This window comes from Mesoplodon densirostris, chromosome 5 (assembly GCF_025265405.1).
Source record: "Mesoplodon densirostris isolate mMesDen1 chromosome 5, mMesDen1 primary haplotype, whole genome shotgun sequence".
NCBI lineage: Eukaryota > Metazoa > Chordata > Mammalia > Artiodactyla > Ziphiidae > Mesoplodon > Mesoplodon densirostris.
Window position 1 is genome coordinate 91,120,695 of NC_082665.1, and position 144,179 is coordinate 91,264,873.

The window sequence follows — 144,179 nt, forward strand, 5'->3', positions numbered from 1 at the left end:
TTTCTTTAATTTCTCTTTCTGATCTTTCATTGTTGGTGTATAGGAATGCAAGAGATTTCTGTGCATTAATTTTGTATCCTGCTACTTTATCAAATTCATTGATTAGCTCTAGTAGTTTTCTGGTGGCATCTTTGGGATTCTCTATGTATAGTATCATGTCATCTGCAAACAGTGACTGTTTTACTTCTTCTTTTCCAATTTGTATTCCTTTTATTTCTTTTTCTTCCCTGATTGTTGTGGCTAGGACTTCCAAAACTATGTTGAATAATAGTGGTGAGAGTGGACATCCTTGTCTTATTCCTGATCTTAGAGGAAATGCTTGCAGTTTTTCACCATTGAGAATGATGTTTGTTGTGAGTTTGTCATATATAGCCTTTATTATGTTGAGGTAGGTTCCCTCAATGCCCACTTTCTGGAGAGTTTTTATCATAAATGGGTGTTGAATTTTGTCAGAAGCTTTTTCTGCATCTATTGAGATGATCATATGGTTCTTATTCTTCAATTTGTTTATATGGTGTATCACACTGATAAAATCAAGTTTTACCTTTTAGATTATTAATAAGTTAAAATATTAGTGACAAACACAAACTTTTTTTCAGCTTTATTGCATAAACACGAACTCTTAAGCTTTAGAACAGGTTAATGATTAAGAGGACACCAAATATTGGTTGGAAAAATGCTTCCTATACCCTGCTGGTTAGAGAAAAAGTGTTGGGCTCTCAATAAAATGATAGGTCCGTAATATTCCACTGGACAAAAACCAAAAATGGAACTTCTTTCAAACATATGCTCTCAGTATACATTTCAAGTAGCATTTTTGAAGTCTGCTCTTTTATAAATGAATATAAGGTCCTTCTTCCCCCTTCCTGCTTCATTGAAGAAAGTCTCCTCTCCCCAGCCAGAGTATCACAATGCCTGCCTGAGTCTTACATCACTCACCTCTTCCGGGGGCTCACAAGACAATTGTTGGTCATTAAGACACTTGAAAGAACTGAGGTGTGGATATGGCCAAGCTTCAGGTGGTAAGACTCTCACCCTTCATTCTCTTCCTAAAAGCAGGTATTTAGTAACTGACAAAGCTGTGTTTTGAGTTATATTTTGTGGTGACTGCACAGCATGGAATTATTCAAACGTGTTATTTTAGCAATCCAGACAAGGAGATTTGTTACTAGAGAGGAGAAATATTTCTGGTACCCATAGGGACTAGATAGTATATCTACCCATATTAAACTTTAACAAATCTTTTGATAATACTTTCCTAAATTATTCTTGAGTATAGTCATTGTAAAACATATGATGTTCAATTGCACTGATGTTTTTAAAATTTGCAATTTAGGATATTTTGAAATAATTATAAAAACTTTTAATAAAAGCAATTAAAAGTTATTGCTAGTTACTCTATGTCAAAAAGATTTATGTAAATTTTTCAAGTATCTTTTTTCCCTAAGCCCATATTTTGTTATTTTATTTGGAAAACTCCTGCAATCAATGACTGTCCCCAAGTGTCTTTGCCTTCCTGACATGCATTCCTGCATCCCTTTGCTGTTATTTCAGGAAGGAAGGATACAACAAGCCCTGGGGAAAAAAGAGCAACAATTCAGACCTAAGAGTTGAATTCCTAATGTAAAATAAAGACATTACTGAGATTGGGTTCAAAACAAATATTTTGTCTGTCTCCTTGGTGGTTTCTCACTTGCCAGTCAGAGCTGAAAAGCTCCTTCCCTGTCAGTGCAAGCAGGGAATGCTAATACATCGTCTGTCTTTGAAGTGGAACAAATATCCTTTCCTAACAAAACTGATCCAAAATGTAAAAGAATATATTAGAGCAGACTGTGATGGTTGTCAATAAATATGTTTTCATTGCAACTATTCATTCACAACATCATGAACAGCTGCCGTATTCTCTTATGTAAATGAAAAATACTTTTCCCACTCAATCATGTCTTTACGAAGTTAGGGGGCTCTATTTTAAACTTTATGTTACTTGACATTGAAGATAATTCTAATTACATAAATACTCATATACACAATTATTAATTCAATTTTCATTCTTTTCCTGAACTTTGCCGCATTAGAAGTCCATGTGATGCCAATGATGGACATAATGGTTAGGAATTTTGTTGGTGAAGTCTTTCCAGGCCTCAGTTAAAGCAGCACAAGAACTGATAGTGAGGCAGGAGATAGATGGGCCCCAGGCTGGGCAGCTGGAGTTTGTCCCCTGTGGACAGATACTCCAAAATAGCAGGAGCGAGAGAAGAGCTGAGCCCTCCCAGATAAAAGGTAGAGAACACATATTTCTCATTCTCGAGGTCAAGGATACCTTCCCAACTATAAATGCACAGAAAGCCTCCTCCGAGGTCTAAAGAGAGGGGGCATCACTTCATAGTAAGTGATGTTAACCTACCCATAGGCCTCTTCACTAGAATCCACCTTGGCTAAGAGATGCACGCACACACGTGGGAGGACCCTGAGACAAACCAAATATGGACTCAGAGCCAGGCAAAGCAAGATGATTGGCCAAAGCAAACCCGGAAGAAATGCCCCATAAGTGATTCAAACTACCATGAGGGTGCCACTCTCTCTCTGAGTTCACCTGTATCTACCCACACATACCCTTTTTCCTCCTAATAAACGCTCTACTTGTTTCACTACTTTCCGTCTCTATGTGGAAATTCATTTCTACACAGCTGACGGGCCAGGGCCTTGTCACTGACCACGGGTCCCTCTAGTGGCTAGGATTCAGCGCTCTCACTGCCACAGCCTGACTTCAGTCTCTGGCCAGGAACCGAAATCCTCCTTCAAGCTGCTGCAGGTTGAGGTCACCTGAGATCAATATGATGATAATACCTAGTTCACAGGGATTGTGAGAATAAAATAATACAGCTAACATGCGCTAAAAAAATAAAAATAAAAAGGAACAACAGGCCCCAAATGGAGTCACTTGCCCCAGGACAGCAAACCAAGACCTAATACCTAAACTAACTGCAGTTTCACCCTCTCCCGGGAATGTGACCTTTCCCCAGTCAACCTGGGATTACCTGATCAGCACTAGTGAGGTAATCTGTTTGACAGACTCTTGGCTCTCCCCTAAAGGAAGGTAACCTTGCCTGCACAAATCCACTTTTTGTTGCAAACTTCCTTTTCCCACCCCTTTCAGCCTATAAAAGCCTTCCATTTCGTACAAATGGAGCTCCTTTCTACTTGCTAGAGCTCCTTGGAGCTCCTTTCTACTTGCTAGACAGGATGCTGCCCAATTCATGAATCATTGAATAAAGCCAATTACATCTTCAAATTTACTCAGCTGAATTTTGTTTTTTAAACTTTTTTTTTTTTTTTTCTTTTTGCGGTATGTGGGCCTCTCACTGTTGTGGCCTCTCCCGTTGCGGAGCACAGGCTCCGGACGCGCAGGCTCAGCGGCCATGGCTCACGGGCCCAGCCGCTCCGCGGCATATGGGATCCTCCCAGACCGGGGCACGAACCCGTATCCCCTGCATCGGCAGGCGGACTCTCAACCACTGCGCCACCAGGGAGGCCCTGAATTTTGTTTTTTAACAATGGAGAGTGGTGAAATAAATGCTAGCTAATTTTTCAGTCATAATTTGAAGGTACTGTTTGTGTTACTTTACTATGAATAATTAAAAAATATTTTATTTGCTGTGAAACTAGCCTTGAGTACTCCAAGATTTCTGCATAAATAACTAGGTACTTACTACCGCCTTTTGAGATACAGTTCCCATACTGCAATCTCACAATTGTCTTATGAAAATGTGTTAAAGTTGAAAAAACAAAGGAAAAACAAACTTTAAGAAATACTCCCCATTGAAGGTCCAGCTTACATTGAAGAGAGGGCTGTGTGTCCTCTTGAGAGGGTTTGCCCCCAAAGAGCAAATTCCTGACTGTTCCTTCTGCTTGTCTGATGCTTCAATACTGTTGACATTAAAATAGGGCCAGTGAAGCAACTTCCATTTTCACTGACCCAGTCTTTACAATTCACCATAGGTTCTAGAAAAATACTCAAAATTATTTTAGCAGACAGTTCTTATTATGCATGCTACATGCATAACAACATTTCAGTATCAGAGACTTCTACCCCATGAGCAAATACTTTCAACCCCAAATCCAGCATAAACGATCTAACAAGAATTATTTTTCCAATAATAGACATTATGGTCTGATTTGTTTCCCCCACTCTGCAGTAGCAACTACACTATATTTTATTGCTGATGTGGACAGGGAATGTTGCCTGCCATTCCAGTAAACAAACACTGTTGCCTACTATTCCAGTTCTTCTAGGATCAAACCATCAGACACTGCAGACACACCCCACCCCTCCTGAGGGTGTACCCTGAGGGAAATTCAAGATGGAGAAACACAGGAAGAATTCTGTGTTTTGGATACTGGCCCTAGATAGTTTGGATGCATATCTAAGGAATAATTTCAATGAGCCCATATTCTTGCATCTTTCCATACATGAAAAAGCACTAAATTCATTAACTTGAGATGTCTGTTCTTTGTGATTAGCAATAATTTTTTGATATTTGACTACATGTTTTTTTCCCAGCAAAACTCCTCTATATCCTGGCTCCTCTCTTACTTTTTTGGAGTAGTTTCTCAGAGCTATCTGAGAGGCTGTCTCCCAGGCTACAGTCCTCAGTACGATCCCCAAACAAAACTTAACTCACAACTTTTAGGCTGTGCTTTTTTTTAAAGTTGACATTGCCTATATCATGTTAGGCAAGAGAGGGCTAATCAGTAAAACTTCTGAGCCAGTCCAGCCTAGAAGAGGCTAATGATTATACGTATGAAGTGTCATGGCATTCTCATTTGTGTTCGATGAGCGAAATCTGCTTCCAGTTCATACCCCAATAAGAAAGCTACTCTTCCAGACCAGCTAGGCTAAATAACCCATCATGACAGCACAGAAGACAATGGGCCAAGATCGAGAGGAAGCCTGCAAAAGAAAGGCAGTACTACCAGCGGAGAGAGACAGTAAGAGCTACAGCATCATGCAAACCCAGCAAAAAGACATGCCCTTTTTTTTTTTTTTTTGTGGTATGCGGGCCTCCCACTGTTGTGGCCTCTCGCATTGCGGAGCACAGGCTCCGGACACGCAGGCTCAGCGGCCATGGCTCACGGGCCCAGCCGCTCCGCAGCATGTGGGATCCTCCCAGACCAGAGCTCGAACCCGTGTCCCCTGCACCGGCAGGCGGACTCTCAACCACTGCACCACCAGGGAAGCCCGACATGCCCTTTTAATAAAAGCTCTTAACCCTAGGCATTTTGTACAGAACAGATTGGGAGGGAAGCAAAGCTTCCTTAGCAGTACTCTGCTGCCCTCACAGCAGTTAGTGTGTGGCAATTCATGTGAGGGCAAGCTGATAGGAAAGTCACAGCTCTGGAAATAAATGGGGTGTTCTAGAAGAGAAAGTGCAGTGGAACTTGGGGAGCACAAGGAAGACAAAGAGACCAGCCTGGGTTGAACAGAGGTCAATATATTAACTGGATAAATCTAGCAAAGTATTTTCACCAGTTCTTCAGTGAAGGGGCACCAAAAACTAACTGTCAATCTATATACTTGTACATATATATTGCTTATATCATGTGTATTAAAACAAAAGCATAATTCTCAAGCTACATTGTACGTTCAGCCATTGTCAAAAAATGCTCTTGTTGTTTTCTTAGAATTTAATCATAGTCTTCAATTATCTGATTTATTTATGGTGTGTGCTTCCTGATTTTCTCTCTCCTGTATTAGAAGGTAACTGCGGACTGGGGCAGAGGCCTTCTCTGTCTTGTCCACCTTGATGTCCCCAGAATAAAGAGCAATGCCTGACACAGAGAGGGCACTCAGCAAGTATTTGTACTACAATATGTGCAGGTGCTCTTTTAAGTCCTTTAATCCTCACGTCAATGATATGATTTAGTGTCTATTATTAGCCCCATTTACAGATGGGTAAATAAAAGAATAGAAAAATGAAGTCATTTGCCCAAGCTTAGGTGTTAGTAAGTGGCAGAATCAGGATTTGAACTCTGGCAGTCATTCCCTACCACTCATACTCCAGCAACTAACTTCTAGTGATTATGTATCTATTCATATCTGTATATTTTTATTGCATAAGTAAATGAAAATTTATTTCTGCCTGGGTGCATAATACACAAAATTATAACTAAATCCTTTTGAATATAATTCAAACTCTTTCTGACCATAGAGAAATTAATGGCTCATAATAGACATAATGATTATCCCATCACGCACATTGTACTGCATCAGTTTTTTTTTCTTTTTTTTTTTTTGCAACCTCAATTACACAACTTTTTTACTATCATGATTTTAAAAAACTTTATGACTGGAAAAGGACCACATTCATAAAGAGTTGTGCCTCATATATGCTACATGTTCAGGCATTTTCATGAGTAGTTAAAATTCTTTTAATGCAGCCAGATTGCCCCTGATTTGCGATTTCACATCTTTTGTGTTGCAACAGATTTTGTGACTGGTTCATTTTACAATGTTTACTGACTTAATTCAGTCAATTATTGTTTTCTATAAATTAGAATTTGGGGGACACTTCATAGAATATGGAAAATCTGGAACTGAATATTTGAGAATAGAAGTACCTGAGAAAATCCATGCTATTTGTACATTCCTGACATAAATCTCATGAAGAGTGACACATTTTCTTTCCTTGTCAAGTCATGCAATCAAAGTCACACTACCACCAAAACTGACTGAAAATTTAAACATTTAGCTAATAGGTTTGGTGGATGCTTCACCAAATTTTCTGAAGTACCAGTTACTCACCAACGAGTTACAGAACAGCAGTAGTTTAACGTGATCTAGGGCTTCCCTGGTGGTGCAGTGGTTAAGAATCTGCCTGCCAATGCAGGGGACATGGGTTTGAGCCCTGGTCCGGGAAGATCCCACATGCCACGGAGCAACTCAACCCGTGCACCACAACTACTGAGCCTGAGCTCTAGAGCCGGCGAGCCGCAACGACTGAAACCCGTGTGCCTAGAGCCTGTGCTCTGCAACAAGAGAAGCCACCACAATGAGAAGCCTGCGCACCGCAACGAAGAGTAGACCCTGCTCGCCGCAACTAGAGAAAGCCCGCGCGCAGCAACGAAGACCCAACGCAGCCAAAAATAAATAAATAAAATAAATTTGTTTTAAAAATAATAAAATAAAATGATCTATACATCATTATTATGTAGAGAATCAAGTAATCATGCATCCAGACAACACCAGGTGTGACAGATAAACCTGGCCCTTCTTCCAAGACAGTCCCTGAGGGACTGGACAGCCCCAGAGCATTGTTGGAAAAACACTGAAGTAGATTCTAAATTCCTTTTCAGTGCTAAAGTTTGAGAAGCCCTCAAACTTGGAACAGTAGGTCATACAGATTAAGCTTAAAGAGTAATATACTGTAATTCATTGATAAATGGCTCTTGTTGTTCATTCAATGCAAACAGGTTTTAGAGCTAAATTCATGCTTTTGTGAATGGACTTTTGCACACATTAAAACATTTAGTTCAATGGTTATATTCCTGTCTGAGTAAATCATAGAATCCATTAAGCTCAACAATTTAATTAGTATGTCCCAAACTCCATCACTCATCACCTGGGTGGCCTTGGTCCAACTACTTAACCACTCTAAGCTATAGTTTCCTCAACTATAAAATGGGGGAAAAATCATAATGACTCATAAGGTTGTTAAAAGGATTAAATAAGTGATACCTGTGCGCTGCCTGACAAATAGTAAGTGATCATTAAATGTTCATTAATAGAAGAACCAGTTGTAGTAGCTACCATATTTGGAGAGCCATCAATTCTGTTTTCCAAGAATTCTGTTAGTGAGAATTATGTTTTGTTTTGTTCCTGTTGCATTGCTATATGCAAGAATGCAACTTCCATCTTTAAAATTACTCAAATAGTGAGTCACAGAAAAATAAACTTAAGTCAAGAGTTTGACAGTCTGAATTGGCTGAAAACCTCTAAGGAAGATAAAACTGCATGCACTTTTTTGGTTGTTTTTAAGTAGATTTTTCACAAGAGAAAGAAATGAAGATGTCCCTCTAAAAAGAAAGCCCAGTTTGGCAGTGAGAAAACTTTGGAGACAGCTGAGTAGAAGGAGAGTCAGCAACTGACTTTCTCTTTGTGTGGAAGAAACACTAAGAGCCCATCCAGAACTGGGGGACAAGAGAAGAGGGTGGAGGGAAGACAAAAGAAGAGGCAAACAAGGGGCTGTCACCATTCACCACTTCTGCTCTGAATACCTTTGAAAAAATAAAGTTGTAGGAACAAGGAGAAAGAGAAAAGTCACCATTTTATTCCCCCCTTGAGATTCAGTTAGAGGAAAACATGCAGACTGCAACAACCCAGGTTGGGTTCTCTCGGTGACAAATTTCACTTTGTTCTATGGATCTCTAAAGTTCTAGCCAGCTGCTGCCACTAGAAATAAAACATGTGGCAACAGTAGCCCAAGCCCTGGAGACCCCTAGGAGTCTTCTAAGAGGGTTCAGTATAAAGTTGGAAGAGTCTAGAGAATTCATATTTGCTCAATTATTGGGAAAGAATAAACTGGGTTAGATACCACTTGTTCCTAGATTTTGCATTTGTCCAAGCTTCTAATGAGATTTTCTTTCAAATTTATATCAAGAATAATGAACATAATCTGTTTTGTGCAACTTCTATATTGCAGGCATAGTGCTAACCACTTTATTACATTTTATCTTATTTAATACTCACAGCTTCATTGGGCAGGTGGAATTATTAGCTCCATTTTATAGCCCAAGAAACCTAACCTTGGAGAGATTGATTAACTTGCTCAAATTCACACAGCTGGTGACTGGCTGAAATGGGATTTGTACCTATTGGATGACATATTTGATGGTGAACATACCCTTCTATATTTTACAATAACTTTTCATTTAATTTTGTTTTATTATCTTTGAAATATATGTTCATTGTAATAAAAATACAGATAAGCAAAATAAGTATATCTTTGCATTAAGGGTTTAATTTGCTTAGGAAAAGTTATTTATTTCAAAATCCTACTTAGCAGTTTTGCAACACTTCTCTTCCTATGGAGGGTTAACTTTTTGAGGATTTTCTCTTGTTTACCCGCTATTCCTAGGATAGTTCTTTGCCCATTATGGGCAATCAAATGTATGTGGACCAAATAAACCCAAGAGAAAGCTGCTTGCTGGGGTTCCCACACTAGTTGAGATCACATTTCCTAACTGTAGTTCCCAGAGTTGGGTGGTAATACTTGCCCAGCCATCCCAGTTTTCTGGATACAGAGCAGTGTGATGCTATAACAGCATCACAAGTGCTATCAGAAAATCTGGTTAAGAGTGAATATCATGGAAGTGTTGCTCTATTTTTTTTTCTACTCTCAAAACATCTTTGAGCAGTAACTTATTCACAGATAAAATTTTTTTTCTCTTCAATTTTTTCTTTTCTTTTTGAATACTGTACTTGGTTTTGGGGGAAATACGCTCAGTGAAAGAAAGAACAAAGAGCATATGGTTGACAAAGAATAAAATAATAAAAAGTATCAAACTTAGAAAGTTTAGGTTCGGGAGTTTTACTCTTTGGGTGGATCCTTATTTAAAAAATAATTAGATGATAAGAGCAATAATAATAATAATAATAATTAGAAAGGAGAAGCAAAAGATGAAAATGTCCAAGTAAGATTCCTGATCAGCTGTTTATTTTATTGATATATTTTATCATGTATTTGAGCTACAATATTTATTTATCAGGAATAAGAAAGTTTTAATCATAAAATTATATAACATCACTCCAACATTGGATCTTGTTATTTTCTTCACAGGTATGGTGGAGAGTCATTCCTTTGCATGTCCAGATAAGATCTTTGTTGTCTTGGGGAGCTGCTCCTCCCACATTCCAATATATGGTCCTCATATGGGGACCCTAAGACGGGGGCTCCTGACCACATTATCCCACACCCCAGGATGGGGCCTGGGTGCCAGACTGGGATCAATCACATACTTTACCATTCTAGTCATGGAAATTAGCTGACAGACAGATGTAAGACTCAGGCCAATTGCAGTATTTTCATGAAATTTTTCTAACAGAATCTGGCAGGAAATAGCTTTGTTCCTTGTTAGTTACAAGGCTATAAGAATATAAGCCCAGAACTATCTGCTACCAGTTCCTACCTCATGGAGATCACAGCCTAAGATGATGAAGGCAACAATCAGAAATGGGAAGGTGTGTGTGTGTGTGTGTGTGTGTGTGTGTGTGTATGAGAGAGAGAGAGAGAGAGAGAGATCCACTGTCTCTGAAGCTAAATCTACTTTTCAAGGTTTGCCTTTCAGAACAAATACACTGCCCATTTGCAGAGCTAGGTTGAGCTGAATATATGTTGTTTAACTAAAAGTCCTGACTGATAGCCAAAACTCAGGGTGCTAAGTAAACAAAGTCTGCAAGACATCTATTTTCTAGCTTCTATTCCCCTTGACATCTGTCCTGAAAGATTTATATAGGAAATGTTGAAGTCTTTTTGGCAAGTGCATAAAAATTATATTATTCAACAAATGTATTCCATGCCTCTTTCGGGCCAGGCATTGTGCTAAGTAGTAGAAATACTAAAGAAACGGGCAAGAAAGAACCCTATATCCATGGCAGAGGCATACATCAAAGCCAATGATTATAGAACTGTGTAAGAAGGGCTTTAATAGATGCCTGTGTAAAGTGTCATGGAAACTCAAAGGAGCAAGCAAGTTCAAATACTTGAACTTTGAGTATATTTTGAAGAAGGGTAGAATTTTCCCAAGCAGAGAACAGAGAAAAGGGCACTGTGGACAGCAGAAATAGCATGTTGAAGGGCATGGACAGATGAAAAAATACATGCCACGTTTGGGGAATAACAAAACCTTTGATGCAACCAAAACATAATGTTGTGGAGTTGGGTAATCGTGAGGGATTTGGCTAATAAATTAGGCAAAACTCAGATTCTAAAAAGTCTTAAATGCCGTGCTAAGGAGTGGACTATTTTTTTTAATTTAATTTAATTTTTTTATTAGTTTCTGCTTTATAACAAAGTGAATCAGTCATACATATACATCTGTTCCCACATCCCTTCCCTCATGCATCTCCCTCCCTCCCACCCTCCCCATCCCACCCCTCCAGGCAGTCACAAAGCACCGAGCTGATCTCCCTGTGCTCTGCGGCTGCTTCCCACTATCTATCTACCTTACTTTTGGTAGTGTATATATGTCCATGCCTCTCTTTAACTTTGTCACAGCTTACCCTTCCCCCTCCCCATATCCTCAAGTCCATTCTCAAGTAGGTCTGTGTCTTTATTCCCGTTTTACCCCTAGGTTCTTCATGACACTTTTTTTTAAAATTCCATATATATGTGTTAGCATACGGTATTTGTCTTTCTCTTTCTGACTTACTTCACTCTGTATGACAGACTCTAGGTCTATCCACCTCATTACAAATAGCTCAGTTTCGTTTCTTTTTATGCCTGAGTAATATTCCATTGTATATATGTGCCACATCTTCTTTATCCATTCATCCGATGATGGACACTTAGGTTGTTTCCAGCTCCGTGCTATTGTGAATAGAGCTGCAATGAACATTTTGGTACATGTCTCTTTTTGAATTATGGTTTTCTCAGGGTATATGCCTAGTAGTGGGATTGCTGGGTCATATGGTAGTTCTATTTTTAGTTTTTTAAGGAACCTCCATACTGTTCTCCATAGTGGCTGTACCAATTCACATTCCCACCAGCAGTGCAAGAGTGTTCCCTTTTCTCCACACCCTCTCCAGCATTTATTGTTTCTAGATTTCTTGATGATGGCCATTCTGACTGGTGTGAGATGATATCTCATTGTAGTTTTGATTTGCATTTCTCTAATGATTAATGATGTTGAGCATTCTTTCATGTATTTGTTGGCAGTCTGTATATCTTCTTTGGAGAAATGCCTATTTAAGTCTTCTGCCCATTTTTGGATTGGGTTGTTTGTTTTTTTGCTATTGAGCTGCATGAGCTGCTTATAAATTTGGAGATTAATCCTTTGTCAGTTGCTTCATTTGCAAATAGTTTCTCCCATTCTGAGGGTTGTCTTTTGGTCTTGTTTATGGTTTCCTTTGCTGTGCAAAAGCTTTGAAGTTTCATTAGGTCCCATTTGTTTATCTTTGTTTTTATTTCCATTTCTCTAGGAGGTGGGTCCAAAAGGATCTTGGTGTGATTTATGTCATAGAGTGTTCTGATTATGATTTCCTCTAAGAGTTTGATAGTTTCTGGCCTTACATTTAAGTCTTTAATCCATTTTGAGCTTATTTTTGTGCATGGTGTTAGGGAATGATCTAATCTCAAACTTTTACATGTCCCTGTCCAGTTTTCCCAGCACCACTTATTGAAGAGGCTGTCCTTTCTCCACTGTACATTCCTGCCTCCTTTATCAAAGATAAGTTGGCCATATGTGCGTGGGTTTATCTCTGGGCTTTCTATCCTGATCCACTGATCTGTCTTTCTGTTTTTATGCCAGTACGACACTGTCTTAATTACTGTAGCTTTGTAGTATAGTCTGAAGTCAGGGAGCCTGATTCCTCCAGCTCCGTTTTTCGTTCTCAAGATTGCTTTGGCTATTCGGGGTCTTTTGTTTTTCCAAACAAATTTTGAAATTTTTTGTTCTAGTTCTGTGAAAAATGCCAGTGGTAGTTTGATAGGGATTGCATTGAATCTGTAGATTGCTTTGGGTAGTAGAGTCATTTTCACAATATTGATTCTTCCATTCCAGGAGCATGGTATATCTCTCCATCTATTTGTATCATCTTTAATTTCTTTCATCAGTGTCTTATAATTTTCTGCATACAGGTCTTTTGTCTCCTTAGGTAGGTTTATTCCTAGATATTTTATTCTTTTTGTTGCAATGGTAAATGGGAGTGTTTTCTTGATTTCATTTTCAGATTTTTCATCATTAGTGTACAGGAATGCCAGAGATTTCTGTACATTAATTTTGTATCCTGCTACTTTACCAAATTCATTGATTAGCTCTAGTAGTTTTTCGGTAGCATCTTTAGGATTCTCTATGTATAGTATCATGTCATCTGCAAACAGTGACAGCTTTACTTCTTCTTTTCCAATTTGGATTCCTTTTATTTCCTTTTCTTCTCTGATTGCTGTGGCTAAAACTTCCAAAACTATGTTGAATAAGAGTGGTGAGAGTGGGCAACCTTGTCTTGTTCCTGATCTTAGTGGAAATGGTTTCAGTTTTTCACCATTGAGGACGATGTTGGCTGTGGGTTTGTCATATATGGCCTTTATTATGTTGAGGAAAGTTCCCTCTATGCCTACTTTCTGCAGGGTTTTTATCATAAATGGGTGTTGAATTTTGTCGAAAGCTTTCTCTGCATCTATTGAGATGATCATATGGTTTTTCTCCTTCAACTTGTTAATATGGTGTATCACATTGATTGATTTGTGTATATTGAAGAATCCTTGCATTCCTGGAATAAACCCCACTTGATCATGGTGTATGATCCTTTTAATGTGCTGTTGGATTCTGTTTGCTAGTATTTTGTTGAGGATTTTTGCATCTATGTTCATCAGTGATATTGACCTGTAGTTTTCTTTCTTTGTGACATCTTTGCCTGGTTTTGGTATCAAGGTGATGGTGGCCTCGTAGAATGAGTTTGGGAGTGTTCCTTCCTCTGAAATTGTTTGGAAGAGTTTGAGAAGGATGGGTGTTAGCTCTTCTCTAAATGTTTGATAGAATTCGCCTGTGAAGCCATCTGGTCCTGGGCTTTTGTTTGTTGGAAGATTTTTAATCACAGTTTCAATTTCAGTGCTTGTGATTGGTCTATTCATATTTTCTATTTCTTCCTGAGTCAGTCTTGGCAGGTTGTGCATTTCTAAGAATTTGTCCATTTCTTCCAGGTTGTCCATTTTATTGGCATAGAGTTGCTTATAGTAATCTCTCATGATCTTTTGTATTTCTGTGGTGTCAGTTGTTACTTCTCCTTTTTCACTTCTAATTCTATTGATTTGAGTCTTCTCCCTTCTTTTCTTGATGAGTCTGGCTAATGGTTTGTCAATTTTGTTTATCTTCTCAAAGAACCAGCTTTTAGTTTGGTTGATCTTTGCTATCATTCCCTTCATTTCTTTTTCATTGATTTCTGATCTGATCTTTATGATTTCTTTCCTTCTGCTAACTTTGGGGGTTTTTGGTTCTTCTTTCTCTAATTGCTTTAGGTGCAGGGTCAGGTTGTTTACTCGAAATGCTTCCTGTTTCTTAAGGTGGGATTGTATTGCTATAAACTTCCCCCTTAGAACTGCTTTTGCTGTGTCCCATAGGTTTTGGGTTGTCGTGTCTCCATTGTCATTTGTTTCTAGGTATTTTTTAATTTCCTCTTTGATTTCTTCAGTGATCACTTCGTTATTGAGTAGTGTATTGTTTAGCCTCCATGTGTTTGTATTTTTTACAGATCTTTTCCTGTAATTGATGTCTAGTCTCATAGCATTGTGGTCAGAAAAGATACTTGATACAATTTCAATTTTCTTAAATTTACCCAGGCTTGATTTGTGACCCAAGATATGATCTATCCTGGAGAATGTTCCATGAGCACTTGAGAAAAATGTGTATTCTGTTGTTTTTGGATGGAATGTCCTATAAATGTCAACTAAGTCCATCTTGTTTAATGTATCATTTAAAGCTTGTGTTTCCTTATTTATTTTCATTTTGGATGATCTGTCCATTGGTGAAAGTGGGGTGTTAAAGTCCCCTACTATGATTGTGTTACTGTCGATTTCCCCTTTTATGGCTGTTAGTATTTGCCTTATGTATTGAGGTGCTCCTATGTTGGGTGCATAAATATTTATAATTGTTATAACTTCTTCTTGGATCGATCCCTTTATTGTTATGTAGTGTCCTTCTTTGTCTCTTCTAATAGTCTTTATTTTAAAGTCTATTTTGTCTGATATAAGAATTGCTACTCCAGCCTTCTTTTGATTTCCATTTGCATGGAATATCTTTTTCCATCCCCTTACTTTCAATCTGTATGTGTCTCTAGGTCTGAAGTGGGTCTCTTGTAGACAGCATATATATGGGTCTTGTTTTTGTATCCATTCAGCCACTCTGTGTCTTTTGGTGGGAGCATTTAGTCCATTTACATTTAAGGTAATTATTGATATGTATGTTCCTATTCCCATTTCCTTAATTGCTTTGGGTTCGTTATTGTAGGTATATTCCTTCTGTTGTGTTTCTTGCCTAGAGAAGTTCCTTTAGCATTTGTTGTATAGCTGGTTTGGTGATGCTGAACTCTCTCAGCTTTTGCTTGTCTGTAAACGTTTTAATTTCTCCATCAAATCTGAATGAGATCCTTGCTGGGTAGAGTAATCTTGGTTGCAGGTTTCTCTCCTTCATCACTTTCATTATGTCCTGCCACTCCCTTCTTTCTTGTAGAGTTTCTGCTGAGAGATCAGCTGTTAACCTGATGGGGATTCCCTTGTGTGTTATTTGTTGTTTTTCCCTTTCTGCTTTTAATATGATTTCTTTGTGTTTAATTTTTGACAGTTTGATTAATATGTGTCTTGGCGTATTTCTCCTTGGATTTATTCTGTATGGGACTCTCTGTGCCTCCTGGACTTGATTAACTATTTCCTTTCCCATATTAGGGAAGTTTTCAACTATAATCTCTTCAAATATTTTCTCAGTCCCTTTCTTTTTCTCTTCTTCTTCTGGAACCCCTATAATTCGAATGTTGGTGCGTTTAATATTGTCCCAGAGGTCTCTGAGACTGTCCTCTGTTCTTTTCATTCTTTTTTCTTTATTTTGCTTTGCATCTGTTATTTCCACTATTTTATCTTCCACCTCACTTATCCATTCTTCTGCCTCAGTTATTCTGCTATTGATCCCATCTAGAGTATTTTTCATTTCATTTATTGTGTTTTTAATCGATGCTTGATTCATCTTTAGTTCTTCTAGGTCCTTGTTAACTGTTTCTTGCATTTTGTCTATTCTATTTCCAAGATTATGGATCTTGGAAATAGAATCTTGGATCAGCTTTACTATCATTATTCTGAATTCTTTTTCAGGTAGACTGCCTATTACCTCTTCATTTGTTAGGTCTGGTAGGTTTTTATCTTGCTCCTTCACCTGCTGTGTGTTTTTCTGTCTTCTCATTTTGCTTATGTTACTGTGTTTGGGGTCTCCTTTTTGCAGGCTGCAGATTCGTAGTTCCCGTTGTTTTTGGTGTCTGTCCCCAGTGGCTAAGGTTGTTTCAGTAGGTTGTGTAGGCTTCCTGGTGGGGGGGACTAATGCCTGTGTTCTGGTGGTTGAGGCTCGATCTTGTCTTTCTGGTGGACAGGTCCACGTCTTGTGGTGTGTTTTGGGGTGCCTATGGCCTTATTATGTTTTTAGGTAGCCTGTCTGCTAATGGATGGGGTTGTGTTCCTGCCTTGCTAGTTGCTTGGCATAGGGTGACCAGCACTGTAGCTTGCTGGTCGTTGACTGAAGCTGGGTGCTGCTGTTGAGATGGAGATCTCTGGAAGATTTTTGCTGCTTGATATTATGTGGAGCTGGGAGGTCTCTTGTGGACCCGTGTCCTGAAGTTGTCTCTCCCACTTCAGAGGCACAGCACTGGCTCCTGGCTGCAGCACCAAGAGCCTTTCATCCACCCGGCTCAGAATAACAGGGAGAAAAAGTAGAAAGAAAAAATTAGTAGAAGAAAGAAAGAGAGAGGGAAAGAAAGGAAGAAGGGAAGAAAGGAAGGAGGGAAGGAAGAAAGAAAGAAAGGAGGGAGGGAGGGAGGAAGGATGGAAAGAAAGAAGGAAAGAAAGGAGGGAGGGAGGGAGGAATGAAAGCAAAAGGAAGAGTGAATGGAAGAAGGGAGGGAGGGAGGAAGGAAAGAAAGAAAGAAAGACAGGAGGGAGGGAGGAAGGAAAGAAAAAGAAAGTGGAAAGAAGAAGGGTGGGAGGGAGGGAGGGAGGAAAGAAAAAGAAAGAAGGAAAGGAGGAGCGGAGGGAGGGAGGGAGGAAGGGAAGGTAGGAAAAAAGGAAAGAGCAGGTAAAGTAAAATAGAATAAAGTATGAAATATAGTAGCGTTATTAAAATTAAAAAGTAATTATTGAAAAAAAAAAAACGGACCGATAGAACCCTGGGACATATGGTGGAAGCAAAGCTATACAGAGAGAATCTTACACAGAAGATTACACATACACATTCACAAAAAGAGAGCAGGGGAAAAAATCAAAAATCTTGCTCTCCAAGTCCACCTCCTCAATTTGGGATAATTCGTTGTAAAAAGAGGAAAAGGGCGAGAAGTCTGAAATCTTGCTCTCTAAGTCCACCTCCTTAATTTGGGATAATTCGTTGTAAAAAGAGGAAAAGGGGGGAAAGTCTTAAATCTTGTCCTCAAAGTCCACTTCCTCAATTTGGGATGATTCGCTGTCCATTCATGCACTCCACAGACGCAGGACACATCAAATGGACCGTGGAGCTTTAATCCACTGCCTCCGAGGCTGCACAGAGAGATTTCCCTGTCTCTGCTCTCACAGCTCCCGGGTCTCAGCCTTGGACCTGGCCCCGCCTCTGCGCGTAGGTCGCCGGAGGGCGTCCGTTCTTCGCTCAGACAGGACGGGTTTAAAGGAGTCGCTGATTCGGGGGCTCTGGCTCACTCAGGCAGAGGGGAGGGAGGGGCGCGCAGTGAGAGGCGGGCCTGCGGCGGCAGAGGCCGGCGTGATGTTGCAGCAGCCCGTGGCGCTCCGTGCGCTTTCCCGGGAAAGCCATCCCCGGGTCCCGGGACCCCGGCAGTGGCGGGGTGCACAGGCCCCCCGGAAGGCGGGGCGGACAGCGACCCGCGCTCGCACACAGGCCCCGTGGCGGCGGCGGCGGCGGCGGCAGCCTCAGTGTCCCACGCCCGTCTCCGAGGTCCGCGCCTTACCCGCGGCTCGCGCCTGTCTCCGGCGCTTCCCCAAGCAGCCCTCTTAATGCCCTCTCCTCGCGCACCAGGAAACAAAAGGGGAAAAAGTCTCTTGCCTCTTCGGCAGCTCCAGACCCTTTCCCCGGACTCCCTCCCGGCTAGCCGTGGTGCACTAACCCCTTCAGGCTCTCTTCCTGCCGCCAGCCCCAGTCCTCTCCCTGCGCTCCGACTGAAAGCCGATACCCAAGCCTCAGCTCCCAGCCCCGCCCGCCACGGCGGCCGAGCAGACAAGCCTCTCGGGCTGGTGTGTGCCTGAGGGCACCGGTCCTCTGTGCCAGAATCTCTCCGCTTTGCCCTCCGCACCCCTGTTGCTGTGCTCTCCTCCGCTACTCCGAAGCTTTCCCCCTCCGCCACCTGCAGTCTCCGCCCGCGAAGGGGCTTGTAGTGTGTAGAAACCTTCCCTCCTTCACGGCTCCCTCCCACTGGTGCAGGTCCCGTCCCTATCCTATTGTCTCTGTTTATTCTTTTTTTCTTTTGCCCTACCCAGGTATGTGGGGAGTTTCTTGCCTTTTGGGGGGTCTGAGGTCTTCTGTCAGCGTTCAGTATCTGTAGGAGTTGTTCCATGTGTAGATGAATTTCTGATGTATCTGTGGGGAGGAAGGTGATCTCCGCGTCTTACTCTTCCGCCATCTTCCTCCGGGCCAGGAGTGAACTTTTTACTGTAGGCTGTGAGAAGCCACCTGAAGTTCTCAGTCAGATGAATGACACCATCTAATTTGGATATACATGTATATAATGAACACACATGTACCCATCACCCAGTGAACAATTATATCAACTTGTGCATGAGGTTGGGCAACTTTTCATACAGTTAAGAGTAATTTTCATATCTTTTTCTATGAATTTTCTGTAGATCAGTTCTTGGCTTTTTTCATCTCAGTTTTTAGAAGCTCTTTATATATTAGAGATACCTTTGTATTATATATCATTACACCTTTCACTGTATATTTTGCAAATATTTTTTCCCAGGCTCTTATTTGTATTTTTTACTTTGTGTCTGATATGGTATTTTTACCGTGAAAAAAATTTTTAATTTTTATCTGATAAAATTTGTCAATCTTTTTTCTCATTGCTTCTAGATTTTGAGTCATATTTAGGAATGCTTTCTCATCCCCTGATTATAAAGGAATTCACAAGTGCTTTTTCAAGTATATGCATGGTGCTTTTTTATACCTTTGATTTAAATATCTGATCTGCTGGGAATTTATCCTGGCTTATGGTGTAAGAAATGGATCCAATTTAATTTTTCTCCATATGGCTACCCAGTAATCAGAACAACATTTATTTAAAAGTCCATCTTTTACCCAGTGATGTGTGATGCCACCTATAATGTATATTAATTTCCATATGCAATTGGATATATTTCTGGATTTTCTCTTTTTCCTTCAGTTTGCCTTCCTATTCATGTGCTAATATAGAATTGTTTGAATTACAGAGGCTTAACAGTACTGTAAGTGGCTTTTTCTCCCAGCCCTTAAGTTAGGGAAAACTGACATCTTCATGATGTTGGCCTCTCTTTCTCTCCCAGAATTGATATGTCTTTCCATTCATTAAGATCTATTTTTTTCCAAAAGCAATTTCCAGTTTTGCTCATATAAATTTTGGACATTTCTTGCTAACTTTATGTTAAAGTATTTTTTCTCTTTTATTTTCTATCATAAATGGGGTCTTCTCTTTAATTATATATTCAAACTTTTATTTATACAAATATATGTTTATGTATAGGTTTGTAAACATATATACATACCTTTGCTATTAATTTTTATATCCTCATTTTATAACCTGTTATTTTATCCAGATTCTCTTGTTGATTATTGTATTTTTCCATGGATTCTTTTGAATTTTCCAGCTGTATAATCACATCCTCTCTTAATAAACATAGTGTTACTTCTTTGTTTCCTATTCATTTTTCAGTAATTGCTTTCTCATGTCTAATTGCACTGGTTAGTATCTGCAACATAATGATAAATGTTATGGATATGGTAGGTACCTTTGCTCTTGACTTTAGAGGAAAAACTCTACAATATTAAATATTAAACAGTAAAGTTTTCCCATCTTTGGGGAAACTGATTTAGGGATGGTAATATATTGATTTGTAAGATTTGGATCTATCATCTTAAGCTTTTTGTAAGACATCAGAGTGAGGATCTCCATTGTATATGGCTCTATTTTCTGAGAAAAAGCCCTAGATGGAATATTTATTAGGTCTTTACTTTTTGCCAGATACTGTGCTAAGTGAATTGCTTCATTCTAACCTAACCACAACATTTAGAGTTATTATCATTCTAAAATTCCAGGACAGGAAACTAAGACAATGAGGTTAAGTAATTTATCAATATCACCTAACCATTAAGTGGTCAAACTAGTATTTGAGCCTAAGCAGTCTAATGTCAGAGTTTAAATATAACCGCTATGTGATGCTGACTCATAGGATTTGGAGAGAAACTAGTTATTCATTGCAGTTGAAACATTGGTAATGAATTAAATGCTCAAGATTTTACAGAGCAATAGTGAAGAGTGATAAGAAAAATGTTGAGAGCCAAAGGATTAAAGAAGAGACAGAAGAGGAACCCAGGGAAGAGACTGAGAAGGGGCAGGCAGAGAGATAGGAGGAAAAAAAAGGAGAGAGTACATATCATGGAATGAGAGAGGAAAGAGTGTCAGGAGTGATGCAGAATTCCAGTAGGGAATATGGTTTATTTTCTGACCCTGATTCTTTATTTTCAAGTTCCAAAATTTCCCATCATGCTAATCAATTCCTGTTTTTTCACTATTTTCCAAAAAAAAAAAAAAGAAATATTGCAGGATATCCACAGCTATCTTAATAAAATGTTCACAAAATAGTCAAACAGAAAAAAAAAAATCCCTTTATCATAAGGGAAGAATAGTACTTGCATTACCTTAGGAAAATTACAAACTTACAAAGGTTCACCTTTTGCTTAAATATATTTCAAGTTATCAGTCAAAATATAAGTATTATAATGTGCAACCCCACAAAAGGAATTTGATTAATTAGAAGTATAATCTCTAGCAGATTCTAAAATTCAATCTTTATATGTGGGGGACAGCATTGAACTTTGCAGATAACATTATTCTAACAGCTCAGGTTTCTTCCTCCTCACTGTACTCTTCAATTGCAACTGCCATATAAGGAACAAATAACCAACATAGTAATCAAATGAACAAATAATTTATCAAAGTTTTTTTTAATCCTCTGTAACTAGTTTAACATAGCAGTAAATATATTAGCTTTGCTTTGTGATCTTTATTTACATCATGTCCTTCTTTGTAAGATATAAAATGCAAGATCAATGTGGTTATCCATTTGGCCTTGGTTGAAAACATTCCAGTACAACACTGCCATTCATCTTCATAGTCATTTAAATGCAATTTGTTACTCAGTTTTGTGATTTAATATTATGTTTTATGGAGCTGATAGGATTCCAGAACTGCTTTCTGAATTATCCATCTTGTATATGTATACGGGAAAGCTTTTTCAAGCCCCCAAAATGAGTTCTTCAAGAGCAGGAAGGGTGGGGAGAATGAATCAATAGGGTTTTACGTTTCTGCAAAATCATAATTTTAAGTGATCTTATATCCCGTTTCAAGTAACGATTTGTTGACTATGGTAACATCTGCCATCTAGTGGCTGACTTCAGGTACTACAGAATGAATTCAAAAATTTTATTTTTACGGTAATAATAATAAGGAAGAGGGCAGGGTTTTGGTCGTTGTATTTCAACTACATTTTTTTTATGTTGCTAGCAAAGTAGGAAGCATACATGTTTTTATTTAACAAACTGTTTTTTTGTTCCAATTTGATCTAATTATAATTTACTCCATTTTGTGTAAGCATCTTGAAGTAAAGGCGAAAAATAAAAACAAAGAAAATAGAGAGAAAGAAAAATAAAATAGCATTTTTAAACCCGCCACAACAGAAGATATAAACAGTAATAATTTAATTATATTTCTTAAATTGTTTCAGTTTTAGGGCGATTCCACTTTATCATTGAACAAATGCTAATTTATTCTTGAAACATAATTAGAATAAATAAAGCTAATATATTTAAAAGAAAACATCACAGATAAAAATGGGTGTATAAATCTCCCCCTTTATTTTTACTATTGTTAAATTATTATACAAAATACTTCACCATCTCTGACAGAATTGACTTTAACTGGATAGTCTCCATGCCAAAGGTAATGTTTGATTTTCTGTCCTTATCTCACTCAATTCTCAGCAGCATTTGACATAGTTGAAAGATCCCTCCCTCCTCCTGGAAGCACTTTCTTCACTTGGACTCCAGGACACCATATTCTTCTGGTGGCACCAGCTACATAATTTGTGAGCCCAGAGCAAGATGAAAATGTGGGCTCCCTTGTTCAAAAAGCAAGGAAAAAATGCCCTAAGGTAGTAAATTATAAAGCTTTTTCCTTTCTTCCACTGTCTCTCCCTCAACTTGTCATTTTTTAAAAAATTTGCTTTCTATGTTGTTCATAAATAAAGAAAAATTTAGAATTTAAATTATCGACATGAATTTTACCATTCAAAGTTACATTATGCAATGCCAGATTTAATGAAAATATAAGAGCATTTAACTCGTATGAATTACACAATTCATATTTTGTAGCCCATGCACGCATACATATTTTTTATTTTTTCTAGAACAGTGGAAGTGCTGCACAAGACTAATCTAATTATTTTAATTTCACTTCTTGAGATGCATGCATTCTATCAATACTCTCTATCTTTGGCTTATGGATGAGAAAGGAAAAGTCTCTATGGGCTCCTCTATCTTTCCCTCTCCTTCTACACTTCCCTTTTCAGGATGAGTGGTTGGCTAATACAGGGAAGTAATGTAAGCAGCTCTTTGCAGGAAACGACCCTCAGCAGGAAGCCCCTTTTCTTGTCACTTTAACAAAGCTATATTGTAACTAACTATATTGTAACTAATCTCCATGCTCTACTCATCTCTGGCCCTAGCATCTTCCCTGGCACGGGAAGATGCCACGGAGAAATTAAGCCCGTGCGCCACAACTATTGAGCCTGCGCTCTAGAGCCTGCGAGCCACAACTACTGTAGCCCTCGCGCCTAGAGCCCGTGCTCCGCAGCAAGAGAAGCCACCGCAATGAAAAGCTCGCGCACTGCAACGAAGAGTAGCCAACGCTCACCGCAACTAGAGAAAGCCCGCGCACAGCAACGAAGACCCAACACGGCCAAAAATGAAAACAAATAAATAAATTTATATATATATAAAATACCTTCCCTACCTGGTCAGTTCTTTCCGTAGATCAAAGAAGTAGAAATGAAGAATAAGTAATTAACAGATAACAAGATGTCTTCCCTAGCTTCCCCTTCAGTAATCTTCCAAACAAACTGTGTGACCAAGTTCTATGAACAAGATGACATCTAGGGGAAGATCACGAGTGACAAGCCTGAACACAAGCCTGCACACAGTGGGGAATGGCGATGACTCTGACCCCCATCTCAATGATTAACTGAGATTGCTTCCTTCCTTTCCTTTAAAACTCTCATGGCTGAGCAGAATCTTCAGAGGTGGTTTTTGGGGAACACTTGAGTCCACCGTCTCCGCAGATTGCCGGGATTCTGATTAAAAGCACCTTTCCTTTCTACCATTTGTCAGTATGTAACTGATTTTGTAAGCAGCAAGCAGCAGGACCCAATTCAATCACAGCAGTAACATAAGTCAGGAAGGATCGGATAGGGTTCTTTTGTTGTTCATGCTTCTTAGATCACCATTGCCTTCTGTCTGTTTTAAAAGGAAATTCTGGTTTGAACAGAAAGCACCACCTCTCAAGGCTGTCAGCACCAACACCACCACTTGCTCTGTTGTCGGTGTAATATGCTTACATGTACTTGATTGGAGCCTCATTGAACACCCATGTATCATGGGTCCCCTAGAACTCTGTGCTCGTGGGGCATCAGGAATATGAATGGGGTGTCAAGGAATGGCTGATACACATAATGTGTGTACCTTCTCTCCTCGCTTGCATGCTCCATTGTCCCATCAGACTTTACCTACAAAACACAAGTTCAAAGATAAAATAAGTAAGAATTGGTGGCAGCTTAGCAACCAAGTCTGGGGCCCTTCTGAGTGCAAAGCACTGTGTGTTGCACTGGTAACATGCCCATGAAACCTGATCTGCTTCCTGGGTTTCTTCCTATATCACTGGCTGCACCTTCTCAAACTTTCTCATTGGCTCCAGATACTATGACTTGGGTCAGCGCTAAGCCTTATTTTATTTATTTCTTCTTAAGGTGATGTCATCCAGCCCCTAGGCTTCAAATGTCATCTATGTGAGAATTACTCCCAAATTTGTTCTTCCAGCCCCGACCTGTCTTCTGAGCTCCAGCTGTACATATCAAACTGCCTGCCTGGCTTTTCCACTTTGATGTCTAAGGGGCATCTTATATCATCTCAATTTCCCACAAACTTCTGCCTACACTTACTATCTTAGCTCACTATTTACTAGTCGCTTCATCACTTAAACACAGGAGTCTTGATTATTCTCCTTCAATTCCCTTAAATCTAAATCAAACACAAATCCTATCAGTTTTACCTTTATAATATATCTCCAATTTAACCAGTTCTCTCTACCTAGGTGGAGAGAAATCTAAGACACTGTTATTTATTTCCTGAACTGTTGTAATGGCCTCTTAACCAAACTCTTTGCTTCCATTTGTTTCTCTATGGTTCCTTCTCCACATGGTAGTTGGAGTGATCTTTCTAAGAAGAGAATCATTTCACAAACTTGCCCTGCTTAAATCTCTTGAGTGGCTTCCCAGCCAATTTTAAATAAAATCCAAACTCATCAAAAGATCCTCAGATCATGCCTCCCCTCCAGACCATTTGTCCTACCACACTCTACCTGGTGCCCTGCGTTCCAACTTCCCTTTTTCTTTGCTGAAAACACCCCAAGCTCAGTCTCATCTTAGAGTCTCTATATTTGCTGTGCCCTCTGGCTGGAATACCTCTCTCCTCTCCCAATCTTCAAATTGCTCACTTTTTCAGTTTTTTTCAGTGCTCTGTTCAAATACTGTCTTCTCAGGTGGACTTTCCTGGCTATTCTACCTAAAATAGCATCCTTGCCCTGCTCCCAGACCTTATATACCCTATACTATTACCCTGTCATCCTTGCCCCACTCTCCAACATTATATACTCTATACCATTACCCTGTCTTTTACTTTTCAGAGCACCTGTCTGTAACTGTACTCCTTACCCATTTATTTACTTGTCTGTCTCATGCACTAGAATATAAACTCCAAGAGCACAGGCGCTTTGTTCACTAACTGCTGTATTTCTAAGGCTTCAAACAGTGTCTGGCATGTAGAAGGTGCTGAATATTTGTGGAATGAATAAAGGAATGCTTTATCTTTGAATCCCTGGAGCCTAGCATAGCACAATGTTTTCCTCAGTATAACCACTCAATAAATATTGTGGAAGGAAGGAGGTTGGAAGGAAGAATCTCCATTTCTCAGTTTATTAGTTCTATATAAATTGATAATTAGCTTACTTACTTCTATGTGATTGGCATCTAAAATATTATATCAAAGTGAGATGAATTCTGCCAACATACTTAAATTTAAAAAACTTTAAATATATATTATTATACTACTAATATGGCTAAAAACTGCTCTTTATTGGAGGGTGAATGGGATTAGGGCTTAAACTGTAAGAATTTTTTTTCATGGTCCAGGATAGGAATTGTTAGTTTTTTTGTTCTTTTACTTTCAGCTCTGATTTATTCTACTAACACGTATATACCCAAAACATTTTATTTTCTATTTAGTTGTAATAATCTCACGGGCAAAAGTCAAAATGAGATTTGAATTATGCTTTGTTGACGGGTGACTGATTGCCTAACGAATATCTAAAAGACATTTCATTGCCTTTGTTGATAAATATGACATTGTATTTTCATCTATTATGCATGAAAACTGATGAAATATCATTTCTATAACTTTTGGAAAACAAGCACTTAGAAGACCTCTTTAAGTGCAACAAAAGCAATATTACATCTCAGTAAGACTAGCTCTGTTCTAATAGACATTCAGTAAATACATAGTGAGTGAATTTGTATGGCTTTTTCATTTGAACTCAGAATACACACGCTTAATGAAATAGCTGTCTTTTATGAATAAATTCAGAATCTGGAACGTAGTATAGATAGGTAGCTACTATATCTACCTATCTTAAAGTAGCTAGGTAGATATAGCTAAATGAGTGTAGCTATAATAAAATAAAAATTGGTTTCACTTGTTTGCTTATCTTTTAGCAATCTCTTTCTGAACCACCACTCCACACTGAACTATATACCTGCAGGGATAGTCAGCTGCTTTGGGGTTAAGTTCAATAAGCATTTGTTAAATACCTGACATCCGCAACAAGAACTGTGCAAACACTTGGGAATAGAATCATGAATAAGATACATTTTCTGTTTTTTGAGGTTCACAGCCTAGTGGGAAAACTAACAGATACCTTCTTATTTCAAAAAAACGTAAAATACAGGGCTACAATAAAGATATTGCCAAAGTAATAAGAAAGCAATGTGGACTAAATTATCTTGAAGGACAAACAGGACGGAGTTAGGCTGAGTTAAGGTATGTGGAGAGTGTCAGAGAAAGGGGAGTCAGCATGAGACACAACACATGTGCTCTGGAAATATTCAAAATGTTCACAACAGGCAACCGCTCTGAGGGTCTTAGATATCACCCTGTAAGCCATGGGAAACCACTGAAGGGTTTGAGGCAAGGGAATGATATAGGATAGAGTTATCATATAGAGCTGAGCTTCTCAACACTTCAAAGTTTATACAAATTACTTGGGGATCTTCTTAACTGTGAATTCTGATTCAATATATCTGGTGGGACCTGTGTTCCCTATAAGCTCGCAGGTGATGTGCTGGCTGCTCACCAGTCTGTGGGCCACACTGTGAGTGGCAACATTTTAGGGAACTTGCCTTTAGGAGTACCCAATAGGGACAAACGTGATAGTTCAGGTAAGAGATGATGAGGGTTTAGGCTAAAGCAGTAGCAATCACTAAAGATATTTTGGGGGCAAATTGAAAGAATTTTTTTCTAACACATTTAATGAAAAAATTTGAAACATTCAATAATGTTTAAAGTCTTTTAGAGTCAGTAGGCATATAACCACCACCTAATTCTACAATTCAAATTTTATTATACTTGCTTTATCACATACCTATTCATCTATCCATCTCTCCATCCTTTCATCTATCTTTTTTATGTATTTCAATGTAAGTTGCAGATACCAGTATACTTCCCCCCCGCAATAAAAAAAATTTAAGATTGATTGAAAATAGGGGTAAAGGAGTGTGGGTTTTTTTCCTTAGTTTATGCTTGATGAGGAAGAATGTACAAATACATTTATGGGGTGGACTGGGAGATGCTGTGTTGAGTTCAATCCAATATCACTGAACTAGAGGTGACAATTTAATATATATGTTATGCATATATACGTGTAACATCTACAGCTCTAGTTATATTTCTCAGTTAAAGATATGGACTGGGAATCATTAGCTGGTAGTTAAAATGAGAGGCGTAGATGAGAACGCTCATAGAATGTAGAAATAGAAGAGAAGAGGATCAAGGATGGCATTTTGAGAAAAATGACATTTAAGACATGTACAGGGGTAAATGATAAAATAAAGGAGACTAGGATGGAATTAGGGCGACAAAAGAGAATCAGCAGAGGGGAGAGGCACAGAAAACATGTCCTTGTAAATCTCCTCACTGCTTGGGAATATTGTGGTTTTAAAAACGCCGACATTACACTTTATATTTCTGATATAATCTATATCATATTATATGTATACACTTATATTTTAAAATGCTGACATTATACTTTTAGTAGTCAATCTCAACTTCACACTGCTTTATGTACATACCAGTGGAAGTAAAGAGCCATTCAAAGCAGATTATATTAAGTCACTTTCTCAATTCTCACTTACTGAAATGTCAATAAATGTTCCTTGTTTTGCTTGGAAAAGGGAAGGCAACTAACTGGACCCGATTCTCGTTTCTCAGGTGAGAGGTCCTTTTCGTTAAGGGTCACTGACCCACAGACATGTTTACAACATAGTGAAAAGTGACTTCCAAGTACTTTTAGGCTCTTAGAGCATTGGAGGTGGTGAGGAAAAAAGAGGTATAGTTTTACTTTCGATTTAAGGAGGAATCTAAAATTTCACTTGATAAATTATTTTTAAAATATTATATTTTAGTTCCATGTTACGGCTATCTAATGGAGAAAGAAAGAGTTAAAAAGGATGAAAAATATGAGAAAGAATTATGGATGACAGGAAGGAAAAAATGGGATAAACCAAGCAAAAGAAACAGAAGAAAAAATAGAGACAGGAAAAGTAAAAGATCTTCCCAGGAGGAATAAATCTGTGTTTCATTGGAGAACCATGTACTGTCCAAGGAGGCATAGCCAAACTTTTCTTGTCAAGGATCAGAGAGTCAATATTTTGGCTTTGCTCTGTTATAACTATTAAATTCTGCCATTGTAGCACTAAAGCAGCCATAGACAGTAAATTTTTAAAAAGTATGTGTGTGTGTGTCTATGTTTCGATAAAACCTTACTTATAAAACTCAGGCAGGGCCTCCCTGGTGGCGCAGTGGTTGAGAGTCCGCCTGCCGATGCAGGGGACACGGGTTCGTGCCCCGATCCCGGAGGATCCCACATGCCGCGGAGCGGCTGGGCCCGCGAGCCATGGCCGCGGGGCCTGTGTGTCCGGAGCCTGTGCTCCGCAACGGGAGAGGCCACAGCAGTGAGAGGCCCGCGTACAGCAAAAAAAAAAAAAAAAAAAAAAAAAAAAAAAAAAAAAAAAAACTCAGGCAGCCATCTGGATTGGGCGGCTGGCATATTTTTTGCTGACCTCTGCATTAGAGCAAAGGCCAAAAAGTGGGGTCAGCAAACTTCTTCTATAAGGGCCACATATGCCTCTAGCTTATTCTTCCTTTTTACCAACGTTTGTTTGTTTGCTTTTACAACCCTTTAAAAATGTACAAAGCATTCTTAACTAAAGGACCTACAAAAGGTAACTGTGGGCCAGATTTGACCAGTGGGCAGGTGGTTGCCTGGCACTTGTCTAGAGCACATCTTTCTGTCTTATCTGATTCCAGTTTGATGGGAGGTATTTTACAACCCCGTGCTTTGTAAATAACTGGTACAATGCAGAATAATTTTTGTCTATAGACACAACATGCAAGTTCTGTTCCATAGAGGTCCAGCTGACTTCCATCACTCACTGTGGAAGAAGCTACTTTTGCTTCTATTTGCACATTCATTTTAATATTCCAGGTTTATAAATATAACTGTTTAGAGTTCCCTTTAAACTGATTGTAACATCTTACCAGTTTATCATTAATGAGTTAAAAAAATTTTAACACATGTTCATTTTTAAATCTGTATGAGAATCATGATTTTACTTTTTTGTAAATTACCCTTTGAACACTGGCATAACCCTTATTTCCCACAACACCTCCCAGGCTTTCACTAGAGACCTCAGTAGTAGAGTGAATTTTGCCTGCTACCTTGAATCTGATCTTTTATAACTCCATCCATTCCCTGACACCTCCCTCCCTAGTACCTGGTCACTGTTCCACACGCCCCTCCTCAAACCAAATTGTTTGTTTGAAAAACCATCTCCTTCTAAACTTTGATGTAATATGGTCATTTCTTTTGTATATAGGCATAATCTCACTCATAAATTTCAACTTTGGAAAGGCAAAGATTATTGAAACAATTTTCAAAAATCTTGGCAATGAAATAAAATTGAATTTAAGGCCCACTTTGACTTGGGAAGTGAATAATCCCACTCCTGGGTCTATGTAATGACTTAAATGTCCATATACTTATGGACAATTATTCAGAAATGAAAAGGAACAACTGCCACTATATGCAACAATATCAGTAAACCTCAAATGCATTATAATAAGAGAAGGAATCCAGATTCAAAAGTCACATATAGGGCTTCCCCAGTGGCACAGTGGTAGAGAGTCCGCCTGCCGATGCAGGGGACACGGGTTCGTGCCCCGGTCTGGGAAGATCCCACATGCCGCGGAGCGGCTAGGCCCATGAGCCATGACCGCTGAGCCTGTGTGTCCGGAGCCTGTGATCCGCAACGGGAGAGGCCACAACAGTGAGAGGCCCACGTACCACAAAAAAAAAAAAAAAAAGTCACATACAGTATGGTTACATTTTCATTACATTCTGGAAAATAAGAAACTATAGGGACAGAAAACAGATCAGTAGTTGCCAGCAAATGGAGGTGGGGGGAAGAGACTCACTAGAATGATACAATAAGGAAACTTGAGTTATCATAGAACTGCTTTCCTCTTGATTGTGGTAGTGGTTACATGACTGTATGTGTTTTTTAAAATTCATACAACAGAACAGCCAAAAAATGAAGTTATTTATATAAATTATACCTCAATAAACCTGACTAAAAAATCTATCTATCTATCTATCATCTATCTATCCACCTACCTACCTATCTTCTTCTTCTTCTTCATCACCACATACTTACTTTCCTGAAAAATCTGAAGATTTAATTACTTAAGTTGGAAAACAACCTCTAAATATACAACTTGCCACAAAAGTACTACTTAAACTGATTTAAAAATTTAAATTATAGAAATACTTCACTCTTCCTCATTTACAGAGAGTTTTTATCATGAACAGTATTGGATTTTGTCAAATGCTTTTTCTGAATCTATTAATTTGACCATGTGGTTTTTCTTTTTCACCCTGTTGATGTGATGGATAACATTAATTGATTTTTCAATGCTAAACTAACTTTGCCTATCTGGGATAAATTTCACTTGGTTGTGGTATATAATTCTTTTTATATTTTTCATTGTTGGAATCAATTTGCTAACATTTTGAGAAATTTTGCATCTTTGTTCATGAGAAATATTGGTCTGTAGTTTTTTAATTTTTTCCTTTTTTCTCATAATGTCTTTGTCTGGCTTTGGCATTAGGGTTAATGCTGGCTTCATAGAATGGATTAGGAAGTATTCTCTGTGCTTCTATCTCCTGAAAGAGATTGCAAAGAATTAGTATAATTTTTTCTTTAACTGTTTGGTAGAATTCACCAGTGAACTATCCAGGCCTGGTGCTTTCTGTTTTGAAAGGTTATTAATTTTTTTTTTTTTTTTTTTTTTTTTTTTTGTGGTACGCGGGCCTCTCACTGTTGTGGCCTCCCCCGTTGCAGAGCACAGGCTCCGGAAGCGCAGGCTCAGCGGCCATGGCTCACGGGCCCAGCCGCTCCGCGGCATGTGGGATCTTCCCAGACCGGGGCACGAACCCGTTTCCCCTGCATCGGCAGGCGGACTCTCAACCACTGCGCCACCAGGGAAGCCCGGTTATTAATTATTGATTAAATTTCTTTAATAGATTTAGGTCTATTCAGATGGTCTATTTCTTCTTCTGTGACTTTTAGCAGATTGTGTCTTTCAAGGAATTGGCCCATCTTATCTAGGTTATCAAATTTGTGGGCAGAGAGTTGTTCATATCCTTGTATTATCCTTTTAACATCCATGGGATCTGAAGTGATGTCCCTTCTTTAATTTCAGATGTTAGTAATTTGTCTCCTTTTTTTTTTTTTTTTTTTTGGCCTGGATAAAGTTTTATTGATTTTATTAATCTTTTCAAAGAACCAGCTTTTGGTTTTATTTATTTTATTCTTTTTTAAAATTAATTTTTATTGGAGTATAGTTGCTTTACAATGTTGTGTTAGTTTCTGCTGTACAGCAAAGTGAATCAATTTTACATATACATATATCCCCTCTTTTTTAGATTTCTTTCCCCTTTAGGTCACCACAGAGCACTGAGTAGAGTTCCCTGTGCTATACAGTAGGTTCTCATTAGTTATCTATTTTATACATAGTAGTGTATATATGTCAATCTCAATCTCCCAATTCATCCCATTTCCTCCCGCCCCCCCCATATACAGCTTTTTTTTTTTTTTTTTTTTTATTGAAAGGGCTATGTATTATTGTTTTTTTTTTTTCATGTCTCTTCTTTTTTAGCTTTTGGTTTTAATCACACTAAATTACCAAAGATGCCCAAATCACAACACTCTCTCACCTCCAGCCCCTTGCCCATGTTGTTCCTTCTCTGGAAACACTCCCATCCTTTTCTTTGCCTACCTGACTCCTGCTCAACTCCCAGTGTCAGCCTAGATGCCAGAAAGTCATCTTTAACACTCTGCCATCTCAGTGCATTGTGTTCCTCCTAAGTGATTCCTAACTGTTCTATGGTTACTATTATTGTAGCACTTTTCACGCAAATTCATAATTTCCTATTACTTCTTTCACCTTTACAAGTTTCTTTTCTTAAGGGAGTCTGACTTGTTTACTATTGTACTTCTGTCACCTAACATGATGCCTAGCACACACAGTAGAAGCTAAATGTCTTTTATTATAAACCATGAGAGAATTTTTAATTAATCTGAAAAATAGTTGTTTAAATGACAGCTCTTTATAAAAATTCATTTATCCTATGATTTAAGGAGCAATGACCATTCAGCATTTTGGCCTTATTTACCATATTTATGCTGTCAAATTTTGCCATTGGAAAATATAGTGAACAACGAATCCTATTTGTTGAAGAAAATAAGAATAACTGTTTTAAATATAATTGAATTTTTCTTTGGTATTTATCATAATAATTCTTTTAAATCATTTCTCTCAGAGCTGCCAGGCTAAATAGTGGTTTCAGTTAACTGAAATGATTTTAAATTCAATGAAATTACTTGATGCCTTTAGACTTATTTCTACCAGACTAGATATCTCACATTAAAACATAAAGCAAAGCATTCAGCACAATAAAGCCAGAAATGGAATCTTATTGTTAAAGATTGTCACTAAGCACTTAATAATTTTACTTGTAATGACAGGTTAATTGAATTCAAAAAGAAAAGTAACAAAAAATATTATGAGTTTTTAGGAATAAGTTGTTTTTTAAAAGTTGATATGATTTATGCCAACATCAGTATATTAGCCAAAATTTGGAGATAAAAACTAGAGTACAATAAACGTATAGCATATACAGTGTTTTCATTAAATGTTGAACATCTATTAATCTCCCTTCCCCCAAAGAAGCAACTCATTATGACTGGGAAACATCAGTAATTTTAATAGGCATTGGCAAAACAAAGTAGAACACTTGGCACATGTTATATCATATTTTTTTTGCAAATGTAAATTAAAAAAAATGAGTTTTATTGGCATTTGGCTAGTTGCCATTTCTACTCTAGAGAGTATAGTCTTTAGAATTTACCAGTTACCATGTGTTAGGCTAAAAAAGATGACATATGCATGAGAAAAATTTTAATATTCCAAGAGTCATCAGTGCAGTAACATCAGATTTGAGGCAACCTCAAATACTATTTAGTTTATTCTCTTGCACCTTTTATCAGAACCATCCTGTACTCATATTTTAGGTCTCTCAGAGTTGAGCTGTTAACTCATCCCATTATTTATCTGAGAGCAAAAAAGCCTTTCTTCATATTTCACATAAACCCCTTGTGTATACATGATGTTATCATACTATAACACATGAGTTATATTAGCATGACATGCCCTATGGCCCTCTGTGAGTTTCAGGATGATAACTCCGCTAAATAAATAAAATGTTCCTACTCCATTATGTACACTCCAGCAGCCTGTTTCCTTCTCAGAATCAACTCCAGAGCAGTGACTGCCAAAGACCCAAAAATGAGTCTACAAGTTAGTATCAGCAAAGCCAAGAGCAAACAGGGAAAATAAAGAAAACATAATAGGGCTTTTTTTTTTTTTTTTTTGCGGTATGCGGGCCTCTCACTGTTGTGGCCTCCCCCGTTGCGGAGCACAGGCTCCGGACGCGCAGGCTCCGGACGCGCAGGCTCAGCAGCCATGGCTCACGGGCCCAGCCGCTCCGCGGCATATGGGATCCTCCCAGACCGGGGCACGAACCCGTATCCCCTGCATCGGCAGGCGGACTCTCAACCACTTGCGCCACCAGGGAGGCCCGGGCTTTTTTTTTTTTAACAGAGACATTTTGTTAATTTAATGGAGTATTTTTTATTTTAAGATAATTTTTTTCCTATTTGGATTATTTAATAGATTTTTCATTTTAGAAATGATGATGAGGACTTCCCTGGTGGCACAGTGGTTAAGAATCTGCCTGCCAATGCAGGGGACACAGGTTCAAGCCCCAGGCTAGGAAGATCCCACATGCCACAGAGCAACTAAGCCCATGTGCCACAACTACTGAGCCCATGAGCCACAACTCTGAGTCCGCGTGCCACAACTACTGAAGCCCACATGCCTAGAGCCCGTACTCTGCAACAAGAGAAGCCACTGCAATGAGAAGCCTGTGCACCTCAAGGAAGAGTAGCCCCCACTCGCTGCAACTAGAGAAAGCCCATGCGCAGCAACAAAGACCCAACGCAGCCATAAATAAATAAATAAATAAATAAATTTATATTAAAAAAAGAGAAATAGAGTTACAGATGTAAAAAATAAACTTATAAAAAAAGAAATGATGCAAGCACATAGTATTTTTGTTGTTTCTAGTTACCACATTTAGAAAAAAAATAGTCAATTCAATGCCAATTAATTTAAAAAATTTTGCATATTTATAGAAGACTCAAAATTGAAACTACTATTTTACAATATGACTCTGTGGTATTATAGCTACTTTTCAGTAAATTAAAATTTTGATTAAAAATTTATATTGTATATATACATACATATGCAAATATATATATGCTTGTATAACTGTGAAAGAAGTTTCCTCATGAAGCAAGGATATTTAAAAAGATCTAAAATGACAGAAACCTGACCTATCTCATGCTTTCTCTTAATCATTATTGCCTAATAACAATTTCTCTCAGTTTAAGTTTAGAACTCTCTTAGTTTGCTTTTTAATGGGTGCTGCTGAAGTCCTTGTTCTGCCTATTTCTCTTTGGAGGTAAGATCTTGTTCTCAGCTAATTAGAAAAGTACTCTCTCAAAGAACTCCCAATTCCCTGGTTTCACCTCACCAGTGAGTACCTATTATGTGCCAGACCCTGGCCAGGTCCTCAAAATTTTGTGAACATAACTGTTCACACCACAGGAAAAAGAAAGAGCAAAACCTTAATTTGTCTCCAGTTTAACCTTACAGGAAGGAAATGAATGCTTTTTCCATGATTATTTTCTCCCCAAAGAACAGAATGTGAGACAGGATCCATACATCTGTGTTAGAAATGCCGTGGAATTTTTCTCTTGTTTTCTGATCAGTTATTCTTCACATTCCTATAGGAAAATATGTACTTCCTTTTCTGAAGATTCCAGATCAATCTGTTGGGAACTAACGTGCATTTCTACTGAAAGAAGTCTCTTGAAATGTTTTCCATAAGCAATGCCCATGTAAACACACAAACATTTCCCAGTAGTAACACTGTGAAGTATTCTCCAGCTTATGACCACCTCTCAGCTGTGGACTGTTTCCATCTTCTGTATCAGTAGGATGACTCTAGACCCTGTACTGTTGCTCATTCATTTAACCAATACTTATTTCATGCCTATTATATTCTAGTTACTGTGTTTGGCATGAGAGATATCAAGTAGTGAATGATGTAGACAGGGAACTTACTTGTGGGTGTTAAGTTACCTAGTATAAGGGGAAGACCATTATGCAGAAAGAACAGAGTGGGGCTAGTTAGCTAGTAGTTTGCATATGTTTGTAAGATTTTGGTAGACGTGTTGCAGGCTATCCCCAAGTAATTTTGTTTGGTAGGTACTCATTATTGGGCATCATCTCCAAATCTACCCTCTTCATCTCATGCTTCACTACCCCAGAGCCCCTCGGCTTCCCCCACTGCAGTTGTGCAAATTGGCTCACCATTTCCTGGTACCATGTTCTGAGTTCATTTTTCCCACCATTCCCTTGTTTCCATTTTCATGGGAATTGCCAATAATTAATTTTAATTTTATCAATCTAAATGTTATGTAGAAACCCATTTATAAAATAGATAAAAGCACAACTCTGCCTGAAGTGTTGAAGGGGATGAGGGAGCTCCTTGCCTGTCTAGGAATGCAAATCTCCACTCCATGATAAAGTTTGATAAGTCAAAATGCATCATTAGTACCTCTAGTAAATACACAGGTTCATTTTAGAAGGGTTTTCTGAGTATATATTAAAAAAAAAAAGTGGTTTTTTCCCAGTATTTGTAAGCAATGCATCCCTGTAAAGAAATAACAACTTATGTGGAACTCTCATGTATAAATGAGATCAAAGCAGTAGTCCAGGGCTTCCCTGGTGGCACAGTGGTTGAGAGTCCTCCTGCCGATGCAGGGGACACGGGTTCCTGCCCGGTCCGGGAAGATCCCACATGCCGCGGAGCGGCTGGGCCCGTGAGCCATGGCCGCTGAGCCTGCGCGTCCAGAGCCTGTGCTCCGCCACGGGAGAGGCCACAACAGTGAGAGGCCCGCGTACCGCAAAAAAAGAAAAAAAAAAAAGCAGTAGTCCATTCATTTAATCTCATTTTAAAGTCAAATATATATTACTTACAATCAGTGAGAAAAACAGGGCTATTTCCATGAACACAGAAATTTGTGACATGAGCTTATGTGTGACTGTTGTAGTTTTATTACATCTTCACATCATTTTACTTCTCTTCTCATTCTCTTTCCTTTCTCCTTCTCCTCCATCTTCTCCTTCTTTTTTTCTTCTTTCTCTCTCTCTGTGGCTCTGTCTCTCTCTCTCTCTCTCTCACTCTTTCTGTGTGTGTGTGACTGACATATAATAAACTGCACGGATTTGAAGTATACAGTTAGATACGGTTTGACATATGTATATACTGTAAAACCACTGTCACAATCAGGATAATATGCATATCCATCACCCAAAAATGTTTTCTTGTACACCTTCATAATCCCATTCTTGCCCCTTCCCATATTCCCTGCCCTATTCCCAAATAAACGTTGATCTGCTTTCTGTCACTATAGATTAGATTTCATTTTCATCGTTAGTTAATTCCTTTTTATTGCTGAGTAATATTCCATGGTATAGATATATCATGATTTTTAATCCATTTACTTCTTTTGTTTAGATGTTTGGTTTGTTTCCAAATTTAATTTTTTTACAAATAAAGCTAATTGGACATTAATGTATAGAAATTTGTATTGCATATGCTTTTATTGCTCTTAGGTAAATAATTAGGAGTGGAATGAATGGGTCTAAGAGTATATGTACATTTAACTTGTAAAGAAACTGCCAAATTGTTTTCCAAAGTTGTTGTATCGTTTTACATTCCCACGTGAAGTATAAGAGAGTTCCAATTTCTTCACAGTTGTTATTTTTAATTTTAACCATTCTAGTAGATATGTAATGGTATCTTGTTGTGGTTTTAGTTTTCATTCCCTTAATGACTGATGAAGTTAAACATCTTTTCACATGCTTATTCACCATCCACATATGTACTCTGGTCAAATTTCCTTTCAAATATTTTGCCAATTTTTTAGTTCTTTTCCCCACACCTTGTTATTGAGTTTGAGAGCTCTTTATAAATTCTGGATGTATTCTATGTGTTATTTGCAAATATTTTCTCCAAGTGCCTTGTCATTTCATTCTCTCATGACTGTCTTTTGAAGAGCATAAGGCCTTAACTTTGATGAAGGCTAGTTTATCAACTATTTTCTCTTTTATGGATAATACTTTTGCCTGCATTCCTTGGCACATGGCCTCTTTCCATTTGCAAAGCCAGCAATGGCTGGCTGTCTTTTTCTGACACTGATTCTCTTTCCTCTCTCTTATACCTTTAAGCACACTTGTGATTACACTGGGTCCACATGGATAATCCACAAAATCTCCCCTGTCTTGAGGTCAGCTGATTAGCAACCTTAATTCCATCTGCTACCTTATTCCCTTTTGCCATGTAAGGTAACATATTCCCAGGTTCTATGTATTAGGATGTGGACATCTTTTGGGGGGGGGTGGATATTATTCTACCAGACACAGGGATAAGGGATTGTGAGTCCGTCCATTTAGTGACTTTGTTTTATAAGACCTTAAGATTTCCCTTTTCTCTTCTTTTCCTCTCTATCTCCTAACTGTCAAAGGGAAGTTCTCACTTCCTTTTTACCTTTTTCTCTCCCAGAAGTTATGTATTTCAAAGATGTCCCCTTTATATCATGCCTGTGCTTTTACATCTTGCATACTTTGAAGTCTCTTCCCTGTAGTCCTTGCTCTGATTTGCCTGGACATTTTTATAGTATATTCCAGTTAGACTGGACTTAATCTTTTTTGTGATTGTTTAAAATCTACTTTGGACTCCATCCTTTTCTGTCCTTCCCCCAATTTTTCTTGGTCTGCCTTTGCTTGCCCTCAAGTGCTGCTGTGCAATGAGGCTGGAGCTGGCACATGAAAGATACACTCAACTATTTTTTTATTCATAGTTATTTTGAAGTTTTAGTACTCTCTGTGCTCAAGGTCTGCAGAATATATAGTTTTTGTGTAGATATATTTTCTCTTCTTTTTGTTTTGTATCATTTTTGGAGGACGTATTAGGGATCTGGTAACTAGCCTGCTGCCACTGTCTTAAGCTACACACCAATTTTATCTTTTGGTTTGATTTCACAATACTGAGAAAATACTCCATCAGACAGAGAAGTACTTGTAAACAGTAGCCTTTTTTAAACAGCTCACATTCCAAATTTGGGATACTTCTTTTAACTGGTCCTGAAGCTTAAAAGTTGAAGGATTTTTTAAAAGTTAGCTGTCTAACATCATGTACCAACTGTTTAACTGTCCTGAACTGATATTAGTCAACTTGGAAGTTATCAAAGGACTTTACTGAATTTGAATCTTGATTGTTTTGAGGACATTTCAAAAGTACTTTTAATTTTGAAATATTACTTTTTAAAAAGCATCAGATACATCAGTGCCTCGTAGTTCCTTGTAAAGATGCCGATCCTTTCTTTGTAAGACAGCTAACCACTGAAGCATTTGGTCAGAAGAATGACTGCATACTAACAGAATCATGCTGGGTGCTGTGTTTGAGGAGAGAATGTGGGTAGTATGGTCTGAAGCAGGAGACCAGTGAAGCGTCTGTTGTAATAATACTGTTAAGAAATATGGGATCTCACACCAGTGTTCATAACAGCACTATTTACAATAGCCAAGACATGAAAGTAACCTAAGTGCCAATGAATGGATAAAGAATATGTGGTGTGTGTGTGTGTATACACACACACACACACACACACACACACACACACACACACACAATGGAATATTACTCAGCCATAAACAATGGAACATTGCCATTTGCAGCAACCTTCTCTATGGATGGACCTAGAGATTATCATACTAAGTGAAGTAAGAGAAAGACAAATATTATATGGTATCATTTATATGTGAAAACTAAAAACATGATACAAATGAACTTATTTACAAAACAGAAACAGACTCACAGACATTGAAAACAAACTTATGGTTATCAAGGGGGAAAGTGGGGTAGGGATAAGTTAGGAGTATGCGATTAACAGATACACAACACTATATATAAAATAGATAAACAACAAGGATTCACTGTATACCACAGGGAACTATATTCAATATCTTGTAATAACCTATAATGGAAAAGAATCTGAATATATATATGTATAAATATAACTGAATCACTTTGCTGTACATCTGAAACTAACACAATATTATAAATCAACTATAGTTCAATAAATAAATAAGAAATATGGGGTCTCATAGTAGCCATGGAGGGTGTGAGAGGTGGTCAGATTCTAACTATATTTTGAAGGTAGAACTTATAGGATTTCATCTGGGATTCGGTGTGGTATTTGAAAGAAAGAGAGTAGTTAAGGATGATTCCATGATTTGGGGTTTGAATAGATGGAGGGTATGAAAGGGGCTGATCTGGATAGGAGATTTACAAGATTATTTTGGGAATATTAAGATTGAGGTGACTATAAAACTTCCAGAGGAATTTCAAGTAGGCAAGTAAATATATAGGTCTGAGGGCTTCCCTGGTGGTGCAGTGGTTGGGAGTCCGCCTGCCGATGGGGGGGCGCGGGTTCGTGCCCCGGTCCGGAAGGATCCCGCATGCCGCGGAGTGACTGGGCCCGTGGGCCATGGCCGCTAAGCCTGCGCGTCCGGAGCCTGTGCTCTGTGGCGGGAGGGGCCACAGCAGTGAGAGGCCCGCGTACCACGAAAAAAAAAAAATATATATATATATATATAGGTCTGGGATTCAAGAGACAGAGAAGGGTCGGGGATGGAGTTAGAAATATTGGAATCATTAGCATATAAATTGTTTTTAAAGCTATGAGACTGGATAAGTCACTAGTAGAGTGAGTTAAAAGAGAAAGAAGTCTAAAGACTGAGCTCTGGGCACACCAGTATTAAGAGATTGGTAGGATGAGTAGGAAATAGCAAAAGAGATTACAAAGTAGAAAGAAAACCAGTGGAGTGTGGGGTCCCAGAAGCCAAATGAAGAGAGTGCTGCAGGGAAGACAGAGTAACTCGACATTTCAAATTCAGTGAATAGATCAAAGAAATGAGAACTAGGAACTGACTGTTGAATTTAGTGGCTTGAAGGTCATTAGTGGCCTTGCTAAATATAGTTTCAGTGGAGTAGTGGAGTGAAAACAATACTTGAGTGAGTTCAAGAGAAATGGAAAGAGAAGTGGATGCAGCAAGCGTAGACAATACTTGCAAAACTTTTCCCCCATGCTGTAATGGATGTAAAGCAACGGGATAAAGCTGGATGGAGAAGTGGACCAAAGGGCATTTTTGTTTTGTTTCTGCTTTAAATGGGAAAAATTACAGCATGTTTATATCTTTGTGGGAATGAGGCAGCAGAGCGGAGAAACTGATGATGCAGAAGAATTTCTGGATCAATTGTCTTGAGTAGAGATGAAGTGATAGGATCTAGTCCACAAATGAAGATAGAAGCATTGATATCATACCTGTTAATGAGAAGAAAGCAGAGTAAATGGGCAGGTAGATGAGAGTAGGTGGATCCTCTGGAAATTCTTTTCTGATTGCTAAGTGAAAGTAAGGATGGGAGCAGAGATCTTGGAAGTTAGGAGAGAGAGAAGAAGGTGAGGATCAACTGGGAGACCGGGGGAGACACTGGATCTGAGGATTCTGGAAAAGTCAGAATCGAAACACTGGAGTATGAATAGGTTTTGCCCAAGGCAGTGGAGGTATGGGGTAGCTGTTTGGAGCTAGAAAGCTAAAAAGATAAACTAAGACCAGTTTTTGATTTATTTATCTTATCTAATTCACTTTGGGATAACATTGGTCTACAATTTTTGGACTTGGGGAAATTCTGAGGTTGCTTAGAAAAGACAAGGATAAAAAAATGTCTGACATTTGGCATCTCTACACCTATCATGGGAAAAATATCCAGAAAATTTGCGATGTAATGTTTTAGATATTTGATAGTTTTTTAAAAATTATACTAACTTGAATAGAAACAAATAAATTTGTAGATCATTATCAAATATGTTAAATTATATTTTTTAGCATAGTAAGGTTTTTTTTTTTTTTTTTTTTTTTTTTTTTTTTTTGCGGTACACGGGCCTCTCACTGTTGTGGCCTCTCCCGTTGAGGAGTACAGGCTCTGGACGCACAGGCCCAGCGGCCATGGCTCACGGGCCCAGCCACTCCGCGGCATGTGGGATCTTCCCAGACCGGGGCACGAACCCGTGTCCCCTGCATCGGCAGGCGGACTCTCAACAACTGCGCCACCAGGGAAGCCCAACAGAAAGTTTTTATGCTAAGTTTCAGCCTAAAGCATTTTGTATGTAAAATTAAAGTTCTAACAGAAACATAATGTGGAGGAGAATGTGTGTTCACTCTTTTGATATGAAGCACACCTCTAAGGTTGCTGAATAGTGTTAGTCTATGGATGGATTACCACTGCATGGAAAAAGGAATGAAAAGGAAACATAAAGTTTTTTCCGACATGCCAAATATCTTGTTTTCAAATGAAGTTTTGAATAAAATGGTTTCCTAAATGTCTTGTTCTCTGAAGCAGTAAAGACTATGAAAGTGTTTACTGTGCTTTTGGCAAACAACAAATTCTCAGTACCCAAAAGCAGAGCTAACATTTTTCTATTTGGAGGAAAGAAGGTATGGAAGTAACAGGTTTAGAGAACTTTTGTTTTATCAGCTCCTGAAGTTAAAAATTCACAGCGCTATCTATACGCATAGGAGGCACTCTGAACAGACTTCTTGGACCAGTAAACAAGTATACAATATAATATTCTCTCCCTTTTCTGTGACAGGTTGTAAAAATTTGCTTTGAAACGAAAATCTGCTATTTCTTTCTTTGTGCCGAACAAGGAAAAATTCCGTACCTTCAATTCAAAGGTGTTTTATTTGAGCAAGGTTCAAGCTGGAATTAGATAGCTTCCTTTTTGCCTCTTCTGCTTGTTCTGAAACTACAGGAGAGAAGTACGAAACCAAATACTGAGGGATACATTGCACGAGTACCACTTCAACTAAACTCAAGCCAGATGCAAATGATTCAAGAAATAATGGGGCTTCCCTGGTGGCGCAGTGGTTGAGAGTCCGCCTGCCGATGCAGGGGACACGGGTTCGTGCCCCAGTCCAGGAAGATCCCACATGCCGCGGAGCGGCTGGGCCTGTGAGCCATGGTCGCTGAGCCTGTGCGTCCGGAGCCTGTGCTCCGCAACGGGAGAAGTCACAACAGTGAGAGGCCTGCGTACCGCAAAAAAAAAAAAAAAAAAAAAAAAAAAAAAAAAAAAAAAAGAAATAATGGAGCTGAAGACAGCATACTTTTCAGGGATGCTAGGGCCATTTGTTCCCTCTGCTGTAATTTATGTTTCTATAGTCAAGGTTCAGTTCTACCACAGTTTAGGCAACTCACTGGAAACAATGATCACCGTTAGCTGCTCCAGGAGCACAGGAATTCCTTAGAAGAGCACTAAGAGATTGGTAACAATACCTCCTAAAGGGCCAGGTTGCTAGGTAACAGGTTGTTTCCTTGGTCAAAGTGAATACATGGAAGACCCCCAAAGGAGGCTGCAGATTCTTGGTGGACAGCTCTCATAGCCCCTCCTGGGAGGAGGATGAAAAATGTCTTCAGAAAAACAGCCTTATGAAGGCCAGAGGAACTTTATGCACCAGCAAGACATGTCTGAAAGGTAAGCAAGTGAAACACTAAAAAGTAGCCTCAGTCATTCCTTAAGAGAAAACAAAAAAACAAACATAGGTAGTATTCCTGGACTAAATTTCATTTAAAAATGTAAAATCATGCAACCTGTGTTACTGATGATGGCTGATTGGAGAAAGAAGCCACCGTCTCCCCTATAGCAGGCAACAGGCTACAAATGCAATTCAGTTGATCAATACTGTAACAGAGAGAGTTGGACCTCTGTCTAGTAGTGGTACATTTATAGCTACACAGGGCTCTTTAAGAGAACGAGTGTGAATTTCAGGGGGAAAAACAGATAAGACAGACAAAAGGAAATATCTATTAATATCCATGTTAATATCCATGAATTATGTTAATATTAGTTTGTACCTATTAATTATATTTAAATGAAATTACTAGCACAAAACAGGACTTCTACTAGATCAATAAAGCCACAAATGAGATTACATAAGAGGGCCAAAACCCAATCCTTTTTTCCTCACTCCTAAACGTTATAGCTGTTACATAAATATTTCTCAAAGCATCCTGATAATTAGACAATATACAATTAGGGGGGTTGCAAGTTTCTTGAATTTTTTTGTCCTTCTATTAGTGTTGAAGTTGGCTCTTATCTTTAAAAAAAGTGAGATTTGCACCTTCAATTTTCAGGATGAAATACACTGTGGTTTCATGAGTGTATGAAATGTATTTATAGCTCCCTAAATTTACTGCTTATAGTTAAGATAGGAATGATGCTTAGGAAGAGGTTCAGAGGCTGAAGCAGTTCTATTACAGAAGTTTTGTTTTTGTTAGCAAACTGTGTACATCTCAAGCAGTGCCTAGATGTTATGTTGATTTTAATGTTAAAAACTGTGTCATAATTAGAATTGGGCATGTGAAACAATACTTTTTAAATGGGTAGAAGTTTTGTGAACAATTATAAACTTTATTTTTCCTACTTGCTAACACCCTTGAATACACTATACCAAGAGGAAGTTTACTTGTGAGCTCTGTGAAAAAGTGATCTTTATGATCAGTATTATTATTTTTCAACTAGTAAGTTTTATAAAATTATTTTAGAGACAGTGTAAAAAGTAATGCCCAGGCTACAACTTAAACTTTAACCTTCAACTTTCGAAGGAGGAAAGAAGGAAGGAAGGAAGGAAGGAAGGAAGGGAAGGAAGGGAAAGGAAAGGAAAGGAAAAGAAAGGAAAGGAAAGGAAAGGAAAGGAAAGAGGGAGGGAGGGAAGAAAAAGAAAAAAAAAGAAAGAAGTTTTCTTAGTGCCAGTATTTGTTCAATCACGTTTCTGCACACCATGAAATGAGTCTTAGTCATACTACTTTCCTAACATACTGTCACTTTCATTTGGAATTTTATTATAGTTTTGTCTCTGTTCACAAGATCTACCTAATCACATGTTGTCCTTTAGTGTCTATATTCTTCTCCTTTGTAGTGTTGTATGTGGTTGAATTTTCAAAATTATAACAACATAGGGAGTAGTAAAACATTTTTTTTAATTTTTGAATTTTATTTAATTTTTTTTATACAGCACGTTCTTATTAGTCATCCATTTTATACACATCAGTGTATACGTGTCAATCCCAATCTCCCAATTCATCACACCACCCTCCCACCCCGCCACAGCTTTCCCCCCTTGGTGTCCGTACATTTGTCCTCTACATCTGTGTCTCAATTTCTGCCCTGCAAACTGGTTCATCTGTACCATTTTTCTAGGTTCTACATATATGCACTAACATAAGACATTTGTTTTTCTCTTTCTGACTTGCTTCACTCTGTATGACAGTCTCTAGATCCATCCACATCTCTACAAATGACCCAGTTTCGTTCCTTTTTTATGGCTGAGTAATATTCCATTGTATATATGTACCACATCTTCTTTATCCATTCATCTGTCGATGGGCATTTAGGTTGCTTCCGTGACCTGGCTGTTGTAAATAGTGCTGCAATGAACATTGGGGTGCATGTGTCTTTTTGAATTATGGTTTTCTCTGGGTATATGCCCAGTAGTGGGATTGCTGGATCATATGGTAATTCAATTTTTAATTTTTTAAGGAACCTCCATACTGTTCTCCATAGTGGCTTATCAATTTACATTCCCACCAACAGTGCAAGAGGATTCCCTTTTCTCCACACCCTCTCCAGCATTTGTTGTTTGTAGATTTTCTGATGATGCCCATTCTAACTGGCATGAGGTGATACCTCACTGTAGTTTTGATGTGCGTTTCTCTAATAATTAGTGATGTTGAGCAGCTTTTCATGTGCTTCTTGGCCATCTGTATGTCTTCTTTGGAGAAATGTCTATTTAGGTCTTCTGCCCATTTTTGGACTGGGCTGTTTGTTTTTTTAATATTGAGCTGCATGAGCTGTTTATATATTTTGGAAATTAATCCTTTGTCCATTGGTTCGTTTGCAAATATTTTCTCCTATTTTGAGGGTTGTCTTTTCGTATTGTTTATAGTTTCCTTTGCTGTGCAAAAGCTTTGAAGTTTCATTAGGTCCCATTTGTTTATTTTTGTTTTTATTTCCATTACTCTAGGAAGTGGATCAAAAAAGATCTTGCTGTGATTTATGTCAAAGAGTGTTCTTCCTATGTTTTCTTCTAAGAGTTTTATAGTGTCCGGTCTTACATTTAGGTCTCTCATCCATTTTGAGTTTATTTTTGTGTATGCTGTTAGGGAGTGTTCTAATTTCAATCTTTTACATGAAGCTGTCCAGTTTTCCCAGCACCACTTATTGAAGAGACTGTCTTTTCTCCATTGCATATCCTTGCCTCCTTTGTCATAGATTAGTTCACCATAGGTGCGTGGGTTTTTCTCTGGTCTTTCTATCTAGTTCCATTGATTTATGTTTCTGTAGTAAAACATTCTTAAGTATTGGGAATCTTCTAAATAACAGCTACATATGTGGTTAGAATAAAGTTCTAAAAATATCTAAATATAATTTTGTTAATGGAACATAGAGGTATCTCAGTCTATCTTCATTGTTTTTGGTATTTTAATATAACTTCTTACTTCTATAAATATCAGTGAACCCACTAATAGGTATTGAAATTTACAAGCTTTCCCTCTAGAGAAGTTTGATACATGTTTGTTCTTTTACTTTTGTTGTACCTTAATGTGGGGACCTATTTGTGTTTATAAGAATGCACATGGGGTTGGAACAACAGGAAAAAGCAAAATTCATAAGAATACAAGGTTGAATAAGATTAAAACCTGACCCATTCAGATAGAAATAGAGAAATGATAATTTTAGTTGTATGTTTTTCAAAATTACAATTAGTTGTGCTATGTTTTTAGAATCAACAATCTAAATAATTTCAGATATATCTGTTACAATCCTGGGCCTTGCATACTAAAATTTGAGGGTTATCTGTAAAACACACAGTTTTTTAGAACAGTTCATTGCTATATGATTATTTACTCAATTTATGGGTTTAGTTCTGGGAAATTAATATAGAGCCATCCCAAATTTGAATGTAATAACTTGGTATACCAAATTTGCCATTCCAGAAACTAACACATTATGATACCAAATTACTTCTTGATTTCATGAAACTTCCTTTCCCAGTACTTTATATTATCTCATCACCATCTCTAGCATGCAGATAGTAAAATCATCACCCGTTTTACAAATGAATACATTTAAATATAGGCATAGAGAGGACAGGGATTCTGGATTTTAAAAGATAAGAAGAATGGTCAAAGAAATCAAAGAGGCTGGATTTATATCTCCTTTCACCCAAATTTAATGCTCCAGAGTCCGTGGTAATTTTCCTCTAGCCAGTAACCTAAGAAGTGCCTGGGTTTAGCAAGATTCCACTAGATTTGAGAACCTAGCTCAATATTTTGGGAGGAGAAAGACAGCATTTGAGGATTTGGGGAGTGTCCTTTGCTAACTGAAAAATACGATTGAGCTTTTTCTTCCTTTCAAAATACAAAGCTCTCATGATGCAGCACTGAATGTAAATGGAACATTTAGAAATGGAATCACAGGCAATGCAATTTAGACAATGCTGGGTGTCTGTAAGGTGCCCTCTGGCCTTCTGGTTGATGTGTATCCAATACAGCCTCCCTCACCTCAAGAGCTCGGCTTCACCTCAGAAACTAGGACATCTGCCACTTTCTCCTTCACTCTCCTTACAAAGCTACATAATCACCAACTTGACATTTTAATTAAACAGCACCCTGTTGCAGCCGACAATTTATGAGGCTTATAAATTCCTGATTGTAAAGGACACTGCAATCTTCCAATGAAAGGGGCTCATGAATTAATAGATTATATTATTATTGTTTTTCATCCTGCAGTCTCAGCTCACCTGATTCCTTCTTGTTGGCCATTCTACACTTTTTAAAACCAAGAATAGATGGCCAATTCAGATAATACCACCTAATTTAAAGACACTATAAGTTACTCCTGACAAATGTACAGTTTTAGCCATGGCACCTCCTCTGTGGCAGCTTTTACTACAGCATTAATAAAATTAATTTCTCTTTCATAAGGATTTAGAGTTATAATTTATGATAACTGTTTGTTCACTGCAGGCAGAAAGATTAAAAATGAGTAAACCAATATACCAACTAAACTGCAAGTCTAGCTTTATTTTCTTTTGGGGAGGGGCAATAGGAGAGGGTTTTAAAAACAGCTTGATGTTATCTGGAATGGTGCTCTCATAGGTTCTACTACTAAAGGCTTACCTTTTGTTTTCAGTAAATAGTCAGTGCTAAGATTTACATGTTCTATTAACTAGTAAATTATCTGTAGTTAAGTGGAGCAATCAGAATAAGAAAAATCAATATTAATGTTTTTCCTTACTAACAACTTCACCCTAATAAATGATACAGATTTACAGTTATTTAAAGAATCACAGGGCTTCCCTGGTAGCGCAGTGGTTGAGAGTCCGCCTGCCGATGCAGGGGACAGGGGTTCGTGCCCCGGTCTGGGAAGATCCCACATGCCGTGGAGCAGCTGGGCCCGTGAGCCATGGCCGCTGAGGCTGTGCGTCCGGAACCTGTGCTCCGCAAAGGGAGAGGCCACAGCAGTGAGAGGCCCGCGTACCGCCAAAAAAAAAAAAAAAAAAAAAAAAAAAAAAAAAAAAAGAATCACAGTAGCTTATCTGAATCGTATTTGAACCCTAGTAATTAAGAACACTTGGTCATTTACTTGTGTGACTTGGGCAAGTTATGCCACCTCTCTGGGTCTCAATTTCCTCATCTCTAAAATCAAAATAATAATGTTACCCACTTTGTTTGGTGATTGTAATGATTAAATGAGTTAATCTATGTAAAGTTCTTAGTACAATGCCTAGCACATAGCAAGTGCTCAAGAAATGTTAGCTGTAAAATTATTATATTAGTAATAGTTGTCATCATGGCAATAATGTTGCAAAACAAAACAGAAAAGCTTTTCACTCAGGCAGAGTCCATATCATCTTCTGAATATTAAAGGTAAGGAACCACCAGAGGTGCTAAGTGACCCGAGGTCACAGCAGTAGCTGTTTGTAGATTCCTAAGACTCACAGGTCTTGCAGTTTTGACATCAGTGATGTGTGCATTAAAGCAGATGGAGTAGAAGTTTGAGGATAATCTACCTTTTCTTTTTTTTTAAACTAAAGGATCAGAAATTATACTTCTTTGCTGATATTTCTCCCCCAAAAGCAGACCAAAGAAAACTTCCGTATGGAATTTAAGATAGAAGTAACGGAACAAAGATTTTCAGAATGTCCCAAAGGTTTTACTGCAAGATTCCAGCATACTGCCCTTCACCACTGCCCTCTGGTGTGGCGCCCAGGAAGCGTATATGAATGTGAGAGAAGGAATCCAGCCTTTGGGACCCACAGAAAGATATCACACTGAAAGAGAGTCAGACTAGTCATCTACTGGTTAGAATCTTCTTAGATCATCTGTCCTTAGCTGAAACTCTACATCAAATTCAATTCATTCCATTCTGGCAGAAGAAAAAAAAAAAAAGGAGAGAAAAAGAAATAGTGGGGATGTTATTTGCATATGTACTTGTGTTACTGAAGTTTTAATTACCTTCTATTATTCATAAATGTCTAGTAGTCAGGGTAATGGCACAAGTACTTCTTTAAGTTAAACTCTCAAATCAGCTAATGTAAACTAAGACGATGAGATAATTTTCAGTTACTTATAAACATGGTTTTACCTTGAAGCTGTTGGGCTTGGTCTTGTAGCACTACACAAGAAAAGTGTACTGAAAACCCAATCAGCCGGATCTCTCTCATCAGATATTTTGGTTATGTGAACTTATTTTTCCCCTGTTCTCTGCTTTAAGCAAAATAAGACCATTTCTCACACTTACGAGTCAGCCTCTCATCACTGTGTAACCACTACTGAAGTTTAGAATCACAGAACACCAGTCACTGAAGACAGATTCAGTCATGTTCATTACCCTTATTTTCCTGGTTTCATTTTGGCAGAAAATGGCTAGCACAGTTTCATAAAGACAAGTGAACTAAAAAAGTCAGTTCAACTTTTATCCTCTGTTCATCCCCTGAAATACTGTTCCATTTTGCCCCATTTTTTTTTTTTTCTCCCTGATTGTTGGCCAAAACTCTGGTCATAGATAGTAGGATTTACCTGCCTCAGGAATAATAAATTTTGCACAATGTAATGTTGTTCTTCTAATGTTTGTTAATTTGTTGCTATGGTAAGTTATTCCTTGGTAATGTCAAGAAACAGTATCCAAATTATTAAAGAATTGCTCAAGTGGAAAAGAACTGAAAGGCATATATTTTCTGACTTTTTCACATAATTGAGACCAAGTCTTTGATTTGTTATTTAGTAGCAGATGGAGGAATAATTTTCTCCTTGATAAGAGGACACAGTTTGGGCTTCCCTGGTGGCGCAGTGGTTGAGAGTCCGCCTGCCGATGCAGGGGACACGGGTTCGTGCCCCGATCCCGGAAGATCCCACATGCCGCAGAGCGGCTGGGCCCGCGAGCCATGGCCGCGGAGCCTGTGTGTCCGGAGCCTGTGCTCCGCAACGGGAGAGGCCACAGCAGTAAGAGGCCCGCGTACAGCAAAAAAAAAAAAAAAAAAAAAAAAGAGGACACAGTTTTATTTTTTCTTAATGGCACAGTAGTGCTATTTTTTGAAATGATGTAATGGTTATGCTCTTCTACTATAGCACATCAGTTAATGAATGAAAAATGAAAAACATTTTTACATTGTACTCAATACTTTGAGTATTATTTCAAAGTGAGTAAGATTGATTAAAGAACCTGAATTTTTAATATGTGTGCCACCAATTTGAGGAAATGTAAGAGGTTTGGGGGAAATATCAGGGAAAATGGAAGGTCCAGATCAATGGAAAAACCAGTATGGAGTTTAAGGCTTGTTTGTGCCAAATCTGCAATGATAGCTCTACTAGGAATGATATTCCAAAATTAGGGCTGACTTTCTCGTTCGTATCCTATAAGCATGTATTTGTGTGTACCATTAGATTTACTTTTCTAAGATCTGCAATCTATGTAGACACCCTTACCTTGGGAGAGAATTTGTCTTAAGTGACTGTTAGCCATAAAAAAATGTGCGTAGGACTATGATAGAATTCCTAGGGTATCATTTATGTCTCCTCTAATTGGAAAAGTTGGTGTTTATAATTTGTTGTTATTGTTGTTTTACACAAAGGTATTTACATTTAAAGACTTTAAGCATTTTCTTTCATTCAGTTCTTCAGGTCAAAACACAAGCAGTCAGGAGATTCATCCATCTAATTCATCCTACACCTCCGATCTGAGTGAGTCACATACTGGCTCGGCTCTCTTGAGGAACAGAACTTTTTATTCACGTTCGGATTCTGGAATATCATCCCTGGTAAATATTTTTGATTAGCCCTTTACCTAGTGATAAGTTTAAAAATGTGTTTTACCTTGGATTTAACACTTTTTAATAAGTGTATAATTATAATACACTTTTAATAAGTGTATAAACTTTATACACTTATTAAATAAGTGTATTTTAATAAGTGTATAAACTTTTAATAAGTGTATTAAACCTATCCTTGTAATTGGGGGGAAAATAAAAGGTTGGTACTCTCAGTCCCAACTCAAAGAGGCAAGGGAAAGAATCTGAGGTGGAGGAAGGAAGACAAAAGAGACCAAGATGAGTAGAAAAGATAATGACCAGAGAAACAAAAATGGTGTCTCTTCCTTTCCCCCATTGAGTTCAAATTCTGTCCCTAGTCTGAGATTTATCTCCTTTCTTTCTGGAATGTCCTTTGGCTACAAGATAAAATTTTCTCCTCGTAAACTTACCACTTCCAAGACTTCTCTCTAACACATCTAAGTGGAATCATACAGGCCTTTTCTCCTTTCCTTCTTTCAAAATTGTTCCACTCATCCCACTGGATCAAAATGAGTTATTTATATGTCTGCCTCCCAAATTACAGAAAATGAGTTTTTCAAGCACAAATGCCATATTTTATTTAACTTTGTATCCTCAGTGTCTGACAGGGTGCCTGACACATAGCAAGGGTACAATATATATTTTTGAATAAATGAATGGATTGAAATTCAAAATATTCAAAAATATTTATTGAACGAATGGATTCATCAATTGGTCCATCAGAATTAAAAAAGAAAAAAGAACAGGGTAAGACACAAATATTCACTATTCCTTTAAGAAGAAACAACGGTCACAGAACTGCAACACATTGACAGCCTTACATAGATATAAACAAAGAAATGCAAAGGCTCATTTTCCTACAATGTCAGAAATCCCAAAATCAACCTCATAACTCCTTTCAAAAACAGACAGGGACTGGTGGTGCAGTGGTTAAGAATCCGCCTGCCAATGCAGGGGAGACGGGTTCGAGCTCTGGTCCGGGAAGATCCCACATGCCTCGGAGCAACTAAACCCGTGCACCACAACTACTGAGCCTGCATTGCCACAACTACTGAAGCCCATGTGCCTAGAGCCCATGCCCCACAACAAGAGAAGCCACCGCAATGAGAAGCCCACGCACCGCAACGAAGAGTAGCCCTGGCTCGCCGCAACTAGAGAAAAGCCTGAGCACAGCAATGAAGACCCAATGCAGCCAAAAATAAATAAATAAAATAAATAAAATTTTAAAATGGAGGCAGCATGTGCAATGAATATTAAAGGATGGATGCAATTTAAAAAATAAAATAAGATGAAAGAGTTAAAAAAAAGACACGTTTTTGTACGAAATTAGATGTCAATTGAAAAATGGAAACTTTATTCTCAAATACAGCTTTAGCTTACATTCTTTGTTTCTCAGCAAGAGTCTCATGAAATAGCACCAAAAGGTAAATGGGGTGTGGCAACTACAGGAAATTTAACTCCTAAGAAATTTTTATTCTATGATAGGAGCAAGCAAAAGATTCCAAAAGCACATAACAGGTTGGGAAAGAAGCTTCCATAAACATGTAAACTGAACAACCAAGAATGGGCCAGAGACTATATTTTTCAATAATCTGAAATATATTTGTGCTTCTTGTTTTTTTAAACTATAGTTCTGGGGCTTCCCTGGTGGCACAGTGGTTGAGAGTCCGCCTGCCGATGCAGGGGACACGGGTTCGTGCCCCGGTCTGGGAAGATCCCACATGCCGTGGAGTGGCTGGGCCCGTGAGCCATGGCCACTGGGCCTGCGCGTCCGGAGCCTGTGCTCCGCAACGGGAGAGGCCACAACAGTGAGAGGCCCGCGTATCACACACACAAAAAAAACTATAGTTCTGAAGAATGAGTGAATTCCTTGAAAGTATGTTAGCCAATCCTCAAATTATCTCAAAGAATTGCTCAAGAATTAACTTTTTAATGTTGCTCTTAATAAGGGAGAGAGTTTTTATTTTTAAAATGAAGATATTGAAATATTTATGGAACAACTAAGGTCATTCAGTGATGAAGTAATGAAGTAAAAGATCAAAGCTAATTGATTATTAAAAAGCCACCTCTTCCCAATTTATTTTGAGGCAGCTTTTCCCAAATTTTGCTTTACAGGATGCACTAGTCCCATGTGCTGTTCTAAGAATAAAAGGTTCTATGGTTTAAAAGTCCAGGGGAACACTTTGTAGTACAGACTCACAATATATGCTAAGATACTAAAGGCTCAGAGAAGTCCTGTAGTAAGAGAAATGCTTAGTTTGGTTTAATCCAGAGCCTCATAAGCTTATTTAATGGTGGAAATGTTTTTCATGTTAGTATTAGTCACACAAATGTACAGCTCAAGCAAAGCATAAACTATGCAAAATGCTGCTCTGTGAAACGAATGCAGTTGTTCCAAATATTGTAATGACATTTCTTCAAATCAAATATTCTGGGTTCATTTATATATGTGCGTAACACTGGCTAAGAGAAGAATGAATCTATGGCGTATGTATTTAACATAATATTCCTTTCTGAGTAATATGCCTTTTTGTTTGTGTTAACCTTGAATCTACCATAAGCTATGTAAAATGCAGGAATTTTGATTGATTACAACCTCAGTAATAGTAAAGAACATAAAATTACCCTAGATGTGATCTTGGCACATATTCTGGTCAATAATATACTGTCCAGAAAAGGAAGATGACCAGACCTGAAATATTTCATTCAATACTGGCTACACATTTTAAGAGCAATGTCAATAAAATGGAACTCTTCCCAAGGAGAACCATGTTTCCCCTGGATATTTAATAATTTGTAAACCATGATCTGTGAGTAATAACTAAATGACAAAGAAGATGACAACTATTACCAAACACTTAAAATAGTAGTCACATGTGGAGGGATTCTTCTGTGTAGCCTCAAAAGGCAAAACTTGTACAACTGGACTAACTTAGAGGGATTACTTGGGGTCCATATAATGAAGAGCCATTAACAATTACAACTCTTCTAAAATGAAATGAGATTCTTTATGAGCTATTCAATAAATATTAAAGGACAGTTTATCAGAGGTGGTGTAAAGTGGATTCATGAATGGGTAATATATTTATTTCTGCTGTCATTTGTCATCAAACATAAATCAGTTGCAGGTGTTGGAGATGCAAAGTTGAATAATACATAATTTAGATTGGACTAGGATAACGTTTATGAGCATACCGTTAGGTAACTGGAGTTCAATTTGGCTGAACGTTTGGGATGGGTTCACATTACTTGCACCCATAAAAGTAAGTGAACTATATATTGCCAGATGATATTTCTCTTCTCTCTTATTTTAAAGCTTCCATCAGATTCTTTTAAGTACCTTACTTGGCACAAGGTAGAACAAAATGACATCAAAGGAAGTCAACTGCGTTGCCCAAGAGTAAGAGAAGGTAAAGGAACAGAAGTGTGTGGTCTTTGCGTACATGCTCCTAGTGGATGTTTTTTGAGGATCACAAGACATTACTTGGGGATTAAAAACCTGTATTACTTGGAGGTAGAAAAATTTCCCATTTCAAGACCATAGAGTTGTTAATATAGTGAAACCACCTTTAAAAGTATATTCTTATAGCTGATTATATAAATAATAAGTGTTAAGTATTAAATATTGGAAAATAGAGAAAGAAGAACCTGTAATTCAATTATCCAGAAATAGTCACTGTGACTTTTATTTCCAGTCTTTTTTTGAAAAGCATGTATATATTTCTTTACAAAATTATGTGAACAATTGTGTTTCTTGAGTTTTTTCACTTTATATTGTGAGCCTTTCTTTCTGCCATGTTATTAAACATTACCCCAAACAAGTTTTTTAAAAGTTGCAGATCTTTCCATCATAAGGATATTATTAACTTTACTTAACCAATGATCTTTGTTGGAACGTTATGGTCATGAATAACACTGTCACTTCAGTGGATGACTTTAAGCTGATTAATCCTATATCAGTTTTTTAAAAAGCGTAAAAAATAATCTAAATAAACCAGGTAGTCTCATTAGTATGTTCACTAAGCATTTTAAATTTGGTAAAATAACCAATGTTTTACTATTCCTTTTTCATCCTATCAGATTTTACAAGTGTACTGGTGTGACAGTATGAAGAATTTTTTATCTGCAGCCCCAATATACATAATGTTTGATTTCTATAAGTAGCTTCAATAGATAAGTTGTGTAAGGACAGAGAGTGTGCGTTTCTCTTGTTGCTTTTGCATCCCCCATAAGCTGATGAAATAATATTAGACATAATTCCTGCTGCAGTGAGTATGTATTCTTTACAAAACATCAAGTATCTTGGCTACCTTGTATCTGTATTTGCAGACTTGAAGACACATTGTCTATTGCACAATTATAATATTGATTTAAGAAAAGTTGCTTTAGATATACTCATCTGCCCATTTCCCCACTCCATTGCATTACTTTACCCACCAATGTCTTTCTTCTTTCACTCAAACTCAATTGACAAAGGGTGATTAAAATAACATCATTTTCTTTCTTATGTTTAACTCTGCCATATCTATTTGCAGCTAAGCACTGGCTTATATAAGAAAACATTATTTTATATTATAATGATTTATATTATATTATTTTATAATAATAAAATATTATTAGATAGTACTATCAAAGGTAAATTAGAACTTCCCTTTGGAGAACTTAGAATTTTTTTCAAAGAGCAAGAAATTATGGGGAATTAGTGACACGTACACACTTCTATTTTTAAAATAGATAACAGGGGCCTACTGTAAAAAAATTTTTTTAATGAATAAATAAATAAGTAATAAAAAAGAAATTATGGGGAATTAGGAAGGAAGGAGACCAGAGGCTGTGGAGGCAGGCTATGTGTGTCACAGGCATAGAGTTCAGCAGCAAAAGAAAGAGAAAGGGTTACATCAGGGGCTAACAAAAGCAGGGTTTAATTGGCCCTTAAACTTCAGTGTACGGACAAATTACCTGGAAGTGTGTGGAAAACACAGATTCCCAGGCAGCACTCCCAAATAATCTGATATAGTTAGTCTGGAGTGGGGCCCTGGAATCTTAATTTGTTAAAAATATCACAGGCAATTCTGTTGCAGATGATTTGAGGGCCATGCTATGGGAAACACTGGTTTAGGGGGCTTGTGGAGAGGCAGGAAAGGAAGAAATTTGAATAGGAAGTGAAAACTTGAGAAAGTAAGGGTGTTGGCATTTATGTGCGTGTGCGTGTGCGCGCGCGTGTGTGTATGTGTAAGTGTGTGTGAGGGGAGTGGTTGATAATTGTGGCAAGCACAACGAGGCAAAAAGAAATTGTCTTTGGAGCACAGGTGGAAAGTTGAGGTTTAGAGAGAACTGTAGAACTGAAGAAACTGGAAGAGATGACAGAAGAATAAAATCTAGGTGTAAACTGAAAATGAGCATGTGTAAAGAGTCCTGTGGTCTCCCTCCTTCCCTGATTTAAGCAGCCAAGTCGTGCCCTGAGGTCGTCACTCAGCAAACCGAGCCTTCGTGATGACCATGCTGGCCATTTATGCAGAGGCTATCATTGCTCTGCAGAGATAAGGCACATTTTGCTTCTACAAATCATTAACAACACCCATTCTCTCACAAGTGGTAAAAAGAATGGAGCGTGATCTAGGCGATGGGAAACAGTGGAAAATCCCATCACCTCAAACCATGAAGAAAACAGATGTCCTTTGTTTGTTGCCCTAAATTTTGTTGAAGTGTTTGGTTTTTTTGCTTTTTTTTTTTTTTTTTTTTTGTGAGATGGAGAACAAGTGCATTTCAGAAGCATTCTGATAAGAATGACCCTCTTTCTAGATTAGATCCTGAAACACCCATAAGACTACTTTAGTTGATCTCAGTTGCTCAAATTGTACATCCAGGAAGAGGCCCTAAGAAAAGAAAGGTTAGCTGGTGTGTGATAAACAGCAATTTCCCAAGGCTTTGATTGCCAGATAGAGACGGACTTAACTCCTCCCAATTAAACGAAGCAAAAGAGCAAACTGTTGGCAGAATTCTTTTAGAGAATAGATTCTTTCTGTTTGAAAATCTCCCAGCAAGTTAATTCAGTCACTGCTGTTAGGAGTTACAAATCCAGTGAGGGGACAAAGAACAAGCTCAGAGATGGCAGGTGAAAGCCAACATCCCTGGGCTGCCAGATAGTCCAGACTTTAGTTCTCAGCTGCTAAGATATATCTTCAATTATCAACCAGGTCTGAGTTTAAAAAAAAGAATCCAATTTAATAGAACTCCTCACAGTGGAAGAGACCTTTGGCTTCCGACTTCAAAGAAATCTTTGAAAGCTGCTTTAAAAAGAAATAATTGAAAGAACAGAAGATCGATAGAACTCAAACAAACAATACAGGGCAGAGTTTAATAACTCTGGGGCATCTATTGCACAAAGAAAGCCAACAAATTTGGGGGAGGTATTAAAGACAATAAATCCTGAGGTCTCCCCAGTCAATTAGGTGATGGTTCCAGTTTTTCCAGTTCTACAACTTTTAACTCCAATCATCCTAATCAATGAACAAGATCATTTCCTAGCACAAGGATATTTTATTTGTAAAGTGATAGGGATACTACCACCTTCAGGGGTAAGTGATTCCCTGGGTGGCAACATTACAGTTTGTTATGATAGAAATGTCTAAAAGGACAGGTTAGATTCTTGGCTTCCACCTGTGCCTGATGAAAAAACTGATGTTTTTGTCAATAATGGAACATTGGACTGCTGCTTTTATCGCCTTCCATAAATCCTTCACAAACAGACTCATTATCTCCCATCACAGTCCAGATGAACTTGCCACAAAAGCAAAGTTTGTTCCTGATACCTTCAATATCTTTTCTGTGCTCTTTTCACCTTTGAAATTAGGGGAATCATGCATTCCAGAAAAATGGAGTTGGGGGGAAAGGGGTACAAATGGTGCCAGGTCTGACTCAAGAAATACAATATATTAGAGTTGGAAGGGAAATGAAATCATTTAGTTTAGGATTGCTGTCAGGGGCTTGGTTGGCATCAGAGATGAATGAAGTTTGCCTGGGGTAGCATGATAAGAGTGTAGGGGTCTATGGCAATGAGAAGGCTATGTTGGTGTAAAAGTACTAGAAATCAGTATTTTTTATAAAACATTATCAACTTCAAACATAATTTCTCACCAAATTCAGCCCTTGATGGGCCCTTGATGCTAGTCTTCCCCATATTTTTGCAAACTTGTAAAACTGAGGCTCAGAAAATTAAAATTAATCATCTGGAGTCACACAATTACCTGCTACTTAACTCCAGACTGGAAACAAGATATCCTTTCCCTAACCCTGGAAGTTATGTGCAAACCCGATTTGGAACACAATAAGGTTGGAAAATAGTAGGAAATGAGTTTGGAAATGGAGATTGGGATAAGATTGTAGAAAACCTTGCTTGATGAACTAGGCTTTTTCATCTTTATTTGGTAAGTAATAAGAAATCTGAAATGTTTTGAATACGTCAGTCCTATGGTAAAAGCTGTGTTTTACGAGAGCTGGATGGCAATTTGTGTCATTTATGTTGAAGGAGAGAAGATTGCAAACCAGGAGATCCAAGAGACAGTAGTTACCGTTCAAGTAGGAAGATATGAGGGTCTGGACATTGAAAGGGAAGGGATAGGTTCTCAAGGGGAAAACTGGTTGGACTAGGTGGCTAACTGAATTGAGAGACAAAAGAGAGATAAAGTCAGGAGTGACTTCATGATCCCTAAAGAGAAAATTATATGAAAATTAAAACCATTATACTGATGATTTTTCTCACTTGCCTGGGCTAGAAGTAATTTATGTAAGATTAAAAGTTAACTCTGCATGTTGACTTTTCCAAACAGTTAATAGAGGTCATTCCTCCCCTTTAACTCTAGAAAATCATCAAATTATCTCTGAACCTCAAAATATTTGCCCAGAATTAAAGAGTCTAATAAAGAATACAGATATTATACATTTTAGCTAGGACATTTTTCCTAGCAATGTGTTAAATTGCATTTTAAAAGAAATCTATAGGTGAGAATTTAAGCTAAAACTGACATTTGATCCTCTGTGGAAACCTAGACCATAGATAGCAAACTTGTGAACAATTTAAATTAAAATAATCTGCAACCCTATTTTTTTTCTGATAACTGTATTCACTCTACTGTAAACTTAAAAAAAGTAAAACAGATGGAAAAGAATAAACTTGCTGATTTGTTTGCTATTTCCTCTCTCTTGTATAACTCATTGTGTGATGGGAGGGCCTAGGAAGTCAGCCCATCAGAAATGCACAAGGCTTCCTGCAGCAGGAAGAGAAACAAAGGAACTGGGTGGCTTAAATATTTAACAATCATCTCGTGATTAATTTACTCCTGTCATACCTACACATCTGATTTAATGTTCTCAAATCAGAGGTTTCACTTTATTTTGTTTGGAAGACATGAGAGGAAAGTTATTCAGCACATTTCAGGAAAAATGATTTTCAACAATTAGAAAGTGTACAAAGTGGTCAAGTCCTGGCATCTTTTCTGTCCCCATCTCTTCCCAACCCAGTTAGGCAGGCAAGCAGGAGTGTATTAAGTCGCATAAATACATTTTGTTACTGCTCACACTATGTGGGCATAAGAGTCCAATCCTGTCTCCCTCAATCCAAATATCTAATGGAAGTTTAAAACAACTGGCCAAGCATCCAGTGAGGCTGTCAATCCTTTCTTCCTAAACCTACTTCCAAGATCTCACCTTGTGATTTCTGCTCAGGACCCTCTGTGGAAGAGTTGATCTTCAGACAGGAGTGTACCTTGCCTCCAAGGAAAAGAGTCCTTAAAAAAACAAATGGGAAACATGGCTGCAAGAAAACTGGGAAGACTGCACGGTGAGAACATAAAAACACAAGAAAAAAAAAGCCTATTTCCCTCATTGATTAAATTACAACACTTTTTTTAAAAGGGTATTTACCAGCATAAACATCAAAACTTTAAGCACATCTTTAGAACTTTCTCTGAAAATAGTGGTGTTTGGGCTCTCCATCTCTTTTTCCATCCCTTCTCTTCATCAAGACTTGCTACTTATTTTCTAGTCTTTATTTTATCTTGATATTGCTGAACTTTGGAAAACGTTTAAAAGACTTGAGAATGAAATTGGGTTTTTTTAATAATAAAACAGTCAAATATTGAACAATAATCCTTATCAATGAATTTATGATACAATCTGGAATCCTTTGAACAATGCAGTAAGCCAAAAGTTTTGAAGATTTAGGGCAGCCAGTTGGGTCTGAACAGAGCTACCCTGGAACAAATCAAACTTTCACCAGTGAAGGATATGAGCTGTGGTTTCTTGGTGCTGAAAATGACTCAGCTGGCTCAGCCACTGGCATTGAAACAGTCCCTGTAGTTAGCCTGACCACTACCAATCTATGGGGCTGCCATCACTCAAGCTTCTAATTCCAATTGGAGCAAGTCATGTTTAAGCAGAGGACTGAAGATTTAACTGGGAAGACTAAGCCATTGGTAGCAATAAAAGAATAAATCAACTTCTTTATAGCAGAGTAAGATGTCAATATTTTTTCTTCGAAGTGATCAAATTGTATATGAGGATTTTAGGAAATCTTCCCCAAATGAGACTTATTGGGATCTCCTGTTGCCTCTTTTGTTTTACAGATTGATCTTGTATGTTGTAGAATTATAGAATTAAGGCGTGGGAAGGAGTTTCAGGGAGGGTCTGGTCCAAACTCCTTCCTTTCAAAAAGGAAAGGAAGGTTTAGAAAGAGAAATGATTTGCCCAAGGTCACACAGCTGATTAGAAGAAGACAGGAAAATAGCATATTGTTTCCCACTACAGTGTTTTCTTTCTAAAATTAATTTTAATTATTCTTATATAATGGATAGATACATTCTACTCTTTAAAAGTTTAAACAATGCTCCTATTTATTTATTTGAAAAATTTAAACAATAGACTTAAAACTTTGACCTCCACTCCCAGGATTCTTTTTAGAGGTAATCATTCCAGTGTATACATGCATTCGTTCTTTATAGCTGTCATTTAAACCATGGATATATTGTAAAGGCCAATGGAACCTTGCTAATAAACTATCATAGAAAGTTTAACTGGCCTTTAGATAACTATACTGTCAGAGAATGGCTAAATAAACTTTAAACTATCACAGAAAACCTTATTGGGAAATAGTGGTCAAAAAATCCTATTTGAGAAGGTGGTATTTAATGTAGAAATGATAAATATATCTTAATATTTCTTTGGTTTTATTTTAAATTAAGGCCTTTTATACTGTGGGAAAATAAAATTTAAAGTAACAAATTTTATAATGTTTAATGTCTAAAAATATCAATACCTTATCTTTTTTCAAAATTTATTTATTTATTTATTTATTTTTTTGCGGTACGCGGGCCTCTCACTGTTGTGGCCTCTCCCATTGTGGAGCATGGGCTCCGGACGCACAGGCTCAGTGGCCATGGCTCACGGGCCCAGCCACTCCGCGGCGTGTGGAATCCTCCCAGACTGGGGCACAAACCCGTGTACCCTTCATCGGCAGGTGGACTCTCAACCACTATGCCACCAGGGAAGCCCAAGACCTTATCTTTTTAGATAGAGATATCCATATTTCCCTAAAATAGTAAATTATTTTGCTTCAAATTTTTAAAAAATGTCATTTTATGCAATAATTTCTATTCACAGAAATTGATGGTAAAATTTTGGAAACAAGAAGTTAAGTTGACTTTTAGCAGTAGAGTTTACAACAGCAATGCTACCACTGAGAGTGGTTTTAATTTCCTTGAGATCAAAGTTGACTGATGTTAAAAGTAAAAATAAAATACCCACTATCTCTGAAATATGCCAAGTCATCTTTATCTATGTATCCCAGGTTATTTTTAAATAAAATAATATTTTCCATCTTTTGAATCTTATTCTGAAATGTATATAAATGTGATTTCTGAGTATTTCCAAGGAGGCTAAAGATAACTAATCATTTAAAGCCAAACAGAGCTTTACCTCCTCCACTTTTTACCCCTAGAAGTAATTTACCCCTAGAAGATTTACCCCTAGAAGTTTCAGAATCTGTATGAGGGTCTTTCCCTTTCTCCCTGACACCCACCCCCCAACAACCTTGTGTGTAATTCTAATCAGGATCCAGTCAAGATCTTCACCTTCCCTCCCTACCTTGAGAAACTCTGCAATAATTGTGTGTTTGGATGTGTGAATATTTTAGAAGACCCAAAAAAAAAAATAGTAAAAACTGCTGGTTTAAATATGCAACACATCTAAAATTAATAACTATTTTTAAAAGTTGATAAAGCACTTGCTTTTTCTTTTTCTTTGTTTTTCCTTCAGAATTTGAACCTTTCATTTCAGGATTTGGGGGACCCTTATCAAGTTGCAAATTTTAACAGGATTCTTAGAAGACTAATTCGAGTTGAAACCCTCTGGTTAGTGGACAATTCACTGGTGGATTTAAGTGCTGCAAGATTGCCAAGGTATCTTCTCCCTAGGATGTCCAGTTACTAAGTTAAAGTGAAGTCTTTGCTATATGGGTACGTGACCATTGTCTGTTCATATTGTGGCTCCTCTCATGTGGTCAGGTCTTAGTGAGAGTGCTAAGCGATGCCTGGGCAAGGCAAAAAGGGAAATTTATAAATCAAAATGTCACCCTTTAGAGGGAAAAATCTATCCTTTTTCAAATTAATACTGTTATTATCCATTTTTAAGGGAGTAATTTGTAATCATAGAACATATTGGCAGAAAAGCCTGTTGTGTTCCTTGCATTGTCAACTGGAAATACAATTACATTATATATACATTATCATTCTAAGTTAGTGATTTTTTGTCATATTCTCTGAACACTTGTGGAGAAAGACTCTACAGGTAGTTGACAAGAGTCTTGGCTTCAGGGTCACATTCTAATGGAGGGGCAGAAGTTGCCAATCAGAACAGTGACAAAAACAAACTAAAAATTTTAAAATTTATATGGCCTCCTTGATATTCCAAGGACCCTAAGCTCCTGAAGTTAAAGATAATCTGTCTCTTTGCTCAGGATTGCTTGAGAACTCTGTGGAGAGCTGCCCTTTGCTTCACCAGGCAGATGGGTAGCTGGAGTGAGCTCTGGTAGCCATCAGAGGGGCAGACAGAGGTTCTCAGAAGAGAATTAGGAGATGAAGGAAATCAGGCGGCCACAAGAAGGAAGGGTAAATCCCAGAGCAGGTTAAGATACAACTCTGAGCTGGGCTGAGGTAGGGCAACAAAAAGAGATCATCAGGGGTTGGATAGGGAGGGTGGGAGGGAAACGCAAGAGGGAGGGGATATGGGGATATACGTATACGTATAGCTGATTCACTTTGTTATACAGCAGAAACTAACACAGCAATGTAAAGCAATTATACTCCAATAAAGATGTTAAAAAACAAACAAACAGATCATCAAAGTTGCACAGGAGAGGGAAACAGTCAGGCAGACAGAGGAAGTGTCAGAATATGAAATGGGTCCCTGGGTATCTTTGGTCATTTTCAAAGCCCCTTCCCAACTTTAGACAGACTTGGATAGCATTTGATTTTACTTATGTTCTTTTCAAATGACAAATTTAAAAATACCTAAATAAAAAATTTCAGAGGAATTGTAATATCACTGCCACCGTAACTTATTCAGTTACTTGATGTTAATTTGTTCAGGTTTTTTTTTCCCCAGACTCTCTTCTAGGGATAAAATAGTGATGCATTAGTTATATTTTTCTAATACACATTTAAATAAACAGACAACAACGACGAATTTTAACAGTAACATAGCCTACTTTGGAAACACTGAACTAGAAGACCATTAATTTGGAGTATGTGAACTTGACTTGATCCAGATCAGCAAACTTCCAAATCTTTGCAATCATATAAAAAAGAAGAAAGAGAGAGAAACTCCAGTGACTGAAGAAAAGGCTTGACCGAGTTTTAGTATTCTCTAGATGTATTCTTTTGGCCTTTCTTTCTTTAGAAATAGGATGTATCATATAAAATTATATAATTGCAATTCAAACTTTACAACTGTCAAATCAATGTATCAAGAGAAAAGAAAATTGATGCATGTATATTCATAGCCTCCTTCCCTTCTGCCCCAGGTGAAAAACCACACTTGGTTTGCCACTCGTCTCCCCTAACATTATCCGACTGACTAAGGATCTGTGGTAGGGTGAATCTGAGAGGCTGAGAAGGTGGCAGGGTATACACTGAAAATGAGAGAATGACTAGCAGATGAGAAAACAACAGATTTCAAGGAGGACAGAGAGACAGGATCTGCTTGGGCTGGGTTTTCAATTAAAAATTGCAATAGTACTAACGTGCATCTAAAGGTTATGTATAGGGACTTCCCTGGTGGCGCAGTGGTTAAGAATCTGCCTGCCAATGCAGGGGACATGGGTTTGAGCCCTGGTCCGGGAAGATCCCACATATTGTGGAGCAACTAAGCCCGTGTGCCACAAATACTGAGCCTGCGCTCTCGTACCCGTGAGCAACAACTACTGAGCCTGCATGCCACAACTACTGAAGCCTGCATGCCTAGAACCCGTGCTCCACAACAAGAGAAGCCACCGCAGTGAGAAGCCCGCGCACCGCAATGAAGAGTAGCCCTTGCTCGCGGCAACTAGAGAAAGCCCGCATGCAGCAACGAAGACCCAACGCAGCCAAAAATAAAAATAAATAAAAAATAAATTTATTTAAAAAATAAATAAAGATTATGTATAACCTAGGAAAGAGTGGAAACCTAAAGTTATCAAAGATATGATTAAAAGACTGTAAAATATCCATATGGAGAGCGAATGGAAGAAAACAAGAAAAATGACAATAATGGATGTGAAAAATTACAATGAAATCTGGCTGGGTTCAAACTGAATTTGTGTTTTTCATGCTGCTTTGTGGCTGTCCTTTCTCTGTTTAGCACCATATTTACCATTAGCAATAATTATTTACCAAATGTCTTTGTGGGGTATGAGGTTCATAAATAAGTACCCTGTCTCAGGGTATTAAACCCCAGCTTATAAAGGAATTTTTCCTTTAGGTAAGGTGTCAGTGATAGATTTTGAATTATTGTCTCTACTTGCGTGGTTTTATACAATTACAGTTTTAAGGCAAAAATATTAAGAAGCATTATCTGTCAGGAAAATGCCTAACATACATTTCTTTTCCTAAGGATAGCTTTTAGTTTTCTTTGGTATAAAAAGGCCTTTTTTTTTCTGATTTAAAATGCTATTTCTCAATATAGAATTTAACTACAGAAAAGTGGAAAGAAAGGAAAATAATTATAATCTCACTACTTAGGGGCAATACTCTTCAGAAGTTATTATGTTTCTTTGGGTAAACTTTTATATTGCGGAGATTATATGCGGCTCTTCACTCTTTCATTCAGGACTTATTGAGAATCCACCATGGACCAAATACAATGCCAGGTACTGAGTGTATACATTGGAAAAAAAAACAGATTCCTGCCCTACACAAGCTTACAGTCTTATATATCCTGCTTATTTTCTCTTAATATTTTAATATACATATTTCTCTTTTCTTCCCAACCACATTTGTAAAAAATATCACTGTCACACCTTTGAGGGGCTATGGTCTAGGTGAGGTATGCTAGTGTTTTGCAAGATTTAGTAGTTTACCATCCTCTTTAGGAGACAAATGACAAGATGTTTATATTTTATATCCAGCTGCAGAATTTTAATTTGAACAAAAACCATCTCACATCTTTCAAACAATTGCCAAAGATACCTCAGATACAGCATTTATCCTTGGCTGAAAACCATACTGAGACTCTGGCTGGGCTCTCCAGTTTACGGTGCACGCCATTGGAATCCCTTATGCTCAGGAGGAACCCTTGCGAGTTTCACCAAAACTACCGGAAACGGTGAGGCCCCAAACATCTTGTCACCTTTTGTACTTCATTGAATATTATACTTTTAACAGTTGCTCCCCTCTTGATTAAATTTGCTCAGCAAGTATTTATCTTATTTACTATGTGTTGAACTTTTCATGCTTCTAATCTCACCTAAAGAACTTTGAACTGATTTGTGTGTGTCTGTGAGTTTAATCTTTAATACACTCCTCTCTCAGTTAATTTATGACTGCTGTACAAACTTTAGGCTCCTCCTGTAATGTGACTTTACATACACTACGATGTTTCATTTTAGACTTTCAAATCCTATGCATTTTTTCTCATAATGTTTAATAGATACTATATCTTTTTTGAAATTTCTAAACATAGGTTCCTATCAAGGTCCATATGACCATCTTATAAATTGTTTATTCTCTGGCTTTGTTTTCATCCCTTTGGGCCACAAGGGCACCATTAATTAAGTGAATACAAAAAAGTAATTGGTTTGATCTACTCTAGTGGTGGAAAGAGCTGGAAAACCTGCCAAGAATAAACCATTTTTATTTCTTTGTCACTACTGGGAACATTCTTTTTTTTTTTTTTTTTTTCTTTTTGCGGTATGCGGGCCTCTCACTGTTGTGGCCTCCCCCGTTGCGGAGCACAGGCTCCGGATGCGCAGGCCCAGTGGCTATGGCTCACGGGCCCAGCCGCTCCGCGGCATATGGGATCCTCCCAGACCGGGGCACGAACCCGTATCCCCTGAATCGGCAGGCGGACTCTCAACCACTGCGCCACCAGGGAGGCCCTACTGGGAACATTCTTAATGATAAAAATGGAATCTAAACAACCTTGGAGTGTGCACCAAGTAATATGCCAACCTATTTATCTCCAGCTAATTCCCAGCACCACTATTAGTGTACTTACAGGAATTAAAAGGGTAAAAACAAGCCACTGAGTTCTAGAACCTATATTTGCCCCCAGATGACCACAAGTCATCTCATCTCTCAGTGTGAATCTGTCATACAGAGCCTTAGATCATCTCTAGACTCCATTTCTAGTCTATGATTATAGTCCTTCCTCCACATCCAATTTCAACAAAAGACAGTTCTCATTACCTTCCTTTCTCACACTGCCATTTTCCCAAGACAGCAACTGTATTCCAGAAGCCTGTATAATATTAGATTCTTCAACCCATGATGAACAATGAAAATTGTCAAAGTATAAATTCTAATCTCTGTTGGTACTACATAAATCTCATTACTGCCGTTGTCTTCCCTCTGATGTAGTCTGAAAGCAAAATTTCATATTCTGTGACAATAAATTCTTAAATTGCTTTTACATAAGTGAAAACTAGCAGCACAGTTGCTTTAATATTGAACTAATATTTAACCATAATAATGTTTTGAGGTTTAAAATTTTATTTCCTACAGTCAGAGGAGATTTAGCTGGACTTTTCAACATTATTCATAAAAAAGCACACTTCTAGTCATAGAGATAATTTATTAGTATTATATTTCAGTTTGGTTAATTTATATGTGCGATTTTAGAAAACACCTTGGTCCCAACTCAGTCACTTGCCTCCCTTCAAAGAATTCCTTGTAACAGTAGTGTTAGATTAATTATCTGAAATCTGATATGCCCTGAGGTCTCACTATAAATCTGTCTTCAGAATTCATGATGTGGTATAGAATTATGTGGGAATGAGGGATATAATGAGGTTTTCCATTTTCCTAGTATTCACTCTATTGGACTGAGTTCAAAGTGGATATATACTGACACTCACGCTATAAAAAGCCAGGTTGTATTGACTGAGGTAGTGCAGGGTTGCTTTAAACAGAAAGATGTGGTCATTTTAAAGTATGAGAGAAGGATTTAAGTATCCACTCCTGCTAAGGAACTAAGCTGAAGTCCCTAGTTCATCCAAATTTGGGTTTCGTTATCTAGCCAAAATTCCACAAGAGGATTATAACAGCATTCATTTTGTCACTGTCATTCATTTTGTCATTTTGTCTCTGTCGAGGATTTAGGCCAAACTTTCAATGGCCCTTTACATCACGATCAGAATTATTTAAGTATAAGCTTTTCTTGATCACTGACACCTAGAATTGTGACTGTCTTTCCCTTCCTCCTTTGTTTCAGATCCTCCAATAAGAAGACAGCACAGTTCAAAAGAGAAAGGACTTAACGATAGAGCTAATAGTATAAGTCCTAGTAGGTAGAGGGCAGCCCACTTTCTGGGACACCCACAGGCAAACTCTTCTACCATTCTTCAGAAGTCAGTGTTATCTTAGTTCACCATAGTTAGACTTTTTAAAAAGAAAGTGACTAGGAGTTCCTGCCAGCTAAGTCTGAACATTGGAGCCAGAAGACTTAGCTTTTAATCTTTGCTCAGTCACCTACAGACTTTATGATCTTGGATAAGTTACTTAAAATAGGGGATAAAAACTAACTTGACAGAATTGTTGTGAGGATGAGATAATGTGCAGAAAGCATTTAGAGCTAAGAAAGTCATGCAACCAATGGGAGCATTCGAGGAGGTTGGCACCATCATTAGTTGACTCGGCACATCACCTGAGAGGTTTCAGCATCTTTCAGCCTGGGCCAATGCCAGAGCCATGCACTTCCTCTGGCCTGAGCCCCCAGAACTCCCCAACCAGGAAAGCTGTCCACTTGAAAGAAAATGCTGCTTTGTAACACTGCTAGGCATACAACTACTGTTTAACTGGGTTGACATGAAAGACTGCTTCCTGAACGTGGAAGTGATTGTCTAAATTGCAAATGTGAGCTTCAAAAATGTTCTCTGTCAAGGCAAAATCACTCAGCACAAAATTATTTCCCACCCCTTCTTATAACTCTCAGTCAGAATTCTTCCTTAACTATCACTAAACAACTTGGACTTGCTTTACTTTAAAAAAAAAAACTTTTAACTTTATAATGTGTACATATATTGTGACCTCATTTTTCTCTTATGGTTAGTTGGCTAAATCCACTCATTGATTTTTTTTTCTTTATAGGACTTTGTAAAAACTGGAATGACATTCTTTTATAAAAACAGACTATGCAGTTCCACTCCTCTGCTCAATACTTAGAATCTGCTGAACTATCTAGTAGCTCACTGAGAGGGCAAGCTATGGGAGGGTCATCACCTCAGTGAATGTGAATAGTATTTTTCTGTAAGCTCATTGCAGAGACAAGGAAAACAGAATAAAGTGATGATAGCCACTCATCTTTCTTGTAACAATAGGCAAAGTCTACTCATTTATAAAGAGAGTAAGTGAAATACAATGCTTTTGTTCAGTATAGTTACTTTTATTTTTTCTTTAACTTTTGCTTTAGAGTGTTCTCCTGTTTGCCAAACTTAAAAATGCTGGATGGGATCCTGAAGCTACCACAAGACACTTCACCACCAGAAACCAATATTTTTTCAAAAATATGTATTGTGTCCTAATGCAATCTGTATAGAGAGAAAGCAATCACTATTGTCTTTATAAGTTAATAAACAAGAAATTCATGACTAAATATTGTGACATATATATACACATTATGTATTTATGTATATTGATTTCCTTTAAACCAATTATCTCCAGTTTTTTTAATTCTACACCCTATCAGTAAATAAATTTTGAGCACACACATTTTAAATGATTTAATTTATTTTATTAGTTAATTTAGTATTTAATTAATAATTTTTATGTATAAATTATATACATAAAATACTAAATAAATATATAATATTTATTTTAAAATATAAAATTAGAGATTTTTAAATGATGGGATAAAAATTTAACATGAATAAGGGCTCTAAGATTTTCCCACGCTCCAGGGACGCATCTGGTCCACTCTCAGGACTATAAGCCTGAGTGTGCTTGGAGTGTACTGCTTTAAATATCTGAACCTATCAAAAGGAAAAGGGACAACTGGAAGTGCCTTGTACAATTTTAAGCCACATTCACTGAATTCTTCATTTTAAACATTCTGTCATTTATTAGTGATTTTCACACAACAGAAATTTAAGCCTTATGTTATTCATTACTTAGAAAGTAAACAATAATGATAAAGCTTCTTTTGATCAGAGAATTCACAAGTGTGATTTTAAAATTGCCTTCCCTACATGCTAATAAGAAAGAACACAATTCAATTTAATTGCTTTCAAAATTTAGAGAACACCCAGATCAACTTATGGCCTTATATTGTCCTTATTTATAAAGACCAACTTAGTTGCAGAGCTAAGGTTTTCCCAAGATGGTTTATCGATTAACTAGGGATCCTAGCATGAAATAAATAAAATGTTTTCTGGATCATTCTGCCAAGAGTGAATGCTGCTGGTAAAATTATATAACAAAGATTCTAACAAGACCAAGACACGGCTTCTTTCCTCAAGAATCTTATGAATGATTGAAGACAGCACACACATAAGACCTTAAATTCAATGAAATGTGTTATGAATATCTATTACATGAATAAGTGGAAGATATTTAATTTTAAATTATGGAAAGCTATCTGAGATGGATATTGAAGAAGAGTAGACTTTTCACAGGTAGCAGGTAGTAGCAGAGTCTTCCAGGCAGGTGACACAACATGAAAAGAGGCACAAAGACCAGAAATTGTATGTGAGTTAGGAATGGGCTGGCTGCAAAAGTCAGAGAAGTATATTGACAATGGCTTAAAGAGTAATATTAATAAAAATAGCTATAATTTTTGAACATCTACTACATATCAAGCATAGGACAGATACTATGTATCCATTATTTAAATCCTCAAAAAACTATGAGGTTCTAGTTATTCTTATTTCCTAGGCAGGAATATCTGAGGCTCAGAGAGGTTAAGTAATTTGTTCAAGGTCGGTGACACAAAAGGTATGTCACACAACTATCACATGACAAAGCCAAGATTCAAACCCTGAACACCTTTCAACACTCTTGCTGCCTCTTCTAATAATTTGGTTCTAATTTTAAAATTCAAGATGGTATTTTTGTGTTTCCAGGGACAGCTTCATCTTCCATAATCCATCACAAATCCTAGTATTTAATCATAATCAAGGATTCACTATTCCTTGAACATACCTTAAACTTTCCTTGTTCAAGTTTTTGCTTCTTTCCCCAATACTTTTCCCTTGAAGGCACGCCTGAGAACATATTTTCTCCTTTCAGTGCTCGCTTTGGATTGTATTTCCTCCAAAAATCTTCCCTCATCTTTTCAATCAGAACTGCTTCCTCTGCAGTTCTAAAGTACTTTTAAAAAAATATTGGTCTTATGGTATGTTTTCTCATTAATGCCTCAACTTGATTAAAAAAACAATTTTTAGACGTTGCTTGCTTCCAGAAAAACAGGGGCTTTAATCATGAAGCAAATAAGAAAGTGGGACACATTTCATTTTAGATGTTTACACATGTAACCTTCTGACTCTCTAACTCAGGCTGGGAAGACATTTTCAGTAAAGACCCAGAGAATAAACATTGTAGGTTTTCTTGGCCATATGGTCTCTCTCCTAACCACTCAACTCTGCCATTTTTAGTGCAAAAGCAGCCATAAACCACATGTAAATGAATGGTGTGACTGTGTCCCAATAAAACTTTTGTTTACAAAAGTATGTGGCAGGCTCTAGTTTGCTGACCCCTGCTCTAAATTTTAAGGTCATGTGGTTGATTGCTTTACTCGTTATCAGTATTCACTGTCCTCCCTGGAAGAAGTGTATACTTCCTCACACATTACATGAAATGTATTAATGATTAATGATTTGGCTAGTGAACTATAAGTGAGTCTGACATATGTCACTTATAGGCAGAAACTTTGAGAACCAATTTGTGCTTTGTCACACTTTCTTTCCTTGGGCCACACCAGCAGGCAAATTTCCATTTAAAAGCTGCTCCATCAGTCTAGGTCCTGGGGTGAATATGATGTGGGGCAGAGATACAGTCATCTTACACAGGACATATAGCAAGAGAGAGTACACTGATGTCATCAACCTAGAGGATTCCATTTGATGCTGTACCATAGCCTAGCCTTTCCCAGCTAATATAGCTCCTTAAATTTAGGGACTGCAATTTAACTTATTCAGTGGTGTGTTTTCTCCCCCAAATAGCAGAGTAGGCATGCAAAATGTTGAATAAATGGATAAATGCCTATTATAGGAAACCATGAATGGGGTAGTAGAATTACCAGGTAGACACAATTATAATACTTTAGGTGAAATGTATAAAAATTTTTAATTAGAGCAATAGTATTAGAAATAGACACAAGTTATGAGAGCATGAAAAACTGGGGAGTTATGACAGCCAACAAAGTGTTTTATTGTTTAAACTAGTTTGAATTGAGTTATTACCCGCAGGCAAAAACATTCTAACTGCAAGGAAAATCATGGGTTTCATAAGAGGTGCTGGGTGGATAGCTATGAAGAACAATGGCTAAATTCACTGCAAGCAAGGGTCTCAAGATATATATCACACTATTTCTAAGGGATAGCTTGTGTTGAGTTGCAATCTGATTTTCTGATCTTAAGAGGTACAGATTCTATGGGAAGTGTGGCCAGAGGGGGTTGACTTAAGTTGGTGATGCTTACCTACGCCAGAGGGAACCGACTGGACCGAGGCCAATGGACTGAATAAAAGTGAAACCCAAAATTGAGTCTACCTATTCATTGTGGTGCCAGCAGCTCTAATAGCTATCAACAATGACAGGTCCAGTAGTGGTATTGCTATTATTTCAAATAAATCTGTTCACTTGACCTGTGTAAAATACTTCCTTGCATCCTCTATAATCCCCAGAGATATGAGCCACTCACTCCCACAGCCTAAACATACTAGCAGACATACTTTGTTAAGAAATATGCAGGAATTTTTTTTTTTTTTAAGCAGCCGTAGAGCTATGTTTGTGAGAATTTTGTGCATAGGTGCCAAAGATGGGTAACTTCTGGCCATATTCTATTTAACTCAATAGAACCATACCAAGCTCCCATTCTAAAAAATTTTAGGTACATCCATCCTTCTGAAATATTCAGTTCCTCTTCAATACACGGGGCAATTGGCATAAAAAGATTTCCTAATGCTACTTAATTTCACATCTAAGTTTGTGTCCCGATTTCATTCTTACCCTGAATAGCGCATGTGTATAGGTTCATGATTATCTGAATGGCTTAGTTCAAAACAGTGGCAGGAGTTAATTGTGTAGATCTTACACCTACAACTTTCTGAGAGAGGGCACAGTGCAAATAACTCCTTTGTTAGAAAATAATTTCAGGGAGAGAAGCTCATTCAGTATATGAAGAAACCTTACATATCAACTAGTCCAGATCCTCACCAATATCCAGTGAATGCTTGGATCAACTCTATGTTAACCTGTAAAAGATTTTCTAGTTCACATTTGAACAAACTGAGGGATTAGAAATATTTGAGAAAACTATTTTTGATCCATTCTAATCTTCAGGCAGTTCTTCCTTGTATTGAACTGCTATCTGCCTTCTGCAGTTTCCAACTAATTGTTCAAATCTTTCAAATAAGTATAATTAGTTCCATATTGCAGGGAATTTTTCTCAGCTTCCAGGTTCTTAAAAGTACCCTGATATTTTCTCTTACATTACAAGGGAAATGTAAATGATTAAATGAAGATTCTGTGGGGTGAGGATGGTGAAAGAAGGGTACAAAAGCTAACTAGAAAGCCCAAAGTAAGAAAAGAATTTTATCTTCTTCAAGTTCTATATACATCTAAAGAGGAAGATTCCTAAAATGCATTCCCTGTATCAAATTTTAATTCAGTTAGCAGGGGCTTCCCTGGTGGCGCAGTGGTTGAGAATCTGCCTGCCAATGCAGGGGACACGGGTTCGAGCCCTGGTCTGGGAAGATCCCACATGCCGCGGAGCAACTGGACCCGTGAGCCACAACTACTGAGCCTGTGCGTCTGGAGCCTGTGCTCCGCAACAGGAGAGGCCGCGATAGTGAGAGGCCCGTGAACCGTGATGAAGAGTGGCCCCTGCTCGCCGCAACTAGAGAAAGCCCTCGCAAAGAAACGAAGACCCAACACAGCCAAAAATATAAATAAATAAATAAATAAATAAAAATTAAAAAAAAAAGAAGTTAGCAAGCTTATTTTTCAATTCCTTTAGAAGTCATCTGCTTCCAGTTATTTCTTTCCAGAACAATTATAATTAATTGCTTGTCATTATATTCCTAAACTGTGTTAATAGATGCCTATCTTTTTAAAGGCTAAATGCAGTCATGAAACAAAATTTCTAATTAGTTTTACAGCTTTGGAGAGATGCATCAGTATTTGAATTGTGCAGGTGTATATTTGCTTATCTGCTTCTTTTCTCTTCAAAAGAAGTATTCTATGAGATCTGTTCAGAATTTCTAAAAGGTTACTGCAAAACTTATTATAATACTCTACAAATGTCATAGTGAAATCTACTATTGCTAAATTTTTTAAATTTTTTCTCCAAACTCTCAGTGTTCTTGAGCTATAAATATTTTAAGGTACTTTTCATTCTATAGCTTATAGTCTAGTTATTTTTGACAAGGTCTAAAATGCAAGTTTCTCCAAGAGCAGGATTCATCTTCATTCTTCTTTATACCCCTCAAAAACAAAACTTTGTTCTCAATGAGTATTAAGTGGACGAGTGTGAAATTCGAGTATATCCTCCTTGAGGTTAAATCTCTAGGGCTGGGAAAAGCTTGTATCTAAAGAAACATTATAGGGCTGCAAAAATATTTTATGAATACCAAAAATCTCACTGAGACAAGAATTCTTCAGCAGGAGAGAGGTCAGCCTTGAGATTGCTCCAGCTTCCTTTCTGCCCATTTCCTCACCCCATCCCCTGACCAAATGAGACCTCAAGCTAGAAGTTCTGTCCTCCCTCTTCCTCCAGGCCAAGGCAAGAGGGCTGAACTGCTTGCACACTGATTACTGACTCCACTGCATTTTTTATGGGTGGAGCTTTCAAGGGGGCTTTGATTTTCCTTTTCCTAATTTTCCTCCTTCTACACTTGGAAAGTGGTAAGGGCTCCAGCTTTCTCTCCTCCCTTCCCTCCCCTCCCCATTCTCTCTCTTTCTCTCTCTCTCTCTCTCTCTCTCACACACACACACACACACACACACACACACACACACACACTTTACCTCTGTCCCTCTCCTGCTCAGCAGGAGACTCTGCCCTGGTCTCAGAGGGGTGCCTGCCTGGTGGTCTAGGCCTACTCAGTGCTGGGCAAATACAGCAAATGCTCTTTTCTGCTTCTTGTCTCCATGCTTTCCTGGGCTGGCAGGTGTAGCCTTTTGTTTTGTAAAGATGGTCATTGCCTAATATTAAACCTGAGCTCAGTAGGATGGCACCCACTCACATATCTAACTGGGGTGAAAGTTCTACTAAATCCCAGTGTAATTTACTAGACTTTGCCAATGGCTTTTGGGGCAGAGACTTAATTTATAATAAAGTGTTATTTTGTTTAACTAGTCATTGTTCTCTTCAGTTATCACCTTCCAGAAAATTGTCGGAGGTATTTTTCTGGGGAAGGATTCTGGTATTCCTGAGTCCAACGGCCAAAATACAAATTTTTTTAAAGATTTAATCTTATTTATTTTTGGCTGCGTTGGGTCTTCGTCGCTGCACGCGGGCTTTCTCTAGTTGTGGCGAGCAGGGGCTACTCTTCGTTGTGGTGCGTGAGCTTCTCCTTGCATTGGCTTCTCTTGTTGCAGAGCACGGGGTCTAGGCACGCAGGCTTCAGTAGTTGTGGTGCATGGACTCAGTAGTTGTGGCATGCTGGCTCTAGAGTGCAGGCTCAGTAGTTGTGGCTCACAGGCTTAGTTGCTCCTTGGCATATGGGATCTTCCCAGACCAGGGATGGAATCTGTGTCCTCTGCACTGGCAGGCAGATTCTTACCCACTGTGCCACCAGGTAAGTCCCCAAAATACCATTTTAATAGCATGCCAATCTTACTCTACTCTCAATATTATAGTACGTGTTTGCATATATACATACAAATATGCTGACAGATTTCGTATTAAACATTAAATTGAATTTTACCTAAGTAAAAATCTATAATCAAAACAATATCTTGATTAAGTTCTATAGATCCCACTATTACAGATTCTCAATCTACTGCCAATCTGGTCAGAGACAGTTAATGATATTCTCTCTGCCTATTGTATAACACAGAAAGTTAATAACACAGCAAAGCTTTGTTGTGCAAATTAAGGATTAAAGTAAGGAACCAATATGAATGTACATTTATCTCACACAGAGCTGTGAAATTCAAGCAAATAGCTGAATATTGGTCTGTATTGTTCAGAAGAATTATGGCTTCTCTCTTTAGCTTTTTAAAATAAAAATAAAGACAAAGCAATTGATCACTAGGTAAAAAGATCTAGGATGCTTTTCAAATGAATTTATATTAAGTATCCACAGGGTATATCACCATCAGTTTTTAGAAGTAAAACTCATTTTGATGAAAAACTGTTTTAAAAGGGTCATTTATTTTGCTTTTGCAAGCACACACCTGTTCAATGACTAGATATATTTCCCTTGCTTTTAAAACCATTATCTGTCTAAAACACATTTTTAAAAAGCTGTGTGGTTTTTCTCTCAGTAAATTATCATGGATAAACATAGAAAATGGCCCACTGGTGAGAGGAAATAAAGTTATAAAAAGCAAATGAATTTTATCATGCATTATTATTCTAAGTTTTGGGTGAAGGTTTATGCATATCCCACACTTAACTCTCCACAGATCTTTAACCTACACAAAAGAGCACATGTAATCTACCTCTGATTTAAAAGCTGTAACAGTGGGCGGTTCACTAGATAATAATCCGATATTTTATAATATTCTTAGGGCAGCTAACATTTATTAAGCAGCCACAATATGCCAGACTTTATGCCAGGATTTTGAGATCCCATGCTACCACATGTGTAACTTCTACCCCATCATATTTTTAAAATGTAATTCTAGCAGTAGATAAGATTTTGGGATTTGAGGATCCTCATATTGGCGCTTCAGTCTACAAATTGTCTCTTAGGATTTTTTTTTTTTTTTTTTTGCATTTGGGCCTTCAGGTCCAACTGGGAGCAGATATTCTTCTCCCCTGAATCTTGACTGGGGCAGAGTGGAAAGGAGAGAGAAGGAAGTAGGTGTGGTATAAGCACAATTGGACATATACCGGGTGTGATGGTTAATTTTATGTCAACTTGACTGGGTCATGGTGCTCAGATACTAGGCCAATCATTATTTTAGATGTTTCTGTGAAGGTGTTTTTTTTTTTTTTTCTGGATGAAATTAATATTAAAATCAATGGACTCTGAGTAAAGCAGATTACTGGCTACAATGTGGGTGGGCCTCATCCAATCAGTTGAAGGCTTGAATGGAACAAAAGACCACCTGCTCTACTCTCCCCCTCCCACCCCCACCCCACCTACCCACCTCCCAAAATTCTGCCAGCAGGTGGGCTTCAGACTGGAGCTGCAACATTGGCTGTTCCCTGGGTCTACAGCCTGCCAGATCACCCTGCAGATTTTGGACTTGCCAGCCTCCACAATTGCATGAGCCAATTCCTTAATAATAAATACATAAATACCTTATCAATAAGTAAGTAAATAAATACACACACACACCCTATTGGTTCTGTTTCTCTGAAGAACCCTAATATACCAGGTAACCAGCCTATGATGTGTATTTCTTGTTTGCTTCCAATTCTCTCTGAGCCCTCTACCCACCAGCTCAGGAAAGTGGTCATCATTTTTGTTTTTACTATAATTTCTGTGTGGTTGGAAATGACTCCTTCAACATATCCTTAATCCTTTCTCTCCTGTGGTTCCCTTATACGCCATGCCTGAGTCCATCGACATTTGACTTTTGATACTTAAAGATTTTGGAATTCAGAAAACTCTTTTGCCTAGTTCTTGCCATTGAAAGTCTAGTTTTTAAAACTATTACTTTTCTATATACTTTTTAAAGTTTATCTTGAAAATCAAGGCTGAACACTGATTTCTTTTGTCCATGGTTTTTATCTGCCTACCCTAAAGCAATGGATGCTTCATCATTTATGCTAAGAAAGCAAAAGCAAAATAATTCATGAAAAATTTTTGGTCCATGAGCTAATATTTGTAAATATTTTCACTCTACAAGAGAGTGGCATAAATGTGATTCTCAGTCCTGGCTTTACTTTGGAATGATCTGGGGACCTTCAAAACTATTAATGCCCTAGCTCCATCCCCCAGAGATTTCAAACAGGTCTATGTGAAGTTCAGGTGTCACTATTTTTGCTAAGCTCCTTGGGTGATTCTAATGTGCAACCAGGGGTGGGAACTGCTGGTGTCAAGGAAAGGCTATGGGACTGGGCTCCAATGCCTGTTTTGCCATGGACTAGCTCTGAGACCTGGAGGGATGCACTTCATCTATCTGGGTCCAGTTTACTCATATGCAAAATGTGGAGTTGAGTTTCAAGGTCTTCAATGAACTGTCCAACACTAACATTCTATAAATCCATCATTGTGAGAACTAAAAGGGTGACCTTGTTCAGTGAGTGATTAGAGTATCACAAAAAGGGTTAGTGTATTCACACAAATAAGGTTTCTACTTTGCTTTGAAGTAACATACTATGACTAAAAGAACTCAATGCTCCTTTTAATACAATGGTCTTTCCCTCTTGTAGACTCAGATTGTTTAGGGACCAACATCAATTCAGAAGCTCTGCCTTATGCAGCTCCACACCCTCTGTTGCTCAGCTAAGTTCAACGGCATAAGCCTCAAATATTTTCTATGTTGAAAGTATGTGCCTCAAAAAAAGTGGAGAAATTGTCCCACTCTCACATATTTTGAAAATGTGGACTGTGTACAAGGAATTTCAAGTGGTGCATTAAATAACACTGAACTGCGTGGTAGATTCTTTCTCTTTTTAATTCCATTTTATTTCTCTTGGTTAGTCAAGAAAAAAAATCTTAGTTTATGCTGGGATATCATTTTTTGCATTCAAACTTATAATTAATATTCAATCGGTGTCTTTTACTTTCTCAATTTGAAAGAGGAATATAATTTCTCTATTGTCTTTCACTTTACCTTTCCTCCCCTTTCCACCTCCCAACAGCTGTCCCTGTTAGGATATCTTTATTACATAGCTAATATTTGCTAATATATTTTAAGAGAGAGGTGGTAAATTTCAGATTCAAAGTTTCATGCAGGGAACAGTTTATTTAGCTAATATGTAATAAATGTAGTTTCACTCTAAAATATGTTATATATATGCAGGGGATTTCTATTTAAATAGATATCAAGCTCCCTTTTAAAGTTCTTTTATACAAGTAAAGAAGAATTTACTTCACTGTCATGCAAAGATTCAGATGAAATTATTGAGAAAACGTTTATTTGGGAAAAGATGCATGAAAGTCAGATCTCAATTGGACTGTCTGATCAAATAAAAATTACAGAGAAAATTACCAAGGTTATGCTATTTGGGAACTGAAATATTTTATTTTTTCATTGGCTGGGTCTTCACGTAAAGGTGGAGATGATAGCGTCTTTTTTTCAATTGGTTGAATAATAGATGTTGATTGGCCATGTCTTACTATTCTACCTTATCAGTAATTACATTAATTATGAATGAATTAAATACCCAATCAAAAGGCAGATAATCTTTTTAAAGGGTCCAACTGTATGTGTCTATATGAGATACACTTTAGATTCAAAGATACAAGTAGATGGAAAGTAAAAGGATAGTAATAGATTTAATATGCAAGCAGTAACCCAAAGAGAACTGGAATGGCTACACTAATACAAGAAAAAATAGACTTTAAGACAAAAATTGCTCCCAGAGACAAAGAATAGAATGACTTTTTATAATAAAAACAAAGTCAATCCATCAGGACCTGTATTAATACTAAAGGAGTTTTTTTTTTTTTGAGGAGTTACATATTCTGATACCGTCTATCTAGTTATATGTAATGTTTACTCTCCAAAGAAGTCCATTATTTTCATTCAAATTATTTTTAGAGAATGGGGGTCTTAGGTAAGGTTCTGGTACTTTGGCCTAAAGACTTTATTGGCATACCCACCAGTATGTAGCCACATAATCTGATTTACATAGAACCCAGAAGGCTTATAGAAGACAACCTGAACCTAGTTTCTACTGAGGGACAAGAGACCCTAGACTGGAGAGAATCCCAGTGGAATCCCTGAAAGAATAATCCCCCGGCCTGGTAGATCAGATTTGGCAGTGTAGTCTGTACCAGGGAAAACTGCAGCAGCCCAAAAGTAAGGGTGGAGTAGCCAGGACGTGGGTCTGTGTGGAAAGTCTGTAAGAAGGCTCTCAGTAGAGACCTAAACGTCTCCACTAGGCAATGTTATCCCTCTTCTCTGAGAGAAGAAAGTGAACAGTGTAGTATTATTTAACCAACTGGAAAAAAAGGTAAGTTAGACTCTGAGACTGGGTGGGAAAATGGAGGAGAGAACAGATTATCCAGAGGCACCAGAGGTCAAGTAGGAGAAGGGCCATGATGAGAGGCCTGAGTAAAGCCTGAGCCAGCCAGCCGGAAGCTCACAGCAAGAGCAGATGCCTGAGCAGAGGAAAGGCGGATGCACCGGAAGGCATTCAAATTGGATTTGAAAAGAGTCTTTTGGGGGAACCCAAAAGAAAGATTCAAAAGGACTAGAAATGCCAAAAAAGTCTAGAAAATTACACAATGTTTAAGGAAGGCCATTTCTCACTGAAAGCTACTGATTGACATAGCAGCCTTAGGCGTAAACTGCAAAATGAACTCATGAGAGAAATTGAGTACCCATTACTATGAAGCAATGTATCTGTGTATGCTGTGTAAAACATTTCTTCATAACTCATTGTAGGCAATCTTCATAACTTGTCCATGAGGTGATATTATTCCCATTACATGACTCAGGAAGCCGATACTCAGGGTCACTTCGAGTGACTTTCTTGAGATCACCCAGCTGGTAAGTGTGGGTGCTGGCTCAATCCCAGGTCTTAGGACCCCCAAACCAATGCTCTTGCTACATCACCTCCAGTCTTCATATCTTTCACTATAAATCTACCAGGACCCCATTTTATAGACATTTTCCAGGAGCCCAGTGTGTGTTTTCATCAATCACAATGGACTTCACAATAGGCCTAGTAAAAAACTGATCACATGCTGCCTAGAAGGCAAGATTGCCTTCACCTGTGTTCTACACCTAAATTTCATCCTCCTCATCCCGATATATGTAAAGCCTGGACGCTGCCATTCCCTACTGGCATATCATCTCAGTAGCAGACGTATTTCAAACCTACAAAAGTGCAGTATCTGGAGAGATGCATTTCACATTAGGGTGACCAGAGGGAGGCAGGAGAGAAAGGTGCATGTGTGTGTGGTTGGCGTTGACTCAAGATGAAATGTGGGGGAATAGGGCTTGTTATTCTCTAATCTACAGAACAGAACAAAAAATTAGAACTAGGATTTGTTTCAGAATCTCTAAATACCAGTATTTCTGCTTAATGGATCATTAAGCTAGGATCTGGCACCCTACACCTGCACTAATCATCAGGACATCATGAGTATTCCTTTTTTCATGAGCATAAGAGTTAGAGAGAACCACATCTGTTGGCAGAATAAACCTTCACAGGATTCAAGAGTTTGTAAAATGAGTAAATGAATCAGACTTTTTTTTTTTTTTAACTACAGAGAAACTTACTGTTGGAGAACAAAAAAGTAAAATGGGGCAGTAATTTGTACGTAGCTATAGTTCTTGATAGAATATTTTTCTCCACTAAAATGCCATTTTTAAAGTTGTTGTGCCACTATACCAAGATATCTCAAAAGACTAAATGCGTCACTTTCAGTGACAGAGTCAAATGGTGCCCTGGAATGTAAAATTTACTATTCCAGGAAGAGAACAAAAGAGACACATATTTAAGATTTTTAAATTATAGTCATCTACAGCAGTATCATCACCACCACCACCATCATCATCACCATCACCATCATCATCATCATCAACAAGGACTATCTAGGCACATACAACAGAGAGGAAAAAAAAACTGGATTTACCAAAAAAAAAAAAAGAATGACAAAGGGGAATGCTCTTGGCAAAGAAAGTAATCAATACTAAATGACACATTCTTTATTAATGCTATTTTAATCTTTCTAGAAATTAAACAGAGGGGAGCCAAGCAAGATAGAACAAAAGGCAAAGGTGAACAGAACAAGAGTAATTTCTTATGTGATAAATGTATATCCATAATTCTAAAACAAACATGCCCCATTCCTCATTTTCCACCTCTAAAAATAACCTATGGAAATTTCATTTAGCTGATGTGCTTCATCAAGGTCATCACCTACTTCATGGAAAATTGTTCAATTACATGACTTGTTGTAACAGTCTGTAGAGACTGTCGTTCTAAGCTCCTAGTTTCCATTTTGGGCTTTGGTCTCATCTTCCATTGGAAAACATGTTGTATTTGATTCCTTGCATGGAAAAATTAAATATCATTTAAAATATCTCAGATCTCAGACAAAGAAACAAGCCTGGCATCTTGTTGAAGATCTGTAAAAAGCTGAGACCAAACTGGTTTCTTACACAGTAGAAAGAGTTAAGAGTTTGTTCCATAACTCAAGCATTCTTGGTAGAACTTTCCCCCTGGATAACCATGGAGCATGTATAGTTGTTGTTTACAATAAGCTTCCTTATTGTCATATAATAAAGGAAATAGTCCAGAATTTAACATACCTTTAGCTTATTCACAATTTTTACTAATTAGCTTGCTGTTTAGTTCAGCTGACTTTTTTTTTCCCTTGAGGTAAGATTTCATTAATGTTGGAAACAGTGAGTTGATTTACATTCTGGCACAAACTCCTTAATCTGGGCAAGTATTCCGATTATTTTCCTGTCATTGAGGCTATGTCATCAGAATTTATTCCCAAACTAAAATTAAATTCTGAACCACATTTGCTGACAGAATAGTCACCATTATGTTCAAATCACACACACACACACACATATGTGTGTGTGTGTGTATATATATATAAAAAATTGTCACGTGGCAATATCTGTTCATTTATCAACTTGTAGTCAAAAATACTTTGCTAGCTCTATTTGTTCTGACTTGGTTTTCTATATCTTTCACCCATTCCTGAATAGGCTGTGGGGTCATTAGAAAGTACTTCAGCTACCTTCTTTGTGGCAGAGACACCCGAAATTTCCAAGCAAAAATCTTTACCACAGTCTTTTGCCTAAGCCTCAGCAATTGTATTTAGTGCTACATTATAGGTAACCCATACACCACTAATATTCATATGTGAAATAGAATGTTTATGTGTGAAATAGTGAACATATACTTCTGTCAGCTTTTCATTTCAATATTTTTTCTTTCAAACAGTTAAGCATATTTCTTTATGCCACGAATGTAAATCTTGCTTAAATGTTTATGATTTCATTACTTCTTAGCCAGTACATCTTCATAAGTAACACATCGAGGTTTTAGTACTTCTTCATCAACAATGGCCACAAAATTAAACACCATACATAAAACATCATTTTTCCAATTAAAACAAGTGTAAGTTTTCTGGTCCTCTTTTGTTAGTAATCACATATTTTATTGCTACATTCAGAAAAAAATGTCTTTTTTCTTGACAAAAAAAGAGAAAATTCAGTGAACTAGGCTCAGAAAAAAGTAATCTGTAAATTAGGGTTAAGTGTAAATAATATAAATTTTAATTATCAAATTTTGCTAACAACATTAAACTGTAAATTTTAAAATTCTGAATTAAAATGTAAAAAAACTAAAAATAACAAGTTGTAAATATCTAATACCCATTCTCAGATTTCTATACACCTTTGGGTTATAGCTGACAAAATATCTTTAAAATGTTACACATGACTAGTATGCAGCTGAACCACAAGCAAATCACCACCCAACTTCAACAGCATCTATATTGATCTACATCCTATTAAACAAGATGAGTTTGCTGATCATGAACTTGGATACTATGGCATGCCAACTGCTATGATGTTTTCTACATACTTACTCTCATTTTCTATACTTTCTTTGTATTATATTGTTTACAAACCAGTAATTAACAGTGCACACTGGCACTGAATGCAGAACCCACTTTGATACTTAATTATCTATCTATGGAGAAAGAGAGATTGAAAGACTTATTTTAAATCTCTAATTTGTATTATCACCTTTCATTATATGTTTTATTAAAAATCTTTGTATGAATCAGATTTTTTTTTAGCCATTCAATCCTAATGTTCTCTTTTATTTCTGGAAGTGTGTCCTTGTGTGATTTTCAGCTAACCCTTAGCAAGCCCCTAACCTCACCTCAGAACTTTTTTTAGTAAAACTAACGAAATCATTTATTACAAAATGGTTTTTTAAATAGAAAATCTGACTGTTCCAGCATCTCCTTTTCTCATCCTACATGAGAGAAACCAACATTACCTTCTTGAAGGTTTTTGAAGAAAGATCACACAGGACTCCTACAGAGGGGGGAGAGGAAAAGGTGCTGGCAGCCCTGGATTTCAAAGGGGAAGGAATTTGGAGGTTTTGTGAAAATTAGCATACACCTCACTCACTCACAATAACCACGGAAGGTAGCAAAACTGCAGGAGGTGTGATACAACAGTGAACCCAGGGAGCCTAGATACAAGACATCAAGGCTCTAAATTTGGCAGTCTCTGCTGTCAGAGCTTGGCACAGACCCAGCCCAGCAGATTGTCTCCAAGGCAGCATGCAGGTGTATCAGGAGAAGAAACCAGAGATCCCTTGCCAAATTTTCTGGACCTCATTAGATTCCCAGGACCTTTACACATCCTGGCAGAGGAGAGGGAAGGCCAGTGATGAATGATATTTCCTACTATTTTGGCCAGGTAGGGGCTCAGAGCAGAATTGTGATTTAGAGAAACAAAGAGCTACAGAATTTGCAAATTAATACCCACCACGCATTTGGATTTCTATAGAATGGCAGCTAGCAAACAAATTTCATATTCAGGAGATTTATAAAAGCTTTTTAATGTTGTTGGCTTTGTGAGAAGCAACTTCAACACATTCAACTCCTAGACAGATCTTCATGGTATTCATTCAATTATTTGTTCATTCATCAAAGTATATTGAATCTCTTTTATGTATTAGGAACTGTTTTAGGTGCCATGGATATAGCTGGGAACAAAAGAGACAACAGCTGCTGTGCCCCGTGGAACTTCCCTTTAGCCATTTAGACAATAAACTAAATAAACATAATCTGTAATACCTTAGAGAGTCATAAGTCCTAAGGAGAAAAATAAAGCACTAAAGGGGTACCTGAATTGTTAAGTATAGGTTTCAATTTTAAAGGGGTAATCAGGGAAGGAGTCTCTTAGAAGGAGACATTTGAACAAAGCCCTGAAGGAGGTAAGAAGGCGAGCAATATGGATATGTAGAGGGAAAGTAATCCAGGCACAGGGAACAGCACACAGAAATCCTGTATTTGGGGGGATGCTTGCCATGGTGGAGGAAATGTGCAGAGGCCACTGGGATGGGAGCAGAGTGAATAAGGCAAGAGAAACCAAAGATGAAACCCAAGAGGCAGTGGAAGGCCAGATCCCGCAGGGTCTTGTAAGCCAGTGGAAAGATTCTGGCTTTCACTCTGAGTGTGATGGGAGTGATTGGAGGGATTTGCGTGGAGGAGTGACATAATCTGACATATATTTTAAAGGGTCATTCTGGTGACCGCAAAAAGGATTTTTTTCCAGCAGAATCTAGCTGCATGGATTAGTATTCAAGGTGAAGTAATCACATGATGAAAGGAAGTTTCACTATTTAATTCCTGTTCTTCCTCTGTGTTGTATTAAATTCGTTCTCCTTCTAGCCTGATCCACCAATACTGTCATTATTAGCAGACACAAAAGCCATAATCTGTATTGCTGACAGGAGTGAATGAGGGAAGGCTTCCTAAAAAGCAACTATATTTACACTCTTTAATTGGTTTTTCAAGGACTTGGCTCTGAAAGAACTGCTACTATGGGACAATGACAAGTCCGGCAATGCCCTGGCAGGAAACATACCTCTAGGTTGCAGTGCTATTAGTATCCACTGATGTATGAGCGTACTGCTCACTAATTTCTCCTCTCTTATTTGAACAATAAAGTTACTAACCAAACGGAGCAAGTTATTCAAATAAATCTGGCATTTTCCTTCCCCTTTTTTCTCTCTTTTGGTAAATAGAAACACAAGTGTAGGTATTTAATTTCATTAATTGTATTTCTCAATAAGATTTCTCAAATTGTGCGTCGGAGGCAGCTAAAGGAGTGCTAAAGGGAAGTTTATTGCATTAAGTGCATTTATTAAAGAGGAAGAAAGACCTAAAATCAATAACCTATGCATCTCAAGAAGCTAGAAAAAATGAGGGTAAATTAAACGCAAGACAGATAGAACAAAGGAAACAATCAAGATCTAAGCAGAAATCAATGATATAGAAAATAGAAAAACAATAAAGAGAAACAAAGAAACCAAAAAGTTGGTTCTTTGAAATGTTCAACAAAATTGATAAAGCTTTAGCTATATTTACCAAGAATAAAAGTGAGAAGACATAAATTACCAAAATCAGGAATGAAAGAAAGAATATCACTGCAGACCTACAAAAATTAAAACCAGTATAAGGAAACATTATGAACAACCCTATGCACTAAATTAGACAATTTAGATGAAATGGGTAAATTCCTTAAAGAGGCACAAATTACCAAAACATATTCAAGAAGAAATAGAGTATCAGAACAGGTCTATAACAAGTAAGAAATTAAAATAGTAATTTAGAATTTTTCTCACAAAGAAAATCCCAGGCCCAGATGGCTTTACTGGTGAACTCTATCAAATATTAAGGAGAAATAATGCCAATCCATCCCAAACTCTTTCTGAAAATAAAGAAAAAACACTTTACTCAATGTGGGGACTGCTCAGTCAGGATACATCTCAATTTTGACCCAGGGACTACATCACTACTTAAGAGGTAAATGCCTCTCCCTTCTGATCTCATCAGTGTCATGAAAGAAAATACACTTCCACAGAGTGAAGTGCTCCCAAATTTCAGTGATATTAATGTATCATCTGGGTGGGTATAATTTCTGACCACTTAATGGTTCCTTCTTGAAACAGAGTGATGCTCAATACAACTTGTACTCTAGAACATTGCGGAGCACATAATCTATGTGCTGCGCAACAGGAGGGGCCACAACAGTGAGAGGCCCGTGTATCGCAAAAAAAAAACAAACAAAAAAAACAACAAAAAAAGATTTATAGTTCTTTAAACTTATATGAATTCCAGGAAATTGGAGGAAGGTTGGGAAGGAGGCTGAGAGCCTAAGTAACATAAACCATGCTATACACAAAACTGTCTGTCGGGTGATAAGTCTTTGCCATTGGACCAGCCCCACGCCTCCAACTCCTCTTCCCTTTAGGATGATTTATCTCCTATGAGGCACTTCATTCCTAATATAAATAGACTCCTGGTGAAGTTGTGCCACTTGTCCTCCAGACATGCCTAGTCATGTTTTAGCTCCAGCAGTGCACACAGCTGCAGATCAAACTGGCAGCCCAACTGCACACATAATCAGTTTGAATCTGAATTATCACCTCCTTGAACAAATCAATAACAGACTTGTTTGCCCTCCCTGAGGTTTTAAGACAAGTGTGGTCGAGGTCTTGCCATCTCAGTAAAAAAATTCAATTTTGTGTCATGAAGGATCTGACAAGTTAGATCCATTCAAGGCCTTTAATTCCACAAAGTTCTTGATTTGAAAAAGTTTTTCTGTACAAAGTTTCTGCTATGTGTCCTATGTGACTAAAATTTTAAAATTACATTTCTAGAATTTGCTTTATCTTGTTTCAACAAGCCATTCAAATATTTATATGGTAATATTTAAAGATCAAAATAGAAAGAAAAGTTTCAAACTTGATATCTTCTTTTCTGTTACACAATACAAAACCTGACAAAGTTCCCAGCACAGAATCTCCTAATGAATGATGCAAGACATGTGAGACAGGCCAGGCTCTTCTCTGGCTTGAGCAAGCTGCTAAAATCTTGCTTTTTGCCTTTTCATTACAGATGTTCCCTATGTGATAAGTTAACTCAGCTCTTCCAGGTTTAAAACACATTTCTCAAATTCTTCACTGGCAAATGTGTTACCCCTCCTAGTCTTGTGTGCCTATATATTGAATTTTATTTTGCCTCATTTTTGTATTGAATAGATTATCAACGACTACCATTTATTGAGAGCTAGGCATTGCTGTAAGACATTTTCTCTAATCTTCGTAACAACCAGATATTATTCTTCACATATAGCAACTGAGGTAACTGTGGCTGAAAAAATATCTTTGTTTGCCCAAGGTCACCCAACCAGAGAGTGTAAATTAAGGTTTAAAAAGTTTTTGCTAAACATCTCCTGGTCCCTGCGTGTCAGTGATACTTAATGCAATAACGTATGATGCTATTACAACACAGCTCTGGTTAGAGAGAAAGAGTGAAATTTTGTGGTTTAGTTAATTCTTTGGAAAGATGTTTTAAAAACCAACCTCCACACAGTTTCCTGTGTGCTTCTTACTGATAATGGCCTACATGAAGGGGAAACAATACTGTTAGCTCTCTCTGATGGATATGCACAAGGACAACTTGCACATGAAATTTTGCCCCATTTTAACTCCAACTGAAGCCAACCCTATTTGTTCTCGTTTGGCATCAGATTTTGATATATAGTCATGAATATGCTTTTATGTTTAGTAAAAATAAAGATGATGTTATAATGGTGGCAGTGACACAATATTGAATGTTGTACTCAGTGTTGCAGTAGAAGTATTGGAATATGAAAAAAAACAAAAAGGGCTACCATCAAAATTTTTAAATTGCAGAGACTTTACCCTTTACTAATATTTACCAAGTGGGAAGTCAATGATTAGGAGGAATAGAAAAATACACCAGGAAAAAATGTACTCAAAAATTATTTAAAAGGGAAATTAGACAAAACTAGCAGTAGTAGCAATGCTCTTGATTACTATTGTTTTTTAACTACTGATATTAATGCTATACAAATTCTCATGGGTGATTCTTTAATCATCAACTCTGTCCAATTGTTATTTTTATGACTATTTGACCTACATTTCAACTACAAAGATGATTAACATTTTGAGTAGACTTGACTATTGTCTGATGTTTAGGTTTAGACAAATGTATTTCACTTCAGGATATAATTTGTCACCAATTAATCTTTTTAATAAGTTTTTCTGCAAAAGTTATGTTTTTTGCTTTGCAAATATCAACCACGTATAACTTCTCAGGGAAGAAAATAGTAATAAAATGTGGAAATTAATTTGAAACAGGAGAAATATCAGAAATCATAGCTCTCAATGTCAGCTGTTGACTTTCAAGGAGACCCCCCAGAAGAACCAATTGCTAAAGCAAAGCTTATTTTATCAGATTTACTGCAATGAGGGAGAATATCACCTTGATACAAACTTAATAGTGTCCTTAGAAAAGAGAAGCCAGTGGAAAATAGTTGAAAGGTTTTGTGACTTAGGCTGGGAGAGTTTAGGTGGATATTGTAAAGGAGGAGGATTGATTGGGTTTGGGCAAAGTTTATGACATGAAAGCCTTGGATTGGAAGGCATAGTGATGTGAGGATGTAAAAGTATTGATGAGTAAAATATTAGTCTTCATAAGCAAGTTTTTAGTTGGTTCACCATCTTAGCTTGCAGTAACAGTAATTTCCTGGAGCAAATGGCTAAGTTATTTTTGCTTGATTGCAAAATTACTTTGCACAGGGAAAGAAAGTATGTTGGCTTCTGGTGGATTTGATTCTTTAACTCTGATACCATCATTGCCAACAAGCTGATGGACACTTAGCTGTAGCACTACTTTTGAGGATGTCTCCCCAGGCCCTGTTTCACCTACTCCGAGAACCATATATAAAAATGGTCCCAGAGTAATATTTCTATTTCACGCCCCTGCATTTGCCCTCTCTCCTTATCCTCCCACCCCACCTAATTGGATTATGGGTAGATATCTGGCCTAAGCCAGTCTATTCCTGACCCAACTATCTTGTCTCAAGTATTTGAAACTGGAATTTAGAGCACTTTGAAAATCTATTCTCTTTTCTTGATCTGACTACGTGTAAACTCCAGAGTATATATATAAACTGTTTATTAGTCTCAATTTATTTGTATATAAACATAATATTTAAAAAATAATTGGCTCCACTGGAGCCATGTGGGCATCCCTTTCTGGCTTGATAGTGGCTCTCTTGAATATATTTTGTCTAGAGTCCATAATCTTTTAGTCCCTTTTTATTGCTTAAATAGTCTCACTTTCGCATTTAAAGAGTCAGTACCAATTATTCTTAAAATTCAGCCTCATTATCTGATTTAATGCCTGCTTCCTTTTCCCCTTTGCAGGCTGTCTATTTCTCTTGGAGTTTAAAGAAAAGGTATAGTCTGCTCTTCCCACATTTCTCCCTTCACCTTCTCTGAGTTTTTTTCTCTCCTGTTGAGGAGGAGGAGAGTTAGGGGAGGGCATATATGATATCTCAGAGCCAGACGGCAGCCCTCTTTTGTTCTTTTTTTTTTTTTTTTGCGGTACGCGGGCCTCTCACTCTTGTGGTCTCTCCCATTGTGGAGCACAGGCTCCGGACGCGCAGGCTCAGCGGCCATGGCTCACGGGTCCAGCCGCTCCACAGCATGTGGGATCTTCCCAGACTGGGGCACGAACCCGTGTCCCCTGCATCGGCAGGTGGACTCTCAACCACTGCACCACCAGGGAAGCCCCTCTTTTGTTCTTTATCACTGCTGCTTAGCGCTGTCTGGCCAGTTAATTCCTGTAAGATGCCAGTGTCTAAATATAAGCTTTACCATGGGACACAGGCTTCCTCCTTCCCTTCCCTGGAGTAGAAGTTCTGACCTGGATTTGACCTCTTTCTCCAGTTCCTGCAAACTGTTCATCCTGCAACCTCATGCTGTTTAGTCCCAGTAAATGGCTCTGTAGGATTGGGAAACTGGTAAAATTGATCAAGCCCATGATCTTTTGGTGTCCAGTCCCTACAAGGGAATCCATTAACATGATTGTTAGAAAATGACAATTAGAAAACAACAATTAGAAAATTTAAAAAGGCATATATTTCCAAGAAAAAGGAAGCAAGACAGGAAACAGCAGTAGAAAGAGACAGCAAAAATTTTTCTCTAGAAATGAGATAATTCAAGCTGCAAAACCTCAGACAAGCATAAACTGGAGGTGTCACTCTGATGGGAAGGTTGCAGGGTGGGGATAAAAACAGAAGAATTTGTTGAAAGTATTTAGGTGTGGCACTTAACTCTCTGCATCCATTGCCACACCCAGCACAGCCAGGCATGGTACCCCTTACTTTCCTTAGCAGAGAACTCAAGGTGTAGTCTTGCAGAGATAAGACAGTAAATTCAAGAGCACCAGATATAGCCAAGGCAATATATGAGGCATGAAAGCATCATATTAAAAACAGGTATTAAGAGAAAGAGAGACACTCTGTATTAGTCTGCTTGGGCTGCCATAACAAAGTACCACAGACTGGGTAGCATAGACAACAGAAATTTATTATCTTACAGTGCTGTAGTGTATAAGTCCAAGATCAAGGTCTGGCAGGGTCGGTTTCTGGTGAGAGTTCTCTTCCTGGCTTACAGACAATCGCCTTCTCACTACATTCTCATATGGCAGAGAGAACAAGCTCTCTGATATCTCTTCTTATAAAGGAGTACACTAATCCTACAGTATCGGGGCCCCACACTTATGGCCTCATTTAACCTCAGTTACCTCCATAAAGGCCTTATCTCTAAGTATAGTCACATTGAGGATTGGTGCTTCAACATTAATTTTGGAGAGACACAAATGATTAATCTATAATACCCTCTAGCCCCTTTCATAGCATGTCTCTCAAAATATTGGCAGTAGACCCCAACCTCAAGGGGAAAGCAAGGTCGATTTTCTTCTGGGGAAACTGAGAAGCCTAATAAGAAATAGCGATAGATAAATACTTACATTTGGAGAACCCCTAAAGATCACCTTATAATAACCTCACCAGTAGATAAGTTTCACCTATGTATGCTGAATCAGTATTCTAGTGATTTTTTTCTTAAATATGAACAGATAGGAAAGAATTTTCAGGCATTTGGGCTTCTGATAAAAAACAAAGAAGCCAAAGCAAACAGTGAAACTCTAGGAAAGAGAGACAAATTAGGGAACAAAAAGAAATGTGAAAGAAAGAAAAAAAAAGGAATTAATTCCCCAGAGATATAAAGTAAAGCATAATGTTTATAAAACAAGAACAAGAGGACTTCCAGGGAAAATGGCAGAAGAGTAAGACGCGGAGATCACCTTCCTCCCCACAGATACACCAGAAATACAGCTACACGTGGAACAGCTCCTACAGAACACCTACTGAATGCTGGCAGAAGACCTCAGACCTCCCAAAAGGCAAGAAACTCCCCACGTACCTGGGTAGGGCAAAGCGGAGATTCCCGCACAGAGGATCGGTGCCGACCGGCACTCACCAGCCCGAGAGGCTTGTCTGCTCACCTGCTGGGGCGGGCAGCGCTGGAAGCTGAGGCTCGGGCTTCGGTCAGAGCGCAGGGAGAGGACTGGGGCTGGCGGCGAGAACTCAGCCTGAAGGGGGCTAATGCGCCACAGCTAGCCGGCAGGGAGTCCGGGAAAACTCTGGAGCAGCCGAAGAGGCAAGAGACTTTTTCTTCCCTCTTGGTTTCCTGGTGCGCGAGGAGAGGGGATTAAGAGCGCTGCTTAAAGGAGCTCCAGAGACGGGCGCGAGCCGGGCTAAAAGCGCGGACCCCAGAGACGGGCGTGGGATGCTGGGGCTGCTGCTGCCGCCGCCAAGAGGCCTGTGTGCAGGCGCAGGTCACTGTCCACGCCGCCCTTCCGGGAGCCTGTGCAGCCCGTCATTGCCGGGGTCCCGGGATCCAGCGAAGGGTTCCCTGGGAGAACGCACGGCGCGCCTCGGGCTGGTGTAATGTCACGCCGGCCTCTGCCGCTGCAGGCTCGCCCAGCACTCCGTGCCCCTCCTTCCCTTCCGGCCTGAGTGAGCCAGAGTCCCCGAAGCAGCTGCTCCTTTAACCGTGTCCTGTCTGAGCAAAGAACAGACACCCTCCGGCGACCTACACGCAGAGGCGGGGCCAAATCCAAAGCTGAGACCCAGGAGCTGTGAGAACAAAGAAGAGAAAGGGAAATCTCTCCCAGCAGCCTCAGAAGCAGGGATTAAAGCTCCACAATCAACTTGATGTACCCTGCATCTGTGGAATACATGAATAGACAACAAATCATCCCAAACTGAGGAGCCAGGAGTCAGTGCTGTGCCTCTGAGGTGGGAGAGCTAACTTCAGGACACTGGTCCACAAGAGACCTCCCAGCTCCACATAATATCAAATGGCGAAAATCTTCCAGAGATCTCCATCTCAACACCAGCACCCAGCTTCACTCAACGACCAGCAAGCTACAGTGCTGGACACCCTATGCCAAACAACTAGCAAGACAGGAACACAACGCCACCCATTAGCAGAGAGGCTGCCTAAAATCATAAAAAGTCCGCAGACACCCCAAAACACACCACCAGACATGGACCTGCCCACCAGAAAGACAAGATCCAGCCTCATCCACCAGAACACAGGCCTAGTCCCCTCCACCAGGAAGCCTACACAACCCACTAAACCAACCTTAGCCACTGGGGACAGACACCAAAAACAACGGGAACTACGAACCTGCAGCCTGCAAAAAGGAGACCCCAAACACAGTGACATAAGCAAAATGAGAAGACAGAAAAACACACAGCAGAAGGAGCAAGATAAAAACCCACCAGACCTAACAAATGAAGAGGTACTAGGCAGTCTATCTGAAAAAGAATTCAGAATAATGATAGTAAAGATGATCCAAGATTCTATTTCCAAGATCCAAAATCTTGGAAATAGAATAGACAAAATGCAAGAAACAGTTAACAAGGACCTAGAAGAAGTAAAGATGAATCAAGCATCAATTAAAAACACAATAAATGAAATGAAAAATACTCTAGATGGGATCAATAGCAGAATAACTGAGGCAGAAGAGCGGATAAGTGAGGTGGAAGATAAAATAGTGGAAATAACTGCTGCAGAGCAAAATAAAGAAAAAACAATGAAAAGAACAGAGGACAGTCTCAGAGACCTCTGGGACAACATCAAACGCACCAACATTCGAACTATAGGGGTTCCAGAAGAAGAAGAGAAAAAGAAAGGGACTGAGAAAATATTTGAAGAGATTATAGTTGAAAACTTCCCTAATATGGGAAAGGAAACAGTTAATCAAGTGCAGGAGGCACAGAGAGTTCCATACAGAATAAATCAAAGGAGAAATACGCCAAGACACATATTAAAAAAACTGTCAAAAATTAAACACAAAGAAATCATATTAAAAGCAGCAAGGGAAAAACAACAAATAACACACAAGGGAATCCCCATCAGGATAACAGCTGATCTCTCAGCAGAAACTCTACAAGCCAGAAGGGAGTGGCAGGACATAATTAAAGTGTTGAAGGAGAAAAACCTGCAACAAAGATTACTCTACCCAGCAAGGATCTCATTCAGATTTGATGGAGAAATTAAAATGTTTACAGACAAGAAAAAGCTGAGAGAGTTCAGCATCGCCAAACCAGCTTTACAACAAATGCTAAAGGAACTTCTCTAGGCAAGAAACACAGCAGAAGGAAAAGAGCTACAATAACGAACCCAAAACAATTAAGAAAATGGGAATAGGAACATACATATCAATAATTACCTTACATGTAAGTGGACTAAATGCTCCCACCAAAAGACACAGATTGGCTGAATGGATACAGAAACAAGACCCATATATATGCTGTCTACAAGAGACCCACTTCAGACCTAGAGACACATACAGACTGAAAGTAAGGGGATGGAAAAAGATATTCCATGCAAATGGAAACCAAAAGAAAGCTGGAGTAGCAATTCTCATATCAGACAAAATAGACTTTAAAATAAAGACTATTACAAGAGACAAAGAAGGACACCACATAATGATCAAGGGATCGATCCAAGAAGAAGATATGACAATTGTAAATATTTATGCACCAACATAGGAGCACCTCAATACATAAGACAAATACTAAGAGCCATAAAAGGAGAAATCGACAGTAACACACTCATAGTACGGGACTTTAACACCCCACTTTCACCAATGGACAGATCATCCAAAATGAAAATAAATAAGGAAACACAAGCTTTAAATGATACATTAAACAAGATGGACTTAATTGATATTTATAGGACATTCCATCCAAAAACAACAGAATACACATTTTTCTCAAGTGCTCATGGAACATTCTCCAGGATAGATCATATCTTGGGTCACAAATCAAGCCTTGGTAAATTTAAGAAAATTGAAATTGTATCAGGTATCTTTTCCGACCACAATGCTATGAGACTAGATATCAATTACAGGAAAAGATCTGTAAAAAATAAAAACACATGGAGGCTAAACAATACACTACTTAATAATGAAGTGATCACTGAAGAAATCAAAGAGGAAATAAAAAAATACCTAGAAACAAATGACAGTGGAGACACGACGATCCAAAACCTATGGGATGCAGCAAAAGCAGTTCTAAGAGGGAAGTTTATAGCAATACAATCCTACCTTAAGAAACAGGAAACATCTCGAATAAACAACCTAACCTTGCACCTAAAGCAATTAGAGAAAGAAGAACAAAAACATCCCAAAGTTAGAAGAAGGAAAGAAATCATAAAAATCAGATCAGAAATAAATGAAAAAGAAATGAAGGAAACGATAGCAAAGATCAATAAAACTAAAAGTTGGTTCTTTGAGAAGATAAAAAAAATTGATAAACCATTAGCCAGACTCATCAAGAGAAAAAGGGAGAAGACTCAAATCAATAGAATTAGAAATGAAAAAGGAGAAGTAACAACTGACACTGCAGAAATACAAAAGATCATGAGAGATTACTACAAGCAACTCTATGCCAATAAAATGGACAACCTGGAAGAAATGGACAAATTCTTAAAAATGCACAATCTGCCAAGGCTGAATCAGGAAGAAATAGAAAATATGAACAGACCAATCACAAGCACTGAAATTGAAACTGTGATAAAAAATCTTCCAACAAACAAAAGCCCAGGACTGATGGCTTCACAGGCGAATTCTATCAAGCATTTAGAGAAGAGCTAACACCTATCCTTCTCAAACTCTTCCAAAATATAGCAGAGGGAGGAACACTCCCAAACTCATTCTACGAGGCCACCATCAGTTTGATATGAAAACCAGACAAGGATGTCACAAAGAAAGAAAACGACAGGCCAATATCACTGATGAACATAGATGCAAAAATCCTCAACAAAATACTAGCAAACAGAATCCAACAGCACATTAAAAGGATCATACACCATGATCAAGTGGGGTTTATTCCAGGAATGCAAGGATTCTTCAATATACGCAAATCAATCAACGTGATACACCATATTAACAAATTGAAGGAGAAAAACCATATGATCATCTTAATAGATGCAGAGAAAGCTTTTGACAAAATTCAACACCCATTTATGATAAAAACCCTGCAGAAAGTAGGCATAGAGGGAACTTTCCTCAACATAATAAAGGCCATATATGACAAACCCACAGCCAGCATCATCCTCAATGGTGAAAAACTGAAACCATTTCCAGTAAGATCAGGAACAAGACAAGGTTGCCCACTCTCACCACTCTTATTCAACATAGTTTTGGAAGTTTTAGCCACAGCAATCAGAGAAGAAAAGGAAATAAAAGGAATCCAAATTGGAAAAGAAGTAAAGCTGTCACTGTTTGCAGATGACATGATACTATACATAGAGAATCCTAAAGATGCTACCAGAAAACTACTAGAGCTAATCAATGAATTTGGTAAAGTTGCAAGATACAAAATTAATGCACCAAAATCTCTGGCATTCCTATATACTAATGATGAAAAATCTGAAAGTGAAATCAAGGAAACACTCCCATTTACCATTGCAACAAAAAGAATAAAATATCTAGGAATAAACCTACCTAAGGAGACAAAAGACCTGTATGCAGAAAATTATAAGACACTGATGAAAGAAATTAAAGATGATACAAATAGATGGAGAGATGTACCATGTTCTTGGATTGGAAGAATGAACATTGTGAAAATGACCCTACTACCCAAAGCAATCTACAGATTCAATGCAATCCCTATCAAACTACCGCTGGCATTTTTCACAGAACTAGAACAAAAAATTTCACAATTTGTATGGAAACACAAAAGACCCCGAATAGCCAAAGCAATCTTGAGAACGAAAAATGGAGCTGGAGGAATCAGGCTCCCTGACTTCAGACTATACTACAAAGCTACAGTAATCAAGACAGTATGGTACTGGCACAAAAACAGAAAGATAGATCAATGGAACAGGATAGAAAGCTCAGAGAGAAACCCACGCACATATGGTCACCTTATCTTTGATAAAGGAGGCAGGAATGTACAGTGGAGAAAGGACAGTCTCTTCAATAAGTGGTGCTGGGAAAACTGGACAGGGACATGTAAAAGTATGAGATTAGATCATTCCCTAGCACCATACACAAAAATAAGCTCAAAATGGATTAAAGACCTAGATGTAAGGCCAGACACTATCAAACTCTTAGAGGAAAGCATAGGCAGAACACTCTATGACATAAATCACAGCAAGATCCTTTTGGACCCACCTCCTAGAGAAATGGAAATAAAGACAAAAATAAACACATGGGACCTAATGAAACTTAAAAGCTTTTGCACAGCAAAGGAAACCATGAACAAGACCAAAAGACAACCCTCAGAATGGGAGAAAATATTTGCCAATGAAGCAACTGACAAAGGATTAATCTCCAAAATTTATAAACAGCTCATGCAGCTCAATAACAAAAAAACAAACAACCCAATCCAAAAATGGGCAGAAGACCTAAATAGACATTTCTTCACAGAAGATATATAGACTGCCAACAAACACATGAAAGGATGCTCAACATCTTTACTCATTAGAGAAATGCAAATCAAAACTACAATGAGATATCATCTCACACCAGCCAGAATGGCCATCATCAAAAAATCTAGAAACAATAAATGCTGGAGAGGGTGTGGAAAAAGGGAACACTCTTGCACTGCTGGTGGGAATGTGAATTGGTACAGCCACTATGGAGAACGGTATGGAGGTTCCTTAAAAAACTAAAAATAGAACTACCGTATGATCCAGCAATCCCACTACTAGTCATATACCCTGAGAAAACCATAATTCAAAAAGAGACATGTACCAAAATGTTCATAGCAGCCCTATTTACAATAGCCCGGAGATGGAAACAACCTAAGTGTCCATCATCGGATGAATGGATAAAGAAGATGTGGCACATACAATGGAATATTACTCAGCCATAAAAAGAAACGAAATTGAGCTATTTGTAATGAGGTGGATGGACCTAGAGTCTGTCATACAGAGTGAAGTAAGTCAGAAAGAGAAAGACAAATACTGTATGCTGACACATATATATGGAATTTAAGGGAAAAAATGTCATGAAGAACATAGGGGTAAGACAGGAATAAAGACACAGACCTACTAGAGAATGGACTTGAGGATATGGGGAGGGGGAAGGGTAAGGTGTGACAAAGCGAAAGAGAGACATGGACATACATACAGTACCAAACGTAAGGTAGATAGCTAGTGGGAAGCAGCTGCATAGCACAGGGAGATCAGCTCGGTGCTTTGTGACCGCCTGGAGGGGTGGGATAGGGAGGGTGGGAGGGAGACGCAAAAGGGAGGGGATATGGGAACATATGTATATGTATAAGTGATTCACTTTGTTATAAAGCAGAGACTAACACACCATTGTAAAGCAATTATACTCCAATAAAAACAGTAAAAAAAAAAACAAGAAGTTATTTAAAAGAGATATTGAGAGAACAATAAAAGAGCTTTAGAAATTTAATAAATTTGTATTAGTCAAGGTTATCCAGAGAAACAGAACCAATAGAGTACGTATCAATATAAATAATTGTATACATGTTTACCATAAGGAATTGGCTCATGTGATTATGGAGGCTAAGAAGTCTCAAGATCTGCACTGAGCACCATCTAGCAACTATCATAGCAATGATTGATTTGGGAATGAATCATTAATGGATGTTAAGCTAAATGGATGAAAGTTTGTTGAATGACAGTATGTATATACTTATTTATTAACTTTACAGTGAAGAAATTGGGTGGATATCATTCTACCCAAATGTTCAAAGTTAACACCATTTTGCCCATGGGGCAAAGCAACGTGATGTGCCTCACTGAGAACACAGAACAATTTCTGTGGATTTCCTACCTAAAGTAATTACCTGGATCTGATAAAATATCAAGGCAACAAAAGAAAAGAAAACATTGAGGAAAACAACGAGATTGGAGGTGAACAAATGAATTGTTATAGGTAAATACAGCACATAATCCTGGATTGAATCTTGGACTAGAAGAAAAAAATGTTTAATATAAAAGCATTACTGGAAGTTTCTAGCCAGGTAAATTAGGCTTTTCCAGATGGAAACTAAGACGTAAAACTATCTCTATTTGCATATGAAATAATCTTTTATGTAAAAAATCCTAAGAAATTCACCAAAACCCATTAGAGCGAATACATGAATTCAGCGATATTACAGTATACAAGGTTAATGTACAAAAATCAGTTGCATTTCTATACACTAGCAATGAACAATCTGAAAATGAAGTTAAGAAAACAATTTCATTCATAATAGTATCAAAAAAGAATAAAATACTTAGGAGTAAAGATAACGAAATGTAAGACATACTCTGAAAACTACAAAACATTGTTGAAAAGAATCAAAGAGCACCTAAATAAATGGAAAGACATCCATGTTCATGAATTGAAAGACTTAATGTTAAAATGTCAAAACTCTCCAAATTGATCTGCGGGTTCAATGCAAGCCCTTTCAAAATCCCAGCTGGCAGCTTTTTTTGTAGAAATTGACAAGCTGACCTTAAAATTCATGTGGAAATACAAGGCACTCAGATAGACGGCACAATCTTGAAAAAGAAGAATAAAGTTGGAGGATTCACACTTCCCAATTTGAAAACTTACTACAAAACTACAGTAATCAAGAATGTGTGGTAATGACATAAAGAGAGATATATAGATCAATGGAATAGAATTTCGAGTTCAGTTATAAATCCCAACATTTATGGACAATTGATTTTCAACAGAATACCAAGCAATTAATTGGGGAAAAAACAATCTTTTTCAACATTTAGTGCTGGGACAACTAAATATCCACATGCAAAAGAATGAAGTTAGACTTCTATGTTACGTGATGAAAATTAACTCAAAATAGATCGAAGACCTAAATGTAAGAACTAAACTGTAATACTCCTTGAAGGTGTAAATCTTTATGACCTTGAATTAGGTAATGTTTTCCTAGATATGACACCTAAAGCACAAGACACCAAGAAAAAATATACAGATAAATTGGACTTCATCAAAACTTTAAAATGTTATGCTTCGAAGGACACTATTGGTACATAAAGAACTCTTGGATGTATTAAGAACTTACAGCTCAAAGACAACTTGAATTAAAAATGGGCAAAGTACTTGAATAGACAATTCTAAAAAGGTCTACAAATTGTCAATAAGAACATGAAAAGATGCTGAACATCATTAGTCGTTAGGGAAGTGCAAATCGAATCACAATGAAATACCACTGCACACACTCTAGAAAAACTATAATTAAAGAGATAGACAATACCAAGTGTTGACCAGGATGTAGAGAAATTGGAACCCTCACACATTGCTTGGTGGAAATGTAAAATAGTACAGCTGCCTTGGAAAACAGATTGTCAGCTCCTCAAAAAGTTAAACGTAGAGGTACCATATGACCCAGAATTTCTACTTCTAGGTATCTACCCCCCTCAAATGAAAACATATGTCTATACAAAACTTGTATACAAATGTTCATATCAGCATTATTCATAATAACCAAAAGTAGAAACAACCCAACTGTCCATCAACTAAGGAATGGATAAACAAAATGTAAAAATAGAATATTATTTGGCCATAAAAAGGAATTAAGTATGGGTAGGTACTACAACATGGATGAACCTCAAAAACATTATGCTAAATGAAAGAAGCCAGTCACTAAAGACCACATTTTTTTTTGAACTTGTATTTTGATTATATATTTAAAGAATTGTTACATGGTATATATTTAAAGAGAAAATAAGAAAGAAAACTGTCATCAATTCAAATTACACTTAAGAACACTAAAGCCTATTGAATCATAATAAATATATATATAAATACATTAAAACTTTGAAGATATTTAAAAATTTATTGAAGTCAGAGAAATAGGTAAATTCTTAATATGTCAATTCTAGAAACCCCAAAGTCCTAGGAATTATGTATCGAAAGATTTAGAAACAAACCTTTGTAAAAGATTTTAAAATTACATTCTTTGTTAAACTGGGACTTGGACCACTTTGGGTTCAGTTTTGCCCCTGAACGAATGCCATGATAAATTAGTCAGCAGCAGCACATTCCATCTATATGAAACGGCCAGAATCAGCAACTCTGTAGAGACAGAAAGATCATTAGTGGTTGGTTGGGGCTAAGTGGGAAAGAAACCTTACATCCTTATGTAATGGATATAAGGTTTCTTTGGGGGATGACAGAAGTATTCTAAAATTACACCACTCCGTAAATAGACTAAAATTTATCGAATTGTAGACTTTCTTTTTTTTTTCTTTTTTTTTTTCCTTTTTTGCATTACGCAGGCCTCTCACTGTTGTGGCCTCTCCCGTTGTGGAGCACAGGCTCCGGACGCGCAGGCTCAGCGGCCATGGCCCGTGGCATGTGGGATCTTCCCGGACCGGGGCACGAACCTGTGTCCCCTGCATCGGCAGGTGGACTCTCAACCACTGCGCCACCAGGGAAGCCTCGAACTGTAGACTTTCAACAGGTGAACTTTATGGCATGAGAATTATATCTCAATAAAGCTGTTAATAAACAATATGCATGCATAGAGTCAGATGGCTAAGATATATGTAGTAAAACGTTAGCAATTAGGGAACCTTCGTGACAGGTATATGGGATTTCTAAATTTTGCAGCTTTTCTGTAAGTTAGATTTGTTTTAAAAGAAAAAAATAAAAATAAACTTTATGATGCCCTCTTACTTTTTAAACTAAATGCATGTATCATGGTGATCAAATTTAAAAATTATGAAATAGGTATGGGTTTAGAATGAGGCAAGAGATAATACTGTCTGGTCAGGACCACTCACTCCAGAACTCCAAGGAGTACCATTCAATAGCAATATAATGGTCAGACATTCCCCACTAATCTGTAGCTTTAAATTAAATAATCAGGGCCAATATGGAAAAATGGGCAAAGCTCTATCTAGAGTTGGTCAGCCATGAGTTCAAATCCTGATGCCACCAGTTTTTAGATGGTTACCTAGGTAAGTTATTTATGCTATCAGGGTGTAGTAGGCACCTACTATTGTGATGACTCAACCCTTGTATAACGCCCTTCCCCTTGAGTGTGGGTGTGAACTGTGAATATGACAGGAGGATCACTCTCATGATTAGATTATGTCACACGGCATAGTTAGCTTTAAGAAAGTTAGTAAACTTTAAGAAGGATAGACCTGACATGACCACCTGAGCCTTTGAAATGTGGTTCTTGGAGTCAGAGAGAGAGAAGTCTGAGATTTGACATGAGACATTCCCATTGCCTGCTTTAAAGATGGAGAAGCCACATGGTAAGGAGTGTGGGCAGCCTCTGGGAACTGACAGTGACCCCAGCTGACAGCCAGCAAGGAAACTGGGAGCTCAGTTAGTTCTACATTCTCAAGGAACTGGATTCTGCCAACAGTCTGAATGAGACTGGAAGTGGATTCTTCCCCTGAGGCTCTGGATGAGAAAGCAGTCCAGCTAACACCTTGGCTTTAGCATTGTGAGATCCTGAGCAGAGAACCAAGTCATGCCATGCCTGGACTTCTGTTCTACAGACTGTGAGCTAATAAATGGGTGTTGTTGTAAGCTACTAAACTTGTGGTGATATGTTATGAAGTGACAGAAAACTAATACACAGAGTATCCATTTCCTCATGTATAAAATGAAAATAACAACACTATCTACCTCGTAACATGGTGTGTTTCTGTCAAATAAATAATCATATAAAACATTTAGCAGCTTCTCATATAGTACATGCTTAATTTAGGTTAGCTCTCATTATCATTACTATTACTACCATTATTGAGATCAGGTAAAGTGAAATCTCAAAAAGAAATCAGAATCTTTTCCAGTAAACCTGTAATAAACTTAATTTATTCATTAATGTGTCAACCAAGATATTTTGCCATACCCAGGATATGAATAGTATTCCTAATATCATCCATAATTAAAGCTTTGGCTTTTATTCAAAATCTGATTCATTCCATTGATGGCATTTCCTAGTGAAAGATAACCTTACCAGTCCTTTAAAGTATTCATCATAAGGCTACCTGTCAAGTTTCGATGATGGGTGGGAAATGACGGAGACAGCAAAGAACACTCTTATGAATGTCCTCTGAATATGGCATTTAAATTTTTGTGTTAACTGTAAAACTGAAATCCTTCTGCAAACTAACAGCCCCAAGGTCGTATTCATGAAACACACAAGCTGAACTACCTGAATGAAGCCACGCTTGTAAAATGGCTTGAATAGTTTTGTGTCACTTAATTCCAGCTATGGGCTAAGACTCAATGTGGCTGATTTCCCATATTCTAAAATCTACTGATTGTAAATGGGCACTTGAACATTTGTGAAGCAAAATAGCACTTATTCCCAGGGGGTATTTGTCTTTAGCAATGAAGCACAGCAGCCCTATACTATTAGGCTACGCTAACCGTACCTCAAACACTCCATAATTTCCATTTATGATTCATAATATTACCAAGATTGTCATGGAATAATCCTCCTTATTACCAAGTAGTGGCTGCGTGCACTCCTTGATCCTCACTTTCTATCAAATTTAAAACTATACTAGTATTTATTTTTTAACATATTTATTGGAGTATAATTGCTTTACAATGGTGTGTTAGTTTCTGCTGTATAACAAAGTGAATCAACTATATGTATACATACATCCCCATATCTCCTCCCTCTTGCATCTCCCACCCACCCTCCTTATCCCACCCCTCTAGGTGGTCACAAAGCACGGAGCTCATCTCCCTGTGCTATATGGCTGCTACCCACTAGCTATCTATTTTACATTTGGTAGTATATATATGTCCATGCCACTTTCTCATTTCATCCTGGCTTACCCTTCCCCCTCCTCGTGTCCTCAAGTCCATTCTCTACATCTGCGTCTTTATTCCTGTCCTGCAACTAGGTTCATCAGTACCATTTTTTTTTCAGAATCCATATATATGCGTTAGCATATGGTATTTGTTTTTCTCTTTCTGACTTACTTCACTCTGTATGACAGACTCTAGGTCCATCCACCTCACTACAAATAACTCAATTTCGTTTCTTTTTACAGCTGAGTAATATTCCATTGTATATATGTGCCACATCTTCTTTATCCATTCATCTGTCGATGGACACTTAGGTTGGTTCCATGTCCTGGCTATTGTAAATAGAGCTGCAATGAACATTGTGGTACATGTCTCTTTTTGAATTATGGTTTTCTCAGGGTATATCCCCAGTAATGGGATTGCTGAGTCATATGGTAGTACTATTTTTAGTTTTTTAAGGAAGCTCCATAATGTTTTCCATAGTGGTTGTATGAATTTACACTCCCATCAACAGTGCAGGAGGGTTCCCTTTACACCACACCCTTTCCAGCATTTATTGTTTCTAGATTTTTTGATAATGGCCATTCTGACCAGCGTGAGGTGATATCTCATTACAGTTTTGATTTGCATTTCTCCAATAATTAGTGATGTTGAGCACCTTTTCATGTGCCACTTGGCCATCTATATGTCTTCCTTGGTGAAATGTCTATTTAGGTCTGCCGCCCTTTTTTTAACTGGATTGTTTGGTTTTTTGATATTGCGCTCCATGAGCTGTTTGTATATTTTGGAGATTAATCCTTTGTCTCATTTCATTTGCAAATATTTTCTCCCATTTTGAGGGTTGTCTTTTTGTCTTATTTATGGTGTCCTTTGCTGTGTAAAAAGCTTTTAAGTTTAATTAAGTCCCATTTTATTTTTGTTTTTATTTCCATTACTCTAGGAGGTGGATCAAGAAAGATCTTGCTGTGGTTTATGCCAGAGTGTTTTTCCTATGTTTTCCTCTAAGAGTTTTATAGTGTCTCACCTTACATTTAAGTCTTTAATCCATTTGGAGTTTATTTTTGGGTATGGTGTTAGGTAGTGTTCTAATTTCATTCTTTTACATGTAGCTGTCCAGTTTTCCAAGCACCACTTATTGAAGAGGCTGTCTTTTCTCCATTGTATGTTCTTGCCTCCTTTGTCGTAAATTAGGTGCCCATATGTGTGTGGGTTTATTTCTGGGCATTCTATCCTGTACCATTGATCTATATTTCTGTTTTTGTGCCAGTACCATACTGTCTTGATTACTGTGGCTTTGTGGTATAGTTCTTTAAAAAATGCAAGCTCGGGCTTCCCTGGTGGTGCAATGGTTGAGAGTCTGCCTGCCGATGCAGGGGACACGGGTTCGTGCCCCGGTCCAGGAAGATCCCACATGCTGCAGAGCGGCTGGGCCCGTGAGCCATGGCCGCTGAGCCTGTGAGTCCGGAGTCTGTGCTCCGCAATGGGAGAGGCCACAACAGTGAGAGGCCCACGTACCGCCAAAATAATATTAGTAATAATAATAGTAATAAAATAAAATTAGACCAGGAAACTAACAGATATGTTAGAAAGAATATAAAAATAAAAATATAATGAATCAACAACTGGAAGGTACATCAGTACCACAATAGTAAAAAAGAGGAGGAAGAAACAAAAAGTGGGGGGAAGGCCTTGGCTGTGGAGGGCAGGGCCTAAGCAAGGGCAAGCTTTGGGCAGTGGGTGGGGCCAATGCTCAGGACCCACAGGGCTGGAAAAGGCCCTGGGGGCTCTGGGGGGTGGGGCTTAGGCTTAAGGAACAGAAGGGGCCCAGGCATGCCCCCACCTCTGGTCTCAGAGGGCAGGGCACCTCACCTGGGAGCCCAGCAGGCTTCCTGGGCTCAAGTGGGTGGGGCAAAGGCCCTCCTCTCCTTTCCTGCTCCTCCCGTCTGGGAGGGCGCCTCCCACCCGCCTCTCCTGATCTCCCGTTCCCCCCTCCTATGCCCCCAGGAACAATGTGGCTGTGGGAGGGAGGGGACCAGTCTGGGAGCTCAGCAGCCTCCCTGGGCCCAAGTGAGAGGGTCAATTGCCCTCTGCTCCTCTCCCGCTACTACCAGAGGGGCCCTTCCACCTGCCACTCCTGTTTTCCCCTCAGCCTCCGTCCTATGGTCCCCAGGACCCACGTGACCTGGAGGGGGGCCTTGTAGGGCAGAGGACTGGCCTGGGAGCTCAGCAGGCTCCCTGGGCAGAGTGGGCAGGACAATCACCCTCTGCTCCTCTCCCACTCCTCTTGTATGGCCCCTCCCACCTGCCTCTCCTGATCTCCCCTGCCTCCCTCCTATGCCCCCAGGACCCATGTGGCCTGGACTGGGCTTTGGAGGGCGGGGTTACTGCACTGGGAGATCAGCAGGCTCCCTGGCCCAAGTGGGCCTGGTGATCGCCCTCCACTCCTCTCCTGCTCTTCCCAGAGAGTCCCTTCCGCTGCCTCTCCTAATCTCCCTGGCCTCAGGGGCACTGATCTTGTGTGGCCTCCACTTCTCCTCCCCCCTCAGTCCCCCTATGTCCTACCGTTCACTTTGGGTTTCCTCCCGTCTCCTTGGGCATCACAGTCCCCCACCAGCAGCCGGCAGGTGCCCTAGTTGTGGGGAGATGCTAACTCAGCATCTCCCCACAATGCTGTCTTGACTCCGCCTCCCCCATCTGTTTCATTCTTTTTATTGATTACATAACACTGCTCATCTCCTACCATGCTATATAATTTACTAATTTATTATATTTGTTGTCTGTTTTATCCCTAGAACATAAGCTTCACTGGCTAAAAAAATTTGTTTACTGCTATATCTAAGAGCATAGGACAGCCCTAACATAGGAATCTGTTGAATGACTCAAGTTCAAAATAATGTAAACCCATAACTTGTTTTGCCACATTCTTATTAATAAACTATTTTTGTTTGTGCTCTTTGCTATTAAGAGAAATGTTTCAAGGCTGTCTTTACAGATATTTCTTCACTTGCTGAGAGAGTTATTTCTTAAATTCCTAGAAGGTGATCATTATATAGATTATATGCTTTTTAAAATAGTTATTTCCAAATTGCTCTCTAAAAATGTTTACGTTACATTCTTATCACAGGATATGAGTAGGCCTTTTAGCTTTATTCTTCATAATTTTCTGCTTTTCTAATTTTATACCCAACATTTATTTTCTTACTCAAAAGAAAGCATGATTAAAAAGAAAATTAGCTTTTTCTTTATCATCCTAGAAAAATATTTTAACATTCTAAAACTTGAAAATGGCAGATAACATTTGAACTATAGTACTCTTCTTTTCATTAATTTAGATTATTCCAGTATACAATTTTTAAAAATTGTTATTTCTATGTCTATCAATACTTTACTACCAAATAGGTACATTATTACAACATGCTTCCTGGAGCAGAGAAATTAGATAGAAAGGCTTAACTAATTTCCAAAGTTGGTATTATCTTATAATTTGCACAGAGTAGCAGGAAATGCTTTTTACAATAAATAATTTTTGAGTAATGATGTCATTAATAAATAGACATACTTGCCTATCATTTAACTCTTTTAGTAAAAGTTCAGGAAGAAAACAACCATATTAAAATTTTAAGAGTACACAAAATATATTTGTTTCCAGTTTTGTAAGGTTTATAAGCAACCAACAGACAAGGGGAGGTGGTAATTTTTTATTCAGCTTTAAACTTGACCCTGTTGCTCAGTAAGTGTGACTATGGCTTTGGTAAAGTCTTGTCCTTCTACAAAAATTACACTATTAACCTAGAGTCATGAAACTGGAACTGCTTATTCAGACTTGCAGGCAAATTGTTCTGAACCATTCATATATATTTGCATATCACCTACTTGGAAATAGGGTACAGTTTATATCAGGATACAAACTTTCCCTTTGTGAAGGGAAAACAAACAAGTAACTAAGGGGATCGGAGCCTTTGTCATAGCTTCTGTCCTTTAACTGAACTCATTGATCCAGGGACAACATTCAGTGTCTCCTAAACAGTTCAGAAGCTAACAAAATTCATAACCACTGAATTTGTGATGTATATAATAGCAACTTGTAAGTAATCAAATAGAATAGGAATAGAAAAAGGTCCCACTTTAATCAACATTGAAGATTACTTTTTTTTAATTAAAAAAATTTCTTTAACATCTTTATTGGAGTATAATTGCTTTACAATGGTGTGTTAGTTTCTGCTTTTTAACAAGGTGAATCAGTTATACATATACATATATCCCCATATCTCTTCCCTCTTGCGTCTCCCTCCCTCTCACCCTCCCTATCCCACCCCTCTAGGTGGTCACAGAGCACCGAGCTGATCTTTCTGTGCTATGTGGCTGCTTCCCACTAGCTATTTTACGTTTGGTAGTGTATATATGTCCATGCCACTCTCTCACTTTGTCCTACCTTACCCTTACCCCTCCCCATGTCCTCAAGTCCATTCTCTGGTAGGTCTGCGTCTTTATTCCCGTCTTGCCCCTAGGTTCTTCATGACCATTTTTTGTTTTTGTGTTTTAGATTCCATATATATGTGTTAGCATAAGGTATTTGTTTTTCTCTTTCTGACTTACTTCACTCTGTATGACAGACTCTAAGTCCATCCACCTCACTACAAATGACTCAATTTCATTTCTTTTTGTGGCTGAGTAATATTTCATTGTATATATGTGCCACATCTTCTTTATCCATTCATTTGTTGATGGACATTTAGGTTGCTTCCATGTACTGGCTATTGTAAATAGAGCTGCAATGAACATTGTGGTACATGACTCTTTTTTTTTTTTTTTTTTTTTTTGCGTTACGCGGGCCTCTCTCTGCCGCGGCCTCTCCCGTTGCGGAGCACAGGCTCCGGACACACAGGCTCAGCAGTCATGGCTCATGGGTCCAGCCGCTTCGCGGCATGTGGGATCTTCCCGGATCAGGGCACGAATCCATGTCCCCTGCATCGGCAGGCGGACTCTCTACCACTGTGCCACGAGGGAAGCCCCATGACTTTTTGAATTACGGTTTTCTCAGGGTATATGCCCCATAGTGGGACTGCTGGGTCGTATGTTAGTTCTATTTTTAGTTTTTTAAGGAACCTCCATACTGTTCTCCATAGTGGCTGTATCAATTTACATTCCCACCAACAGTGCAAGAGGGCTCCCTTTTCTCCACACCCTCTCCAGCATTTATTGTTTCTAGATTTTTGATGATATGGCCATTCTGACCGGTGTGAGATGATATCTCATTGTAGTTTTGATTTGCATTTCTCTAATGATTAATGATGTTGAGCATTCGTTCATGTGTTTGTTGGCAATCTGTATATCTTCTTTGGAGAAATGTCTATTTAGGTCTTCTGCCCATTTTTGGATTGGGTTGTTTGTTTTTTTGATATTGAGCTGCATGAGCTGCTTGTAAATTTTGGAGATTAATCCTTTGTCAGTTGCTTCATTTGCAAATATTTTCTCCCATTCTGAGGGCTGCAAGACTACTTCTTAATGCCCTATGTGCTTGGCATAATTTTAGGCTTCTGTAAAGTAAGCAAGCCCTGCCCTCAAGGAATCTGCATTTTGCTTAGCAGCCAAGGAGATTGAGAGAAAGAGGTAAGCAAGAAAAGATGGCAATTTGAGTAGGCACTATATCTAGAGGTGAATTTCATGATGCTTCATATCAGTGTTATTATAAGAAATTATAATGAGCCAGTACTCTTATTAGAGCAAAAACAATAAGATGATGATAGAGCAAGCAGAGCTCAAGTAGGTTTCCTAGACGAATTAAATTCCCTGACAACAGGGTCCAAGACCTAGGTCATCCTTTAGCATTCTGGTTTTTAACTTTCTCCTCAAATTAACATATTTACATTACATATTTACATTTACTCAGATTCTATCATTCATTTTTCATCTTTTCATGAAAAAATAGTTACCTTTTCAACTTTCTAATGCTTCTTAACCTCAAGTATTTGCTTGGATAGGCTTCAAAAAGCCTATATGTTTCTTTAAAAAGGCTTTTGTGAAAGAACATTCTTTGAATGGTATTGTTTTAATCCTAACAAAAGCAGGGCACTAATTGAGTCCCTTGTTGTTTAAAATCAATATCCTCCTTGTATTATTTAAAAGTATCTGCCAAAGAACTCAAAGGCATTAAACTCTTGTGAAATTTGTAGGTGAATTCTTAAAAGATGAACCCTTATTATTTATCCATGCTCTCTGTATATTATTGTCCAATCATTTACCTTAATGTCTTTTACCATGTACCTTCCATTTCTTATTCCTTTATTGGAAAGGTACTATCACATTGTTGAACCTGGTAGACAGTCAGCCAAAGATTCACTAATGACTTAACTCAATACACACTGATTGAACACCTTCTGTGTGCAGAATAAAATGGTAGCTCCTGAGGTAAATAAAAAGATGAATTAATCACAGACCTAAAGTTCACAACGAAGTGGCAGAGATGGTGACAAGACATATAATTCATTGCCTGAGTAAGATGTTGAGAAAAAAAAGGAGGATGAGAGAGTGAAATATTTAGATACTGAAAGTTTCTTATTTACTATTAGTGTAGAATTTACATCATTACATGAGTTCCACTGCAAAAAAAAGAAGTCTGAACTTTCTTATTTAAACATTTACCACGTCTCTCATCATTCATTTGCTCTATATACTATTATTTATTGAGTGCCTCCTCTCATTTATTGAGTACAATGCTGCATAAGGATATATCAGAACATGGAGTGATGTAATATGTAAAAATAAAACATTAGAGCATTAAGGATTGCTATTTTCATAGAGATGTTTATACAGCTTGACCCAGAATTTTCTTCAGGATCAAAGCTCACTTTCATAGAAACTACATGTTATATTTTATTTAACATTTTTTATCTTAATATTTAAATAAAGTTAATATTCTTGGAATTTTCATTTCAAAAAGTCTTTGGATTAATGGGAGAAGCCAGGAGTTCTGGCAGTAAGCACAAAAAAGTCATCATAACACCTATGCACCTCATCATTTATCTGGCAAATTTTGCTAGAAATGACAACATCCAAAACAGAGTTCTAATCCTTACAACTGGCAACAGATACCAAATTATAAGTCCAATTCTTCTTATAGTTCACTAAATTTTCCTGGGTCTGGAAGAAGATAGCCAAAGGGCTGTAAATTAACATCCTTCACATTATTTTGATGATATGCAAAATCTTTAACAAATTTGACACTGTAAACTACTTAGTTCCTTTTAAAGGTGGCAAAATATATTCAGATATGAAAATACCCACCTAAAATTGCAGATACCAGTTATACTCACTTCAGTAATGGCCATGAGTTAATAATTAATTTGCATAAAATGACAAGTAAAAAACAATTGAGAAAGTTGATTCTTTCTTATCAAAAAGAGAAGTATTGCTCACAGAAAAATGCTATGGGAAAAAAATACTCAGTTTTATACCCAAATGATCAAGTGTGAGCAGTGAATAGAGAATTTGCAAAAGTGCAGGGACTCAAAGTCCCATATATTCATTTTCAGGAAGATACTGTAAGATGTGCTCTAGCAAAATGTGGCAGTAAAACAAGAAAGAGGCAGACTGGTGCCTAGAAAATAGAGCATCCAACACAAGAAAGCTACAAAATGGAGTCCCACCAGGACAGCCATACCTTAGGCTAGAAGGGAACCAAGACTAAAACAGTGAAGAGGGGTAAGGCCTCCAAACTACTGATTTATCTAAACATTTGAAAAAATTGTAGTAATGAGTATTTGAGTGTTCTGACAGAGAATTTAAAAAGATATATTGAAAATCAAACAAAGCAAAGGGGGAGCAAGGCAATTATTGAGTCCAGGAAAAGCAAAAGGCTAAAAAATAAAGTAAAATATAACAATAGTATACTACTTGGCTTATTAATAAACAGTATCTACATAGTAAATGCTGACCAATTATCTAAGCAAATATTTTATAATGATATAGAGAAGATAGAGGAAGGGAAGAGAGATGAATGTGAAAAAAAGAAATCCATTGTCAACAGGTAATATCTAGATGTGATAAATAAAGAGTTATATACATATATAATTTATATATGGAGGAGAGGAAAATACCAGCCCAATCAATTAAGTTGTTGAAAGTGAATGTCTCTGGGTAATGGGATTGGAAATTAAGAAAGATAGAGAGATGATTCATGTTTATTATAATCCTTTTATTTTTAAAAACTATGTGTATAGCATTTTGATAAAAACTTTACATATTTTAATTAACTGGCAATAACCAAATACATTCTGTCTAATCTAAGTAGAGAAATAATTTGCTAAAGGATATTAGGGAGCACATAGGTTCATTACACAGGTTAGTGAAACAGGGTAGAGGTCAAGCACCCAGGAACACACAGAGATTTGGCCAATAAAGAAACTTCTATTGCCAAAAGCTGCATATCCCAGCTAGCATTCCAGAAAAAATGGATTTTACATACTCTGGTTGCTTACTTTTGCATGTCTTCCAGAGTGTAGATGATAGACTCCAGATGCTATGCCCTTAGCCTGGGGTAGAGGAGACTAGAAATAGATTCTCCATTAGGGACACAAAACTCAAAGTTTGGGAAGTTATCAAAATATAGAGAAGGTATTCAAAAGACACCAGACAGCCACAAATGAGAAATGTTTGCTACATCTAGATAAATCAATTATTTTCCTAGAATGTCTGATTTTCTTCATTAATATCTGACCATTTTAATCTAAGCATCATTGAAAATTCTGAAAAAAAAATGCTAAGAAGATGTTATGATTCTGGATTTGAAACTTCTGGGAACTTATTATGTATCCTTGTAGACAAGAGATATCCGAGCATAGCATGTACAAAGAATGTGAGTATAGATTTTGGGCCTGACTATAAGAAAGCAAGTTTGAACAGGCAGCTGAGTAGGAGTAAGAAACATTTGATTATATGAAAAGGTGTAGAAAATCAGATACAAAACTTGGTATCTTGGGGAATAGTTACAAATTCTGTCACCAGAATGAGGGTCTTCTGTTTTCTCTTCTGCACTAAAGATTATTTTTACTTTAGTTGGAGATTGAGCATCTTAAGTATTAGTTTTGGTGATTGTATTTTTCTTTACCTAAAATTATCATAAAGTACTTCACTTATTAGCAGCAATTATGTGATAGTCAACTACCTTAAGAAGTAAACATATTTGTCTCCAGTGTAATTATGCACAATTAGAGACAGTGACAACATAAATAACAGTAGAGATAATATAATAATATTGTAATAATATAAAATAAAAATCCAAATTTTGTTTAGTAATTTGAGTCAACAAATGCCAAAAAGTTAGGCTAGCCCAACAATCCAAAAGTAGATATATAAAACAACTCCCAGAAATAGTATCACTCTAAAATTCTTCAGACAGATCAGACCTTCAAAATAGAATGCAGAATGTAGATACTATGCCAGCAGTTAAGCTCTGCCTCTAGAAAGATGATAATAGTCACTGATTTCCAAATGCACATTGTGGAAGTAAATTTAGAGTTGATCTGGAATATGACACCTTTATTTTATAGATTATAAAACCAAAAACCTTAGAATTGGAAAAATTCATACCTTCATTTTATATAAGTGAAAAGAAAAGCTCAGAAAGTAATAGCAGTCACATATGTATGGAAGAAAACATTTTAGAACCCAGATTTCTTGATATCAAGTTAATGTGGAACCAGGATATCATTTCAAACATTGTACACATTCTTAACTACTACATTATACTGCCTCTTGACAAAGAAAAAATATACATGGTTATTAAAGATAAAAAGGCTAATTTCAGTTACCATAAAAAATATGTAAATTAAAATAAGAGGAAATCACAGTTCACAGTTACAAAGTCACTGTGAACACTGAATAAATGTATATTGAGCCATTGCTCCTGGGGGAAATAGAGGATCAGGTTCCTGCAAGCTTTTGGTCACAACACTTTCTTCAACTGATAAATATATAATTTTATTTAATCATATGCAGTGTTTCTTTATAATAAAACACTAGCTGAGAACATTATCCTGACGCTGGGTAACATGACCATAAATTTCTTTGACCTTCATCCTCACAACAATGCTGTCTACTGTGCTTCTTTTAATCAGTCATCATCTCATGAATCCGCAAATTTAGCTGCTTTTCCATCTTTCCCATAGCTTTGTCATGAACTGTAGATGTTACTTTTGCATTTTCCAGAGCAGCCTCACATACAGATCAGTGAATTTCCTCTCCGTTTCTCTGGATATATAGTACTGTTGATTCATTAACATTGAACTCACAGCCAACAGCACTATAACTCAAGCCTGGATGAAGCTTATCTAGCATGTGTATTTTCTCCGGAAGGCACATCCCAGCTTTCTTACACATGGGAACTGTAAACAGCATTTCAGCATACACTAGAGGACCATTTAAACAGCAAAATTACCAAACAAAAGCACAAAAATTGTGGCATAAATTGACTGTGAAAAAGACATTTGTTTACAGTATGAAAGTTGAAACAAGAAAGCAGAGGATGGCCTTGTTTGACCATATGTGACTCAAAATTTTCACCTCTGCACATATCCACAAACAACCAGGAAAGTGCCCTGAGTATTGACTTTAGAATTGCAAATAAACTTTAAAGAGTAAGCATATTCACAAATACAGAATTCATGAATAATTAGGATTGACTGTATATTGACAAGGATTTCAAAAGATCTATAAGACTAGTGTTGGCAAGGATGGGGACAGTGGACATACTCCAGTGCTGGAGTTTGCCTTCTGAAATAGGACAGAATTTTCCGAGGCCAACTTGGAAATATGAATCAGAAATTTAAAAACTGTTCACACACTGTGATAATTTTATGTGGTAGCCAGATTTATGTTCAGCCTTTTTGGCCTGGATGGAACAAAAAGGCTGAACCTTCCCTAGTAAGAGAGAATTCCTCCTACCTGACGGCCTTTGAACTTGGACGACAGTTTTTTCCTGCCTTCGGACTTGAATTAAAACACTGTCTCTTCTTGGGTCTTGAGCCTGCCAGCATGCTGACTGGGAACACATACTTGACCCTCTTGGGTTTTCTACTTGCAGAATCAACCTGCAGATTTTGAGAATACTGAGGCTTCATAATCTTGTGAGCCAATTTTTTATAATAAATCTCTTTCTACATATAAATCCTATTGGTTCTGTTTCTCTGGAGAACTCTAACACATATGCTTTGTTCTTGGAGTTGTACTTCTAGGAATATATCTCGAGAAATTAATCATACAGTAGATAGATAGACTGATAGATTGATAGAGATATATATGTCTTTTACATAATAAGGTTTATGGAAATATTATTATAATAGCAACGAGTTAGAAAGAACATCCACAAAAAAGGTTTTTGTATGTCATACTATGCTGCAATATAAAAAATTATGATATTGGTATACTTATTTACATAGGCCTTTATAAAATATTATGCTAAAAATGATTACTAGCTACCGTACACAGTATAATTACATTTTAAAAATATATGTGAACATATACGCATAGAAAGAAGTCTTAACAGAAGTGGTTATCTTGAGTGGTAGGAATCTGGGTAAATTCTATTTTTATTACCTACTACATATTTATATTTTCTTGTTTTTCTGTAATGAACATATATTAGTGTGTTGCTCAAAAAGAAAAGAAGCCCATGATGGACAAAAGACTATGTGACGTGGTAGAAAGAACTCTAGGTTTGATGTCAGGTGACCTGGGTTCTAAACCCAGATCTTCACTAACTTGAGACAGTAGCTTAACTACCCTGGTCCTCCTTTTCTCATCTATAATATCATAGAACTGAACTAAGTGATCTCTAAGGCCTCTTCCAGTACCACACTCAGTCTTCCCCAGGCCCATGTTTCTTTGGATTCTTTGGTGAAGGTTCTATGTGTTGGTACCCTTATGATTTCAACTCAGGGATATGAGGGAACACAAAAAGAACAACTTCTGCACAGTGGCTGTTGGGACATTCCCAACCTGTAACCCTATCTGAACCCTAATTTGGCTTGCTCCTGGGCTTGTGGTAGCAGAATGGAGGGATATAGATCAGACATGACTTTGCATTATTTGGTGGCATTGTCCAAGTGTCCTAGAAAGAGAGGGACAGTATATAGTAAAAAGAACATGGATGTTGGTGTTTGAATTCCCACTCAAGCACTTACTAATTCTGAGGAGGATTTTCCTCACCAGTTAAAAAGAGACTGTTCTATGTACTTCAAGAGTTCTTGCGAATTCTCAATTCACTAAAGTAGCAAAAGTGCAGAGTACAAAATAGGCAGACACTCGAAAAAAATAAGTAATTGTTTCCTTTCCTTCTTCCTTTCACAGATGACACATTCTAGAATCAGGCTGATTCCAGGGAAAATGGGAAAAGGGAAGTAAGTTTTCTTCACAACTGTCCTAGGAGCTAGAGGCAATCTTGTTGTTCTACCTAATGATTATATTAGACAGTTGGTAAATTATAGCTTACAATGAATTTGTTATCATAGCAGTAAAAAAAAAAAAGCAAGTTAAGCAATAATAGACAGGAAACAAGGATTTAATTTTGGGATCCAATTTGGAACACAAGTAAGTGATATAGGAGCCTAATATTTCATTCATCTAATAAAATATCTCCAGGCTTGGTAGTGATTAGATGCAGAGTCATTTCCTGGCCCCTGTAGTAGATAATAGCTCTGACACTGTGTCCTTTAACAAAGCACCAGAGGAACAGCTCAATATACTCCAAGAGGAACAAATCACACCTTGTCCAACCTACACATGTCCTGGATTCTGCCCAGGAAAGCACTGACATAATGTGATCTTATTTTACTCAAGAATTCTCATGGGATCTTAGGATAAGAGGTTATTGTTTTATCCTGAAAACTATTTATATTCTTTAGAAAGGGAGTTATGCAAACTCATGTTGATGCATAACTGGGAACAAATTATGAGGCCTCTTAGGAACTCAATGAATCTTAGTTTCTCACAGAGAGGAAACCACTTGATTATCCAGAGATGATCTAAATGTTCTGTTCCCTGATCCCACTCTGACTTGTGACTACCTCCTAATTCCCTAAAGCTGCAGTTTCTTAACTGTGTGCCATCTCAAGCTGGCAGAAGATTTATAGGGGAGCTGTGGAATTTTTACATTTTTAATGGAAACACAGTGATACTGAGCATCTGTCAGACAGCCCATGAATGACAAGCTTGAAGTAATTTTCAGACCACACAACATTCCTTTGGATGACATCATCTTTTAGAAGCTGGGATTCTGTAGCAAGTACTGCAGGAAAATTAATGAGGAACAGGAAGTGAGGATAGTGGGATCCAGTGTGACTCCAAGGTTTGAGAAGTTGTGCAGTACCCAACAGATGCACACCTCCCATTAGGAGGTAATTGTGGTTATTCAAGAACGATATAAAATAATTTTTTCTTTCAATTTATGTGTATTACTTTTTCATGTGGCTACTAAATTGCTAGGACATAACTACTTATGAAGTTGTTTGGATCTAACTACTTACACATTGAACTCTCAGGTACTTATTTTGGCCTAAGGATGCTGTGGAAAAAAAGAAATACTGAGACACTAAGGGCCCCATGAATAGAGAAAGTTTGGTAGCTTCTGCCCTGCAGCCCTCTTCCATCTTGTCAATATGGCTCAGGTCAATATTTTATATTCAAAGCCATATCTATCACAATACGCTGCCCAAGGAGGTGGGTGTTCCCTTTCATCGAAGTAGAGAAAGTTAAAATAAATTTTAGGTCATTAAGATCTTGTCAGCCTACTGAGAATGCCTGCTATAGTTCTTGTTAAATATTTATCACCTGAGGACAGCCATCTGTTCTTTCCAATTCTCATTTGGCCTCCGTCTCCTCTCTTCCTGCCAAAAGTATTAGATGCTTGATGGTTTGATTTCCAAAATCAGGATGCTTTGGGGTTGCCTAGTGTATGTGTTTATTTATAGCAATATTTATTCTGTCTGACCTGCTTTCTGCATTTCTCAAAATAAAACATCCACATCTCATAAATGTACTATTAAATTTCTAATCATGTTGCAAGCTACAAGCACTCTAAAATAATTATTTCTCCTTTCTGCTTAAACTGGAAAGCTGGAAAATAAATATTCAGACTTTATCAGTCACACATGTTAGTAATAAGGCACAGAAACTCCAAGTTATAATTGCATATTAGGAATCTGGAGCTTTTCTCTATTTTCTCAATATTCATTCTTTCTGGGAGAACCCCTCTGGCCTTATTGTTACCACAGGATAATATCTGTGAAGATGGCTCCCATATATCTCTCCCTCTTATCCTGTCTTCTGAATTGCAGCCACACATTCTAACTTGCCTAGATATGCCACAGCCCCCCACCAACTTTCCTCTCATACTGCTCTTCTTTCCTCCTTCCTTTGCAACCAACTCAGGCTCAAAATTTTGGTTACCTTTTCCTCCTTATTTCTCCTTCCCAACAACCAAAGGATTTCACGTCTTAGCAATCTAATTCTTCATCCATCCTCTACTCCCACGGCAACTTCCCTGGTTTAGGCTTTTATTTCTTCTTACGCCAGTTCATACTCTACAAAGCAGCTAGATCATTTGCTAGATTCAAATCGGCCCGTGTCGATTTTCCCCTGGCTTTATTGAGATACAATTGACATAAAACAGTAGGTAATTTTAAGATGTACAATATAATGATTTCGATATATGTATTTATTGCAAAACGACTACCACAATAAGGTTAATCCACACATATGTCACCTCACATAGTTACAATTTGATGCGCGTGTGTGTCTCTGTGTGTGTGTGTGTGGTGAGAATTTTTAAAATCTATTGTCTGAGCAATTTTCAGTACAGTATAGATAACTATAGTCACCATGCTATACATTACATCTCCAGGACTTAAGTCATCTTATAACTGGAAGTTTGTACCCTTTAACCTTCACCCATTTCCCCCACCCCTTACCCCCTTGCAACCACCAATCTGTTCTTTGTTTCTAGGAGTTCAGTTTTTTTAGATTCCACATATAAGTGATACCATAAAGTATTTATCTTCCTCTGTATGACATTTTATTTAGCATAGTGCCCTCGGACTTCATCCATGTTGTCACAAATGGCAGGATTTCCTTCTTTTTATGGCTGAAACTACTCCACTGTTTATATATACCACATTTTCTTCATTCATTCATTGTCAATGGACCCATAAGTTGTTTCCATGTCTTGGCTACTGTAAATAATGCTGTCATGTCACATTTATATTTTAGATTTTCTTGCCTTGATCTTGCAAGATTTGACCCCTGCTTATCTCACATGTTTCATCTCAAACCTCTTATCATCTCCACTAATAACAGCTCTGGCCTTTTTCCAGCTGCTCAAATATTCATCCTCCCAAACTCAGAGTCCATGTAATGATACTCCCTCTACCTAAAAAATTCCTACTTTGTTCTCCCTCACCTTTTCTTTGTGGGATAGTGTTAGATTTAAACTGACCTTTGCTTAAATTCTATCCTCTTCTATAGGAGTTATGGATGCAAAGCAACGTAAATCAGGTCCCATTCACCCACTACTGCCCCACTCCACCTCCAAGAAAGAAAAAGTGCTCTGTTTAAGTTTTGCTCCAGCTTAGTTCAAATTTGGAGGCCACCACAGCTTAAATATAAAGCTCTCGTGGTATAATGACCCGAGTTAGCCACAACAACGATAAAACCAAGTGTAGGTTGATTGTAAAAAAAGAAATCTTAAAAGTACTTAAAGAAAACATGAACAAAATCTTTTACTAAACTTTTAACGGGAAGATCTGCCTTACCATGCTTTGTAACTTAGCAACCAAAGAAGAAAATAACGACACATTGTCTTAGTGAAATATTTGCTTTGAACATATTCTGCAGTATATATTAAAGTATCTCCTTATTTATTCATTCATCACCTTATATTACTGAATCTCTACTGTGTTCTAGGCCTTGTGCTGGCTCCAGAGTCAGTTCATTTTGAGGCAAGGGAGCTGGCCCTCTGTATTCTAGTATCAGTCAGTGTGATTGGCTATGGGTTGCCCCAGTGTTGGAAGGCTCAAGTGTAACCTCCCAGACAAGATGCTCTTATATCTCAAAGGTCAGTATTTGGAGAAGGGTGCAGTTTTGAGTGCTTAGCAATCCAAGCTCACAACAGCTGTGGGATGAACACACCAGCCTTGTAAAGGTACATGGGACACTAACAGCTTTCACTACAAGGTGTAAATGAAAAAGCTGAAATCTTGGAAGCCCCGAAATGGTACACTTCTGGGGTAGGCATGGGTGTGATTAACATAAGCATTACTGCAGGAGTAAGCAAGGATGTATTATATTGTGCAGAACTAGTTTTAGCTCACTTTAACACAGTGTGGCAGCAACAGAAGAGATGGCATCCCCAAACTTGGGTGAACTGTTTCTATGGTCGTCTCTCCTTGAGACATTTGGAAGTAAATCTGGGTTCCTTAGGTTGGGTAAGCTCCTGGGGTTCTTGATTCATTGGGAAACAATTAGGGATAATAAACTTTTTGAAAACCTATTATATGAGGGTTCAGATGATTTCATTTAAAAAAAGAGAAAGGGTATGAACATACTTGTACTCTTAAGCTAGAGAAGAGTGCTTACAAAATGTGGGCTGCAGAGGAGTTAGTTATGGGCAGGCTGCAGGAGACGCCCTCTAAATTTCTGTTTTTCCCTTCCATGTGGGGTAAGAATTAAAAACCTCGGGAAGGAGAAATAGTATCAAGTACCAGGAAGTGTCAATCTTCAGGCCTAGAAATAGGATAGGAAACACACATGAAAAGGCTCACTAAGATATTTCTCTCCATTTGAGCCAGGATTGTTTACATGTCAAACAAAAACTAATGAGTATTTATGTAATTTAGTAAAGATGACGTTAAATATTTCAAAACTAGAAATCTCAGAACCTCTTCAAAATTCTCAGATTTAGGGCTTCCGTGGTGGCGCAGTGGTTGAGAGTCCGCCTGCCGATGCAGGGGACACGGGTTCGTGCCCCAGTCTGGGAAGATCCCACATGCCGTGGAGCAGCTGGGCCCGTGAGCTATGGCCACTGAGCCTGCGTGTACGGAGTCTGTGCTCTGCAACAGGAGAGGCCACAACAGTGAGAGGCCCATGCACCACAAAAAAAAAAAAAAAAAAAAAAATCTCAGATTTACCTTTTTTTTTTTTTTTAGCACTAATAGTAATATTTGAAGTTTAGTGAAAAAATACATAATTTTTCTTAGGTTCATTATTCTTGTTCTTGCTGTTACAAAGCCTTGGTTTCGATGTTTAAAACATGTGGTTATTAGATAAAAAATAGCATGAATACTTAGATTTTAAATTTTACTTATTTCTAAATAGATAATAAATTCACATTGTTTTATGTCAACTGTATCTCAATAAAGCCAGTTCAAAATTCAGAAGGTGCAACATGGTAAAGAGTGAAAGGCAGGGTTGTGCCGGAGATGGCTCACGCTGAATCACAGGGCTGTTGTTAAGTATCTCCTCCCAACTCTCCATGTATGGACATCACATTAATGTATTGGAGTGGATGCAGTGGGAGTATTTACACTACAGAAATTGGCAAACACTATAAATCGAATCCCCCAACCCCACCTACTTGTTGAACATTCACCAGAACACCAAGGTGAAAGATCTCCCCCCTCCTCAATTTTCTACCCAGCCTCCTAATTTTGCTCCCCACATAAAACTAATATTATTTGAGATTATTGGGATGTCTTCCCAAACATAATTTGGCATACCAACAATATATTACATGTAATAAATATATACACTTACTTATTTCTCCTTTTGTAACACAAACAGTAACATTTCCTACATGCTGTTCTACCACTTGATTTTTCACTTAAAGCACATTGGAATCATATTGTAGTGGTGCATACAGTGTTTCCACTCTTTTTTTATGCTAGCAAGGTAATCCACTCTATGGGTGTACCATAATTTTTATTTAACCCAACATATTGCATCTATAGGCATGTGTATTTTAAATTTTGATGGAGAATGCCAAATCATTTTCCACAAATGTTCCAATTTGCACTCACCTCAGTGGTGTCTGAAGTATACATTTATAATTAAAATGCATAGCTATCCTGTCATATAGTCATATAAAGGTGCTGTTCTGTGTTAGAGAGAAATGCTGTTTTCTGTTATTCCTCAATAATTACAGGATAGATACACATTGCTATTGTTTCAGTAAGTAAAAAGCCTTCTTTGACTAAAACTCTCTTCTGCAACTTCTTTATTCTCACTGGTAGGGCTTTGTGCAAAATGGCTTCACTAAAGCCCTTAGGAAAAATATTTATAAGATTCGACACAAGAGAAGTCTTTTTTGTGTTCACTTCTCCAAGTGCTTTTTCTATCTCGTATTGCCACACACACAAAAAAGTATGAAATGATGTAGAGAACTTAAGTTAGGCAGTGATTTATCAGAAGGAGCAGAAACACACATTTAAAATGCTCATCTTTAAAGTAAAAGAAGGAACAAGTTTTTTAAAATGACTTTACTGTACATCTGACAAAAGAATCAATATCTGGTTTTTGCAGGAGCAATCCCATAGTGAAAATAAAATCACTCACCCTTGTAGCTTTAAACAACAAGTTTCTATGCCTAGGGAGAAAAGGGCGTTTTCTAGAGAAGCTTTAAAAAATAATAAGTGGAAATTACTCATGTTCCATTCTTTTAAAAGTCTTGTTTCTTGAAAATGAAGTAATTAATGCGCCATTCCTAATATCCAAGTCCTTAAATAATTCTTCACAAAGTTTACTAAACCGTCAAGACTGAAGTGCATGTTAGCCAAGAAAATTAAGAGAGAAAGTGGGAGAAAGACTGCACTTCATAAAGTATTATTTAACTTGAGGACCTCAAGTGGGCAAAATGCCAATGGAGTTGTTAGAATAAGCTTTTCAAAAGCTACAGGCAGGTAACCAAAGAAAAGATACACAATATTTTCCTTAAATGAAATAAGGTGAAATGCAAAGAGGGAGAAGTCAACATTTCACAACCACCAGTAACCTTTAGCTTGTGTCATCTAAGCCTCTGATTCCACCATACTAGGTGCTTTGAAAATCTGCGGTAGCTATTAAAATGAAAAAGTAGACAACGATGAGAAGTTATGCAGTACCCAACAGATGCACACTACATAATGATCAAGGGATCAATCCAAGAAGAAGATCTAACAATTGTAAAGCTTTATGCACCCAACATATGAGCACCTCAATACATAAAGCAAATACTAACAGCCATAAAAGGGAAAATCGATAGCAACACAATAATAGTAGGGGACTTTAACACCCCATTTCACCAATGGACAGACCATCCAAAATGAAAATAAATAAGGAAATACAAGTTTTAAATGGCACATTAAACAAGATGGACTTAAGTGATATTTATAGGACATTCCATCCAAACACAACAGAATACACTTTCTTCTCAAGTGCTCATGGAACACTCTCCAGGATAGACCATATCTTGGGTCACAAACCAAGTCCTGGTAAATTTAAGAAAACTGAAATTGAATCAAGTATCTTTTCTGACCACAACGCCATGAGACTAGATATCAATTACAGGAAAAAATCTGTAAAAAACACAAACACATGGAGGCTAAACAATATGCTACTAAATAACCAAGAGATCACTGAAGAAATCAAAGAGGAAATCAAAAATTACCAAGAAACAAATGACAATGAAAACACAATGACCCAGACCCTATGGAATGCAGGAAAAGCAGTTCTAAGAGAGAAGTTTATAGCAATACAATCCTACCTCAAGAAATAAGAAAAATCTCAAATAAATAACCTAACCTTACACCTAAAGCAATTAGAGAAAGAAGAACAAAAAAAACCCCCCAAAGTTAGCAGAAGGAAAGAAATCATAAAGATCAGATCAGAAATAAATGAAAAAGAAATGAAGGAAACAATAGCCAAGATCAATAAAACTAAAAGCTGCTTCTTTGAGAAGATAAACAAAATTGATAAACCATTAGCCAGACTCATCAAGAAAAAAAGGGAGAAGACTCAAATCAACAGAATTAGAAATGAAAAAGGAGAAGTAACAACTGACATTGCAGCAATATAAAGGATCATGAGAGATTACTACAAGCAACTCTATGCCAATAAAATGGACAACCTGGAAGAAATGGACAACTTCTTAGAAAAGCACAACCTTCCAAGACTGAACCACGAAGAAATAGAAAATATAAACAGACCAATCACAAGCACTGAAATTGAAACAGTGATAAAAAATCTTCCAACAGACAAAAGCCCAGGACCAGATGGCTTCACAGGCGAATTCTATCAAGCATTTAGAGAAGAGCTAACACCTATCCTTCTGAAACTCTTCCAAAATATAGCAGAGGGAGGAACACTCCGAAACTCATTCTATGAGGCCACCATCACCCTGATACCAAAACCAGACAAAGATGTCACAAAGAAAGAAAACTACAGGCCAATATCACTGATGAACATAGATGCAAAAATCCTCAACAAAATACTAGCGAACAGAATCCAACAGCACATTAAAGGATCATACACCATGATCAAGTGGGGTTTATCCCAGGAATGCAAGGATTCTTCAATATACACAACTCAATCAATGTGATACACCATATTAGCAGATTGAAGGATAAAAACCATATGATCATCTCAATAGATGCAGAAAAAGCTTTTGACAAAATTCAACATCCATTTATGATAAAAAAAAAACTCTCCAGGAAGTAGGCATAGAGGGAACTTACCTCAACATAATAAAGGCCATATATGACAAACCCACAGCCAATATCATTCTCACTGATGAAAAACTGAAACCATTTCCTCTAAGATCAGGAACAAGACAAGGTTGCCCACTCTCACCACTATTATTCAACATAGTTTTGGAAGTTTTAGCCACAGAAATCAGAGAAGAAAAAGAAATAAAAGGAATCCAAATCAGAAAAGAAGAAGCATAACTGTCACTTTTTGCAGATGACATGATACTATACATAGAGAATCCTAAAGATTCTACCAGAAAACTATTAGAGCTAACCAATGAATTTGGTAGAGTAGCCAGATACAAAAGTAATGGACAGAAATCTCTTGCATTCCTATACACTAATGATGAAAAACCTGAAAGAGAAATTAAGGAAACACTCCCATTTACCATTACAACAAAAAGAATAAAATACATAGGAATAAACCTTGCTAAGGAGACAAAAGACCTGTATGCAGAAAACTATAAGAAACTGATGAAAGAAAATAGAGATGATACAATCAGATGGAGAGATATACCATGTTCTTGGATTGGAAGAATCAACATTGTGAAAACTACTATACTACCCAAAGCAATCTACAGATTAAAAGCAATCCCTATGAAACTACCAATGGCATTTTTCACAGAACTACAACAAAAAATTGCATAATTTGTATGGAAACACAAAAGACCCCGAATAGCCAAAGCCATCTTGAGAAAGAAAAGTGGAGCTGGAGGAATCAGGTTCCTGGACTTCAGAGTACACTACAAAGCTACAGTAATCAAGACAGAATGGTACTGGCACAAAAACAGAAATATAGATCAATGGAACAGGACAGAAAGCCCAGAGATAAACCTATGCACATATGGTCAACTTATCTTTGATAAAGGGCATGAGAGTATACAATGGAGAAAAGACTGCCTCTTCAATAAGTGGTGCTGGGAAAACTGGATAGCTACATGTGAAAGAATGAAATTAGAATACTCCCTAACACCATACACAAAAATAAACTCAAAATGGATTAAAGACCTAAATGTAAGGCCAGACACTATCAAACTCTTAGAGGAAAACATAGGCAGAACACTCTGTGACATAAATCACAGCAAGATCCTTTGTGACCCACCTCCTAGAGAAAGGGAAATAAAAACAAAAATAAACAAATGGAACCTCATGAAACGTAAAAGATTTTGCACAGCAAAGGAAACCATAAACAAGATGAAAAGACAACCCTCAGAATGGGAGAAAATATTTGCAAATGAAGCAACTGACAAAGGATTAATCTCCAAAATACACAAGCAGCTCATGAAGCTCAATATCAAAAAAACAAACAACCTAATCCAAAAATGGGCAGAAGACCTAAATAGACATTTCTCCAAAGAAGATATACAGATTGCCAACAAACACATGAATGAATGCTCAACATCACTAATCATTAGAGAAGTGCAAATCAAAACTACAGTGAGGTATCAACTCACACCAGTCAGAATGGCCATCATCAAAAAATCTGCAAACAATAAATGCTGAAGAGGGTGTGGAGAAAAGGGAACACTCTTGCACTGTTGGTGGGAATGTAAATTGATATAGCCACTTTTAAGAACAGTATGGAGGTTCCTTAAAATCTAAAAATAGAACTACCATATGACCCAGCAATCCCATTACTGGGCATATAACCTGAGAAAATCATAATTCAAAAAGAGTCATGTACCACAATGTTCATTGCAGCTCTATTTACAATAGCCAGGACATGGAACCAACCTAAGTGTCCATCAACAGATGAATGGATAAAGAAGATGTGGCACATATAAACAATGGAATATTACTCAGCTGTAAAAAGAAATGAAACTGAGTTATTTGTAGTGAGGTGGATGGACCTAGAGTCTGTCATACAGAGTGAAGTAAGTCAGAAAGAGAAAAACAAATACCATATGCTAACACATATATATGGAATCTAAGAAGAAAAATTGTTCCGATGAACCTAGGGGCAGGACAGGAATAAAGACACAGACATAGAGAATGGACTTGAGGACACGGGGAGGAGGAAGTGTAAGCTGGGATGAAGTGAGAGAGTTAACACTGACATTTATACACTACCAAATATAAAATAGCTAGTGGGAAGCAGCTGCATAGCACAGGGATATCAGCTCGGTGTTTTGTGACCACCTAGAGGGGTGGGATAAGGAGGGTGGGAGGGAGACACAAGAGGGAGGCGATATGGGGATATACGTTTGCATATAGCTGATTCACTTTGTTATACAGCAAAAACTAACACAACATTGTAAAGCAATTATACTCCAATAATGATGTTAAAAAAAAAAAGAAGTCTAGTTTGAAGATTTCCCATACATTTCCAGTTGGCATATCAATTAGTACCACCTCTGTGGAAGATAATTTGGCAATATTTGACAAATTTTAAAAACATATGGCCTTGAATGGCAATTCTTCCTTTAGGAATTTATACTACAGATACATGAGTTTTTAATGAAATTATTCATTATGGGATTGCTTGTAACAGTGAAAATTTGGAAACCACCTAAATGACTATCAATATGACACTGGTTAAATAAAAATTATGGTAAATCATGAATGGAATAGAATGAAAGTATGAAAAATAATGATGTGGCTTTTCATGTACTGATTTGTAAAATCTCCATGATATATCTAGAGGGTTACACCAAAACCAATAATACTGATTGACTGTGCAGAGAGGAAGAGGGGAATAATGTTCAGAAGAGGGAGGAAAAATTTTCACCACATATTCTTTTATACTTCTTGACTTTTGAACCATGTGACTGTAAAACCTATAAATATTTTTTTATATTCAAAAACATGTTTAGTTTTTTAAATAAACCTTTTTTTCTAAAAAAGTGTGTATAAATATTATATAATTTTATTAAAAAATTGCTCCAAGTTGAGCAATTATTTTGGAATATCTACATTCCCCTGAAGCTACGATTGCTTCAGTTTTAATGAGAGAAGAGCCTCAGGGCAAAGAGAAGCAATTATTAATTCCTCAAAATAAGCACTTACTGGTACCAGTTTAATGTTTTTAAAAATGCCATCTCTTTTCATATGGTCAATAGTTGGGCTTTGCATCACTCTTTACTCAGATCTGTGTGTGTTAAGTGTTTCTCCTTAGTTCATCTCAATATTTACGTTAACACTCTTTCTAAACCTGTCATTCTACAGTTTTTGTAGATTCCACAAATTATATCACTTACATATTAAATGACAGCCACAAGGCAATCTTTTGGTGGTTTTCAGACAATTAATAGCAGCTCTCAGTTTTATAGAGTGTTTAGCATGTACCAAGCAGGCTCTAGACCTTTTGCTATATTTGTCTGTTTAATCGTTACTATAACCCTATTAAGCAAGTACTGTTATTAACTTTTTCCAGATGAGGAAACTGAAGCACAGAGATGTTCACCAAGGTCCCCAAAATAAGAAGTGATGGAAGGAGGATTCAAACCCTAGATCCTGCTCCAATAATGATGATGGTTATGATAACTAATACCTACGGAGCACTAACCATGTATCAGGCACTGTCCTAAAAATTTTTCCATGGATTAATGATGTTTTGAGGAATTAACCAATTTAATCCTTACACCAGTTCTATGGGTGGGTACTGTTTCTTCCCATTAGATATGAGGGCATTGTCTTAGATCTGGCTTCTATAACAAAACCATAGACTGGGTAGCTTAAACAACCAATATTTATGTCTTTGCGTTCTAGAGGCTGGGAAGTCCAAGATCAAGGTGGAGGCAAATTTGGTGTCTAGCGAGAGCCTGCTTCTTGGTTCACAGATGGAGCTCTTTTCATTGTGTCCTTACATGGTGTGGTGGGGGTGGGCAGGGCATAAACATTCAGTCCATAGCAGGTATCAAGGCACAGAAATTTATCACGTCCTTAACCACTATGATACAGTGTTTCATCACAAACAAACCCATGAAGCAAATAAGTTTATCTCCATCTTTCAGTGAAATTTCCTAGTTTGCATATAGTAATGAGTAATGGAGACAGGGTTTGAACCCAGCCCTGTCAGCCTTCTACAATCCGGGCTCTTCCCATGACACCACTGTGCCCTCCCTAAAGAAAGGTCCTTGGTGCCCACAGCAGACCAATGGGGGTCTTGAACCAACCAGCTGTTTGTTTTTTCCACCTTGTCTAACCTCTCTTAGCTTTAATGGGCACAGTTTTGAAAGGAGCGAGAACCAGAAGGTCTCTACAAACACTGACAACCCCAGTTTTGCCACCTGACTTTCCCACTCCATCCCTTCTCTAAGTTTAGAAATTCTATACAAAAACAATCTCCATTAACTTCATACTCTGACACTATAAGACTCAGGGAAAATGAGTTCTGAGCATTTAAGAGCAAAGTTTGAAGTTACAGAAGAGAATTAACATTTGGCCCTGGGTTCAAACCCCGATACACCTGTGTATCAGCTGTACCCTACTCAACACCCCTCCACCACCACGGTCCCGGGCCTCTGCTCATGATGAAACTTCTGCTTCAGGCCTTCTGCCTCCCTTTCTTCTTTGAGGGCCCAAGTCTGTAGGATTCTCCTAGACCCTTTTAATTGTCTCCTCTGTGAATCCTCCCTGTTCTCTCCTCTCTCCATACTGGAAGCAATCTTTCTTGCATCTGGTTTAATTTTCTCTCTAAACACTAATGGAGGTCAAAAGCATAGAGATCACTTTTCATTTATTTTGGTCTACCATTCTAACCCTTTTTCTGGTCAAAAAAAATTTGCATTATCTCAGGTCATTTGGCCTGCTACTCTGGAAGCCCATCTTAATTTTTTACATGTGAAACCTATAACGAGGTTATTTCCTTAACAAGCAAAATAATCCCACTTCCTCTGACCTTTTCTAAAAGGGCATTTTCCCCCTATTAATATCTTGGTTGTCCTCTGCCACTCTCCAACTTTTCTCTCTCCCCCTCCCTCTCAAACCCTCTCTCTCAATCTCTCTCCCTCCCTCCCTTCCTTCTTCCCTGCTTCCTCTCCTCCCTCTCAATCTCTCTCTCTCTCTCCTTCTTCCTCTCTTTCTTTTTAAATCTGTAAATTCAATTAAATTTAGCAAGTATTTGTTGAAGTCCAGCTAGGTACAGGACTCTATTAGTGGTATTATAAAAATTAAAAAATTCAGAAATCACCTCTCCCCTCGGGGAATTTAACAATCTACTTGGAAAGAAATATGCAAAAACTAATTATGACACAATACAGTCTAAGACATGTTTGGGGAACTGGAGATTAATCTTGCAAAACAAATAATGCAATACACACACAAAACCCATCTTAAAAACAAGCTAAAGAAATGTATAAAACATTGAAAAATAATTAGTTCTACTAAAAGAGAACTCAAGATACAGATTAGTTATACTTTGAAAGTTCTTCCAACTTTAATAAAACAGAAAACAGGGCTTCCTTGGTGGCGCAGTGGTTGAGAGTCCGCCTGCCGATGCAGGGGACACGGGTTCGTGCCCCAGTCTGGGAAGAGCCAAAATGCCGTGGAGGGGCTGGGCCCATGAGCCATGGCCGCTGAGCCTGTGCTCCGCAATGGGAGAGGCCACAACAGTGAGAGGCCCGCGTACCGCAAACAAAACAAAACAAAAAACAGAAAACAAGTCCATTGGTATTGTTAGTTCAAAGAACTAATCAGATAAATTTATATCTAAAAGATAAAGTGCCTTTCTTCCATAGTTATTTAAGCAAAAAATTAGTGTAACTTTCATTTATGGTATAAAATTTCTTTTTTTTTAGGTTGGCCAGGAATTAAGCAGAATTTTAATGGACCCCAAGTGCTCTACGACTAAGTTCATAGTATAATGTCTGCTTCATATGGAAGGGCTTCCAAGGGAGCAGTACAGTGAAATGGTGAGAAGGTATTTAGCATCCCAGGGAGTCCAGTAGACATTCTTTTTTTTTTTTTAAAGAAGTTTAACATCATTCTTTATTTTTTTTTTACAACTTTATTGGAGTATAATTGCTTCACAATGGTGTATTAGTTTCTGCTTCAGTAGACATTCTTTACTCTAACAGGCCAAAGACTAGCTTATTATTTCCCCAGGTTTGTATTCTCACATTCTAGAACAGGCAACTTTAAAATCTTTGGAATCTAAGCAATGGTAGAGACTTCAGTGACCCATCTTGGCCAGAGCTATGCTCTCATACGTCATATGAACCCTCATTGAGGCTAGTCTCCTTCCCTGGCAGTGTTAAAGGCAATTTCATTCATTTCTTTGTTTCAAATGAGTTCTTCCATATTTTATAACCACCACCACCACCACCACAAAAAACAGGGCTTCATACACCTGTTAATATATTAGGTGAATGACATAATCAGTGTATTGATTTACTTTTGTATTGAAGAAATAGAAATAGTCCAAATGACACTGTCTAGCATTTCTAGCAACTGGTATTATAACATTTGTGTTGTTGTTTTTTGTTACCAAGGTCAGAACATGTCTCAAACATTAGACAGTATGCTTATTGAAATAAATCAAAATAATACAAAAATGTAGATCAAGCACACACATGTAAACATAAATAATTATACACATATATAAGTGGAGAAAGAAGCATCAGAAGAAGAGAGGTGGTCATTCCACTCACCCCTTACTTTACACACAAAATCCTACTATCGTATTGGCTTACATTTTTTTCTTAGCATAACCAAAAGCCTACATTTAAAAATATCTCACACATTGCAAAGTTACTTAATACAAAACTTAGTGAGCAACTGCCCTACTGAAAACAATTTTGGAAAATGATTGTCACTATACTGGTGTTATTTACCCATGATGTCAATAACACACATATTTATGATGTTCCAATTCATCAGCTTGGAAATTCCAAACAGCATTTAAGTGAAACATAGCAGAGCTCTCAGATTATTAACAACAACAGAAAACATAAATATAACCCTCTCTTTCATCCAGGGTGTCCTTAGGAAGATTTGCAATGCATTTTATTATTATATTCACATAACTATGCAAAAGGAAATTTAAAGAAGAATGTAGAGGTTTGATGTATTTCTACTCCTTTTCAACACTGTCTTCTGATGTGGTTTTGAAATAATGAGTTACACTATATTTCAGTCAATAAAACCAATATTTTGTTTTTACGAAATGAATTTTAGAAAATGTAAAAATACTCTAACAACAGAAAAAATAATACATTGGCTGGGATTCTGTGTGAGTTTCAAAAAATTCTGTCAACAGCATAAGTATATTTTAGGACTATGACACAAGAAGAGTTTTATTTGGCCTATGAATGTATTTTTATCTCTACATGTCTTATTTATTTTTTTATTAGTTTCTGCTTTATAACAAAGTGAATCAGTCATACATATACATCTGTTCCCACATCCCTTCCCTCATGCATCTCCCTCCCTCCCACCCTCCCCATCCCACCCCTCCAGGAGGTCACAAAGCACCGAGCTGATCTCCCTGTGCTCTGCGGCTGCTTCCCACTATCTATCTACCTTACTTTTGGTAGTGTATATATGTCCATGCCGCTCTTTCGCTTTGTCACAACTTACCCTTTCCTCTCCCCATATCCTCAAGTCCATTCTCAAGTAGGTCTGTGTCTTTATTCCCGTTTTACCCCTAGGTTCTTCATGACATTTTTTAAAAATTCCATATATATGTGTTAGCATACGGTATTTGTCTTTCTCTTTCTGACTTACTTCACTCTGTATGTCAGACTCTAGGTCTATCCACCTCATTACAAATAGCTCAGTTTCGTTTCTTTTTATGGCTGAGTAATATTCCATTGTATATATGTGCCACATCTTCTTTATCCATTCATCCGATGATGGACACTTAGGTTGTTTCCAGCTCCTGGCTATTGTGACTAGAGCTGCAATGAACATTTTGGTACATGTCTCTTTTTGAATTATGGTTTTCTCAGGGTATATGACTAGTAGTGGGATTGCTGGATCATACGGTAGTTCTATTTTTAGTTTTTTAAGGAACCTCCATACTGTTCTCCATAGTGGCTGTACGAATTCACATTCCCACCAGCAGTGCAAGAGTGTTCCCTTTTCTCCACACCCTCTCCAGCATTTATTGTTTCTAGATTTCTTGATGATGGCCATTCTGATTGGTGTGAGATGATATCTCATTGTAGTTTTGATTTGCATTTCTCTAATGATTAACGATGTTGAGCATTCTTTCATGTGTTTGTTGGCAGTCTGTATATCTTCTTTGGAAAAATGCCTATTTAAGTCTTCTGACCATTTTTGGATTGGGTTGTTTGTTTTTTTGCTATTGAGCTGCATGAGCTGTTTATAAATTTGGAGATTAATCCTTTGTCAGTTGCTTCATTTGCAAATATTTTCTCCCATTCTGAGGGTTGTCTTTTGGTCTTGTTTATGGTTTCCTTTGCTGTGCAAAAGCTTTGAAGTTTCATTAGGCCCCATGTGTTTATTTTTGTTTTTATTTCCATTTCTCTAGGAGGTGTGTCATAAAGGACCTTGCTGTGATTGATGTCGTAGAGTGTTCTGCCTATGTTTTCCTCTAAAAGTTTGATAGTTTCTGGCCTTACATTTAGGTCTTTAATCCATTTTGAGCTTATTTTTGTGTATGGTGTTAGGGAATGATCTAATCTCATACTTTTACATGTCCCTGTCCAGTTTTCCCAGCACCAGTTATTGAAGAGACTGTCCTTTCTCTACTGTACATTCCTGCCTCCTTTATCAAAGATAAGTTGACCATATGTGCGTGGGTTTATCTCTGGGCTTTCTATCCTGTTCCATTGATCTATCTTTCTGTTTTTGTGCCAGTACCACACTGTCTTGATTACTGTAGCTTTGTAGGATAGTCTGAAGTCAGGGAGCTTGATTCCTCCAGCTCCGTTTTTCGTTCTCAAGATTGCTTTAGCTATTCGGGGTCTATTGTTTTTCCAAACAAATTTTGAAATTTTTTGTTCTAGTTCTGTGAAAAATGCCAGTGGTAGTTTGATAGGGATTGCATTGAATCTGTAGATTGCTTTGGGTAGTAGAGTCATTTTCACAATATTAATTCTTCCAATCCTGGAGCATGGTATACCTCTCCATCTATTTGTATCATCTTTAATTTCTTTCATCAGTGTCTTATAATTTTCTGCATATAGGTCTTTTGTCTCCTTAGGTAGGTTTATTCCTAGATATTTTATTCTTTTTGTTGCAATGGTAAATGGGAGTGTTTTCATGACTTCATTTTCAGATTTTTCATCATTGGTGTACAGGAATGCCAGAGGTTTCTGTGCATTAATTTTGTATCCTGCTACTTTACCAAATTCATTGATTAGCTCTAGTAGTTTTCTGGTAGCATCTTTAGGATTCTCTATGTATAGTATCATGTCATCTGCAAACAGTGACAGCTTTACTTCTTCTTTTCCCATTTGGATTCCTTTTATTTCCTTTTCTTCTCTGATTGCTGTGGCTAAAACTTCCAAAACTAGCTTGAATAAGAGTGGTGAGAGTGGGCAGCCTTGTCTTGTTCCTGATCTTAGTGGAAATGGTTTCAGTTGTTCACCATTGAGGACAATGTTGGCTGTGGGTTTGTCATATATGGCCTTTATTATGTTGAGGAAAGTTCCCTCTATGCCTACTTTCTGCAAGGTTTTTATTATAAATGGGTGTTGAATTTTGTCGAAAGCTTTCTCTGCATCTATTGAGATGATCATATGGTTTTTCTCCTTCAACTTGTTAATATGGTGTATCACATTGATTGATTTGCGTATATTGAAGAATCCTTGCATTCCTGGAATAAACCCCACTTGATCATGGTGTATGATCCTTTTAATGTGCTGTTGGATTCTGTTTGCTAGTATTTTGTTGAGGATTTTTGCATCTATGTTCATCAGTGATATTGGCCTGTAGTTTTCTTTCTTTGTGACATCCTTGCCTGGTTTTGGTATCAAGGTGATGGTGGCCTCGTAGAATGAGTTTGGGAGTGTTCCTTCCTCTGAAATTGCTTGGAAGAGTTTGAGAAGGATGGGTGTTAGCTCTTCTCTAAATGTTTGATAGAATTCACCTGTGAAGCCATTTGGTCCTGGGCTTTTGTTTGTTGGAAGATTTTTTTATCACAGTTTCAATTTCAGTGCTTGTGATTGGTCTATTCATATTTTCTATTTCTTCCTGATTCAGTCTTGGCAAGTTGTGCAATTCTAAGAATTTGTCCATTTCTTCCAGGTTGTCCATTTTATTGGCATAGAGTTTCTTGTAGTAATCTCTCATGATCTTTTGTATTTCTGCAGTGTCAGTTGTTACTTCTCCTTTTTCATTTCTAATGCTATTGATTTGAGTCTTCTCCTTTTTTTCTTGATGAGTCTTGCTAATGGTTTGTCAATTTTGTTTATCTTCTCAAAGAACCAGCTTTTAGTTTTATTGATCTTTGCTATCGTTTCATTTCTTTTTCATTTATTTCTGATCTGATCTTTATGATTTCTTTCCTTCTGCTAACTTTGGGATGTTTTTGTTCTTCTTTCTCTAATTGCTTTAGGTGCAGGGTCAGGTTGTTTACTCGAGATGTTTCCTGTTTCTTAAGGTGGGATTGTATTGCTATAAACTTCCCCCTTAGAACTGCTTTTGCTGCGTCCCATAGGTTTTGGGTCGTCGTGTCTCCACTGTCATTTGTTTCTAGGTATTTTTTTATTTCCTCTTTGATTTCTTCAGTGATCACTTCATTATTAAGTAGTGTATTGTTTAGCCTCCATGTGTTTTTATTTTTTACAGATCTTTTCCTGTAATTGATATCTAGTCTCATAGCATTGTGGTCGGAAAAGATACCTGATACAATTTCAATTTTCTTAAATTTACCAAGGCTTGATTTGTGACCCAAGATATGATCTATCCTGGAGAATGTTCCATGAGCACTTGAGAAAAATGTGTATTCTGTTGTTTTTGGATGGAATGTCCTATAAATATCAATTAAGTCCATCTTGTTTAATGTATCATTTAAAGCTTGTGTTTCCTTATTTATTTTCATTTTGGATGATCTGTCCATTGGTGAAAGTGGGGTGTTAAAGTCCCCTACTATGAGTGTGTTACTGTCGATTTCCCCTTTTATGGCTCTTAGTATTTGCCTTATGTATTGAGGTGCTCCTATGTTGGGTGCATAGATATTTACAATTGTTATATCTTCTTCTTGGATCGATCCCTTTATCATTATGTAGTGTCCTTCTTTGTCTCTTCTAATGGTCTTTATTCTAAAATCTATTTTGTCTGATATAAGAATTGCTACTCCAGTCTTCTTTTGATTTCCATTTGCATGGAATATATTTTTCCATCCCCTTACTTTCAATCTGTATGTGTCTCTAGGTCTGAAGTGGGTCTCTTGTAGACAGCATATATATGGGTCTTGTTTTTGTATCCATTCAGCCAATCTGTGTCTTTTGGTGGGAGCATTTAGTCCATTTACATTTAAGGTAATTATTGATATGTATGTTCCTATTCCCATTTCCTTAATTGCTTTGGGTTCGTTATTGTAGGTATATTCTTTCTGTTGTGTTTCTTGCCTAGAGAAGTTCCTTTAGCATTTGTTGTAAAGCTGGTTTGGTGGTGCTGAACTCTCTCAGCTTTTGCTTGTCTGTAAAGGTTTTAATTTCTCCATCAAATCTGAATGAGATCCTTGCTGGGTAGAGTAATCTTGGTTGCAGGTTTCTCTCCTTCATCACTTTAATTATGTCATGCCACTCCCTTCTGGCTTGTAGAGTTTCTGCTGAGAGATCAGCTGTTAACCTGATGGGGATTCCCTTGTGTGTTGTTTTTTTTTTTTTTCCCTTGCTGCTTTTAATATGATTTCTTTGTGTTTAATTTTTGACACTTTGATTAATATGTGTCTTGGCGTATTTTTCCTTGGATTTATTCTGTATGGGACTCTCTGTGCATCCTGGACTTGGTTAACTATTTCCTTTCCCATATTAAGGGTTTTCAACTATAATCTCTTCAAATATTTTCTCAGTCCCTTTCTTTTTCTCTTCTTCTTCTGGAACCCCTATAATTCGAATGTTGGTGCATTTAATGTTTTCCCAGAGGTCTCTGAGACTGTCCTCTGTTCTTTTCATTCTTTTTTCTTTATTTTGCTCTGCAGCAGTTATTTCCACTATTTTATTTTCCACCTCACTTATTCGTTCTTCTGCCTCAGTTATTCTGCTATTGATCCCATCTAGAGTATTTTTCATTTCATTTATTGTGTTTTTAATTGATGCTTGATTCATCTTTACTTCTTCTAGGTCCTTGTTAACTGTTTCTTGCATTTTGTCTATTCTATTTCCAAGATTATGGATCTTGGAAATAGAATCTTGGATCAGCTTTACTATCATTATTCTGAATTCTTTTTCAGGTAGACTGCCTATTACCTCTTCATTTGTTAGGTCTGGTAGGTTTTTATCTTGCTCCTTCAACTGCTGTGTGTTTTTCTGTCTTCTCATTTTGCTTATCTTACTGTGTTTGGGGTCTCCTTTTTGCAGGCTGCAGATTCGTAGTTCCCGTTGTTTTTGGTGTCTGTCCCCAGTGGCTAAGGTTATTTCAGTAGGTTGTGTAGGCTTCCTGGTGGGGGGGACTAATGCCTGTGTTCTGGTGGTTGAGGCTCGATCTTGTCTTTCTGGTGGACAGGTCCACGTCTGGTGGTGTGTTTTGGGGTGCCTGTGGCCTTATTATGTCTTTAGGCAGCCTCTCTGCTAATGGGTGGGGTTGTGTTCCTCCCTTGCTAGTTGCTTGGCATAGGGTGACCAGCACTGTAGCTTTCTGGTCGTTGACTGAAGCTGGGTGCTGGTGTTGAGATGGAGATCTCTGGGAGATTTTATCCGCTTGATATTATGTGGAGCTGGGCGGTCTCTTGTGGACCCGTGTCCTCAAGTTAGCTCTCCCACTTCAGAGGCACAGCACTGACTCCTGGCTGCAGCACCAAGAGCCTTTCATCTACCCGGCTCAGAATAAAAGGGAGAAAAAGTAGCAAGAAAGAATTAGTAGAAGAAAGAAAGAGAGAGAGAAAGAAAGGAAGAAGGAAAGAAAGGAAGGAAGGAAAGAAGAAAGAAAGGAGGGAGGGAGGAAGGAAGGACAGAAAGAAAGAAAGAAAGGAGGGAGGGAGGGAGGAAGGAAAGAAAAAGAAAGAGTGAACGGAAGAAGGGAGAAGGGAGGGAGCAAAGAAAGAGAGAAAGAAGGAAAGGAGGGGTGGAGGGAGGGAGGGAGGAAGGGAAGGTAGGAAAAAAAGAAAGCAAGTAAAGTAAAATAGAATAAAGTATAAAATATAGTAGCGTTATTAAAATTAAAAAGTAATTATTGGAAAAAAAACGGATAGATAGAAACCTGGGACATATGGTGGAAGCAAAGCTATACAGAGAAAATCTCACACAGAAGGATACACATACACATTCACAAAAAGAGAGCAGGGGGGAAAATCAAAAATCTTGCTCTCCAAGTCCACCTCCTCAATTTGGGATAATTCGATATAAAAAGAGGAAAAGGGGGGAAAGTCTTAAATCTTGTCCTCAAAGTCCACTTCCTCAATTTGGGATGATTTGCTGTCCATTCGTGCACTCCACAGACGCAGGGTACATCAAGTGGACCGTGGAGCTTTAATCCGCTGCCTCCGAGGCTGCACAGAGAGATTTTCCTGTCTCTTCTCTGCTCTCACAGCTCCCGGGTCTCAGCCTTGGACCTGGCCCTGCCTCTGCGCGTAGGTCGCCGGAGGGCGTCCGTTCTTCGCTCAGACAGGACGGGTTTAAAGGAGCCGCTGATTCGGGGGCTCTGGCTCACTCAGGCAGAGGGGAGGGAGGGGCGCGCAGTGTGGGGCGGGCCTGCGACGGCAGAGGCCGGCGTGACGTTTCACCAGACCGAGGCGCTCCGTGCGCTTTCCCGGGAAAGCCGTCCCTGGGTCCCGGGACCCCGGCAGTGGAGGGCTGCACAGGCTCCCCGGAAGTCGGGGTGGACAGTGACCTACGCTTGCACACAGGCCTTGTGGCGGTGGCAGCAGCAGCCCCAGTGTCCCACGCCCGTCTCCGGGGTCCGCGCTTTTAGCCGCGGCTCGCTCCCGTCTCTGGTGCTTCTTTAAGCAGTTCTCTTAATGCCCTCTCCTCGCGCACCAGGAAACAAAAGGGAAGAAAAAGTCTCTTGCCTCTTCGGCAGCTCCAGACCCTTTCCCCGGACTCCCTCCGGGCTAGCCGTGGTGCACTAACCCCTTCAGGCTCTCTTCCTGCCGCCAGCCCCAGTCCTCTCCCTGCGCTCCATTTGAAACCCGATACCCGAGCCTCAGCTCCCAGCCCCGCCCGCCCCGGCGGCCAAGCAGACAAGCCTCTCGGGCTGGTGTGTGCCTGTGGGCACCGATCCTCTGTGCCGGAATCTCTCCGCTTTGCCCTCCACACCCCTGTTGCTGTGCTCTCCTCGGCTACTCCGAAGCTTTCCCCCTCCGCCACCTGCAGTCTCCGCCCTCGAAGGGGCTTCTAGTGTGTGGAAACCTTTCCTCCTTCACGGTTCCCTCCCACTGGTGCAGGTCCCGTCCCTATCCTTTTGTCTCTGTTTATTCTTTTTTCTTTTGTCCTATCCAGGTATGTGTGGAGTTTCTTGCCTTTTGGGGGGTCTGAGTTCTTCTGTCAGCGTTCAGTAGGTGATCTGTAGGAGTTGTTCCACGTGTAGATGAATTTCTGATGTATCTGTGGGGAGGAAGGTGATCTCCGCATCTTACTCTTCTGCCATCTTCCTCCGGGTTCTCTACATGTGTTATTTTGAGGAACGTCAATAGAACAGTTTGCTTCAGCCAGAAATTTTTTTAAAGAAAAATAAAGTTTGGGTTTTTCCCTCTTTATAAATGAAAACTGCTAGCTGCAGAAATTTCATATAATAAAGAAAAGTAGAAAGAAAAATAATTGCCCATAAAACCACTATTAGTAATATTTTTGGTATAATTCCTTTTGGCTTTTTTTAAAGAATAATTTTTGGTTTGGTGTTATTTGTCCCCCATGGTTAGAATAATACAATTTGGTATCTTTTTTTTTTTAGTTGTTTTAAGTACAAGGAGAGGGACGTTAGAATGATATTTAAAATCCCACCTCAATAAGTTCTGCCTCTGACTTATTTTTGTCACCTTGACAAATCACTTAATTCTCTAAGCCTTAGTTTCTCATCTATAAAATGGGGATAATACTGACATTTGTCTGTTGTGATCTGACCTGAGTATATGTCCTCACAATTGTCAGGTTCTTTTTGGTGAATATTAGTAATCGACCATAATTAGAACTCCTCGCCAACATTCTGGCTGTCAAAAGATCTGTAGCAATGAGAGCAAAGCTCAGACTGATTTCTGTCAAACATACGAATATTTCATGACGACCAGGAATAGCAGTTCTCTATCTCTTTAGGTAACCCCCCAGCAGTTTTCTTGGAAGTTACACTCCAAGGCAAAGATGTTAACACTATTCTAAGATGAGGATCGACTATCCTTCTAGTGGGATCAGATGATGACATCTAAAACACTACTCCGGAGATGTTAGGCTGCTGGGCTTTCCAGGTTTAATACATCATTCCGGCAAATTTACAGGTGAATATAAAGTATTTCTAACTGATCAACATAGTTGGAACACCACTCATTTCACCCATGAGAAATAAGCACTAATATTTCTTATGTTAACTAATGAACTCTCTAATAAAAAAATCACATAGTGATATCTGAAACCTGGTATAGATACCCCTGCAGTAGAGATTCCTGGTTAACATCTTTCAAATATTACCAATCACCTCTGGATTGTGTATTTCTGATCTGAATATTGAATTGTTGACCAAATGTCTTTGGATTAGAAGTAAAAACCAATATACACACTTACAGTCCACTGTCTAGGATAAAGTATTTTAAAGAAACTTATGGACAATTAAAAACTATCTCATATACTGTCATAAAGATTGAATGAAATCACTTAATAAATACTTCCTGAGCTCCTAAAAATGTGTCAGGCACTATTCTCGGCTTTGAGAATATGGAAACAAAGGAGAAAAATTCCACTGTCCTGGATATTATATTGACAATTAGTGTCTAGGCATTGTGTTATCAATAAACTATCTGTAGAATAAATAAATGATTGATATTTTTGTTTTTTGTTGCTATCATGAATATGTTGATGATGTTAATAATTTATTATGCACCTATTGTATACATAGTATGACATATGTATATAGATACATATATAGAGATTATATTTAGTAAGAATATATATATTTATTTTAACATGATAATTTTTTCTAAACACTATTGTTAATTACTGCATAATTACTACATAGTATCCCGAAGTCTGAAGGTGCAGCAATTTGTTTAACCATTCTCCTGTCCTTGGCATTTAAGCTGTATTTAATTTTTTATAATAAAACTAGAATTGTTGGACTTCCCTGGTGGCACAGTGGTTAAGAATCCACCTGCAGGGGACACGGGTTCGAGCCCCGGTCCAGGAAGATCCCACGTGCCGCGGAGCAACTAAGCCTGTGAGCCACAACTACTGAGCCCGCGTGCTGCAACTACTAAAGCCCATGAGCCTAGAGCCCATGCTCCGCAACAAGAGAAGCCACCGCAATGAGAACCCGCGCACTGCAACAAAGAGTAGCTCCTGCTTGCAGAACTAGAGAAAGCCCGTGCGCAGCAATGAGGACACAACACAGCCAAAAATAAATAAATACATTTTTAAAATGTTAAAAAAAAAACTAGTATTGTGAGAAACAATAGATTAATTTACTTTTGTTAGATATCCTATGAAAAGCTACTTAATAAAACTACTATAAGTCTTCTTTCTTACTCTCAACCATACTTGAATTGACATACTATTGATGTCTGAGGGCCAAGCAGCTTACCTCTCTGGAAATGTTGTCATGTGTCCATACTAGATTGATATTGCAAATTTTAGTTTGTAAAAGGATAGCTTTGGCAAAGCCATGATGAGGAGTCACATGCATGGACACTTAGAGAAATTTAAAATATATATATATATATATATGGTGAGAAACATCTAAGTATAGGATCCTCTTCTGTTGCTCTTCCTCTTCCTACTCATTCTTTTTTTTTTTTCTAGATAGTGTTTCCTTAGAGAAGATTCCCGAACCCTAACTATCTTTTCCCACAGATGGTCCCTCTAATATCAAAGAGGCTCTGGGTGGTGTAGCTCCAGCAGCAGACCTCCTGTACCACAGCCTGGGTCTGCCACAGAAACCTTTCCCGGGCCACGTTTCAATCAGTGCTCACAGCCTTTTCTGTCACTTGGTAAGTGAGTTAGAATCATTTTTCAACCTTGGAATATACTGCCTCCAGAAGCTGAAGTGGCCTACCAAGCATCACGAATCCTTCTAAATGGGGAGAGGTGCAACATACAACAATTTGTTCTTTATTTCTGAGAGGATATCGCAACATGCCCCAGGCCACTGCAGTCCTGTAACCTACACTGATGAGGACAAGACCCTGAACCTTCATAGTGTTTATTTCCTCTCTACCTTCCTTTTGACTCTATTCTAGTTTGGAAAGGCAGATAATAAGTTTCATTTATTTGAAGATGCATATATTTTCCATAATTTAATATCTCTAAAATCATCAAGCAGTTTACAGCAGATATGATAGGAAAGCATTGAAAACAGACTGAAACATGCTAAGAATAATATCCAATTAACCACTGGAGGATTAAAGTCTGAGAATGAGGTCAATTTTGGTTTTTATCTTTCCCGAGAAAGCAAAGTCCTTATATCTCTAATGTGCTAGAAACCATTTTTCCTCTAGGGGGTAGAGAGCCATTAAACTCTCATTATCATCTTATAAAATTGGGAACACTTGCTAGAATTATACGAGGGGTACTTCCAGCAACAGGGAAATCTGCACTTAAATGATCTTATACCCATAAATGAATGGGACTTACAATAAACCATTTTCCTGAAACAACCATAAAAGACCCTTAGAATCAAAAGTCACCATGATGAAAATGTAAGCAAAATAGGCAGACTGTTCTAATGATCTTTAGGGACAGACCTAATTTCCTCCTGAGGTATTGTAACATTATTAAAACGTTAATGGGATATCAGTCATCCTTAGAAACCTTTAATCCCAAAGATTTGTATTACACAATTAAGGTCCTCATTAAAGAATTGAACATCATCCATAGGCATTTAAGTTGATATAGAAGTGATAATTCCCTCCTTTGGTTTTTATGTAGTTTCTTTTTAAATCTGAATGAGGATGGGGATGCAGAATCCGTTGTTTCTAAGAAAACATTTAAATCCATTTCACAAACATATGTTTTATTTCATAAAACGTTTCACAAACAGTGGTCCACCTAGACCCTCAATGTGTTCCAAACATTTTTTGCAAATGCTATACACTATCTCCTTCCTAAGCAAATATTTATTATCACCCTAAAGGATCTAATATGACATATAATTAAGTTGGGTGACCATACATTCATGTTTGCCTGGGACAATATTGGACACTTTAGTCCTGTTCTTTTCTTCAGAGCAACTCTAAAAAGCACCTGCAGGAAGTAGATGTGGTAGAAGAAAATGAAGACACATTTAAGTACATAGGAGAAGGATGTAGTGTGCAGCCTTTTTCTGGTTGGAGACATTATGAAACTGTAGCTCCGGAATTATCTGGCCCACCATCCTCCAGCGACTGGTAGAACCTGGCTTATCACAGGTTCCCCAGCTCAGCCACACCTTAACAAATATACAGAGTGGATGACAGCTACAGCAGCATGTATTGCATGCCTTAACCACCTCGATTCACTTCCTCCTTAAATATTGCTGGTCAATGCAAAACAAAATGCACTGCCCAACAGCCAGTGGTGGAGTTGCACTCATACAAGATTTATGGTCACTCAGCCTTCATTTCGGTTCCCCTACGAGTCTTGGCTGGATTTGGGAAAGAAAACATTAAAATCAGGGTAATTCAACTGCCCTAGTTCGGTATGTTTTTGTCTGTGGCAGTAGATGTCCAAGGAAGTACAGTTGGTCTGAGAAATCGATGGCAGTAGAAAATTCCTCTTTAGAGACAAGAACCCATGACCAGGGTATGCTCAAAGTGACTGTCCTATTTTGTCTTATTTCCTATTTCAGTGTTGTTGTTGTTTTTTTAAGTGGGTTAAAAAACAGAAAGTCCAGACTTTTATCGTGACCATTGTCAGAAGACCTCACACAGGGAAATAAACCCACATGATATAAAAAAGAAAAAAAATACAATTCAAATTCTTCAAAAGTTTTTCCAGGGCTTCCCTGGTGGTGCAGTGGTTGGGAGTCCGCCTGCCGATGCAGGGGA

The 144,179-nt window shown here is 37.9% G+C and overlaps 1 long non-coding RNA gene and 1 pseudogene across 1 annotated transcript; one reads left to right on the forward strand and one right to left on the reverse strand.

Annotated features, from left to right (window-relative positions):
* Window positions 1-18,510: 18,510 nt before the first annotated feature.
* Window positions 18,511-92,801, reverse strand: LOC132491167 (uncharacterized). Its single transcript, XR_009532639.1, has 4 exons — window positions 92,312-92,801; window positions 59,749-59,828; window positions 23,231-23,999; window positions 18,511-18,670 (listed from the first exon to the last, which is right to left on the reverse strand). It is a non-coding gene; the product is annotated as an uncharacterized LOC132491167 (long non-coding RNA).
* On the forward strand, window positions 43,141-68,047 carry LOC132491166 (uncharacterized; annotated as a pseudogene).
* Window positions 92,802-144,179: the final 51,378 nt, after the last annotated feature.